Source organism: Liolophura sinensis, chromosome 3 (assembly GCF_032854445.1).
Source record: "Liolophura sinensis isolate JHLJ2023 chromosome 3, CUHK_Ljap_v2, whole genome shotgun sequence".
NCBI lineage: Eukaryota > Metazoa > Mollusca > Polyplacophora > Chitonida > Chitonidae > Liolophura > Liolophura sinensis.
In genome coordinates, this window is record NC_088297.1 from 14,029,961 (window position 1) to 14,172,163 (window position 142,203).

The window sequence follows — 142,203 nt, forward strand, 5'->3', positions numbered from 1 at the left end:
CAACTCACCCATGAGCCACCGCCTCAAACGTAGTCCCGCAAATGAAATTTGATAACACTTATTATCTTAAGAATGGTATTATGGAGGAATTTGGGCCCACGCAGAGGGAAGACGTGGCCAAACTGATTGGTCGGACAGGACCCATCCGACCTCCCGTATCTCTCCAAGTAAAAATATGCGGAAATTGACTTGTAAAATCAAGATGTTTTTTCCTTAAAGGGAAACAGATACTTAACAATAGGTTTTACACGTTGTATATTTGGAGGTACCTCTTGGTATATACATGTGTACCTATATATACATATATAGGGAAAAAAATACTAAAACCCCTTCTTAACTTTCTACATTCTGTTATATTCCAACTGCAGTTTCAAACTTCATGTTATTTTCAAGGGATATTTCATAGTATACATATATATATATATATATATATATATATATACTATTGAAAAGCGCCAGTATACTCAGATCGGTTTTCTCGAAACACCGGGTCAGTTTCGACCCCCTCCCTTCAAACCCACCCCCCCAAATTTTTAGGGTCATTCCGGTCCAAAATATTGAGGTCGACCTAAACAGCTAGGTTCACTCCGACCCAACCAAGTGGGGTCAAGTCGACCCAAACTATAAGGAAAAAAAACTATTAGGGTCGACATTGTCTTTGATATCTGCTGAAAGATCACAGTGTACATGTAAGCTACACTTGCATTCCAGGATACTTACCACTACACTCGCCACAACATATGAGCAATGGTCAAATTAACATCAAGTCGCGTATAGTGTCCTTTGATGTTTGAATTTGCAGCTGCTTTTCACAGCCAATGAAACGGCAACATTTCAAAGAAATACTTTCTACTTGGCATTTTCAGTTTCTTTATTGTTTTTACAAAAGAATTAATGGGGAGACGATATCCAACGCAGAAGTTTAATGTAACAGATATTTAATGTAGTAAACATGCTGCTGCTGGGTTAAAACATAGACTGTTGAGTGAAAATTAGCCCCCGGCTCCCGTGTACTGCGAGATCTCGCAGCATTTCTGTTTTCGTCTGAAATGCGAATTGATTCTAGTGACGAGGCTTAAGCTAAACATCTTTCGGTTAAGGATCTTGTCATTGAGTATTATAATGGCTGTTTCTGTACCCATTAAAGCACATTTATGCAAAAATCTGTGGATATATATTTATTTATTTGTTTGATTGGTGTTTTACGCCATACTCAAGAATATTTCACTTATACGACGGCAGCCAGCATTATGGTGGGTGGAAACCGCGCAGAGCCCGGGGGAACCCACGACCATCCGCAGGTTGCTGCAGGACCTTCCCACTTACGGCCGAAGAGGAAGCCAGCATGAGATGAACTTGAACTCACAGCGACCGCATTGGTGAGAGACTCCTGGGTTATTACGCTGCGCTAGCGCGCTAACCAACTGAGCCACGGAGGCCCCGTGGATATATAGCCATCTAGTTATTGTAGTTAAAACAGCAACAACACCAAAGCAGAACTATTTGACTGCTATTCTTAATAGTAATAGCACGGTCACATTTTCATTGCAGATTATATGCTGTGAGGGGCTGCGCCCCGGGAGGAATATAGGCCTATTCGAAATTCTTATTTTATTGTTGTATGACATACACGTTATACCCATTTTGGTGGCAATATTACAGCTGTAATGGTGGTAACTTGCCTTGAAACTCCTCTTCATTTAGACGAATGTTTACTTTATCCTGTTTCAGGATGCCTGGGCAGATTGGTAGGAAATTCTATCCTTGTATCGCTAGTCACCACATAAACTGGTCTATATGGCCTCGGACCCCCATTAATTTTCCATAAGCGACAATGTTAACGTCTAGCGCTGTAGCTCAGTCCCAAACATTCCGTGGCCATTAAGCTTTGGTGCATACCTGGCCCAGCCTGTGAGAAAGAAGCCATAAAAATCTTGACATAGGTTGACCGTCAAAATCTGGACCTTTCCATGCCGGCAGCTGGGAGGCGTGCCTAGCAACGCCAAGGGGACGTCACTCGCAGCCTCATCACTACCTCACACCTTGTGTCCTCTCGCCCAGAATTTCAAACTTTCATCAATAAAGCTCATACCTCCTCAAAGTTTAGACAGTTTCCAGCATTTTAATACCAAGCATGTACCTGTGCACCAAAAATGGACGCCTGGGAGTAAAAAAAGACTTTATACCCTAAAATTCAAAGAACTACAATCGTCCCTACCGAAAAACGGAAGTTGTAATGGAGGTCTGTGTCCATATGAGTAGCCTCGTTTTGAAATGTACACCAAGTACGAGTTTAACAATGTACTGGTCAATATGTAGGTTTTTAGATTAAGTTTTAAGCGGTTTTATGGAATATTGGATGAACAGTTGGGAAATGACCCAAATAATGTATGTGTGTTTAATTTCACAATCAAGTTTGAAGCGTGGTACTCATTTACCAGTTATATTCTGCAGTAAATCACAGCTCTTTTATGAGGCACTATGTGTATTGACAAACTCCGGTCAGAAAATCGGGAAAATCCAGGTACATTGTACAACACCCTTAAGAACAACAAATGTTATTTTTTACATAATTAAGTTGTCGGTTTCTTCCAAGTGTAGAATGAGTAATAAGAATGATTCTCATTAGACATTGCCCGCCCTGGATTACAATCACAGGCTTTACTTTAGGCATGTGGAATCGTGTAATTATAGGCTCTCCTGATGAGAAATGTCTGGTTGTTGGTATTCGATCATATCTTTCTTTATATATTAAACATGATACGTCAATGACCAAAGGACCAAAACCATCTTTATTAAAGAGTAAATATGCACAGCATGTATAAAATGATCAATATGCCAGTTTACCATGATTACCACGTATAAATTATCATGTACAAATAGAACAACCATCATTATCTACACCACCACACCTGAGCTTTTCAGAAACATACATGTATTTTACTTTATAAATCTATTACTGAACATGCAGCTTAAGGCATGCACATAATCGTATAAGTGAAACAACATTGATATAAATAAATAGATAAATCATCATAACATTTCAGTCAGACGAAATGCTACAATCCACATTTCTACATGAGACATCTTCTGCAGAACTGTCCATGATCGTGTTAGGTCTGGAAGATCGGTTACAAACCCTCAAGCAACAGCACCAGATCTGATTTGTTTCATGTCATGGCAAACATTATTTAAAAAACTGTATTGGTCACTTTGTAATGAAAGTGATGGATATCAGTTCATCCACCTCGTGTCTGGTGTCTTCGGTATGATACTTCGGTGACGGCAGCACTTTGGCGCCATGAACTCGCCCAGCCACAAGAAAACACAGTATATGTGCACATGCCAACTGACTCCAGTAGTTGGGAATGTACGTTTGGTGTCTCATTGAGGAATGATTTATTTGTGGTTTTGAGGAGGGTGTTTTCACACCCAGCCAGGAGGGCTGGGAGTGAGAGTGACGTCACACCTGTGACACCTGTGACGTGTCAGGTGTGGGTCAGGTAGTGGTGCTGGTGGGTTTTTTCCACGACGGGGTGTGTATACTAGAGTAGAGTATAGTATAATATAGTACAGTATAGGGTAAGTACTAGGGGCAGTGGGAGTGAAAAAAAGAGGCAAAACGTCGGCTTGTAAAGTTGAGTGGGACAGCTCTTTATCGCCAAAAACGGACCAATGGGCGAGCGGGATTCGCCCCAAAACGGACGAATGGATGACCCCCAAAACGGACCAATCCGCGCGCGAGAAGGGGGTTCTGTAAGAAAAAAAGAACCAATCACTTATACGCGTGTCTCAGGTACAAAAAAGACAGGTGCAGCAGTATCAGACCACATTACCTGAAGAGAGCGAGCGAGCGAACAACCGAGTATGGAGCTAGAGGCTGATACGAAGAAGAAGAAGTTGGAGAAGAAGACGAAGACTTTTACCTGCGGGGTGTGTGGCCGAGGGTTTGCCCGGCAAGATAGCTGGCGGCGACATCAAAAAACACGGCACGGCGACCGCGAGAAGAAGAAGAAGACGTTTACCTGCCGGGTGTGTGGCCGAGGGTTTGCCCGGCAAGTTAGCTGGCGGCGACACCAAAAAACACGGCACGGCGACCGCGAGAAGAAGAAGAAGAAGACGTTTACCTGCCGGGTGTGTGCCAAGCACTTTAACCGGCAGGATAACTGGCTCCGGTACCAGCTGACACACCAGCCCCAAACAAAAAAAAAAGATTCACTTGCCCGACCTGTGACCGGACGTTTTTTCGCCGAGAAAATAAGTGGATGGCTGATGTCAGTGACAAAGGTGGCTCTAAACCCCCCAGTAAAGATGACAAAATAGTAGAGATTAGCAGACCAGTGCGACCTGTAGCTTTGGTGGCTAATCTAAAACATGTTCCAGCCCCAAAAGCTGCCAGGCTACATAACGGTATGCCTCCAAGTTATCAGCTTATTTTGTTACCTATATGTTGCCTTACACGTTTCTGTGGTCATATTCTCTGGATTTGGTGCCTTTTCTACGTAAATTTTAATAAAACAATAATTATTGGACATCATAAATGGCGCTGTACGGCTCTTCTAAGCCCAGTTGCCATCATGCTCGCCAGGTCAACACCCACGGCTATTCGCTTCCGCACATACATGAAAAAGTATGACTACCGATACCAGTAGATAATTGTGTGACATGATAAACTGTTCTATAAGACAACCCAGAAGCTAAAACCACGCGAAAACAAAATTTGTTTTTTTTCCGTTTTGAATATTACACAGGACAATGCCTGTTGTCAAATCGATGTCAGCGATAGTAGATTGGATTTGAGTCATTTTCAGCCACCCAGATAGCCTTGGTGTTTTTTGCAGAACTCGTGTGATGTTTTTAAGTACAGCATAACGCTAGACATGCAGGCCGTCGACTGAAACTGACATATTTATCATACGAGCATGCAGTATAAAGACATGCCGTATTTCGTTCAGAGAATTTCAGGGGGAATAACTCTGTGTCGCTTGTTGACACGACTATAGAAGGGGAACACCCTTTGGCACTGTATTGAGTGGAGTGAGTGAGTGCTTGGGGTTTGATTTGATTTTGATTTGATTTATTCACCAGAAAGGAAGTAGAAAAGGAAGTAGAAAAGGAAGAACATCTCAATACCTCCCTGTACCTAAACCTCTTGTATCCGCATGGTTATATATAAATATATATACACACACATACACACATACATATACATACATATACATACACACCCGCAAACACACAGGCACACGCATATGTATGTACATGTACGTCTATGCATACAAATACATCTTAAATATTATCGTAATGTGCACAGTATAAGTAGGCCTATATAATAATGGTTTTTCTTAATCAAGGTTAATACAAACAGGTATATACACACACACACATAATTACATATGTACGGATACATCAGTTTGTCAACATAATACAACTTATAGCACTCTGGCGGGAGCAGAAACCCCAAAGGGCTTATTGTATCCCATAACATGTTTAAGTTTAATTGACAAGAGATGCACAAACACACAAACTGACACTCTGATCAAAGGGAGATTAACGTATGACATGGTATTAATAAGAGTAATTCAGATGAATACTATCAGAACAGGTTTTCTCATTGTTGGTCAAGTACCAAGATATTGAAATGCAAGATCTGTACGTCATGGTCAAGCAGGGTGTACGTACAAATACATAAAGGCAGTGGCATTTACTATATGATATTTATCTAATTAATTGTAATAGTTGTCGCTCACAGGTGGTCAAAGGGAGATAAATGTAGTGCAACAAGGAACTGTTCAGTAGTGGGTGAAAGGATGTGTTCAATTACCACATGTATAAGGAGCAAAATGATCTGATTTGTTTGTCAACTGAACTCACTTTGTCCCTGGCACCTGACAGATGACCTAACAATGCACAGCAGCAGATTGAGGGGTGCAGTTTTCAGATGGTTCAGTCTCATTATTTTCCATGGACCAATGCCGTTCATAGGCCTAGTTTCCAGGATAACATCAGTATCAACCACTCTAATTCGTGTCTGTTTATTTTCAGTGGACCTAATTTTGTAGGCAACGTTAGCCAATCTTCCTCGTTCTCTTTTCAGTTCTGGTGGAAGATCAGTTCTAACTGACATTTTCTTTCCTCTCAAAACGGACGTCGCTTGTAAAATCTTGTCCCTGTCACTTGTGTGCACCAATCGCATTATGATGGGCTGATGTGGGTTGGTATTACTTGGATGACTTGATTTTGGTAATCGATGAACATTGCTGATTTGCAGTTTTTGTGCCCATTCTGCATCTAGCCCCATTTCGGTTGATAAAAATGTCCTGATAAACTGATGGGTATTTTCGGTTTCACTCGTTTTAGGAACGCCATAGAAGAGAAGGTTGTTTTTTCTATTATGTATCTCCAGGCGAAGTAATTTTTTCTCCAATTCTGCGACGTAATTCATTAGTTTTTGTTCTGTGGTTGGGATGGACTTTTCGATTTCGTCTACTTTGTCACTTAACATACTAACACTGTCCTCCACATTCGAGAATTTTCCTTCCAATTTGGTTACCCTCTCGTTTATCTGTTTCACATCCTGTTTAATGTTTTTCACATCTGACTGAATTGAAACAAGTTTCTGATTTAAGGCTGTGTTCATAGTCAGTATAGTTGCATGTAAATCAGCAAGTGTTACTTGGACAGAGCTTGGATTCTCACTGGCAGTTGTTGTTGTTGTTGTTTCCTCAGGCTTGGGTGACGTTGTTGTTGAAGCAAATAATGTCCTCGATTCTCCTTCGTCTCCAGCTTCATTATTTGATTTACCCATGCTTCTGGTACTCGCCTGAGTTTTTCTGCTTGTTGGTTTGTCTTTTGGGGGCATCTCTCACCTACTTTTAGGACCTATTAAGTGCGTAAAATCCCTGCACACGGCCTCAGAGAAGCCTGACCTTTTTCACCAGTCAACAACTCTGTCCGCCATTTTTCTATAATTTCCAACGTCGTACTCAACAATTTTTCAGCCATATGACGACGAAGGAATCCTTAGGGTGCATGTACGTGTAATGTGCCTCCTTGTTGCAGGACGGATTTCCACCGCTCTTTTATTTAGTGCTGCATCACTGAGACGACTTACCGAAGGCAGGTAAGTCGCACAGCCCGAGCCATTATACTGATACGGGTCAACCAGTCGTTGCACTATCCCCTTCATGCCGAACGCCAAGCGAGGAAGTTACAACTTCCTCTTTTAAAGTCTTGGGTGTGACTCGGTCAAGGATTAATCCTGGATCCACCAGTCGGCACTGTATTGCTAATCGAAGCCCACTTGTTTAAACGGATTGATGTAAAATTGAAGAAATTAATAAGTATTGGGACATCACTGTTAGCGTTGTATGGCTAATCTAAGCCCACTTGCCATCATGCTCGCTCAGCGACAGTAGATTGGATTTGTGTCATTTTCAGCCACCCAGATAGCCTTGGTGTTTTTTGCAGAACTCATGTGATGTTTTTTGTACAGCATAACGCTAGACATGCAGGCCGTCGACTGAAACTGACATATTTATCATACAAGCATGCAGTATAAAGACATGCCGTATTTCGTGCAGCGAATTTTCAGAGGGAATAACTCTGGTCCGCTTGTTAACACGGCCATAGACGGGGAACAGCCTTTGATACTGTATTACTAATTGAAGCCCACCTGTTTAAACGGATATATGTCAAATTGAAGAAAATAATAATTATTGGGACATCACTGTTAGCGTTGTATGGCTAATCTAAACCCACTTGCCATCAGGCTCGCTAGGTCATCGCCGGCCGCTATTCTGCTTACATAACCCGTTACCTAACCACTTACATAACCCGTTACCTAACCACTTTCTTTGACCTGTGATGTCACACCCCCATATATTCGTATAGGGTGTAATGAACGGGTTATGTAAGTTTTGACGGACCAATCAGCGTGTCGTTGAGCTACGCTGAGATTGAAATGGATAGGCACGGACGTGGTTCTGAATTACAGGTAAGGACCCTGGCTGACAGAGGCACTCTCATTAGCCCTCTATGACATGAAGTCAGGACCAGACCAGAGCACTGGGAAGTTAGAGCAAGGAAACAGAACCAATGACCTAATGTCAGTATAATGTGACTGGATGGAGTGTCATGTCTGCTGTCTTCGGCATGATACTTCAAGGCGGCAGCACTTCGGCAGCATGGACTCGATCTGCTACAAGAAGACACAGAATATGTACGAACACCTGATGCGAACGTCAACGAAATCGGTCCGACGAGCCGCACGGCTGTTGAGCGACGACCAGCCTGCCAGCCTGCCTAAACATTGTTGTCAGCCAGGCAGGCATAGCATCCAACCGACCGTGCTGTTCACCGTAGATGGTCTTGTATACAGTGTTACCAACCAGTCGGGCTGTGGTTAACCACAGCTGAAAACAATATGTATTCTGAACAATTACGAACGAGGAATGGGTCAGTGTGTCATGCTAGGGCTACCTACCTATCTGGATGGTTCCTATGTATTATGTATTAAAAAAAATTTAGGTTATGGTCTCCCTATCTGGATGATTCCTGTGTATTATGTATAAAAAATTTTTAGGTTATATACGACTCGTTGAAGTGACAGGGTCTACTGCATGTGGGTGACATGTACATGTGTTTTCTACTTCGTGTAGGTGACATGTATAGTATGTATAGAGTATGTATAGGGTTTACTTAGGCTATAACGTCCAACACCCTATCGGAATGGTTCCTATGTATTATGTATTAAAAAAATTTTTTTTAGCGGATTGACGATTCATTGAAGTTACAGGGTCTACTGCATGTCGGTGACATGTACATGTGTTTTCTACTTCATGTAGGTGACGTGTACAGTATGTATAGGGTCTACTTTGGATATACCGTCTACACCCTTCTATGTTACAGAGACCAGCTTCATCTACCACCACCACCACCAACAACAACAACAAACCCAGCACGAGTAAAGCTAGAGTGAGTTTAGAGGTGGATGAATCGCTGAAAGAAAAGAAAAAAAAAAGTCCAACGAGCCAGTTCGAACCCGACCCGGTACAACCTCACGAGGCTGTCTTGCCTAGCGGTGACAGTGATGTACGGGAGTTGTATCAGCGGCATTGGCAATCGATCCGGACCCATTTCCATCGCCTCAAGCCGGTTCAAGACTGTTACAATTACCGGCTGAGTGATCTCGGCGCTACCCCAGCCTATGTAGACGAGATTAATGAAGACCAGCCGACTACCTTCATCATAAATTACAGCTTCGGGTATATCCTCCGCCACAAGGAGACGGGACAGGTGCGGTATTATTACCCCATCACCAACAACGCCCGAGTACTCGACGCACCGTACCGCGTGGCGAGTCGGGCTGATCTGCGAGGATTCCACACCCAGCATCTCCTTACCCAAGACCAGCTTACCTGGGCGCAAAAACAACGCCCCAATACGAAATGGACCGTGGACCTCCTCACCAACGTGATGTTTTTTGTCCACAAACTCCCGCAGCAGCCCATCGGTAAAGGTGGAATAAGGTTACCCCCTTACCTGAAGGGGAACAAGGGGTTACATACGTCGGTGGGTGGGAGTTGTGGTCCTTACAGGGACTATTTGTGTCTGTTTCCAGACATGATTTTTTCCGCTTTTTAGCGGAATTCCGCTTTTTCTTTGTTCAGTTTCGATTAATTTACCTGTTTTCCTTTTTTTTCTGTGTAGTAACATTTTGTAAAGTTCCGATTTATTTCCTCAAAATAAAGTCGAAGATTCTGTCAATTTGCCGATGCATGGCTACCGAAATCTGGCATTGCCGGAGGTTATAATGTTATCTGAATGGAGTCTGTTGTCCAGTCAGATCGTGTGTTTCATTAAGCCGAACTGTTTCAACCAATCGGGAACAAGATACCATTATTCGAAGGCAGAAGCAGAGCCAGCCCGGTCAAAAATGGCGGCAACGTCTCGGAGTGTCGTGGATCGATCAGATAAAGATTTTGATGCGCGTACAGTGGACAAGGGGTTGAAAAACATCTGGAGGTGGGATTGGCTTGAACGGAAGGTCGAAGGGGAATACGTGAGAAAATTCATGAGGAAGATAACATCCGCCGGTTTGGCTTTCTGCGAGTTGTGCCACAAAGATGTGCATTATGGGGGTCGCGGATGGAAGGCGCTAGCACAGCACATCGGCTAGAAAATTCACAGAGATAACCTGAAATTACGGTCGTCTAACTACAGTCTATCTGGTAAGTTCTGTTCCCTTATCAACATTCAGGGTGGAGCCTATATATAGCCTATATTAATTGTATACAAAATAAAGGTTGTGCTTTTAGCATTTTGTAAACCACAGTGCAGAAGCTCGAGTCCTGTTTTGAAACCTACTTGGTATATTAATTTAAAGGACTAACTTGATAATCACTCTCATTTTGGTTTGTTGTAGCTGCTTTTGGACAAAAGTCAACAGATTCCAAGGCTCCTTATGGTATACACCCCATGTTTAAAGCTGCTGCTGCAAAGGCCCCTGAAGGAGCTTCTGCTGAAATTGCCACACCATTAAAGGACAGAATCGTCAATCAAGAAGCAATGCTTTTGGCATTCACGGCTGAATATTCCTTATCATTTGCCATTGTTCCTAATCTCATTCAGTTGGCGAAAACCTTATCTCAAGATAAAAGGGCACTGGAACATCTAGAAATGTCACGCACAACTGCTTCCTACAAAACCAGGTTTGGTGTTGGAAAAATGTTTGAGGACAAACTGTTGGAAAACCTGAGGTCCGTTCACTTCTCACTAAACATCGATGAAAGCACGAGTTCAAACTACCAAAAAGTTCTCACAGTTCTTGCAAGTTACTTCAGTCCAGATTTAAATAAGGTAGTTGTGCAACATTTTGCCTCTCTGACCTGCATCAAAGTTACAAGTGAGTCTCTCTATCAGAAAATAGTGACTTTGTTTGAAACCAATGAAGTGCCCTGGAGTAATCTTATGTCCATACTCATGGATTCTTGTAATGTTATGAGGGGATCAAAGTCAGGACTGGAAACTCAAATTCGAAGAGAAAATAGCTGGGCACCTGTTGGATGTTGATGGTGACATTTGCCACCATATCCACAATGCCGCAAAGGCATTCTGTAAGCCCTTTGACTGGTTCTTAGAACAGCTGTTGAATGATTTGTTCAATGACATGAAGTGGTCTCCTGATTTGAGGGAGATGTACCAGGAAATGTGTGAAATTCTGGGAATAAAGTACAGTATACCACAGAGGTTTGTCAGCCACAGGTGGTTGTCTGTGTATGATGTGACTGTAGACACCAATCGGCTGTTTGATGCATCAACTCTTTTCTATTTCCCCATGTTGATGAAAGAGGAACACAGACAACATCTGCCGACAGTGGTAGAAATCCACAAAAGATTAAACGTATCTGAAGCATCCAAGGAACGGATACGGGAAATACACAAGGTAGACTTTAATACATATATTGACATTAATTTGACCTGTTGTTTGCCAATGTTATTAATTTTCCTTTATGAATTAAGCATGACGTTCTTTCAGCATTTGTATTCTTCTGTTGTTGTTCTTTGCCTGGCATGAGTTTGAAGTTCTAACCCTGTTCCAGTGTTTTGTTTAATTTTGCACTTTGGTTCATTGTATGTACAGTGTATCCATGGAGTTTTGCTGTTTGATGTTGACTAAAGATGGGCTCTCAATGGACATTGACTGGTAAGATACATTTATTACTGTGCTGTATATTGACATAATAAGTCAGATATATTTATATGTCAGTAAATTAATAATTTTATACTGAATACCTGTAAGGTTTATAACTACAGCATTTTTTGTATAACCATTACCATAGAGCTTTACCATAATTGTTATCAAGTGTTGCAGGCCATGTATCTTGATTTCCAGCCTGTTGTAATCAGTCTGACAATGTATGTTATTTTTTCTGAAATGATATTTTACCTGGTATTAATAGTTACTTACATTTCTGGTGGAATTTGCCAGGAACTTGGTCAAAATAAATTGACAAAGGAAGGCAGGGAGAGGAAAGACCGCATCGTCACACAGATTTTTACACGGAGAAAACAGACAAAAATGGTGATGGGCTTGTACTGTTCAGTCTTCCCTCTCCTCAAACACTTTGTACTACTGTTTGAGATGAAAGAGCCACTCATCCACCAACTTCATGAATCACAGGTACTGTACACTCTACATTGTCCACAAAAATGATTATAGAAGGTGGATATAAGAAAATGTCTAAGAATATATGTATGGTGAACTGAAAGTAAATTGTTGCGTATATTTCACATGGCAAAAAGTCAATTTAAATGGGATGTTGAACATATGTCATTTAAGCCAGTGCTAATTTTCTTATTAACGGAACAATTCAGTGTTGATTTTATTGGCTTGAAACCATTAAACTAGTAACTGTGATAATGTCATAATTCCAGGATGGAGTGATATGAGTAAAATGTGTTGTTTTTCACAGCTGCCCCCATTCAGGAGTTACTTCAAAAGCTTGAAAAATATGCATGAGACTAATTTGATATTTTAATATTTGTTTTATTAATTTAACAGTTAAAGCTGTTTAAGGACTTCCTAGGATGTTATGTCAAAGCAGAAGTCATCAACACAACATCAACCGGAGCTCAATTGAAGAAGCTGGATCTGAAGCAAGCTATTATGAAACCGAAGCAGATGTTTATGGGAAGTAAAGCATTGAAACTGATCCAGAGTCCTTCAACACCGACCTACATGGTTACTTCATTTCTAAAACAAGTGAAGGAAAGCTACCACAAAAGTGGTGTAAAGATTCATCTCATTCTTTCTTTGTCAAAATGTCCAAATCTGTTAAGCATAAATCATTAGATTTATTGCAAACTATTATTAATCTATGCGTGTTTACAAAATGCTAATTTTACATCAAATATTCAAAGCATTTTGGACATATTTTCTGTATGCCTTTGCCTCTGAATTTTACAGCTGAAGTCTGATATAATCTGAAAAAGAAACCATTTGAATTTTTTAGAAAGACTTATGTTTGATTGTCATTTCAGGTCAAGGAAGCCTACATCGCCTGTGGGGATACCCTGCAGAAGAAATTAGCACTAAGTAACAAGTTTTTGAAGGCTGTTTCTGCCCTTCACCCTCATTCAAGTGGTCACACACTTACTCTTTCTTTGCTCCAGAAGTTACCAGCACTGGCGCCTAATGTCCTGACAGAGACAGAAGAGGAACTTTATGAGTTAAATATCAGAAAATACCAGACAGATCAACATCCTGATTTCCCAGAAGGGTCTCGTATTGATGAGTAGTGGGGGAAAGAAGAGATATGTCTGAAATATCCGTGCCTGTCCAAGATGGCTAAGGCTGTTCTGTCCTGTTTCCATGGACCCCAGGTTGAATCTTCCTTCAGTGTAATGAAAGACCTCATTGATGCCAAATCTGGGAGACTCAACATTGAAACCTACCAAGCCATACAAAACATAAAATATGGTTTGAAAGCTTCTGGTAAATCTGCTGTGGAGTATTTCAAGAAGAGGGACCATCTCCATGATAAGGTTGATCAAACTCTTGTGAGGAATGTCAAGCGATCATTCAGCCAGTATAAGGCCATTCTTGAAGAGAAGAAATCAGTTGCCACAGAAAAACAGAAACAGCTGGACATTAGGGCACAGAGCACTTTGACGAAAAGGAAAGCCAAGGAGTTGTGTCAAAAGGCAGCCAAGAAAGCCAGAGTGGAACACCATGGTGCCATTGAATGAAAAACTGGACAGTTGTATTCTGTGCCATAACATGCCAAACATTTGACTGAAAATGCTGAAAATGACCTGTACACTACTAACAATGTCTGAACCAGAAAAAATCTGTTACATGTATTAAATTTTGGCTTTGGTACAAAAATGCATTCTTCTCTCTGTCCAGAAGATTAGAGTTCTGTGGGGACAAAACAGATGGGAAAATCTGTAAGTCAGAAAACAGTGTTGGTTTTCTTCATAATTTACAGGATTCTAGTTTGATTTTAATAGCCAAAAACGTCCCAGAATCCATTTTCAGCCACGCAGATTTTTCTAGCTTCCGGGGCCCCTGGACCCCGGCCTTTTTGGGCTATGATAGTAAATTTCAGCTATTTTCTTGGTTCACCACAATCATGTCTGTGTTTCGGTGTCTAGCCGTCATTCCCTTCATGGAGGCCGCGGAGAAGATGGCGGTGTTCTACCAAACCATGCATGTCGATGTCTTCAAAGACTGTATTAGCATACCAGGGCTTACCCTCCGCTACTTGTTTCACGATTTACGGTCCGTGTTCACCCTCGTCGGTGAGAAAGACAAAGACATGCACGACTGCCTGAAGAAAAACATCGTGGGTGGGCCGAGCATCATTTTTCACCGCTACCACGAACGAGGCGTGACCCGTATACGGGGAGGAAAGCTTTGTCAGCGGATCGTGGGGTTCGATGCCAACGCGTTGTACCTGTACTGCCTCGCCTCACCTATGCCGGCGGGTCACTGTATCCGTTGGCGACGTCGGGCCGGGAGAGAGAAGTTCGTTCCCTCCGGCACCTCCACCCGTCTGGCTGGAAAATGGCTGGACTGGCAGTCACACCAGCTGGGGGTATCGATCCGTCACCGACTGAACCACACCGAGAAGCGGATCGGTGACCGACAACTCCCCGTAGACGGGTTCGCCTATATCGACGGACAGCCTACTGTTTTTCAATTCCACGGGTGTTATTTCCACTACCACGGCTGTCACCTGAATCACCCCCACCCAGGGGTGGTGCGTTACAATGAGCGGCGGGGGTTAAGCCCCCAGGACTTACGGCGGGAGGTGGATACAAACGATGCTTACATCCGATCCCAGGGCTATCCGTTGGTAGCGATATAGGAGTGTGAGTTCCACCACCAACGGGCAACAAACCCAGCCTTACGGGCCTTCCTGCAACGGTACGGCTTACCCCCGTCACAGCGACGGCCCAAGACACAAGCTCAGCTAATGGAGGCTGTCGTTCAAGGCCAGTTGTTTGGATTCGTGGAATGTGATATCCACGTGCCGGACCACCTCAAAGCGGACTTTGCTGAATGCCCACCCATCTTTAAAAACACCGATATGAGTCGGGCTGATATAGGCCCCACCATGGCAGAGTTCGCGGCTGTGAATGACATCATACCCGTACCCAGGCGTATGCTGATCGGGAGCATGTTTGGTAAGCAAATTCTGCTAGCCACACCTTTGCTCCAGTGGTATCTCGGTCGGGGATTGGTCGTGACACACGTCTACCAAGCGATGAAATACACACCTGAGCGAGCGTTCGAATCCTTCGCAGACGCCGTCACCCAAGCCCGGCGCGAGGGAGATGTCGACCCGACCAAAGCACCGTTGAACCGTTCTACCACGGAGGCTTTGGTTTCGTTAAACATGTGAAAGAAAAACACCCCGTTGTCCTTTAAAAAGGCTTGAAACGGTCTGTTCAGAAAACTCTTTCCCCTCGTCCGTTTGCAGGTACAATGGTCGGCGACCCGTCTTGAAAATCTGTTGAAACGCCTTGATCAAACGAGCCCCGGTTTTGGCCCGGAGTGGCATCACCAAGGCGTACTTGGAGAGGACATCGATGCAGGTCAGTAGGTAACGGTTGTTGTCATTCTCTTTGGCGAACGCTGTATGTCGACCACGTCCGCCTGCCACTGACTGTCAAAACCCCGAACCACCACTCGGTTACGCGGGTAATGGCGGCGTGCAGGTCGGTGGAGTGTGTACGTGTCCTGCTGAGCCAGCCAAGTCGACACACGGGTTCGACTCACTTTGAGTCCCCGTGTCGAGCTGCCTTGAGCAAGGGTTGAACCCCGCTATAAGCCGCTGGACTGTCCGGGTTATAATACAAAGCATGGAGAGTGGTATCGATCGGGTTTGAACCACGGCCCGGCGTGACTGATTTTTTTTTTCGCCGTCGGTTGATTCGAGTGATGCGAGTGAGGCGAGGCATAGTCCGACACGTCGTCCTTGCTGCTTTGTGTCTGTGAGTAATGAGTGAACCTGCCCCAGACCGCCTATATATATAGCATAGTATAGTATAGTAAAGTATAGTATGCATGTCTGGGTGTGGTGTACAGCTTAGTCGATCAATCCATCCATACCACAACCAGCAGGTAGACAGACAGACAGGCAGGTCACCCAAAAAATTCCACCGACAGGCTCTACGGTTCATAACACCGACCCTCTTCCTGCAGCAGTGAGCCTTCCTGGGCGAACATTGTTGCAAAGACATGCTGAGCGATCCTACCCGCCAGCAGTCAGGCAAACAATGTTGTCATTGGCGAACCTAAATTTTTTTTAATACATAATACATAGGAGCTATCGGGATAGATATCAGACCTAGCATCACACACTGACACACACACTGACACACTGACACACTGACCCAGTCCATAAAAAAAAAAAGAAACACGAAAATACGAAACACAAAGAAGAAAAAAACAGTATTATTATTTACAGCAATGTACAGGTATGTAACACGGAGCGTTGAAGTACCTCTATGTGGATGGGAGGGAGTCGCACTTCGTACATTAACGTGGGACGAACAATCTCTACGTAATACGCTCGAATGGGTCGGGAATCCTCGACATGCTGACAGACGTCTTCAGTGTACGCTCGCAGCACCTGCAGTCGCCCCTCATTAACCCTACCATCCGCAAACATACTACGAAGTACACCCGTGTAGCTTTGTAGGTCGGTGACGACAGCTACCCAATCTTTCCATTGAGGCGTTGTACGGAGCTTCGCCAGGCTAGAAAAGACATAAAGACATAAACACCGTCGTCATTCTAGTGCCGTCACCGACCGAACCCTATCCACATCAATCAAACGATAGATAGATAGATAGATAGACAGATATCACTTAACAACAGGTAAGACATAACCAACACAAAAGACCAGGGTGAAATTTCAACCTGAAAACTTTTTATTTTTTTCGAACTCGAACAGTGAACGAATCAACGAATGAATAAATGCATGCTGTATGTGTCCATTATTTTTTTTCACGGTGAGATATGTCTCGTCATGACAGTTGAGTCACGACAGTCCCGACACTGGTTAATGTTTATAACGCGCACCACCCTAGTCACCTTCCTGTAAAAACACATAGGTAAAAAAAACGAGAATGAATGAAGGGAGAGGGGAAAAAAGAAACAAAACAAAAGTGGGTAAGGGTGGTGCGGTTAAAAAAAAACACTCGGTCATCGTCTGGGTGGCCTGGGCGGCCTGGGTGGCTTGGTTGTTAGGTAGGATTGTAGGCTGATCGTCAGGTACAGGGAGGTTGTTGGCTGTCATCAAATACTCCACGTACATCTGGACGAATGCTGGGTTCGATTTGTTGATCGGCGTCTCATTTAAAAACTGCCGCAGTTGGTCTTTCACACTCTTCTTCACAGCCCACGGGAGGGAGGCTGCCTTACGGACCTGGCGCATGAACTTGACCAACACAGCTCCCTCTTTCAGGTAACGCATACAAGCCTCATCCACGATACTCAGGGCCAGCTCTCGGTTCTCCAGCAAGGGAGGTCGGGGATGAGATGGATCACTCGTGGTGGCGGTGGGTTGTTGACCGTACACATCGCGCTGTAACTTGAGGAGGTGGGGTTGGAGAGCTACATCGTAAGCTTGTCACAGCAAGGCTGTTAGCGCCGTCTCAAGGTCTGGCTTTAACGGCTCCGCCTTTTCCACCTTTTCCACTGGGACGTCGGGGTTGATGGGGGCGGTAGTAGCAGCGGCAGTCTCATCATCAGCAGTCTCGTCATCAGCAGTCACAGCAGCAGTCAAAGCAGCACTCACAGCAGCACTCATCTCCATTCTTCCCCTCCTCCTCCGTCTCCATCTCCATCCCCGGCTCTTGGTGCTCTTGGATGTCGTCGTTATCTCCAGCCTCTACCACCACCAGCAACAAGGCGTCGATGTCGGGGATGGCCTGGACCAGTTTTTGCCAGTAGGTCCGGTACTTGAGCGTGATACCCTCACTCGTCGGATAGAGTGGACCGTTCGGACGGTAGGCTCGCCATTTCTTCACATGAACATACAGGACACCCTCCGAGGTCGTCAGCGTGGACAGAAAGTACCCGTTGGATAACGGCTCCCGCACTGGTAAACCCCCCTCAGGTAGATCACCAGCCAGGGTCTTGAGCCGAGTCCACCCCTCCCCGTCAAGCCTGACGCGTTTGGGTGGAGCGTTCGGGTCTGTAGGTGATTGGCAAATCTCAATCGTCTCGTCTCTACACACCCCCACCCACAGCCAGTAGGCGAGCTGTAATTTGGCAAGAACCTCGCTGGGTAATGCCAGGCACACCTTCTTCTTCTCGGGAGGCTGTTGCTGCTCGGCAATGGTGGATAGCTGGGCAGGTACAGAAGCTGAGCGTTTCATCCTGATGGCAGCATGCAGGGGGTTCATGGTCGTAGAGCGTTTCATCTCGGCAGGCAGGTAGGCAGTGTAGCAGTCTCTCTCTTCTCTCTCTCTTCTCTCTCTCGGTAGGTCGGTAGGTCGGGTCGTCAGCAGGCTGGCAGGCAGGTAGGGCGTCAGGTAAGTCTGAGGCTGCTGGTCGTCGTCTTCACCGGCTTTTATCCTATCCACGCGGAACTCAACCACACGCTGATTGGTCCTTTTTTTCTTACATAACCCCCTTCTCGCGCGAGGATTGGTCCGTTTTGGGGCTACCTTTACGGCCCCTAGCCCCAGGTTAAGCGGTATTAGATACAGTTTGAAAATGACGAGTGTTACACACCCTAACCAATCAGATTATGATTCAAAAGTAACGGACGATTACGTCTTACCCGTTAATATGTAAAGATCTCATGCTACAAGAGGCGCCATCTATGATGTTACACATGACATACAAGATAGACGGTTACACTGGGCAACCAGCGCCATCTATGTTGTTAAATACCATGTACGTGATAGATATGTACATAGGGATAACAGCGCCGTCTATGTGGCTGATCACAATGCAGATCGCCAGATTCTGAACGCTCTGTCCACACCTGCCAACGAGAGTGTTATATTCATTGTAAAATTTGAGAAACTTAGAATGAAGGCGTTTGATGGAGTATCCTTGACAAACTAATTTTTGAACTAGCAACTTGTGACGCAGATTAAAGTCATCACAATTAATGCAAGATCTGACAAATGCTGCAAGGCGAGATATGTATACGCCATATGCAGGACCCTTTGGTATATTGCTATCTAATTAAGGATAATTTACAATATCAAAATTGAAATTGTAATAATGAAAGTTCGCTTGCAGTCTAGTGTCTGCTTACTTCACGATTACGGACATGTTGTCTTTTCGATTACTGACATTCTAACTTTTCCATTGTGTATCTTGTTTGAAAATGACAGCGCTCTAAATTGATTACCCAACTTTGAACAAAACGACATTTGTAAATCGGAAAGCTCAACCTATACCTTACTTTTCGCACCCTGTATTATAGTATACCAAAGCCTTTCAAGTGATACTTAAACGTTTCCTACTCATTGTCATTATTGTGAAATATTAGAAGGAATCTATCACTTTTTCTAATTACTGTTAATAATGTGAAAACAATTTACGAGAAAATTAAGTGTTTGTTTGTGTGAATTAGCCCTCTACTTCTAAATACTAAAGCGGAGGAGGGCATTTTCAGGGTGTAAGAGTGTGATATAAAAATGCTATCTACTCCGGACTGGAGAGACTTTTCCTTTGGTCTAATGGCGGAAGTGTGGACTCCAAACCATAGATGGCTAGTTCATACACCCAGCTGAGAGGCCCTTCGCTAACCTTTGTGAGCAGGATGGCCACTCAGTATGGAGGTGCCAGCTTGTAGGCCCTTCGCTCAGCTTTGTGAACAGGGTGGCCACTCAGTATGGAGGTGCCAGCTTGTAGGCCCTTCGCTCAGCTTTGTGAACAGGGTGGCCACTCAGTATGGAGGTGCCAGCTTGTAGGCCCTTCGCTAACCTTTGTGAGCAGGATGGCCACTCAGTATGGAGGTGCCAGCTTGTAGGCCCTTCGCTCAGCTTTGTGAACAGGGTGGCCACTCAGTATGGAGGTGCCAGCTTGTAGGCCCTTCGCTAACCTTTGTGAGCAGGACGGCCACTCAGTATGGAGGTGCCAGCTTGTAGGCCCTTCGCTCAGCTTTGTGAACAGGGTGGCCACTCAGTATGGAGGTGCCAGCTTGTAGGCCCTTTTGCTCAGCTTTGTGAACAGGACGGCCACTCAGTATGGAGGTGCCAGTTTGTAGGCCCTTCGCTCAGCTTTGTGAACAGGACGGCCACTCAGTATGGAGGTTACAGCTGGTAGGCCCTTTGCCAACCTTTGTCAGCAGGGTGGCCACTCAATATGCAGGTTACAGCTGGTAGGCCCTTCGCTAACCTTTGTGAGCAAGGTGGCCACTCAGTATGGAGGTTTCAGTTGGTAGGCCCTTCGCTAAGCTTTGTGAGCAAGGTGGCCACTCAGTATGGAGGTTTTAGCTAGTAGGCCCTTCGCTAACCTTTGTGAGCAGGGTGGCCACTCAGTATGGAGGTTTCAGCTAGTAGGCCCTTCGCTAACCTTTGTGAGCAGGTTGGCCACTCAATATGGAGGTTTCAGCTGGTAGGCCCTTCGATCAGATTTGTGAGCAGGATGGCCACTCAGTATGGAGGTCTCAGCTGGTAGGTCTTTCTCTCAGCTTTGTGAGCAGGATGGCCACTCAATATGGAGGTTTCAGCTGGTAGGCCCTTCGCTAACCTTTGTGAGCAGGATGGCCACTCTGTATGGAGGTTTCAGCTGGTAGACCCTTCGCTCAGCTTTGTGACCAGGGTGGCCACTCAGTATGGAGGTTTCAGCTGATAGGCCCTTCGCTCAGCTTTGTGAGCAGGACGGCCACTCAGTATGGAGGTTTCAGCTGGTAGGCCCTTGGCTCAGCTCTGTGAGCAGGATGGCCACTCAATATGGAGGTTTCAGCTGGTAGGCTCTTGGCTCAGCTTTGTGAGCAGGGTGGCCACTCAATATGGAGGTTTCAGCTGGTAGGCTCTTGGCTCAGCTTTGTGTGCAGGGTGGCCACTCCATATTGAGGTTTCAGCTGGGAGGCCCTTCGTTAACTTTTGTAAGCAGGGTGGCCACTCAGTATGGAGGTTTCTGCTGGGAGGCCCTTCGCTCAACTTTGTGTGCAGGGTGTCCAGTCAATATGGAGGTTTCAGCTGGGAGGCCCTTCGCTCAGCCTTGTGAGCAGGGTGGCCACTCAATATGGAGGTTTCAGCTGGTAGGCCCTTCGTTCAGCTTTGTGAGCAGGGTGGCCACTCAGTATGGAGGTTTTAGCTGGTAGGCCCTTCGTTCAGCTTTGTGAGCAGAATGGCCACTCAATATGGAGGTTTCAATTAGTAGGCCCTTCGCTCAGCATTGTGAGCAGGATGGCCACTCAATGTGAAGGTTTCAGCTGCTAGGCCCTTCGCTCAGTCTTGTGAACAGGGTGTCCACTCAATATGGAGGTTTCAGCTGATAGGCCCATCGCTCAGCCTTGTGAGCAGGGGGTCCACTCAATATGGAGGTTTCAGCGCAGATATTTTATTTCTGTTTCGCGCTCCTCAGGGTGCTTTATCAACGGCATCGGTCATAACGATGGAGAAGTGGACCCAAATGCTTCCTGCAGAGTATGCGACAGTCAACGGGATCCGCCTGAGTTTACCTTCATGCGTGAGTATTGTGTGAATTTTCTCAGGCTGGTTAAAGTTTATTATCCTGTAATTTTTTTAAACATGTGCCCCAAAGGTAATTGCTGTATTTTTTTTAAATCGACACTTTTACAACTACATAAAGGCTTTAAAACAATACTTTTGTTTTTTTTTCTGATAAGAAACTATCCATCCTTCACAAAAGTGTCACTAAAAATGCCAGATGTGGAATACAGTAGCTGTTGAAATGTTGACATGGTTAACACGTCTTATACAGTGCATGTGAAGTTGTCAGCAGAGTGACAGATCCATTCTGGCTTGGCTTATGAAAAATAGTATAATTAGTTCCGATAGCTATAAAACAAATTTCTGATTAAACAAAAATGACAGGTGGTTATAATTCCTGGAATGTGCGACCAGTTCCTAATTGGGTATTTACTCCCGCGCTTTTGCGACTTGGACTCAAACTCAGTTGACTACTGTAATGTGTTACCGATATGCTCACTAAAACATCATAGCAAAACAGGAATGAATAAATATAATTAAAGACGCACAGCACAGAGAGTACGAACAGAGCAGTGCTGACAGTGTGATTGATGGCAAATGGTCACACGTAACAGGTGAAATATGGCCACTTTTCAATTTACCTCAGTCAGGATTTTATTCTAACTGTTCATGTAAATCCATAATTAGGAATAATTTACCTGGCACTATGGCTTAAGCAGAATTTTGTAAAAGAAATGCAGTGATGTTAACTGCCATTTATTAAACGTCACTGGTCTAGAATTACTCAAAATGTTGTGTTGTGTTCACATTTAACACACAATCACATTAAGACGCTGCAAAGGGATAAGGCCTCCAGGATGCTTAGTCCACTAGCAGAATCCTGGTTTATGCAGGAATACAATATAATTAAAACAGTATGATAGCTGGTACATGGTCACAGGTAACAGACGAAAGACGGCAACTTGTCCGTTTACCTTAGTCAGGAATTATGCTTTTTACTCAGAAAATTAATCTGTTAAATTTAACAGAAGTCTGTTATCTGAGTGATACTACAACGTATTCTGTTGTTGCAGCAGATTATTCTGTTGAATATAACACACATATTTTATTATTGCGTTTTTTAAGAGATCAATTCAAAAGATTAATTTTTTGAGTGTGGGTTCATTTTGCCATTGTGTTTTGTTTACTGTGTGTCAACACTGTACGGGAAATCAGCCACTGTCTGTCCTTATAATCAAGTATTGATAATCCTACTTTTGTCATTATTTTGTCTGATATTACTATTTTTCAGCACAAAAACGCCTTGTCAATGACGTTTGCTATGACGAAGGGGATGAGGACCCTAATGATCCTTGCAAAAAGTGCATCAGTGCGATCAGCACAACGAGCTTCAGTAAGTACACTAAGCTATATTATCTAGAGCTTCGGGACGCATTCATTAACTTCGAGCTGTTCCACTGTTTTTGAATAGCGTTTGACACATTCAGAATTCATAGAATAAATCCGTCACCAATTTGAAGTTCCTACAATCTGGATGATATTTGATCGCGTCGAAAGTGTGATTCACATTATAACGTGCTTTATTATGTCATTTTTGTGTGTTTTTTATTTCAAGTTTGTGTGTTTATTATTTCATGTTTGTGTGTTTCCTATGTCATGCCATTGTGCCGAACTAGATTGTTGTTTGCCATGTATGCGCGTCAAATCATAACTGAGTAGATCAAGATCACACTTAAATTTTATTTTACTGCATTGTATCAAGTCTGCGTGCCACGATGGTTTGTAATTGTTTATCTTCAGACTTTGTGCTAATGTATATCGTTGTTGAGTGTTCCAAAATAACAGGATATTGTTTTTATCACGGTCGAAACCACTAAAAGCAGTATCAAGAAACTTCATGCTTCGACGTATGAACGTGTTGGTTTAGAATCGATTTGTTGGAAAAGCCATGCAAGTTAGCGCAGGCATCCGAGATTGTTACTTTCTGTTACTTTAACATTCTTCAAGGGAGATGATATTTTTAAATTTTACCCAAGGTTACTGTTCGATTAATGGCGTGTGCTTTGTGGACAAGGCGGTGAATCCTGACAATGCCTGTGAACATTGTGACGTCAGCGTGAGCGTGTCGAAGTGGTCACCCGTTCTCTACAAGCCGGCCAATGGTACGTCGACCGTCATTTAACAACGACTTTGTGTCCTTCCCGCTCAGTTGTCTCTAGAGCATCTGCCACAAACATTCAGTTATTCTTTCACGTATTGTTTACATACTGAATTCTTGAACTATGATTAGTAATCTTTTAGAAAGAATGATTATTGAGGGAAGATGTCAGCAGGCAACAAAGGTAGCGGATTGGTTGTGCGCCCGATGTGTATCCAGGAGTATCGCAGTTCAGTCCCGGGTTCCGTCTTACCCAATAACGCCACCAATTTTAGCACTTTCTTCACCATCTGTATAACAGAGCCAGTATGCACTGTCACTGTGGGGCAGTACAAAAATGTGGCGTGTTCACAAAGACACAAGCTCGAAGTCGCCAATAATATGTTGACTTGGCACCATCTGAGTATAGAATTTGTTCGCAGGTTCAGATGGTTAAAATGCCGATTTTACCACAGAGGTCACGGGTTCAAATCCAAGCCTTGTTGGGTCTTCTGCGGTTTTAGGCCTTGATGTGTGGCAGGTACCTGAGGAAAGGCTCTGGTTTACTGGGAACACCAAGTTTTTCCCCAAACCATAATCCTAACGGCCGTTATACACATGACAAAATGGGAAGTATGGAATAAGATATGTCTAACCAATAAAAAAGTGACTTATTATTTGCTGTAGTACACGTGTAGTTATGACACGTGTTCTTGATCTCTGACCTTTCTGACCTTTCTTCCGTACTTATTAGGTAAGACCATGCCTTGTTCGGCCGCTTGTGACTTCATTCGTGTCCATGGAGCGAGTTTCATCTCAGTTGTTTGTTGCTACTCGGTTTTCATAAATGCGAAGAACTTCCAGGCCATGTGTTTTATAATGGATACTTCGTCTCTGGACTGCTCAGATGGGGGAATAACTCTGACCAGGTACAAGACCATGTGTAGTCACACTACCGCTCTTCATGCTTCATCCGACCCAGTGGTTTGTCCATAGAAGGCAGTGTTCAGTCATCGAAACGACTCCGGGCGAATACTCTTTCAATATTTCTTAACCCGTCTTTATCGACATATCCATGTCTGAGCAAAAAGTATATCTTACATGTTTTAAGAGTGAAAACATCTGAAAAAATGTTCATGTAAAGTGAAACAATAAACATATTTCTCAAAGTATGGAACTCTTTGTTTTCTACTCTTAAGGGTTGTTTAACGATTTAAAAAAAACTGTCTGACTTGATTGCTGATCAATGGACTCGTTGACTATCAGTTAACTAGTGGGCTTCCTGACAGAGTGATTGTTGGTACATTGATTAAATGGTGGAACGTTTGAAAGATTATATGCCTGTTCGACTGGATGGGAGATCAAACAATCGGTGCAATGATTGGCTGATCAATCTGCTAGTTATGAAATTGACCAAATAATAGACTGGTTAAGAGATAGATATATCGTTGGACCTGTTTATAGATCATTGACCTCCTGGGTTGGTTGACAGATTAAAAACAACGGGTAGTATAGTTCACAGATTGGTAAACTGGTGGGATGGTTGACACATTAGTAAACTGATGGAATGGATAACAGATTGGTTAACTAGTGGGATGGTTGACAGATTAGTAAACTGGTGAGATGGTTGACAGATTGGTTAACTGGGTGGGATGGTTGACAGATTAGTAAACTGGTGGGATGGTTGACAGATTAGTAAACTGGTGGGATGGTTGACAGATTAGTAAACTGGTGGGATGGTTGACAGATTGGTAAACTGGTGGGATGGTTGACAGATTGGTAAACTGGTGGGATGGTTGACAGATTGGTAAACTGGTGGGATGGTTGACAGATTGGTAAACTGGTGGGATGGTTGACAGATTGGTAAACTGGTGGGACTGTTGACAGATTGGTAAACTGGTGGGATGGTTGACAGATCCATAAACTTGCAAACTGTTTCACAGATTCATCAAATGTGAGAAATGTGAAATGTAATGGTTGACAGATCCATTAAATTCTGAACTAGTTGACAAATTGATGAACTGGTGGACTGGTTGACAAATGAATGAATTGGTGGACTGGGTGACAGATCCATGAACCACTAAACTAGTTGACAAATCGATGAACTGGTGGAGTGGTTGACAGATTGATGAATTGGTGGACTGGTTCACAGTTTATTCAAATGGATGACTGATTGACAGATTCGTGAACACGTGAACTGGTTGACAGATTGATGACCTGCAGAACTGGTTGGCAGATCAATGACCTTCTGGACGGGTTGACAGATTGATGACCTTGTGGACCGGGTGACAGGTCAATGAACTAGCGGACTTGTTGGCAGATTAATGACCTTGTGGGCTGGTTGACAGATCGATGACCTGGTGGAACCGGTAGACAGATCAATGGCCTGGTGGATTAGTTGACAGATCCATGACCTGGTGGACTGGTTGACAGATCGATAACCTTGTGGACTGACTGACAGATCCATGACCTGGAGGGCTGGTTGGCAGATTCATGACCTTGTGGACTGGTTGACAGATCGATGACCTTGTGGACTGGATGACTGATCCATGACCTGGTGGACTGGTTGACAGATTAATGACTTGGTGGACTGGTTGACAGATTAATGACCAGGTGGACTGGCTGACACATACATGACCTGGTGAACTGGCTGACACACCCATGACCTGGTGGACTGGTTGACACATCCATGACCTGATGGATTGGTTGACAGATTAATGACCTGGTGGACTGGTTGACAGATTAATGACCTGATTTACTAGCTGACACATCCATGTCCTGTTGGACTGGTTGACAAATAAATGAATTGGTGGACTGGATGACAAATCCATGAACGACTAAAATGGTTGACAAATCGATGGACTGGTGGACTGGTTGACAGATTAATGGCCTGGTGGATTGGTTGACAGATTAATGACCTGGTGAACTGACTGACACACCCATGACCTGGTGAACTGGTTGACAGATAAATGACCTGGTTGACATTTTGGACTGGTTGACAGATTAATGACCTGGTGAACTGACTGACCCATCCATGACCTGGTGAACTGGATGACACATCCATGACCTGGTGGACTGGTTGACAGATTAATGACCTTGTGAACTGGTTGACAGATCAATGATCTACTTGGCTGGTTGACACATCCAGTGTACTTGCTAACATTTTGATGAATTGGTGGAATGGTTGTCAGATCGATGAACTGGTGGACATATGAAATAACTAGTTGACTGGGATGAGAGATTGATAAACTGGTCGGTTGGAGGACAGATTATTGAACTGGGTGAGAGATCGATAAATTATTGGGTTGATTGACAGATTTATAAACTGATGGAATGGGTGGCAAACCGATGAACTGGTGGACTGGGTGACAGGTCGATGAACTGGTGAACTGGGGGACAAATTGATGGACTGGTGAACTGGGGGACAAATCGATGGATTGGTGGACTGGGGGACAACTGGATGGACCGTTGGGTTGGGGGACAAATCGACGGACTAATGGACTTGGACAGGTTGATGGCCTGCTGGACTGGGGGATCAATCGATGGACTGTTGGGCTGCGGGACAAATCAATGGACAGGTGGACTAGGGGACAAATCGATGGACTCGTGGACTGGGTGACAAATCGATGGACTGGAGAACTGGAGGACAAATCGATGGAATTGGGAACAAATCGATGGACAGGTGAACTGGCGGACAAATAGATGGACTGCTGGACTGGGGGACAAATCGATGGATTGGGGGACAAAATCGACGGACTGATGGACTGGGAGACAATCCGATAAACTGGTGGACTGGGGACAATCGCTATAGACTGATGAATTGCGAGACAAATCTATGGACTAGTGGACTGGGGGACAAATCGATGGACTGGTGGACTAGGGGGCCAAATCTAAAGACCGGTGGACTGGCGGGCAAATCCGTGTACTGGGGGGCAAATCAATGGACAGGTGAACTGAGGGGCAAATCAATGGACCGGTGGATTGGGGGGCAAATTGATGCACTGGGGGACAAATCGATGAACTGTTAAATTGGGTGACAAATCGATGAATTGGTGGACTGGGATGACAAATCGATGGACTAGTGACTTGGGGGACAAAATCGATGGACTGATGAACTGGGGGACAAGCCGATGGACCGGTGGACAGGGAACAAACCGATGGACTGGTTGACTGGGTACAAATCATTTCAATGAACTGGGCTCTGGTTGACAGATCTATGACCTGGTGCGCTGGCTGACAGATTGAGGATTTGGTGGAATGGTTTGCAGATTGATAAATTAGTGGGCTGATTGACAGATTGGTAAGGTGGTGGACTGATTGACAGATTGATCAACTGGTGGGCTGGTTGACAGGTTGATAAACCGTTGGGCTGGTCATCAGATCGATAAACCGGTGGGGCGATTGACATGGATAAACTGGTGGGCTGATTAACAGATTGATTAACTGGTGGGCTGATTGACAGATTGATAAACTGGTGGGTTGGTGGACAGTTTGAAAAACTGTTGGGCTGGTTGACAGATTGATAAACTGGTGGGCCAATTAACATTGACAACTGGTGGGCTGATTCACAGATTGGTAATCTGGTAGGCTGGATGACAGATTGATAAACTGGTGGGCTGATTGACAGATTGGTCAACTGGTGGGCTGGTTGAAAGGTCGATGAACCGTTGGGCTGGTCAACAGATCGACGAACAGGAAGGGCGATTAACATGGATAAACTGGTGGGCTGATTGACAGATTGATCAACTGGTGGGCTGATTGACAGATTGATAAACTGGTGGGCTGGTTGACAGATTGATAAACTGGTGGGCTGATTGACACATTGATAAACTGGTGGGCTGATTGACATTGATAAACTGGTGGGCTGATTGACATTGATAAACTAGTGGGCTGATTGACATTGATAAACTGGTGGGCTGATTGACAGATTGATAAACTAGTGGGCCGACTGACACTGATAAACTGGTGGGCTGGTTGACAGATTGATAAACTGGTGGGCTGATTGACATTGATAGACTGGTAGGCTGATTGACATTTATAAACTGGTAGGCTGATTGACAGATTGATAAACTAGTGGGCCGACTGACACTGATAAACTGGTGGGCTGGTTGACAGATTGATAAACTGGTGGGCTGATTGACATTGATCAACTGATGGGCTGATTGACAGATTGATAAACTGGTGGGCTGGTTGACAGAATGATAAAGTGGTGGGCTGATTGACAGATTGATAAACTAGCGAAGCTGATTGATAGAATAATGCTCGAGTGGGCTGGTTGACTGGTCGATAAACCGGTGGACTGATTGACATTGGTAAACTGGTGGGCTAATTAACAGATTGATAAACTGGTGGGCTGATTGACATTGATAAACTGGTGGGCTGGTTGACATTGATAAAGTGGTGGGTTGACTGACAGATTGATAATCTGGTGGGCTGGTTGACACATGAATAAACTGCTAAAATACTTAATATACATGCATTTAACCATTTACTTTTAGGTTTAAATCGTGGCTTTGCCCGGTTTCCTCCCACTATAAGGCTGACCGTCCTCGTAAAGGTGAAATATTCTTGATTGCTGGATTAAATTACAGATTAACCGGTGCACTACTTAAGAAGTTAGTTATTTGGTCATCTGGTTCAGAGGTTGGTAAATTGTTGACCAAGTTGACCTTAAGTCAGTTGGTAGGTCGAATAAGTGATTTTGTAAATGATGGTTAATATTACCATCACTTGCTTGAAGCAGAATCTGTCTGAATCTGTTATTTAGATGTAAAGTTGACAAACTATGTACCCTAATTCTTTAAGATATTTACATATTGAGGAAACTTTGAATTCAACTCCATATACTTTGATTGGTATGTACTCTATTTCCTTCACAAAAAAACAATGTGAATTAACAATAAGAGTTACGATGGGGTTTCTGTGGACATCACTTCTGCTGACACAACCTCATTCTGATTCTGATCAAGGCAGTATTACAATGGCGTTTCTGTGGATATCACTTCTGCTGACACAACCTCATTCTGATTCTGATTCTGATCAAGGCAGTATTACAATGGCGTTTCTGTGGATATCAATCCAATCAACACAACCCCACATAAAACATTCTGATCAAGGCAGAGATACGCTGGCGTTTCTCTGGATATCAATTTTGCTGACACAATCTCACACAGAACATTTTGATAAAGGCTTAGTTAAGATGGCGTTTCGGTGAATATGAATCCCGCTGACACAAATCCGCATGAAACAATCTGGTCAAGGTATAGTTACGATGGAGTTTATGTGGATATGAATCCCGCTGACACCTTACATCAAACAATTCCAATATGAATCCCGCTGACATCTTACATCAAACACTTCCAATATGAATCCCGCTGACACCTTACATCAAACAATTCCAATATGAATCCCGCTGACATCTTACATCAAACACTTCCAATATGAATCCCGCTGACACCTTACATCAAACACTTCCAATATGAATCCCGCTGACATCTTACATCAAACACTTCCAATATGAATCCCGCTGACATCTTACATCAAACACTTCCAATATGAATCCCGCTGACACCTTACATCAAACACTTCCAATATGAATCCCGCTGACACCTTACATCAAACACTTCCAATATGAATCCCGCTGACATCTTACATCAAACACTTCCAATATGAATCCCGCTGACATCTTACATCAAACACTTCCAATATGAATCCCGCTGACACCTTACATCAAACACTTCCAATATGAATCCCGCTGACATCTTACATCAAACACTTCCAATATGAATCCCGCTGACACCTTACATCAAACAATTCCAATATGAATCCCGCTGACATCTTACATCAAACACTTCCAATATGAATCCCGCTGACACCTTACATCAAACACTTCCAATATGAATCCCGCTGACACCTTACATCAAACAATTCCAATATGAATCCCGCTGACACCTTACATCAATCACTTCCAATATGAATCCCGCTGACACAACCCTACATCAAACATTCTGATCAAGGCAGAGTTATGATTGGGTGTCTGTGGATACGAATCCCGTTGTCACAACGCCAAATGAAATAATCTGATCAAGGAAGAGTTTCTGTGGAGTTTCGCTGGATATGAATCCCGCTGACACAACTCCGTCTGACACAATCTGAGAACAACTGTTACGATCCATAGAACGACACACGACGTTAACTAATTAAACAATACCCATATTGCCTAGGCGGTGACAGAAATTTGTCCGCCTTTGTTGGGATGAAAAGTAGTAGATATATAGCTGTGACGCGCAGTGTCACCAAAACCCTATGGAAATCATTGGAACCACCTTCCGGCACTTGTCACAGCTTTATACGACAGTGTCTTTAAAGACCTTACTATCATGCATAACCAATCAAAGTTATCAAATACATCAGAAATCTGTTTCAGAAAACCTCCTTACTAGTACATTTACGATTAAATCAGTCACTTTTATACCACCCCTAAACCATGAATGGGCGATCAAAGTTGATAATTACAAGACATATAACCAGTTCGGTAACAACTTGATACGAACTTGTAAGAGATACATATTGTATATAAATTGTCATTATAGCTTGTAACGTGTGAGTTACCAATAATGGCAGCTGGGTTATGTTTGATTTGCTCACGACAGCACCATGTATATGAATATCATTGCTTATTGCTCCCAGCCCCGTGCTAAGCGAAATTAGATCCAACTATTTTACAGACTCACTAGAGATGATGAACGCTCTGTCCGTATTGCTCACCGTGTGCTATACCCACTGTATAGAAGCTTAGAAAAAAGGTGTTTGCTGCAGTCTCCTTGAAACACCAGGGGCCGAATTCATAAAAGTCGTTTAAGGTGTGTGCAGTTAAAACGCGCTTATCTTTTACACGGAGGATAAAACACTATTGTCCGCGGACGGCTAAACGACTGTCTAAACGATAAGTCAGGAGCTTCGATGATCGTCCGTTTAGCTGTCCGCGGATTACTTGTGAATGAATGCCTGTCGTCTCATTGTTCGGTACGGTATGCGTGGTGTAAGACGTCATAAAAGTAAGTATAATACAAATAGACAGCGGGAGTGAAACATACTCAAACAGCGCCAACAGTGTGATGTTTGAAATATGGTCACACTAAACCGACGATACCACGCTGAATATACTGTGCATTTCCAATTCATCCAAAATGTCAGGAAAGAAGAGAGGAGAAATTTTTTCCTATGAGCAGCGAATGGGTCTCATTGAGATAATTAAGATCGACCACACTGTCGTAGAAGATAAGAGTTGTGACACATCGGCCAACAGAAAGAAGCAGGGAGCATGGGAGAAAATCTCGAGCGACCAAAATCGTCTGCGAAGGATCTACGAGAGTTGTGGAGGAGGATGAAAACAAAGGCAAAAGCGATGGTTCGAGCGAAAAAAATCGATCTGCACAAAACTGGTGGTGGAGCGGCTGATGTTGGTGAAATTGGCCCTGAAATCATGGCTATCTTGGCAATCATTGCTGCGGATCTGGAGCAAATACATAACGATGTAGATGATGATGCAATGCCAATGTTTGAAGGATTGGCACAAACACAAACAGACATTGATAATGTTACAGCATCGACTAGCACGGCGGACTTACAAGAAAGGTATTTCAAAACTTTTCATCGCAATGTGGTATCTTGATAGTACAGTGATTATTACAGCTTTTATTTTCTGACTTATCCAGCAACGGTTGTGTGCCTCATAGAACTGTCTGCAGTATAATTTTCACTGTAAACCGGACCTTATGTGCAGATTGTATGGTGAATCAGGAAGGAAAGAATATTCCAAAGTGTTTAATTCCGAACAATAAATGGGCACCATAGCAGGTTTTTCTTCTTAAAACATTGTTATTTATTCTTTAAATAATCAAAGTACATATATCATTGTTCTATTACAGGGCAAATCGAGAATATTCCGAGAACATTTCTTCTGCCGAAGAACACGAGGAACTAGAAGGTCGTGGCGCCCTTGATATAACGCAGAATACCCAACCATCCAAGCCTACCCTCATATCAACTGGGTAAGATGTGTTTCTTAAAGGGTTGCACTTCGCACTTGAGCTGCTGTCATCTACATTGTTCATATGTATTCCTTACTGCACTTTTCAGGAAAAAAAGACATCCTCAACAGCTACACGTCATGAGTCGGGACCGGTACTGCAGAAGACGACTGAAGTATTTTCTTACCTAAAAGAGGAACATGAAGCAAAGATGGCGTTGATTGAACTTCAAAAAGAGGCAGCAATATGCAAACGAAAAGCCTACGAAGCGAAATCTGATTACTACAAAGAAAAACTTAGACGCAAGCGTATTGAATTGTAAAATGATTTCTATCTTTGAATTAAATAAGACATTGTCCAGAAACTGTTTGCTTTGTTTTGCTCACTGATGGAAATGTTGCACAACGAATCTCTGTCGAAATAGGTTGCCTCGTAAGTCCGCTTCAACCGCGTTCAGTGGTCGAATTGGTTCCTCAAGGTTTTGTCTCGGCAGGTCTGGCTCAGGCTCAGGCAGAGGATCATGTCGTCGTCTTGCCAGGTTATGTAAGCAGGCAGTTGCAACTATAATAGCCATGTTGTGATCCAGCTGAAATTGAAGCGGCCATTAATGTACACGTATTGAAATTTAAGTACTGTATATGAAATAAAGCTGAAATAAAAGTGACTTATGTGAGGGAACGTTATTATTTTAATGTCGTCAGAAAATATTCCACGTCACACCGGACTAAACCACCGTATTATAATGGATTCTACTTTGAAACAATTTTAGAACTCCTTTCATTCAGGAAAATATTAAGCAAAAACGGATAATATTTTTTCAATGATTTCCAAGCAGTTTCTGCGGACAAATCGTTTATTGTGGTTTTGTGAAATAAACTGACATTGCATTTACTTACTGAACGCCTCAGATGCATTCCCTTGGAAATGCATGGAAATCTTTTCTTCCAAATCCCAAATGCTCTTTCAATCACTCCCCTGGTTCTTCTCTGAGCAGTATTGTAACGAATCTCTGCTGGTGTCATCGGATTGCGAATAGGAGTGAGCAAAATACCTTGGCATTCTCCTGTCTGGAATTTACGGAATAGTTCCGACTCCTCAAATACCCGAGAGTCATGTGCTGAACCATACCATCTGGCAACAACGTTCGTGAAGATAAGTTGATGGTCACACATAAGCTGACAGTTGAGGCTGTAATATCCGTTCCTGTTTATAAACCGTAAAGCATCCCTGCCACCAGGATTTACATTTGCTACATGGGAGTCATCGATAGGGCCAATAACACCAGGGAAATGCGTAATCTCATAAAACCCCTTGCAACTACTCGTCTTTCTTGCAGTGTGTCGGGGAAATGAATAAACTGCCTTTTCCTGGCACAAATCGCGGCAGTGACACGATGAATAGCCCTGCAACACGACGCTTGTGACACTCCACACATGTCCCCAACATCGATCTGAAACGATGCTCTCGCATAGAATCGTAATGCAACTGTTAACTGTTGAAGAGGAGTTAGTGCATGATTCCTCCTGCTTGCGGGCAGCAGGTCATCTTGTAATAAATTCAGCAGCCAACGAAACGATTCTTTGGAGATCCTGTAACGTCTGATGAATTTTGTATCATCGTATTTCTCTAAGGGATTTATTCTATTCTCAAAAACCCTGACGGCATGCCCATGATCACGGCGCATCTGTACCTCTTCCCCTGCCTCGTCCTGAGCAAACTCTAACACTGCTAGGGCATCCATGTCAGCACCGTTCTGCACTAAACTTAGAGCGATTCCCTATGTAAAGTACTTAGTCGGAGCAGTTAAACATACCCCTCACTGACGATTAAACATTCCTTTGTTGTTTAGACGCGTGTGGTTAAATTTTGATCGGGTGTCATTTAATCACATCTTGTGAATCGGCGACTAAGATTAAATAGGCGATGATCGCATGATTAGTGCTTTTACACGCGTGTGAACTTTAAAACACCTTTATGAATTCGGCCCTAGGTTTTTGAATCAATAACATGTGACGCAGATTGAAATCATCAATAGAATTGATCATTTCATAGAATCCGTGGCCCAGTTCGTTAGCGCGCTAGCACAGCGAATGGCCTAGGAGTCTCTCACCAATGCGGTCGCTGTTAGTTCAAGTCCAGTTCATGCTGGCCTCGTCTCCGGCCATGCGTCGGAAGGTTTGGGAGCAACCTGCAGGTGGTCTTGAATTTCCACCATAATACTGGACGTCATCGTATCAGTGAAATATTCTTGAGTACGGCGTAAAACACCAAATAACAACATAATAACATCAAATAAATGAATATATCATAGAATCTAACAAATACAGAATGACATAAACGATACTCTGCAGAAGCTCTCATGTTTCTGCCAAGAACGAGCATATATTGTTACCATTTGTTAAAACTTGGATGGTTTACTTTTGTTTTGGCTTCCTTGCTGGGGTAATATGTTACATTCAAAAGTCGTTTCCTCACTCTCTCTATGACTTTGAGATATGGAGTCCTTGGCCAGTTGCATAGAGAGATAGAAACTACATTCGATTGTAAACCCTACAATTGAATTTTAAATGGCCTGTAAAAGAACATAACGCTACTTGCACAAGGAAATTGTAATGTGATTCATAGTACGCTAAATAAGAGTCGTACTTGAATGCGGCCTATATAAATGGGAAATGTACCAGTCAGTAACGGTTTCTTGTCATCAACTTAAAAAGAGTTCTAAATTATAATGATTTCACATCTAACAAAATGTCAGAAAAAAGTCCACATCTTTGCAAACCGAGTCGAAAATCGGTACCCATCAGAGTACTTGTACTTAACGTTAATTTTGAGGCGAATGTAAATACTTAAAAAAGGAGTCGACCCGATTGTAATTTTTGATTGTGACCTACTGTGTCGATTGTAAGTTAAGTCTACCATCATGAACTGGGCTATCTTCAATCAACTTAAGCTAACGATACCTTTGTGCAAGCATCCCTTATTTCGATCCTGCAATGTAGCTTTTTATCCCGGCACAAATCGTGACTTCGCATGAGGGACAGTTTTAAATTTGACAATATATATACTTGGACAGCAATATAACGAAGGGTCCTGCATATGGCGTGTACATATTTCGCCTTGTTGTTAGATCTTGCGTGTTGTGGGACGATTTCAGTCAACGTCATAAGTTACTACTGCTAAAAGTAATGTCAAGGTTATTCGATCCAACGACTTTTCTCCAAGTTTACAATGAGTATAATTCTCTTGTAAGTAAAATTGGACAGAGCGTACAGAATGTCTGGTGCTCTGCTTCATGATTGTGTCTAATTCCGCTTAACCCAGGAATAGGGCCTGTATATTCTTCGCGTTGAATTAGATCGCCACGTCGGATATATGAACAACTGCAATTAAAGTGCAACTGTGTTATATATTTTGTTATCGACAACTGATTTTCTAGCATGGTAAACAATTTCAATACTGTTTTCACTCAGTCGCCTAGAACATACCTTGCGTCTTTCCAACATCACTGAAAACTGCTGACTATTTCTCTTTCCATGATTCCGTCGTATGTTCGTATTTTATATACGTTCTGAGTTCTTTGGTGGTTTGTGTTATACGTCGTTTTGGAAACTGGCCTTGCGATTATTGATCTGGAACGTTCCTATTGGTTGACGGCTGGTATACGAATATTTGTTTCAACGCATTGATTTACAACTTTATCAACAACTAATAAACTAGCTTGGTACACGATTTGGGTGCTAATTTCATTCGCCTAGAACATCTTTTGCGTTCAAATTCGCCTCCCTCCTCTTCACCCACCTTGTGCCCCAAAAAGTAAGCGTTATTTCGAAAATCATAATAAGTATTAATTTATACAAATACCAAAATAATCATTAAATATAGCTGTTATTTCTGATTGATGACTGCTATACGAACGCCTAGATTATAAACATTTAAATATTTTAATACAATTCATGGCGTTTGATCAAATAATCCCGATATACTATCTTTCGGTGACAATAACATGTGTTATCGATTATAATGAAGGACATTTTGGTGTATTGCTATCCTGTCTATATCCTAGCTCTATGTATAGTTATAATGCGTAACATCAGAATTGCAGCAATCTCGCTCGTTGTAAAGGCGTTGTAGCCAAAGGCAGTCGTGGAGGTGATGAGACGGGTGGCGTGACATCACATTGGTACGAGACAAGTAGTCACTAGTGCCGCCACAAAGGTCCAACGAACAGTCCAAGTAAGGGAAGACCCCCACTCGTCAATCAGCTAGAAATGTATGCGTCTAACAAACATTTGTATGTCAACAGTTAACCAGTATGGACGATCCAGGTCAATAATCGCAAGGCCATTTCCAAAAACGACCTATAATACAAACCACCAAAGATCTAAGAAAGTATATAAAGTACGAAAATAGGACGCACTCATACGAAGAGAAGCAGTCAACAGTTTTCAATGGTGTTGGAAAGACGCAAGGTATGTTCCAGGCGACTGAGTGAAATCAAATACCCAACAATTTAATAAATCTGTGAGCTCGCTGAACACGTATTGCTTGTTGCAATAAGAAGTGTGTCAACAAGCCCCCATCAGTTATCCAGTATACCATCCAGTCAGAGTATCAATCAATTAGTCAGTGAATACATGAACATGTCCTTAAGCCAGCTCAGAGGTTGAAAATCTCTCTACCTCGATGGTCAGTTAACTATATCTATCAACTGTCACCCTGGATACCAAAGCTGGTAACCAGCTTGACCCCACTGGTCAAGAGTTCTACAGTGTCAGCCATCCAGGGACTGGTTCCATAAAGCTTGCTTAGTGTTATCTCTATATTTCATAGCGGTCCATTTCGTTTAGAGAGTCATTTAATTTAATCAGACTGTCAAACAGCCCACCATTTGACCAGACTTTCAACCAACTCCCTGTCAACCAGTCCGCCCTTTGATCAGCTCGCCAACCAGCCAACTATTTGTTCAGTCTATCAACCAGTCTATCAATTGATAGTTCTGTCCACCAGTTCACTATTTGATCAGTCCCTCAATTAACTGGCCATTTAATCAGATTGTCAAACATCCCGCCATTTGACCAACCAGTCTACCTATGGATCAGCCAGCAAGCCAATAAACTAGGTAACCAGTCTAGTAGCTAACAAATCAAACAAACCAGCCTTCTAGCTAACAAATCAAACAAACCAGCCTTCTAGCTAACAAGTCAAACAAACCAGCCCACTGGCTAACAAGTCAAACAAACCAGCCCACTGGCAAACAAATCGGACAAACTTGCCCACCAGTTAACAGCTCAAACAAACCACCCCAGTAGCAAACCAATCCCTTAACAAGTCAACCAGTTCAGTATCTAGTAAAATTAGCAATGCAGCGATAATATTTATTAAAACACTCCCTTTAAGAACAGGAACAGATCAAAATTTTTATACACCTCTTGACTGTATGTACTGATAAGTTTTGTCAGTCACTTTCTTTTATTACAATTCATTTTCCTCTCATATGAGTCGCAATCATTCGGATGACTTCACGCTGTCTTCTGTGGAGAAGTCATTGGGTTGGCTCAAGCCTCGAGAGCTGTCCTATAACTACACATGGTCTTGTATCTGGTCAGCGTCGTCCCCTCCACAGGACAATTCACCGTTGAAAACCTCCTCAGATAACGCATATCTCCGAAGTTCTGAGTCATTACGACACGCGGATGAGGGCAAGTAACTGAGATCTATCCTCAGTATAGCGACGAATGTCATATATGGCATTGTCAGAAACAGAGGTTCAGCCGTCAGCAGTTTAGGTAACTAGTGCCGTCCTTCGACAAAACATGTTTAACTCCATCCAATATGCTACTGTTTTTTTTTTTTAATAATGATGAGATCACTCGATGTAATGAGTTCTTGCCGTGAAAACTGAGCTTAAGCAGTTTAACATTATGAATTAGAAAAAGTGCTCTAATTGCATTTTCTGCACACGAAAATCGATTTCCAAAACATCTTTGTGTACCACTTGTGTTGTTACTTGTCACTGGGGCAGTTCTGGTAGCGAGTATGAGTGATTTTACAGAGAACTGAATATAGGCTACTGGCTACAAGAAATAGAATATGATTCCTGGTATGACAAATGCTAGTTGGCTTCCCTTGCATGGAAGACAAACGTCAGGTCTAATGATCGACGTATAAACGCAAGAAGACATATAATGATGAACTGAACGAAATCGGCTAAAACCGGAGTTTGTCAACTTAGGCTAACGATTCAAATCGCATATTGAATAAGAAACTTGTTTATTTTCCGTAGGTCAATGTTTGTGCCGCCTTGGTAATAACAAACGATAGACGACGTTGCATGGCCGTTACGTTCATCAACAATCAAATAAATAATCACCATACCAATATCTGGACCTACAAATCACTTAATCTTTGAACTGAGTAAAGCAACCACGACGATCACATTATTATCCTGTAAAGTCCATACGAGGTATTGCCACAAGCAAATAACAGCAAAGCAAATTAGCCTTCAAGTTAATTCTTTGTCACGCCCTCTACCTAACCGACTTATCATTCTCAACCAATACACAAACTTATCGGCCATCACACCATTTAAACAATATGTCAAGAAGATAATTAATATGTGGACTATCCCACTAATCAATTAATCTGTCAACCAGTTAATTAGTCTGTCAAACCCTCTACCATTTCATTAATCTGTCAACCATTCCACGGAATAATTAATCTGTCAAACATCCCATCCATTAAGAAATCTGTCAGCCAGCCAACATTCGATAAGTCTCTCAACCAGTTCAATCTGTCTACCAGCTCACTACTTAATCAGCCTGTCAACCAACCCACCATTTGATCAGCGTCTTAACCAGCCCATCAGTTGATGAACCTGTCAAACACCATTTGGTCAGCCTGTCATCAAGCTTAACATTTGAACAGTGTTAACGAGCCCACCCTTTGTCTGTCCACTAGTCAACCAGTTGATCAGCCTGTCAACCAATCCCCCCCCCCCATTTAATCATTCTGTCAACTAGTCGACCATGTAATCAGGCTGTCAAACAACCCACCAAGTGGACAGCCTGTTAACTAGTCCACCAAGAGAGCAGTCTGTCAACCAACTTACCATTTGATCAGTGTTAACCAGTCCACCATTTCACCAGTTTGTCAACCAGTCCACCCTTTGATCATTCTGTCAACCAGCCAACTATCTGTTCATTTTATCCACCAATCCACCAATTGAAAGTCCTGTCTATCACTCTACTATTTGATCAGTCCCTCAAACAACCCGTCATTTCATCATTCTGTCAACGAGGACATCATTTTACCAGTTTGTCAGACAGCCCACCTATTGACCAGCCAGCCCGCAAATTAATCCTTCTGCCAACCGGTCCACCAACTGATTCCCCTCTCAACCAGCCAACTATTTGATCAGTCTGTCTACCAGTCCACCATTTGTTCCACCTGTTCTCCAGTCCACAACTTGATCTGTCTGTCTACCAGTCCACCATTTGTTCCACCTGTTCTCCAGTCCACCACTTGATCTGTCTGTCTACCAGTCCACCATTTGTTTAGCATGTCAACCAGTCCACCAAATGATCCACCTGCCAACCAGCCAACTATTTGATCAGTCTATCAGTCCACCATTCCATCTGTCTGTCTACCAGTCCACCATTTGATCTGTTTGTCTACCAGTCCACCATTTGATCAGACTGTCAACCAGCCAACTATTCGATCAGTCTATTAACTAGTCCACCATTTGATCGGCTTGTCAATCCGTCAGCAATGTGATAAAACGGACAGCCAGTCCACCATTTGATCAGTCTGTCAACTAGTCCACAATTTCATCAGTCTGACAGCGAGCCCACCGTCAGCCAAACAGTTAATTAATAAATCAGTTTGTAAACCAGTTAAATAATCTGTCAACCAGCTAACTGGTTAACAATTCTGTCAGCCAGACCACCAGTTACCTAAGCTGTCAACAAACAAACAAATTCACTAACCAGTAATAAAGCCAGGGAGTTAATTAATTAAACAGCCGTTCACAAAACAAAAAATAGTTCAGTTTTTTGTATATCTGTTTATTGTTTTACTGTACAAATATATTTTGACAACTATTTCAACTACATGTATTACTTTGTACCTTCTTTCTTTTACTGTACATGTTGGTACCGGTCGGTATTAAGCTCTTAAGTGTTGCCGCCCAGAAAAGTGTCGATGGCTGCACACTGTCTGCTATGGACAAACCACTGGGTCCGCTGATGCCTGGACAGGGGTCTTATGACCACACATGACCTTGTACCTGGTCAGCGTCCCACCCCTCGCGGGGCAGTCCAGCGATGAAACATCCCTCATGTAACACATATCCCCGAAGTTCCGTGCAGTTATGAAACCCGAGTACGAGCAAACGACTGAGATCATACCCTTTCCATAGAGTCGAATGAAGTCACAAAAAGCCGAACATCGTATGGTCGCTCCTGGTAAATACAGAGAAAACAGAAAAGAGCATAAGAACTTGTCAGATCAAGTTGACTTATTACAGCAAAAAATATCATTCATTATTTATTTCTTTATTTGCTTCTGTGAATGGTATTTAACTGTTTTCTTTCAGATCACGACGGTCAGGTTTATCGGTGAGGGAACCGGAGCGAACCACGAAAATTTGACACGTCACTGACAAACCTTTTGATTTGAAAGCTGCATCCAAAAAGGGCGCGGAGTGTTGAAACACGGCGTAAAATTTGTCAAGGGTCATACATTTGCACCGCACCAATGCTTTAATCGTACGAGTCAGCAAACAAGTTGCCGAGCTGGTCCGTGTTGTATTAAAATATCCATGCACTACCTTATTGCAGCGCAGCGCCATGTCCAAGGTTTCAGTCATACCTCTTATATCTGTCACAGTTACAGAGGCACCGGAACGATCATTACGTGTTCGTTTTCGCTTTTTACTCCTTTTTTTTCATGTCATCGCCATGCTAGGGAAGTGTTACCGAATCGAACTCCAACAATGACGCTTACACGCACTACCAATCGGCTACCGCAGTGCCGTTTCCTACTTTAGCGCTCCTCCTCTCTTTAATAACCATTGGAAGTGCTAAAGAAAACGATTAATTTATTTATTTATTTGATTGGTGTTTTACGCCGTGTTCAAAAGATATTTAACTTACACTAGGGAGGCCAACACTATGGTGGAAAAAACTGGGCGGAGCCCAGGGAAACTCAGACCATCCGCAGGCTTATGAGAGACCTTCCCACTTACTTAGTGGAAGCTAACATGAGCTGGACGTGAACTCACAGCGATCACATTGGTGAGTCAATGCGCTCGCCCACGTAGGCCCACAAAATTGTTAACCCGCATGAACACCGCGTGCCAGTACAACATCACCGGTACGGTGAGTCCTGACAAACATACTCAACCACATGTATCGAACGGATTTATTCATTTACTAATTGATATAACGCTGTTTTATGCTGTACTTAACAATATTTCACCTATACGACGGCGGCCAGCATTATGATTAGAGGAAACCGGGCAGAGCCCGGCGGTATCCCACGGTGACCTGCATGTTACTGGCAGACGTATGGTCGGACGGGAGGCTAGCATGAACTGGACTTGAACGCATGGATTTATGGGAAATGAAACTTTGTTGCTGGAAAGCATGTAACGCTAATACTGCCATTGGTCGGTTTTCATATACATTTCACGGATGGATTATTAATTATTCTATTCCAAAAAACCCGACAGGTGTACAACTGGGTCACTAACAACACCACCACCGTTGTGAAAGACCTGATAAGAGACATGGCACCGTTTTGTGTGAATCAAAGTACATGTAGATTAATTCTTTTGCAGATTCCAAGTTTAAGTTCCTGTAAAATGTTGTGTTCCTGTGAATAAGAGCTGAACAAAAATGGGTGCCGAAATAACAATCCAGAGTCACGAATGCAAAGTTTATCACGTTATTACAATTAACTCGATGTCTCTGGATTCAAAGAATTAACCTGTTAAATTTCACAGGATTCTGTTATTTCAGTGATGCTAGGCTGTATGTTGTTATTACAGCAGATTATTCTGTTAAATATAACACATATATTCTTTTAATTCAGCGTAACCATTATATTAGGCCAACGGGGTATTATGTTGAATGTTTGATTGTGGACATTATTTGACAAGAATTCTCCTAAATTATCGTCAGTTGTATACATGATGGTCATCTTACCATTGGTCAATTCGTAAATAGTGGGTATCCACTGAGAAGAGTTCTCGCTGACGTCACAGTGTTCACAGACGTTGTCAGGGTTCACCGTTCCATCCTCGTAGCACACGCCATTAATAGAGCATCTCCCTTGGGCTGAATACAAAGATATCTTGAAATGACTGTCAAAGCGAACACGTTTGTTAAATGAATGAGTAAATGCTTGTGCTCTTAAGTGGCACTTAACAATTTTTCAGTCATGTGATCACACGACACCCCACCCAGTCACATTATACTGACACTGGACCAACCAGTTCTGTTTATCAGTGCTGAGTGCCAAAAGAGGCAGCAACTAATACCATTTTCTAAAGTATCTGGTATGACCAGAAACGGGTTTGGATGCTTTAATCCCCGAAGTGCCCCACGATCGTCTGTAAAGACTTGCATTGATCATCAAACAAACGAGTTCTTATTCAGCATGCACCTTCACAGCATTAAGCATATTCTTATCATTGATGTCGACCGTAGATAAAAGGTTTTTTTTTTGATTGGTGTTTTACGCCGTACTCAAGAATATTTCACTTATACGACGGCGGCCAGATATTATGGTGGGTGGAAACTGGGCAGAACGCGGGGGAAACCCACGACCATCCGCAGGTAGCTGACAGACCTTCCCACATACGGCCGGAGAGAAAGCCAGCATGAGCTGGACTTGAACTCACAGCGACCGCATTTGTGAGAGGCTCCTGGGTCAATACGCTGCGCTAGCGCGCTGACCAACTGAGCCACGGAGGCCCCGTAGAGAAAAGACGATATTATTACGTGATAACCTCAACTACCTTCTACAATAGCATATAAATAAATTTCAAAGTAACGAAGACTTACTATGCCTGTTCTCACATGAATACGACTATATGCAGAAACTATTAGGGAGTAATCTTCCAATCTTTCTCATTCACTAAACGGTATATTGATGATCTGCTGACTATAAACAATCCATATATAGCAAAGGTCGTGGAAGATATTTAACCACCTTCGCTTCAGACTCTTCAGATGGCACATCTTATCTGGGCCTATATTTGCATAAAGACCAAAACAGTTTCCTCTCTCGCAAACTGTGTGAGAAGAGGGATGGTTTCAGTTTTGACATTGTAAATTGTCCTTACTTGGACAGCAATATACCGAAGGCGTGTACATATGGCGTGTACACATCTCACCTTCTTGCATTTGTTAGATTTACAATGTCAATCAACGTTACAAGTTATTACTGCAAAAACTAGTCTGTCAAAGTTATTCCATCAAACACCGTCACTCCAAGTTTCTTAAGTTTACACTGAGTATAATTCTCTTGTAAGTAAATATGGACAGCGCGTTCGGAGTCTCTGGCGTTCTGCTTCATGATTGTGTCTAATTCCGCTTAACCCGGAGCTAGGAACCATATATTCATCGTGTCGAATTAGATCGCCACATTGGATATATGCACTGCTGTAAATTATCAAAACGCAGCTGAGATACATATTTTGTTATCGACCATTGATATTCTAGCATGGTCCGCGGTTTGAGTGCTGATTTCGCTCAGTGACCTAGAGCATAGTTTCCTACATCACAGAAAGCCGTTGACCGCTTCTCTTTGTGTGATTCCGTCCTGTTTTCGTACTTTGTATACTTTTTTAGTTCTTTGGTTCTTTTGTGTTAAATGCCGCTGGGAATTGCCCTTGATGTCATGATGTTCCCAACAAAAGTCACTTTAAATGTGCATATATTATATTATATTATATTATATTATATTATATTATATTATATTATATTATATTATATTATATTATATTATATTATATTATATTATATTTATTATATTATATTATATTATATTATATTATATTATATTATATTATATTATATCAATCCATTTGATTGTTATTTTTACCCTTTCATTTCCTCACCAACCTACTCAACATTATTATTTATACACCACCCATGTCATTTGCGTATACATGATCACAGGAATCTGGGCACGCTTTCTCTAAACCAAAACTAATGTTCAGCAAAGTACTGAAGTCCGTAACTTTTTGCTTAATTCCAAAATGGATTGTTTGCTGAGATGACTTAGGACAAACACTTCACACAAGTATGGTTTTATGTCATTTAGGCAAAACACTTTCACTTGAGCAAGAGAACTTAAGAAGTTTCCAGAAACCTAACCCAGAACACTATGTAATGTAACACTGACAAAAACCAGCATTTGTAACAATGTTTAAGTCTTATGACGAGGAGGAATCATTAGGTATGCGTGCTAATATTGTGTCTTGTGGCAAGGTGAGTCCATGCTGCCAAAATGCTGCCGCAATGCACTGACGTACAAAGACACCATACATGATACCGAGCCACCCAGTCACACTATATTGACACCGAGCCAACCGGTCCTGTTTCTTTGCTCTAGCATCTCTGTCCTATGCACCAAAGCAGCACGTGTCATTTAGTAAAGCCTATGTTTGATCCCAGGATTCCCGACTTCGAGACGGTGGCTCTAAGCATTGAGCAAATTCGTACCGAAACGCTAAAGCATAGCTCAGAAACAGGTTATGAGAATTATTGGAGTGCTTACTGTTGAGAGTGAAGCTTGTCGTACTGCTTCCACTGATGCATTGTTTACAGTTGTCATTTGGATCCTCGGCTCCTTCGCCATAACAGTTGTTATTCACAACGCAATTATTCTCTGAAAAGTGAAAGTATTAGCCGAAAAAGTTACAAATATGGATACAGTGAGTGTTTTGAATAGGTTTAGCTAAAAAAAAATTAAAACACAGAATGAGCCAACCCAAGGAGTTAGCGACTAGTCGCACATACCAGAAATTATAACGACTTGACAGTTTAGTGTAGCCATTATTTAATCAGATTTTATTTTGATTTAATTGGTGTTTTACGCAGTACTCAAGAATATTTCACTTATACGACGGCGGCCAGCATTATGGTGGGAGGAAACCGGGCAGAGCCCGGGGGGAAACCCACGACCATCCACAGGTTGCTGTCGGACCTTCCCACTTACGGCCGGAGAGGAAGCCAGCATGAGCTGGACTTTGAACTCACAGCGACCGCATTGGTGAGAGGCTTCTGGGTCATTACGCTGCGCTAGCGCGCTAACCGACTGAGCCACGGAGGCCCCTATTTAATCAGACATCGCGCGCTCGTGTGACTCGAGTCCTCAAGATAACTATTAGCCGAAGATTGAACAGATGCTTTTTCGCTAGTCCCTAGTATTTTCACTCCGCTGTAATCGTAACATATCCCTCACACAAGTGCGCATCTCATCTCAAATTGTCCCAAAGCACAGCAACCTGCGGATGGTCGTGGGTTTCTCCCGGGCTCTGCCAGATATCCTCCCACCATAATGCTGGCTGCAGTTATATAAGTAAAATATTCTTGAGCATGGCGTAAAACACCAATCAAATAAATATAAAATGAATAATTTGTAGGAAGCATTTGGAGTCACATCTCCATCATCATAAGGCAAGTTCTTTCCTAATCTTTATACGTATTGTGTCTCTATTGAGCCCACAGAACACGGTCACAAATACAATTGGTACACAGAGTCAAACCAAAATACTAAGTAAATGCCAGCAGTACATTTTCACTCTCCAACCGCCACGATGACAGCTGCTAAATCACCTCCGTTTTTTCATTTGTATCGGAAAACACCAATTAATCATTTTCTAACGAGGGCAAGGGAATTTACAGCTGGCGTTTTTGTTTTTCTTCTTATTGCTTTTCTTCTTTCTAGCGTTTTTTTTTTCGTACCCAGGGGAGTCAAGGCCGTATGTTTCCGATTGACTAGAGCTCGGCTAAGCATCAAGGTGACTTGTCCTACAAGCATAGGTTCAACCACAGAGACGCACAGGGTCCAAATCAACTATAATACTTAAAGTAAAGAGTTGAGCTACAGAGACACGCATGGCCTGTTTTCACTACAAAACTGCAGTCAAATTACTAACAAATTCACATTTCAACAATTCACAATTTATTGTTCTACGAAGTACTCACGCAACAGAGTAAACTCAGTTGTGCTGGTCTCAGACACACATTGCATACAAGGCACACCTGGCTGCGAATCCCCATCATCATAGCACACGTTGTCGATAAGGCATTTGTTCTCTGGGCAAAAAACACATCATCATCAAAGTTAACATGCAAACCGATTTTCTAATTTAACAACACCATGTGTCTTGTCGTCAACGACACTGCAACAATGAATAACAAAAGGAGAAAACACCTCAAATGGCTAATAAGTTTTACGCAATTAAAGTGTTTTCTACCAAGAACAATCTTGTAGAAGCCCAAAATATTATAATCGTTTAGAGGAAAACAGAAAATTTTATCCTCATTAGGAAATCCACAGAGTCTCAAAGGATTGATGTTCACGAGTAAACCTAAAGTGCAGTAGTGACATGTTCATATTTTAACAATGTTAAAGTGCCGAGTCCAGCCACAGAAACCGACATAATACATGTACATGTCAAACTGCCGTGACATCATACAGCTACAAGAGATAAAATAAAATTCATTTATTACCGTTCTCTTACACTAACATTTGAAAACCGTTTCGAACTCCGTCAAACATACTGGACTCAAACATACTGATTATGATGACACTCTGAGGCAATCAAGTCCCCGGGAAGAAAACAACATTGTTGATTTTAGCTTCATGATTTAGAAAAAAAGACCGCAATAATATCGAGCGAGAAGTGTTAGGCAGTTTTGATAGTGAGCATGAATGAGTTTTGCATAGAGAGCAAGTCACAGAAAAGTTAATACAAATAGACTGATACTTTAAGTAAAGAGTTGAGCTACAGAGGCGCGCCTGGCCTGTATTTACTCGAAAAGGGCAGTCAAATTACTAACAAATTCACATTTCAACAATTCACAATTTATTGTTTTACGAAGTACTCACGCAACAGAGTAAACTCAGTTGTGCTGGTCTCAGACACACATTGCATACAAGGCACACCTGGCTGCGAATCCCCATCATCATAGCACACGTTGTCGATAAAACATTTGTTCCCTGGGCAAAAAACACCATCATCAAAGTTAACATGCAAACCAGTTTTCCAATTAAACAACACCATGTGTCTTGCCGTCAACGACACTGCACCAATGAATAACAAACGGTGAAAACACTTCAAATGGCTAATAAGTTTTAGACAATTAAAGTGTTTTCTGCCAAGAAGAATCTGTAGGATCCTAGATATATAGTAAAATCATTACATCGTCTTTTTGAATGAGCAAGGCCTCTTTAACCTATACTTAAGTGTGAGAAAGAAAAAGTACCACGAGTACTGAAACAGGCTTGTGTCATAGCAAGACTCTGTGACGTACAATCTTTTAAATGCCCAAATCATTATAAACGTTTAGAGGAAAACAGAAAGACGATGTAAAATTATATTCTACCTGGAAATACACTCTATATTTGCGTCAGTAACTGCAGTTTTTTTGGTGAACTTTACTTATGTTGTGTGTTATGTGATAAAATGCCTGTTTTAGTGCCAGATAAATGTAGGTCCGAGGTCACTGGCGTCAAACTTTATTAACATTACGCCATAATCAACATTACGCTTTTGGATCCACATCTCCACCATCAAAAATGATGTTAATGAATCTTAATTCATTCTATGACAATAAATTCTTAATAATGCCAACATATACCTGCTTCGGATTCAGTGGAGAAAGGACACACATCAACATTTTTGTGAGAAGGATTTTCTACGAGTTGAAGTAAAACGACAATACTATGGTTTTCGATGCAAAAAATCCAAACTAAGCAAGCAGCTTATCGGCCACAATTACTTAAAGTTTACAGTCGAGCCACAAAGACCTGCAGAGTACATATTCACCAGTAAGCTGCAAACTCATTACTGACAAATTTGCATTTTAACATGTTAATGTTTTTTTAAATTTCTCACCTACGAGAGTAAACTCAGTCGTGCTGGTTAATGGGAAACAGCGCAGACAAATCACATCACCAGACAGTGGCGACCCGTGAGAATAGCACACGTTGTCGATAACACACCAGCTCGCTAAACAGAAATATAATATAGCATTTAACTTAGCATGCAAAAGACTCTCTCAGTTCAGCAAAGGTAACAAGATATTTACCTTGTCGTCAACGACAGTGCAGCTTTCACCAGTTAACGCAGAAAACACCTAAAATGGCTAATAAGTTTTGGACTATTGAAATGTTTGCTACCAAGAATAATCTATAGCCGACTGGACACATGCTGATATTACTGGAGTTCGTTCTTAAATAAATTGATTTATTTGAGTGATGTTTTATGCCATACTTAAGAATGTTTCCCTTATACGACGGCGGTCAGCGATGTGATGTGAGGAAACCGGCGGGAGCCCGGGAAAAACCCACGCCAATCCGCAGTTTCCTGACACACCTTCCCACGTACGTCCGGTGAGGAAACCAGCATGAGTTGAACTTAGAGGCTCCATTGGTGAGAGGTTACTAGGTCATTACGAACTTTTCCCAAAGAAAAAGTACCATCTGTACTAAAATAGCTGGGTATCATTGGTAAACCCCGTGAACATATTTTACAAGCCAATATCTTGATAAACGTTTAGAAGAAACACCAAAATCAAGAATGCATCAAGAGAACGAGGATGCAAATGAATATTGTAAATACCGTATAATATTCTTCACATCATTTCTCGCTACTGCAGCGTAATGAACCAGGAGCCTCACCAACGCGGTCTCTGTGAGTTTAAGTCCAGCTCATGCTGGCTTCCTCTCCGGCCGTACGTGGGAATGTCCCTCAGCAACCTGCGGATGGTCGTGGGTCTCTCCCGGGCTCTGCCCGCTGTCCTCCTACCATAATGCCGGCCGCCCTCATATAAGTGAAATATTCTTGAGCATGGCGTAAAACACCAATCAAATAAATATAAAATTAATAATTTGTAGAAAGCATTTGGAGTCACATCCCCAATCATCATAACGGAAGTTATTTTCTAATCTTCATACGTATTGTGTCTCTATTGAGCCCACAGAACACGGTCACAACTGCAATTGGTAAACAGTCAAACCAAGATATAAAGAAAATTCCAGCAATACACTTTCACTCTCCAACCGCCATCATCACAGCTGCTAAATCACCTCTGTTATTTCATTTGTATTGAAAAACACCAATTAATCATTTTATGGGCAAAAAACACATCATCATCAAAGTTAACATGCAAACCGATTTCCTAATTTAACAACACCATGTAACTTGTCGTCAACGACACTGCAACAATGAATAACAAAAGGAGAAAACACCTCAAATGGCTAATAAGTTTAGACAATTAAAGTGTTTTCTACCAAGAACAATCTTGTAGAAGCCCAAAATATTATAATCGTTTAGAGGAAAACAGAAAATTTTATCCTAATTAAGAAAGACACCGAGACTCACAGGATTCATGTTCACGAGTAAACCTAAAGTGCAGTAGTGACAAGTTCATATTTTAACAATGTTAAAGTACCGCGTCCAGCCACGGAGACCAACATAATACATGTACATGTCAAGCTGCCGTTACATTATACAGCTACAAGAGATAAAATCAAATTCATTTATTACCGTTCTCTTACACTAACATTTGAAAATCGTTTCCAACTCCGTCAAACATACTGGATTCAAACATACTGATTATGATGCACTCTGAGACAATCAAGTCCCCGGGAAGAAAACAACATTGTTGAGTTTAGCTTCATGATTTAGAAAAAAAGACCGCAATCATATCGAGCTAGAAGTGTTAGGCAGTTTTGATAGTGAGCACGAATGAGTTTTGCATAGAGAGCAAGTCACAGACAGGTTAATACAAAAAGACTTTGATACTTTACGTAAAGAGTGGAGCCACAAGGATGCGCCTGGCTTGTATTCAAAACAAAACTGCAGTAAAATTACTAACAAGTTCACATTTCAACATTTTACAATTTATTATTTTACGAAGTACTTACGCAACAGAGTAAACTCAGTTGTGCTGAATAATTTGTAGCAAGCATTTGGAGTCACATCCCCGTTCATCATAACGGAAGTTCTTTGCTAATCTTCATACGTATTGTGTCTCTATTGAGCCCACAGAACACGGTCACAAATGCAATTGGTACACAGAGTCAAACCAAGATAGTAAGTAAATTCCAGCAGTACATTTTCACTCTCCAACCGCCACGATGACAGCTGCTAAATCACCTCTGTTTTTTCATTTGTATCGGAAAACACCCATTAATAATTTTCTAACGAGGGCAAGGGAATTTACAGCTGGCGTTATTATTTTTCTTCTGATCGCTTTTCTTCTTTCTAGCGTTTTGTTTTTTCGTATCCAGGGGAGTCAAGGCCGTATGTTAGGGATTGACTGGAGCCCGACTAAGCATCAAGGTGACTTGTCCTACAAGCATAGGTTCAACCACAGAGACACACAGGGTCCAAATCAACTATAATACTTAAAGTAAAGAGTTGAGCTACAGAGACACGCACGGCCTGTATTCACTACAAAATTGCAGTCAAATTACTAATAAATTCACATTTCAACAATTCACAATTTATTGTTTTACGAAGTACTCACGCAACAGAGTAAACTCGGTTGTGCTGGTCTCAGACACACATTGCATACAAGGCACACCTGGCTGCGAATCCCCATCATCATAGCACACGTCCTCGATAAGGCATTTGTTCTCTGGGCAAAAAACACATCATCATCAAAGCTAACATGCAATCCGATTTCCTAATTTAACAACACCATGATGTGTCCTGTCGTCAACGACACTGCAACAATGAATAACAAAAGGAGAAAACACCTCAAATGGCTAATAAGTTTAGACAACTAAAGTGTTTTCTACCAAGAACAATCTTGTAGAAGCCCAAAATATTATAATCGTTCAGAGGAAAACAGAAAATTTTATCCTAATTAAGAAAGACACCGAGACTCACAGGATTCATGTTCACGAGTATACCTAAAGTGCAGTAGTGACAAGTTCATATTTTAACAATGTTAAAGTACCGCGTCCAGCCACAGAAACCGACATAATACATGTACATGTCAAGATGCCGTTACATTATACAGCTACAAGAGATAAAATAAAAATCATTTATTACCGTTCTCTTACACTAACATTTGAAAACCGTTTTGAACCCCGTCAAACATACTGGACTCAATCATACTGATTATGATGACACTCTGAGGCAATCAAGTCCCCGGGAAGAAAACAACATTGTTGAGTTTAGCTTCATGATTTAGAAAAAAAGACCGCAATCATATCGAGCGAGAAGTGTTAGGCAGTTTTGATAGTGAGCACGAATGAGTTTTGCATAGAGAGCAAGTCACAGACAGGTTAATACAAATAGACTGATACTTTAAGTAAAGAGTTGGGCTACGGAGGCTCGCCTGGCCTGTATTTACTCCAAAAGGGCAGTCAAATTACTAACAAATTCACATTTCAACTGTTCACAATTTATTATTTTACGAAGTACTCACGCAACAGAGTAAACTCAGTTGTGCTGGTCTCAGACACACATTGCATACAAGGCACAGCTGGCTGCGAATCCCCATCATCATAGCACACGTTGTCGATAAAACATTTGTTTTCTGGGCAAAAAAACACATCATCATCAAAGTTAACATGCAATCCGATTTCCTAATTTAACAACACCATGTGCCTTGTCGTCAACGACACTGCAACAATGAATAACAAAAGGAGAAAACACCTCAAATGGCTAATAAGTTTTAGACAATTAAAGTGTTTTCTACCAAGACGAATAGGATCCTAGATGTATAGTAAAATCATTGGATCGTCTTTTTAAATGAGCAAGGCGGCTTTAAAGACGAGTTATAGGGAATTAAAGGGGACGGGGGTGCTACAAATATTTTTAACCTAATTAAGCAAGCAGCGAATATGTGAACAGTCTTAAACAAAGGGTCCAGCCACTCAGACGATCAAGATCCACAATCAACTGTAAATTAAAAGTTAGATACTGACAAGTTCGCATTTTAACAAGCTTAGCTTTATTCTTTTGAAAAGTACTCACCTAAGAAAGTAAACTCAGACGTGCTGGTCCCAGACACACATTGCATACAAGGCACACCTGGCTGCGATTCCCCATCATCATAGCACACGTTGTCAATAAGACATTTGTTTTCTGGACAAAAACATATTAGCATCAAAGTTAACATAAAGAAGACTGTATTCTTTTTAAAGTCAACAACATAATGGTTCTTATACTGGACAGGGCATTGCTTATGGATTTACAACTTCTTGGTTTATTGTCACGACGTTTCGATGCAGGTGCTAGCATCGTTATCAAGTGAATGACTTCATTAATGACATCGAAGAAGGCCAACAATAATTAGCACCCCCTGGCCATATTGACTACCTCCGTCGCCAAATTGCAGCCCTTCTACACAAAGCCCGACCACAACACAGCAACCTGACTAAAGAAGAAAGTAGAGCACTGACTGAATTGAAGAAAGACAAATCCATAGTCGTAGCACCAGCCGATTAAGGAAAAGCCACTGCCATTCTCGACAGATCAACATTTAATAAACTAGTTGATAATCTACTAGGAGACTCGACCACATACCAAAAAAGTAAGACCCACCCCATCAATAAATTTGGCCGATGGCACCGTTTAGAACCTCAACCAACTCAAAACCAGTGGAGAGATCACTTTCGATACACAAAAGAAGTTAACTGTATAACACCTCTGTGTGACCATCAAAATACCCTGTGAAAGCAAGACTTTTAGTATGCCCCAAGAGAACAGTCTTCTACAGCACTGCCCAGTACCTTAGGAGACTCCTAGCACCTTGGTCCAAAGCAGCGCATTCCTTTATCAATGATTCAGCCGACTTCCGCAACAAAATACGACAGATAGAAGTACCCTGCCAACTTGTTAGCTATGACGTTGTCGACTTATTCACTAACGTCCCAACCAGCTATTGAAGTGATCAAAGAAAAAATAACGGTCTCACCACCAGAAACATCCCTATCCCCAGAAAGCATCATACGACTGCTAGACAGCTGTTTGTCCGTAACCTACTTTACATCGGGTGACGCAATTTACGAGCAGATCCACGGGCTCCTCATGGGATTCCCGTTATCACCAATAAGGTTGATGACATCTTCGTCGCTCTCCACCAAAACGATGATCCTACAGCACTACCTGAGTACCTCAACTCACAACATCATCGCATCAAATACACTATGGAAACAGAGAAAGATGAACAAATACCTTTCTTAGACGTAAATGTGAAGAGGACAAACGATGGCAACAAAACTACAGTATATCAAAAGCCTACCCACTCCGACCTGTATATTCACTACAAGTGCCACCACCCACCCAAGATTAAAACTGGCATCATCTTCACCCTCACCAAGAGAGCTAAACAGATCTGTAACAACAAGCCGGATGAGGAGATTCAACATCTACGTAATGTCTTCACCCACCTAAATGAATACCCAACCCAAAAAGTCAACAAGACAATCCGGAATGCCTTACAACCTACTACCAGGCTGAGGGTTCTTGGCGAGTGCCCTGGGATAATAGTTAACCTCCCATACATTGGCCCTTCTGCAATTGTCTACAGGTATAGAAGCAGTGTAAGCCTACCAGGCCTAACAACAATGAAAAAAATAAATAAATCACTTGATAACGATGCTAGTATCTGCATCAAAACGTCGTGACAATAAACCAAAAAGCTGTAAATCTATAAGCAATGCCTTGTCCAGTGTACTTCCATGCCCAACCTTTAAATGCCACTAAAACATATAATGGCTCTTGCCATGGAGAACGCAGAATTGAATAACGAACGTACAAAACACAATTTGCAGGATCCATCTGGATCCGCATCGCAATTATCATAAATGATGTCGTGAATGAATATTAATGCATAACCTGCCTGTATTCAGGCCGAAGCATAGATTCATGAACGCCACTATTTCATAGAACCAAGTCAATGCATTAACCCGACAGGAAATGTTCTCCTTTCGCCATCATGCTGGTTGCGCCTTTACCGCTATAGTCCTTTCTGTTGGAGGATGTTCAGTCTAGGATGGCAATTTTCCAATGATGGCCCACAGAGCCTGGACATTTACTGGTGGTTTTTTGTTCTGATTCTTATCTCCGTACCGAGAATCTGCATGAACGTGTGTTTCGTACCGAGTAGAGACGCGATACTGATAAGGATTTCTGTGTGTGTCTGTTGGAGCAGGTGGGTGTGTGGGTAGGGATGGGATTAGGATAATCGGTACGACTTAAAGCTAAAAAAAATTTTCGAGACCAAGACGAAAATGCTTGATATGTGTTATCCCAATGAAAAAAGCAGCTAAATTGTCACTAATACCAAGAGTACTTAAGCCACAGAGACGTGCAGGATTTATGTTCAATGGTAAAGTACAAGTTAGGCACTCACAAGTTCGCATTTTAACAATCTTAGCCCTACTCTTATTAAAAACACTCACCTAAGAAAGTATCAAAGAAAAGTATTACAAATCTTCATTTTACTATTATATAAAGTACTCACCTAAGAAAGTAAACTCAGACGTGCTGGTCCCAGACACACATTGCATACAAGGCACACCTGGCTGCGACTCCCCATCATCATAGCACACGTTGTCAATAAGACATGTGTTCTCTGGACGCAAACGTATTAGCATCAAAGTTAACATGTAAATGACTCTCTCAATTCAATGAAGAAAGCAAAATCATGTGTTTTTTGGAATCACGGTGCAGACTTCAACAAGAAGTGCAGAAAACAAATAAAACGGCCAATAGGTGTAAGACCCTTACAGTATGTGTGTCAACAGGAACAATCCACAGGTGCCCGGATATAAACTCGAATCAGTGTTTCGTGATCTTGAATGAGAAGCGCAGGAAAATCGATCCTTAAGTGTCACAGAGAAACGTCGGATTGACGCCACTAGCGACAAACATTATGACCATGGTCCGCAAACTTACAATGCATTTAAATACATTTAATTTAGAAAAAAAATAAAACTTCTGGAAAAGATGTTTTCATACAATTGTTTCTTTATAATGTGTCTCCTGTTTTTTATTTCATCGTGTTCTTTCTTCCCTTTAACAATAAGGGAAGATTCACACAATATTCTTGCTTGAAGGTAAAATCAGAAAAGCAGTTTACATTGCCACAAAATTTGCACGAGGCATTTCCACCCACATCTCCATCATCAAAAATAATGTTGTTACTGAATTTTCATGGATATTCAGTCTCTACCCAGACCAAAGTACACGGTAATAAATGCAAACAGCAAACAGGATTAAAACCAAGGCATTGACCACAGCGGTCTTGTTCTAACATTCACGTCATGCTGTTTGTGACATGGTCGTAGTTGTCTCCCCTGTATCCACAAACTTGCATTCTAGGATCGTAATGTCCTAATGACGGCTAATTAATCATGGAAATTTACCGCTGGCCTTCATTTTTTGTTCCGTCCTTCGTATCCAGACCAGTCATGAATGTCTTTTGTGAAATAAGTGGAGACAAGGCACGCATCAAGATTCGATTGGGTGGCACTCGCTACCATTTCAAGTGAAGCAATAATAACATAGACTTTGAGAAGAAAAGTATATTTTATCTTAACTAAGCGAGCACCGTATTTGTGCTTCACGCTAAAAGTATAGACTCGAGTCCCACACATGCACAATTTTTAAGTAAAGTTAAAGAGCACTAATGACAACTTTACATTTTACAAATCTTAATTTTAATATTATAAAAAGTACTCACCTAAGAAAGTAAACTCAGACGTGCTGGTCCCAGACACACATTGCATACAAGGCACACCTGACTGCGACTCCCCATCATCATAGCACACGTTGTCAATAAGACATGTGTTCTCTGCACGCAAACGTATTAGCATCAAAGTTAACATGTAAATGACTCTATCAATTCAACGAAGAAAGCAAAATCATGTGTTTTTTTGGAATCACGGTGCAGACTTCAACAACAAGTGCAGAAAACAAATAAAATGGCCAAAAGGTGTAAGACCCTTACAGTATGTGTGTCAACAGGAACAATCCACAGGTGCCCGGATATAAACTCGAATCAGTGTTTCGTGATCTTAAATGAGAAGCGCAGGAAAATCGTTCCTTAAGTGTCACAGAGAAACGTCGGTTTGACGCCACTAGCGACAAACATTATGACCATGGTCCGCAAACTTACAATGTAATCATTTAAATACATTTAATTTAGAAAAAAATAAAACATCTGGAAAAGATATTTTTATACAGTTGTTTCTTTTTAATCTGTCTTCTGTTGTTTATTTCATCCTGTTCTTTCTTTCCCTTTAACAATAAGGGAAGATTCACACAATATTCTTCGTTGAAGGAAAAATCAGACAAGCAGTTTACATTGCCACAAAATCTCCACGAGGCATTTCCACCCACTTCTCCATCATGAAAAATAATGTTGTTACTGAATCTTCATGGATCTCCAGTCTCTACCCAGACCAAAGTACACGGTAATAAATGCAAACAGCAAACAGGATTAAAACAAGGGCATTGACCACAGCGGTCTTGTTCTAAGATTCACGTCATGCTGTTTGTGACATGGTCGTAGTTCTCTCCCCTGTATCCACCAACTTGCATTCTAGGATCGTAATGTCCTAATGACGGCTAATTAATCATGGAAATTTACCGCTGGCCTTCATTTTTTGTTCCGTCCTTCGTATCCAGACCAGTCATGAATGTCTTTTGTGAAATAAGTGGAGACAAGGCACGCATCAAGATTCGATTGGGTGGCACTCGCTACCATTTCAAGTGAAGCAATAATAACATAGACTTTGAGAAGAAAAGTATATTTTATCTTAACTAAGCGAGCATTGTTTTTGTGCTTCACGCTAAAAGTATAGACTCGAGCCCCACACATGCACAATTTTTAAGTAAAGTTAAAGCGCACTAATGACAACTTTACATTTTACAACTCTTCATTTTACTATTACAAAAAGTACTCACCTAAGAAAGTAAACTCAGACGTGCTGGTCCCAGACACACATTGCATACAAGGCACACCTGACTGCGACTCCCCATCATCATAGCACACGTTGTCAATAAGACATGTGTTCTCTGCACGCAAACGTATTAGCATCAAAGTTAACATGTAAATGACTCTCTCAATTCAACGAAGTAAGCAAAATCATGTGTTTTTTGGAATGACGCTGCAGACTTTAACAAGAAATGCAGAAAACAAATAAAATGGCCGAAAGGTGTAAGACCCTTACAGTATGTGTGTCAACAGGAACAATCCACAGGTGCCCGGATATAAACTCGAATCAGTGTTTCGTGATCTTGAATGAGAAGCGCAGGAAAATCGATCCTTAAGTGTCACAGAGAAACGTCGGATTGACGCCACTAGCGACAAACATTATGACCATGGTCCGCAAACTTACAATGCATTTAAATACATTTAATTTTGAAAAAAATAAAACTTCTGGAAAAGATGTTTTCATACAATTGTTTCTTTTTAATGTGTCTCCTGTTATTAATTTCATCCTGTTCTTTCTTTCCCTTTAACAATAAGGGAAGATTCACGCAATATTCTTGCTTGAAGGCAAAATCAGACAAGCAGTTTACATTGCATAAAGAAGAAGTTCCACCCACATCTCCATCATCAAAAATAATGTTGTTACTGAATCTTGATGGGTCTTCAGTCTCTACCCAGCCCAAAGCACACGGTATTACATGCAAACAGCAAACAGGATTAAAACCAAGGCATTGACCACAGCGGTCTTGTTCTAAGATTCAGGTCATGCTGTTTGTGACATGGTCGTAGTTGTCTCCCCTGTATCCACAAACTTGCATTCTAGGATCGTAATGTCCTAATGACGGCTAATTGATCATGGAAATTTACCGCTGGCCTTCAATTTTTGTTCCGTCATTCGTATCCAGACCAGTCATAAATGTCTTTTGTGAAATAAGTGGAGACAAGGCACGCATCAAGATTCGTGTGGGCGGCACTCACCAACATTTTCAGTAAAGCAATAATAGCATAGGCTTTGAGAAGAAAAGTATATTTTATCTTAACTAATCGAGCACCGAATTTGTGCTTCATGCTGAATATATAGACTCGAGCCCCATACATGCACAATTTTTAAGTAAAGTTAAAGCGCACTAATGACAACTTTACATTTTACAAATCTTCATTTTACTATTATAAAAAGTACTCACCTAAGAAAGTAAACTCAGACGTGCTGGTCCCAGACACACATTGCATACAAGGCACACCTGGCTGCGACTCCCCATCATCATAGCACACGTTGTCAATAAGACATGTGTTCTCTGCACGCAAACGTATTAGCATCAAAGTTAACATGTAAATGACTCTCTCAATTCAAAGAAGAAAACAAAATCATGTGTTTTTTGGAATGACGCTGCAGACTTGAACAAGAAGTGCAGAAAACAAATAAAATGGCCAAAAGGTGTAAGACCCTTACAGTATGTGTGTCAACAGAAAGAATCCACAGGTGCCCGGATATAAACTCGAATCAGTGTTTCGTGATCTTGAATGAGAAGCACAGGAAAATCGATACTTAAGTGTCACAGAGAAGCGTCAGTTTGACGCCACTAGCGACAAAAATTATGACCATGGTCTGCAAACTTACAATGCAATCATTTAAATACATTTAATTTAGACAAAAAAATCATCTGGAAAAGCTATTTTCATACAGTTATTTTTTTAATCTGTCTTTCTTGTTTATTTTATCCTGTTCTTTCCTTTCCTTTAACAATGAGGGAAGATTCACACAATATTCTTGCTTGAAGGTAAAATCAGACAAGTAGTTTACATTGCATGAAGAAGCATTTCCACCCACTTCTCCATCATCAAAAATAATGTTGTTACTAAATCTTGATGGGTCTCCAGTCTCTACCCAGCCCAAAGTACACGATTATATATGCAAACAAGATTAAAACCAAGGCATTGACCACAGCGGTCTTGTTTTAAGATTCACGTCATGCTGTTTGTGACATGGTCGTAGTTGTCTCTCCTGTATCCACAAACTTGCATTCTAGGATCGTAATGTCCTAATGACGGCTAATTGATCATGGAAATTTACAGCTGGCCGTCTTTTGTGAAATAAGTGGAGACAAGGCACGCATCAAGATTCGATTGGGTGGCACTCGCTACCATTTCAAGTGAAGCAATAATAACATAGACTTTGAGAAGAAAAGTATATTTTATCTTAACTAAGCGAGCATTGTTTTTGTGCTTCACGCTAAAAGTATAGACTCGAGTCCCACACATGCACAATTTTTAAGTAAAGTTAAAGCGCACTAACGACAACTTTACATTTTACAACTCTTCATTTTACTATTACAAAAAGTACTCACCTAAGAAAGTAAACTCAGACGTGCTGGTCCCAGACACACATTGCATACAAGACACACCTGACTGCGACTCCCCATCATCATAGCACACGTTGTCAATAAGACATGTGTTCTCTGCACGCAAACGTATTAGCATCAAAGTTAACATGTAAATGACTCTCTCAATTCAACGAAGTAAGCAAAATCATGTGTTTTTTGGAATGACGCTGCAGACTTTAACAAGAAATGCAGAAAACAAATAAAATGGCCGAAAGGTGTAAGACCCTTACAGTATGTGTGTCAACAGGAACAATCCACAGGTGCCCTGATATAAACTCGAATCAGTGTTTCGTGATCTTGAATGAGAAGCGCAGGAAAATCGATCCTTAAGTGTCACAGAGAAACGTCGGATTGACGCCACTAGCGACAAACATTATGACCATGGTCCGCAAACTTACAATGCATTTAAATACATTTAATTTTGAAAAAAATAAAACTTCTGGAAAAGATGTTTTCATACAATTGTTTCTTTTTAATGTGTCTCCTGTTATTAATTTCATCCTGTTCTTTCTTTCCCTTTAACAATAAGGGAAGATTCACGCAATATTCTTGCTTGAAGGCAAAATCAGAAAAGCAGTTTACATTGCATAAAGAAGAAGTTCCACCCACATCTCCATCATCAAAAATAATGTTGTTACTGAATCTTGATGGGTCTTCAGTCTCTACCCAGCCCAAAGCACACGGTATTACATGCAAACAGCAAACAGGATTAAAGCCAAGGCATTGACCACAGCGGTCTTGTTCTAAGATTCAGGTCATGCTGTTTGTGACATGGTCGTAGTTGTCTCCCCTGTATCCACAAACTTGCATTCTAGGATCGTAATGTCCTAATGACGGCTAATTGATCATGGAAATTTACCGCTGGCCTTCAATTTTTGTTCCGTCATTCGTATCCAGACCAGTCATAAATGTCTTTTGTGAAATAAGTGGAGACAAGGCACGCATCAAGATTCGTGTGGGCGGCACTCACCAACATTTTCAGTAAAGCAATAATAGCATAGGCTTTGAGAAGAAAAGTATATTTTATCTTAACTAATCGAGCACAGAATTTGTGCTTCATGCTGAATATATAGACTCGAGCCCCATACATGCACAATTTTTAAGTAAAGTTAAAGCGCACTAATGACAACTTTACATTTTACAAATCTTCATTTTACTATTATAAAAAGTACTCACCTAAGAAAGTAAACTCAGACGTGCTGGTCCCAGACACACATTGCATACAAGGCACACCTGGCTGCGACTCCCCATCATCATAGCACACGTTGTCAATAAGACATGTGTTCTCTGCACGCAAACGTATTAGCATCAAAGTTAACATGTAAATGACTCTCTCAATTCAAAGAAGAAAACAAAATCATGTGTTTTTTGGAATGACGCTGCAGACTTGAACAACAAGTGCAGAAAACAAATAAAATGGCCAAAAGGTGTAAGACCCTTACAGTATGTGTGTCAACAGAAAGAATCCACAGGTGCCCGGATATAAACTCGAATCAGTGTTTCGTGATCTTGAATGAGAAGCACAGGAAAATCGATCCTTAAGTGTCACAGAGAAGCGTCAGTTTGACGCCACTAGCGACAAAAATTATGACCATGGTCTGCAAACTTACAATGCAATCATTTAAATACATTTAATTTAGACAAAAAAATCATCTGGAAAAGCTATTTTCATACAGTTATTTTTTTAATCTGTCTTTCTTGTTTATTTTATCCTGTTCTTTCCTTTCCTTTAACAATGAGGGAAGATTCACACAATATTCTTGCTTGAAGGTAAAATCAGACAAGTAGTTTACATTGCATGAAGAAGCATTTCCACCCACTTCTCCATCATCAAAAATAATGTTGTTACTAAATCTTGATGGGTCTCCAGTCTCTACCCAGCCCAAAGTACACGATTATATATGCAAACAAGATTAAAACCAAGGCATTGACCACAGCGGTCTTGTTTTAAGATTCACGTCATGCTGTTTGTGACATGGTCGTAGTTGTCTCTCCTGTATCCACAAACTTGCATTCTAGGATCGTAATGTCCTAATGACGGCTAATTGATCATGGAAATTTACAGCTGGCCGTCTTTTGTGAAATAAGTGGAGACAAGGCACGCATTAAGATTCGTTTGGGTGGCACTCGCTACCATTACAAGTGAAGCAATAATAACATAGACTTTGAGAAGAAAAGTATATTTTATTTTAACTAAGCGAGCATTGTTTTTGTGCTTTATGCTGAATATATAGACTCGAGCCCCACACATGCACAATTTTTAAGTAAAGTTAAAGCGCACTAATGACAACTTTACATTTTACAACTCTTCATTTTACTATTATAAAAAGTACTCACCTAAGAAAGTAAACTCAGACGTGCTGGTCCCAGACACACATTGCATACAAGGCACACCTGGCTGCGACTCCCCATCATCATAACACACGTCGTCAATAAGACATGTGTTCTCTGGACGCAAACGTATTAGCATCAAAGTTAACATGTAAATCACGCTCTCAATTCAACGAAGAAAGCAAAATCATGTGTTTTTTGGAATGACGCTGCAGACTTGAACAAGAAGTGCAGAAAACAAATAAAATGGCCAATAGGTGTAAGACCCTTACAGTATGTGTGTCAACAGAAAGAATCCACAGGTGCCCGGATATAAACTCGAATCAGTGCTTCGTGATCTTTAATGAGAAGCGCAGGAAAATCGTTCCTTAACTGTCACAGAGAAACGTCGGTTTGACGCCACTAGCGACAAACATTATGACCATGGTCCACAAATTTACAATGCAATCATTTAAATACATTTAATTTAGAAAAAAAAAAAATATCTGGAAAAGCTATTTTCATACAGTTGTTTCTTTATAATTTATCTTTTGTTGTTTATTTCATCCTGTTCTTTCTCTCCCTTTAACAATAATGAAAGAATCAAACAATATTCTTGCTTGAAGGAAAAATCAGACAAGGAGTTTACATTGCCACAAAATTTGCAGGAGGCATTTTCACCGACATCTCCATCATCAAAAAAATAATGTTGTTACCGAATCTTAATGGGTCTCCAGACTCTACCCAGCCCAAAGTACACGGTAATAAATGCAAACAGCAAACAGGATTAAAACCAAGGCATTGACCACAGCGGTCATGTTCTAAGATTCACGTCATGCTGTTTGTCACATGGTCGTAGTTGTCTCCCCTGTATCCACAAACTTGCATTCTAGGATCGTAATGTCCTAATGACGGCTAATTGATCATCCAAAATTACCGATAGCCTTCATTTTTTGTTCCGTCCTTCGTATCCAGACCAGTCATGAATGTCTTTTGTGAAATAAGTGGAGACAAGGCACGCATCAAGATTCGTTTGGGTGGCACTCGCTACCATTTCAAGTGAAGCAAAAATAACATAGACTTTGAGAAGAAAATTATATTTTTTTTTAACTAATCGAGCACCGTATTTGTGCTTCACGCTGAATATATAGACTCGAGCCCCACACATGCACAATTATTAAGTAAAGTTAAAGCGCACTGATGGCAACTTTACAATTTACAAATCTTCATTTTACTATTATAAAAAGTACTCACCTAAGAAAGTAAACTCAGACGTGCTGGTCCCAGACACACATTGCATACAAGGCACACCTGACTGCGACTCCCCATCATCATAGCACACGTTGTCAATAAGACATGTGTTCTCTGCACGCAAACGTATTATCATCAAAGTTAACATGTAAATGACTCTCTCAATTCAACGAAGAAAGCAAAATCATGTGTTTTTTGGAATTATGGTGCACACTTCAACAAGAAGTGTAAAAAACAAACAAAATGGCCAAAAGGTGTATGTGTGTCAACAGAAAGAATCCACAGGTGCCCGGATATAAACTCGAATCAGTGCTTCGTGATCTTGAATGAGAAGCGCAGGAAAATCGATCCTTAAGTGTCACAGAGAAACGTCGGTTTGACGCCACTAGCGACAAACATTATGACCATGGTCCGCAAACTTACCATGCAATCATTTAAATAAATTTAATTTAGAAGAAAAATAAAACATTTGGAAAAGATTTGAATGAGAAGCGCAGGAAAATCGATCCTTAAGTGTCACAGAGAAACGTCGGTTTGACGCCACTAGCGACAAACATTATGGCCATGCTCCGCAAACTTTCAATGCAATCATTTAAATACATTTAATTTAGACAAAAAAATCATCTGGAAAAGCTATTTTCATACAGTTATTTTTTTAATCTGTCTTTCTTGTTTATTTCATCCTGTTCTTTCTTTCCCTTTAACAAAAAAGGAAGATTCAAACAATATTCTTGCTTGAAGGAAAAATCAAACAAGCAATTTACATTCCATGAAGAAGCATTTCCACCCACATCTCCATCATTAAAAAAAATGTTGTTACTGAATCTTGATGGGTCTCCAGTCTCTACCCAGCCCAAAGTACATGGTAATACATGCAAAAAGCAAACAGGATTAAAACCAAGGCATTGACCACAACGGTCTTGTTCTAAGATTCACATCATGCTGTTTGTGACATGGTCGTAGTTGTCTCCCCTGTATCCACAAACTTGCATTCTAGGATCGTAATGTTCTAATGACGGCTAATTGATCATGGAAATTTACCGCTGGCAGTCTTTTGTGAAATAAGTGGAGAGAAGGCACGCATCAAGATTCGTTTGGGTGGCACTCGCTACCATTTCAAGTGAAGCACTAATAACATAGACTTTGACAAGAAAAGTATATTTTATTTTAACTAAGCGAGCATTGTTTTTGTGCTTTATGCTAAAAGTATAGACACGAGCCCCACACATGCACAATTTTTAAGTAAAGTTAAAGCGCACTAATGACAACTTTACATTTTACAACTCTTCATTTTACTATTATAAAAAGTACTCACCTAAGAAAGTAAACTCAGACGTGCTGGTCCCAGACACACATTGCATACAAGGCACATCTGACTGCGACTCCCCATCATCATAGCACACGTCGTCAATAAGACATTCGTTCTCTGGACGCAAACGTATTAGCATCAAAGTTAACATGTAAATGACTCTCTCAATTCAACAAAGAAAGCAAAATCATGTGTTTTTTGGAATGATGGTGCAGACTTGAACAAGAAGTGCAGAAAACAAATAAAATGGCCAATAGGTGTAAGACCCTTACAGTATGTGTGTCAACAGGAACAATCCACAGGTGCCCGGATATAAACTCGAATCAGTGTTTCGTGATCTTGAATGAGAAGCGCAGGAAAATCGATCCTTAACTGTCACAGAGAAACGTCGGATTGACGTCAATAGCGACAAACATTTTGACCATGCTCCGCAAACTTACAAAGCATTTAAATACATTTAATTTAGAAAAAAAAATAAAACATCTGGAAAAGATGTTTTCATACAATTGTTTCTTTTTAATGTGTCTTCTGTTGTTTATTTCATCCTGTTCTTTCTCTCCCTTTAAAAATAAGGGAAGATTCACACAATATTCTTCCTTGAAGGAAAAATCAGACAAGCAGTTTACATTGCCACAAAATCTGCACGAAGCATTTCCACCCACTTCTCCATCATCAAAAATAATGTTGTTACTGAATCTTGATGGATCTCTAGTCTCTACCCAGCCCAAAGTACACGGTAATACATGCAAAAAGCAAACAGGATTAAAACCAAGGCATTGACCACAGCGGTCTTGTTCTAAGATTCACGTCATGCTGTTTGTCACATGGTCGTAGTTGTCTCCCCTGTATCCACAAACTTGCATTCTAGGATCGTAATGTCCTAATGACGGTTAATTAATCATGGAAATTTACCGCTGGCCTTCATTTTTTGTTCCGTCATTCGTATCCAGACCAGTCATGACTGTCTTTTGTGAAATAGGTGGAGACAAGGCACGCATCAAGATTCGTGTGGGTGGCACTCTGTACCATTTCAAGTGAAGCAATAGTAACATAGACTTTGACAAGAAAAGTATATTTTATCTTAACTCAGCGTGCACCGTTTTTGTGCTTCACGCTGAAAGTATAGACTCGAGTACCACACATGCACAATTTTTAAGTAAAGTTAAAGCGCACTAATGACAACTTTACATTTTACAAATCTTAATTTTACTATTATAAAAAGTACTCACCTAAGAAAGTAAACTCAGACGTGCTGGTCCCAGACACACATTGCATACAAGGCACACCTGACTGCGACTCCCCATCATCATAGCACACGTTGTCAATAAGACATGTGTTCTCTGCACGCAAACGTATTAGCATCAAAGTTAACATGTAAATGACTCTCTCAATTCAACAAAGAAAGCAAAATCATGTGTTTTTTGGAATCACGGTGCAGACTTGAACAACAGGTGCAGAAAACAAATAAAAATGGCCAATAGGTGTAAGACCCTTACAGTATGTGTGTCAACAGAAAGAATCCATAGGTGCCCGGATATAAACTCGAATTAGTGCTTCGTGATCTTGAATGAGTAGCACAAGAAAATCAATCCTTAACTGTCACAGAGAAATGTCGGTTTGACGCCACTAGCGACAAACATTATGACCATGGTCCACAAACTTACAATGCAATCATTTAAATACATTTAATTTAGACAAAAAAAATCATCTGGAAAAGCTATTTTCATACTGTAATTTTTTAAATCTGTCTATCTTGTTTATTTCATCCTGTTCCTTATTTCCCTTTAACAATAAGGGAAGATTCACATAATATTCTTGCTTGAAGGTAAAATCAGACAAGCAGTTTACATTGCCACAAAATTTGCACCAAGCATTTCCACCCACATCTCCATCATCAAAAATAATGTTGTTACTGAATCTTGATGGGTATCCAGTCTCTACCCAGCCCAAAGTACACGGTAATACATGAAAACAGCAAACAGGATTAAAACCAAGGCATTGACCACAACGGTCTTGTTCTAAGATTCACGTCATGCTGTTTGTGACATGGTCGTAGTTGTCTCTCCTGTATCCACAAACTTGCATTCTAGGATCGTAATGTCCTAATGACGGCTAATTGATCATGGAAATTTACCGCTGGCCGTCTTTTGTGAAATAAGTGGAGACAAGGCACGCATCAAGATTCGTTTGGGTGGCACTCGCTACCATTTCAAGTGAAGCAATAATAACATAAACTTTGAGAAGAAAAGTATATTTTATCTTAACTAAGCGAGCACCGCTTTTGTGCTTTATGCTGAAAGTATACACTCGAGCCCCATACAAGCACAATTTTTAAGTAAACTTTAGGCCCACTAACAACAACTTTACAATTTATAATTCTTCATTTTACTATTATAAAATGTACTCACCTAAGAAAGTAAACTCAGACGTGCTGGTCCCAGACACACATTGCATACAAGGCACACCTGACTGCGACTCCCCATCATCATAGCACACGTTGTCAATAAGACATTTGTTCTCTGCACGCAAACGTATTAGCATCAAAGTTAACATGTAAATGACTCTCTCAATTCAACAAAGAAAGCAAAAATCATGTGTTTTTTGGAATCACGGTGCAAACTTGAACAAGAAGTGCAGAAAACAAATAAAATGGCCAATAGGTGTAAGACCCTTACAGTATGTGTGTCAACAGAAAGAATCTACAGATGCCCGGATATAAACTCGAATCAGTGCTTCGTGATCTTGAATGAGAAGCACAGGAAAATCGATCCTTAAGTGTCACAGAGAAACGTCGGTTTGACGCCACTAACCACAAACATTATGACCATGGTCCGCAAACTTACAATGTAATCATTTAAATACATTTAATTTAGACAAAAAAATCATCTGGAAAAGCTATTTTCATACAGTTATTTTTTTAATCTGTCTTTCTTGTTTATTTCATCCTGTTCTTTCTTTCCCTTTAAAAATAAGGGAAGATTCACAATATATTCTTGCTTGAAAAAAAAATCAGACAAGCAGTTTACATTGCATGAAGAAGCATTTCCACCCACATCTCCATCATCAAAAATAATGTTGTTACGGAATCTTGATGGGTCTCCAGTCTCTACCAAGCCCAAAGTACATGGTAATACATGCAAACAGCAAACAGGATTAAAACCAAGGCATTGACCACAACGGTCTTGTTCTAAGATTCACGTCATGCTGTTTGTGACATGGTCGTAGTTGTCTCCCCTGTATCCACAAACTTGCATTCTAGGATCGTAATGTCCTAATGACGGCTAATTGATAATGGAAATTTACCGCTGGCCGTCTTTTGTGAAATAAGTGGAGATAAGGCACGCATTAAGATTCGTTTGGGTGGCACTCGCTACCATTTCAAGTGAAGAAATAATAACATACACTTTGAGAAGAAAAGTATATTTTATCTTAACTAAGCGAGCATTGTTTTTGTGCTTTATGCTGAAAGTATAGACTCGAGCCCCACACATGCACAATTTTTAAGTAAAGTTAAAGCGCACTAATGACAACTTTACATTTTACAACTCTTCATTTTACTATTATAAAAAGTACTCACCTAAGAAAGTAAACTCAGACGTGCTGGTCCCAGACACACATTGCATACAAGGCACACCTGACTGCGACTCCCCATCATCATAGCACACGTTGTCAATAAGACATTTGTTCTCTGGACGCAAACGTATTAGCATCAAAGTTAACATGTAAATGACTCTCTCAATTCAAAAAAGAAAGCAAAATCATGTGTTTTTGGAATGATGGTGCAGACTTAAACAAGAAGTGCAGAAAACAAAAAAAAGGCCTAAAGGTGTAAGACCCTTACAGTATGTGTGTCAACAGGAACAATCCACAGGTGCCCTGATATAAACTCAAATCAGTGTTTCGTGATCTTGAATGAGAAGCACAGGAAAATCGATCCTTAAGTGTCACAGAGAAACGTCGGATTGACGCCACTAGCGACAAACATTATGACCATGGTCCACAAATTTACAATGCAGTGATTTAAATACATTTAGTTTACAAAAAAAAAACATCTGGAAAAGATATTTTCATACAGTTGTTTCTTTTTAATCTGTCTTTCTTGTTTATTTCATCCTGTTCTTTCTTTCCCTTTAACAATAAGGGAAGATTTACACAATATTCTTGCTTGAAGGTAAAATCAGACAAGCAGTTTACATTGCCACAAAATTTGCACGAAGCATTTCCAAACACATCTCCATCATCAAAAATAATGCTGTTACTGAATCTTCATGGATCTCCAGTCTCTACCCAGCCCAAAGTACACGGTAATACATACAAACAGCAAACAGGGCTAAAACCGAGGCATTCACCACAGCTGTATTGTTCTAAGATTTACGTTATGCTGTTTGTGACATGGTCGTAGTTGTCTCTCCTGTATCCACAAACTTGCATTCTAGGATCGTAATGTCCTAATGACGGCTAACTGATCATCCAAAATTACCGATAGCCTTCAGTTTTTGTTCCGTCATTCGTATCCAGACCAGTCATGAATGTCTTTTGTGAAATAAGTGGAGACAAGGCATGCATTAAGATTCGTTTGGGTGGCACTCGCTACCATTTCAAGTGAAGCAATAATAACATTGAATTTGAGAAGAAATTATATTTTATTTTAACTAATCGAGCACCGTATTTGTGCTTCACGCTTAATATATAGACTCGAGCCCCACACATGCACAATTTTCAAGTAAAGTTAAAGCGCACTAATGACAACTTTACATTTTACAAATCTTTATTTTACTATTATAAAAAGTACTCACCTAAGAAAGTAAACTCAGACGTGCTGGTCCCAGACACACATTGCATACAAGGCACACCTGACTGCGACTCCCCATCATCATAGCACACGTTGTCAATAAGACATGTGTTCTCTGCACGCAAACGTATTAGCATCAAAGTTAACATGTAAATGACTCTCTCAATTCAACAAAGAAAGCAAAATCATGTGTTTTTTGGAATGACGGTGTAGACTTCAACAAGAAGTGTAGAAAACAAATAAAATGGACGAAACGTGAAAGACCCTTACAGTATGTGTGTCAACAGGAAGAATTCACAGGTGCCCGGATATAAACTCGAATCAGTGCTTAGTGATCTTGAATGAGAAGCACAGGAAAATCGATCCTGAACTGTCACAGACAAACGTCGGTTTGACGCCACTAGCGACAAACATTATCACCATGGTCCACGAATTTACAATGCAGTCATTTAAATACATTTAATTTAGAAAAAAAATAAAACTTCTGGAAAAGATATTTTCATACGATTGTTTCTTTATAATGTGTCATTTGTTGTTTATTTCATCCTGTTCTTTCTTTCCCTTTAACAATAATGGAAGATTCAAACAATATTCTTGCTTGAAGGTAAAATCAGACAAGCAGTTTACATTGCCACAAAATCTGCACGAAGCATTTCCACCGACATCTCCATCATCAAAAATAATGTTGTTACTGAATCTTGATGGGTCTCCAGTCTCTACCCAGCATAAAGTACACGGTAATACATGCAAACAGAAAACAGGATTAAAATAAAGGCATTGACCACAGCGGTCTTGTTCTAACATTCACGTCATGCTGTTTGTGACATGGTCGTACATGTCTCCACTGTATCCACAAACTTGCATTCTAGGATCGTAATGTCCTAATGACGGCTAATTAATCATGGAAATTTACCGCTGGCCTTCATTTTTTGTTCCGTCATTCGTATCCAGACCAGTCATGAATGTCTTTTGTGAAATAAGTGGAGACAAGGCACGCATCAAGATTCGTTTGGGTGGCACTCGCTACCATTTCAAGTGAAGCAATAATAACATACACTTTGAGAAGAAAAGTATATTTTATCTTAACTAAGCGAGCACCGTTTTTGTGCTTCACGCTGAATACATAGACTCGAGCCCCACACATGCACAATTTTCAAGTAAAGTTAAAGCGCACTAATGACAACTTTTCAGTTTACAAATCTTAATCTTACTATTATAAAAAGTACTCACCTAAGAAAGTAAACTCAGACGTGCTGGTCCCAGACACACATTGCATACAAGGCACACCTGGCTGCGACTCCCCATCATCATAGCACACGTTGTCAATAAGACATGTGTTCTCTGCACGCAAACGTATTAGCATCAAAGTTAACATGTAAATGACTCTCTCATTTCAACGAAGAAAGCAAAATCATGTGTTTTTTGGAATGACGGTGCAGACTTGAACAAGAACTGCAGAAAACAAATAAAATGGCCAAAAGGTGTAAGAACCTGAGAGTATGTGTGTCAACAGAAAGAATCCACAGGTGCCCGGATATAAACTCGAATCAGTGCTTCGTGATCTTGAATGAGAAGCGCAGGAAAATCGATCCTTAACTGTCACAGAGAAACGTCGGTTTAACGCCACTAGCGACAAACATTATCACCATGCTCCACAAATTTACAATGCAGTCATTTAAATACATTTAATTTAGAAAAAAAATAAAACTTCTGGAAAAGATATTTTGATACAATTGTTTCTTTTTAATTTGTCTTCTGTCGTTTATTTCATCCTGTTTTTACTTTCCCTTTAACAATAAGGGAAGATTCACACAATATTCTTGCTTGAAGGTAAAATCAGACAAGCAGTTTACATTGCCACAAAATTTGCACGAAGCATTCCCACCGACATCTCCATCATCAAAAATAATGTTGTTACTGAATCTTGATGGCTCTCCAGTCTCTACCCAGCCCAAAGTACACGGTAATACATACAAACAGCAAACAGGACTAAAACAAAGGCATTGACCACAACGGTCTTGTTCTTACATTCACGTCATGCTGTTTGTGACATGGTCGTAGTTGTCTAAACTGTATCCACAAGCATGAATTCTAGGATCGTAATGTCCTAATGACGGCTAATTGATTATTCAAATTTACCGCTGGCCTTCATTTTTTGTTCCGTCCTTCGTATCCAGACCAGTCATAAATGAATTTTGTGAAATAAGTGGAGACAAGGCACGCATTAAGATTCGTTTGGGTGGCACTCGCTACCATTTCAAGTGAAGCAATAATAACATACACTTTGAGAAGAAAAGTATATTTTATCTTAACTAAACGAGCACCGTTTTTGTGTTTCACGCTGAAAGTATAAACTCGAGCCCCACACATGCACAATTTTTAAGTAAAGTTAAAGCGCACTAATGACAACTTTACATTTTACAACTCCTCATTTTACTATTATAAAAAGTACTCACCTAAGAAAGTAAACTCAGACGTGCTGGTCCCAGACACACATTGCATACAAGGCACACCTGACTGCGACTCCCCATCATCATAGCACACGTTGTCAATAAGACATTTGTTCTCTGGACGCAAACGTATTAGCATCAAAGTTAACATGTAAATGACTCTCTCAATTCAACAAAGAAAGCAAAATCATGTGTTTTTTGGAATCACGGTGCAGACTTGAACAAGAACTGCAGAAAACAAATAAAATGGCCAAAAGGTGTAAGAACCTGAGAGTATGTGTGTCAACAGAAAGAATCCACAGGTGCCCGGATATAAACTCGAATCAGTGCTTCGTGATCTTGAATGAGAAGCGCAGGAAAATCGATCCTTAACTGTCACAGAGAAACGTCGGTTTAACGCCACTAGCGACAAACATTATCACCATGCTCCACAAATTTACAATGCAGTCATTTAAATACATTTAATTTAGAAAAAAAATAAAACTTCTGGAAAAGATATTTTGATACAATTGTTTCTTTTTAATTTGTCTTCTGTCGTTTATTTCATCCTGTTTTTACTTTCCCTTTAACAATAAGGGAAGATTCACACAATATTCTTGCTTGAAGGTAAAATCAGACAAGCAGTTTACATTGCCACAAAATTTGCACGAAGCATTCCCACCGACATCTCCATCATCAAAAATAATGTTGTTACTGAATCTTGATGGGTCTCCAGTCTCTACCCAGCCCAAAGTACACGGTAATACATGCAAACAGCAAACAGGACTAAAACCAAGGCATTGACCACAACGGTCTTGTTCTTACATTCACGTCATGCTGTTTGTGACATGGTCGTAGTTGTCTAAACTGTATCCACAAGCATGAATTCTAGGATCGTAATGTCCTAATGACGGCTAATTGATTATTCAAATTTACCGCTGGCCTTCATTTTTTGTTCCGTCCTTCGTATCCAGACCAGTCATAAATGACTTTTGCGAAATAAGTGGAGACAAGGCACGCATTAAGATTCGTTTGGGTGGCACTCGCTACCATTTCAAGTGAAGCAATAATAACATACACTTTGAGAAGAAAAGTATATTTTATCTTAACTAAACGAGCACCGTTTTTGTGTTTCACGCTGAAAGTATAAACTCGAGCCCCACACATGCACAATTTTTAAGTAAAGTTAAAGCGCACTAATGACAACTTTACATTTTACAACTCTTCATTTTACTATTATAAAAAGTACTCACCTAAGAAAGTAAACTCAGACGTTCTGGTCCCAGACACACATTGCATACAAGGGACACCTGACTGCGACTCCCCATCATCATAGCACACGTTGTCAATAAAACATTTGTTCTCTGGACGCAAACGTATTAGCATCAAAGTTAACATGTAAATGACTCTCTCAATTCAACGAAGAAAGCAAAATCATGTGTTTTTTGGAATCACGGTGCAGACTTGAACAAGAACTGCAGAAAACAAATAAAATGGCCAAAAGGTGTAAGAACCTGAGAGTATGTGTGTCAACAGAAAGAATCCACAGGTGCCCGGATATAAACTCGAATCAGTGCTTCGTGATCTTGAATGAGAAGCGCAGGAAAATCGATCCTTAACTGTCACAGAGAAACGTCGGTTTAACGCCACTAGCGACAAACATTATCACCATGCTCCACAAATTTACAATGCAGTCATTTAAATACATTTAATTTAGAAAAAAAATAAAACTTCTGGAAAAGATATTTTGATACAATTGTTTCTTTTTAATTTGTCTTCTGTCGTTTATTTCATCCTGTTTTTACTTTCCCTTTAACAATAAGGGAAGATTCACACAATATTCTTGCTTGAAGGTAAAATCAGACAAGCAGTTTACATTGCCACAAAATTTGCACGAAGCATTCCCACCGACATCTCCATCATCAAAAATAATGTTGTTACTGAATCTTGATGGGTCTCCAGTCTCTACCCAGCCCAAAGTACACGGTAATACATGCAAACAGCAAACAGGACTAAAACCAAGGCATTGACCACAACGGTCTTGTTCTTACATTCACGTCATGCTGTTTGTGACATGGTCGTAGTTGTCTAAACTGTATCCACAAGCATGAATTCTAGGATCGTAATGTCCTAATGACGGCTAATTGATTATTCAAATTTACCGCTGGCCTTCATTTTTTGTTCCGTCCTTCGTATCCAGACCAGTCATAAATGACTTTTGCGAAATAAGTGGAGACAAGGCACGCATTAAGATTCGTTTGGGTGGCACTCGCTACCATTTCAAGTGAAGCAATAATAACATACACTTTGAGAAGAAAAGTATATTTTATCTTAACTAAACGAGCACCGTTTTTGTGTTTCACGCTGAAAGTATAAACTCGAGCCCCACACATGCACAATTTTTAAGTAAAGTTAAAGCGCACTAATGACAACTTTACATTTTACAACTCTTCATTTTACTATTATAAAAAGTACTCACCTAAGAAAGTAAACTCAGACGTGCTGGTCCCAGACACACATTGCATACAAGGGACACCTGACTGCGACTCCCCATCATCATAGCACACGTTGTCAATAAAACATTTGTTCTCTGGACGCAAACGTATTAGCATCAAAGTTAACATGTAAATGACTCTCTCAATTCAACGAAGAAAGCAAAATCATGTGTTTTTTGGAATGACGGTGCAGACTTGAACAAGAACTGCAGAAAACAAATAAAATGGCCAAAAGGTGTAAGAACCTGAGAGTATGTGTGTCAACAGAAAGAATCCACAGGTGCCCGGATATAAACTCGAATCAGTGCTTCGTGATCTTGAATGAGAAGCGCAGGAAAATCGATCCTTAATTGTCACAGAGAAACGTCGGTTTAACGCCACTAGCGACAAACATTATCACCATGCTCCACAAATTTACAATGCAGTCATTTAAATACATTTAATTTAGAAAAAAAATAAAACTTCTGGAAAAGATATTTTGATACAATTGTTTCTTTTTAATTTGTCTTCTGTCGTTTATTTCATCCTGTTCTTTCTTTCCCTTTAACAATAAGGGAAGATTCACACAATATTCTTGCTTGAAGGTAAAATCAGACAAGCAGTTTACATTGCCACAAAATTTGCACGAAGCATTCCCACCGACATCTCCATCATCAAAAATAATGTTGTTACTGAATCTTGATGGGTCTCCAGTCTCTACCCAGCCCAAAGTACACGGTAATACATGCAAACAGCAAACAGGACTAAAATCAAGGCATTGACCACAACGGTCTTGTTCTTACATTCACGTCATGCTGTTTGTGACATGGTCGTAGTTGTCTAAACTGTATCCACAATCATGAATTCTAGGATCGTAATGTCCTAATGACGGCTAATTGATTATTCAAATTTACCGCTGGCCTTCATTTTTTGTTCCGTCCTTCGTATCCAGACCAGTCATAAATGACTTTTGCGAAATAAGTGGAGACAAGGCACGAATTAAGATTCGTTTGGGTGGCACTCGCTACCATTTCAAGTGAGGCAATAATAACATAGACTTTGAGAAGAAAAGTATATTTTATCTTAACTAAGCGAGCAGCGTTTTTGTGTTTTACGCTGAAAGTATAGACTCGAGCCCCACACATGCACAATTTTTAAGTAAAGTTAAAGCGCACTAATGACAACTTTACATTTTACAAATCTTCATTTTACTAATATAAAAAGTACTCACCTAAGAAAGTAAACTCAGACGTGCTGGCCCCAGACACACATTGCATACAAGGCACATCTGGCTGCGACTCCCCATCATCATAGCACACGTTGTCAATAAGACATGTGTTCTCTGCACGCAAACGCATTAGCATCAAAGTTAACATGTAAATGACTCTCTCAATTCAACAAAGAAAACAAAATTATGTGTTTTTTGGAATGACAGTGCAGGCTTGAACAAGAACTGCAGAAAACAAATAAAATGGTCAAAAGGTGTAAGACCCTTCCAGTATGTGTGTCAACAGAAAGAATCCACAGGTGCCCGGATATAAACTCGAATCAGTGCTTCCTGATCTTGAATGAGAAGCACAGGAAAATCGATCCTTAACTGTCACAGAGAAACGTCGGTTTGACGTCAATAACGACAAACATTTTGACCATGGTCTGCAAACTTACAATGCAATCATTTAAATACATTTAATTTAGAAAAAAATAAAATATCTAGAAAATTTGTTTTCATACATTTGTTTCTTTTTAATGTGTTTTCTGTTTTTCATTTCATCCTGTTCTTTCTTTCCCTTTAACAATAAGGGAAGATTCACAAAATATTCTTGCTTGAAGGTAAAATCAGACAAGCAGTTTACATTGCCACAAAATTTGCACGAAGCATTTCCACCCACATCTCCATCATCAAAAATAATGTTGTTACTGAATCTTGATGGGTATCCCGTCTCTACCCAGCCCAAAGTACACGGTATTACATGCAAACAGCAAACAGGATTAAAACCAAGGCATTGACCACAACGGTCTTGTTCTAATATTCACGTCAAGTTGTTTATGACATGGTCGTAGTTGTCTCGCCTGTATCCACAAACTTGCATTCTAGGATCGTAATGTCCTAATGACGGCTAATTGATCATGGAAATTTACCGCTGGCCGTCTTTTGTAAAATAAGTGGAGACAAGGCACGCATCAAGATTCGTGTGGGTGGCACTCGCTACCATTTCAAGTGAAGCAATAATAACATACACTTTGAAAAGAAAAGTATATTTTATCTTAACTAAGCGAGCACCGTTTTTGTTCTTTATGCTGAAAGTATACACTTTAGCCCCACACATGCACAATTTTGAAGTAAATTTTAAGCCCACTAACAACAACTTTACAATTTATAATTCTTCATTTTACTATTATAAAAAGTACTCACCTAAGAAAGTAAACTCAGACGTGCTGGTCCCAGACACACATTGCATACAAGGCACACCTGACTGCGACTCCCCATCATCATAGCACACGTTGTCAATAAGACATTTGTTCTCTGGACGCAAACGTATTAGCATCAAAGTTAACATGTAAATGACTCTCTCAATTCAACGAAGAAAGCAAAATCATGTATTTTTTGGAATGACGGTGCAAACTTGAACAAGAAGTGCAGGAAACAAATAAAATGGCCAATAGGTGTAAGACCCTTACAGTATGTGTGTCAACAGAAAGAATCCACAGGTGCCCGGATATAAACTCGAATCAGTGCTTCGTGATCTTGAATGAGAAGCGCAGGAAAATCGATCCTTAACTGTCACAGAGAAACGTCGGTTTGACGCCACTAACCACAAACATTATGACCATGGTCCGCAAACTCACAATGCAATCATTTAAATACATTTAATTTAGAAAAAAATAAAACATCTGAAAAAGATATTTTTATACAGTTGTTTCTTTTTAATCTCTCTTCTGTTGTTTATTTCATCCTGTTCTTTCTTTCCCTTTAACAATAAGGGAAGATTCACACAATATTCTTGCTTGAAGGAAAAATCAGACAAGCAGTTTACATTGCCACAAAATCTGCACGAAGCATTTCCACCCACATCTCCATCATCAAAAATAATGTTGTTACTGAGCCTTGATGGGTCTGCAGTCTCTACCCAGCCCAAAGTACACGGTAATACATGCAAACAGCAAACAGGATTAAAACCAAGGCATTGACCACAGCGGTCTTGTTCTAAGATTCACGTCATGCTGTTTGTGACATGATCGTAGTTGTCTAAACTGTATCCAGAAACTTGCATTCTAGGATCGTAATGTCCTAATGACGGCTAATTGATCATGGAAATATACCGCTGGCCTTCACTTTTTGTTCCGTCCTTCGTATCCAGACCAGTCATGAATGTCTTTTGTGAAATAAGTGGAGACAAGGCACGCATCAAGATTTTTTTGGGTGGCACTCGCTACCATTTGAAGTTAAGCAATAATAACATAGACTTTGACAAGAAAAGTATATTTTATTTTAACTAACCGAGCACCGATTTTGTGTTTTACACTAAAAGTATAGACTCGAGCCCCACACATGCACAATTTTTAAGTAAAGTTAAAGCGCACTAATGACAACTTTACATTTTACAAATCTTCATTTTACTATTATAAAAAGTACTCACCTAAGAAAGTAAACTCAGACGTGCTGGTCCCAGACACACATTGCATACAAGGCACACCTGACTGCGACTCCCCATCATCATAGCACACGTTGTCAATAAGACATTTGTTCTCTGGACGCAAACGTATTAGCATCAAAGTTAACATGTAAATGACTCTCTCAATTCAACGAAGAAAGCAAAATCATGTGTTTTTTGGAATGACGGTGCAAACTTAAACAAGAAGTGCAGAAAACAAATAAAATGGCCAAAAGGTGTAAGACCCTTACAGTATGTGTGTCAACAGAAAGAATCCACAGGTGCCCGAATATAAACTCGAATTAGTGTTTCGTGATCTTGAATGAGAAGCCAAGGAAATTCGATCCTTAAGTGTCACAGAGAAACGTCGGTTTGACGCCACTAGCGACAAACATTATGACCATGGTCCACAAACTTACAATGCATTTAAATACTTTTAATTTAAAAAAAAAAAATTCTGGAAAAGATGTTTTCATACAGTTGTTTCTTTTTAATGTGTCTCCTGTTTTTTATTTCATTCTGTTCTTTCTTTCCCTTTAACAATAAGGGAAGATTCACACAATATTCTTGCTTGAAGGTAAAATCAGACAAGCAGTTTAAATTGCCACAAAATTTGCCCGAAGCATTTCCACCCACTTCTCCATCATCAAAAATAATGTTGTTACTGAATCTTCATGGATCTCCAGTCTCTACCCAGCCCAAAGTACACGGTAATACATGCAAACAGCAAACAGGATTAAAACCAAGGCATTGACCACAGCGGTCTTGTTCTAAGATTCACGTCATGCTGTTTGTGACATGGTCGTAGTTGTCTAAACTGTATCCACAAACTTGCATTCTAGGATCGTAATGTCCTAATAACGGCTAATTGATTATTCAAATTTACCGCTGGCCTTCATTTTTTGTTCCGTCCTTCGTATCCAGACCAGTCATAAATGACTTTTGAAATATGTGGAGACAAGGCACGCATTAAGATTCGTGTGGGTGGCACTCGCTACCATTTCAAGTGAAGCAATAATAACATACACTTTGAGAAGAAAAGTATATTTTATCTTAACTAAGCGAGCACCGTTTTTGTGTTTCACGCTGAAAGTATAGACTCGAGTCCCACACATGCACAATTTTTAAGTAAAGTTAAAGCGCACTAATGACAACTTTACATTTTACAAATCTTAATTTTACTATTATAAAAAGTACTCACCTAAGAAAGTAAACTCAGACGTGCTGGTCCCAGACACGCATTGCATACAAGGCACATCTGGCTGCGACTCCCCATCATCATAGCACACGTTGTCAATAAGACATGTGTTCTCTGCACGCAAACGTATTAGTATCAAAGTTAACATGTAATTGACTCTCTCAATTCAACAAAGAAAACAAAATTATGTGTTTTTTGGAATGACGAAGCACGCTTGAACAAGAAGTGCAGAAAACAAATAAAATGGCCAAAAGGTGTAAGACCCTTACAGTATGTGTGTCAACAGGAAGAATCCACAGGTGCCCGAATATAAACTCGAATCAGTGCTTCGTGATCTTGAATGAGAAGCGCAGGAAAATCGGTCCTTAAGTGTCACAGAGAAACGTCGGTTTGACGTCAATAGCGACAAACATTTTTACCATAGTCCGCAAACTTACAATGCAATCATTCAAATACATTTAATTTAGAAAAAAATAAAACATCTGGAAAAGATGTTTTCATACATTTGTTTCTTTTTAATGTGTTTTCTGTTTTTCATTTCCTCCTGTTCTTTCCTTCCCTTTAACAACAAGGGAAGATTCACAATATATTCTTGCTTGAAGGTAAAATCAGACAAGCAGTTTACATTGCCACAAAATTTGCACCAAGCATTTCCACCCACATCTCCATCATTAAAAATAATGTTGTTACTGAATCTTGATGGGTATCCAGTCTCTACCCAGCCCAAAGTACACGGTAATACATGCAAACAGCAAACAGGATTAAAACCAAGGCATTGACCACAACGGTCTTGTTCTAATATTCACGTCATGTTGTTTGTGACATGGTCGTAGTTGTCTCCCCTGTATCCACAAACTTGCATTCTAGGATCGTAATGTCCTAATGACGGCTAATTGATTATGGAAATTTACCGCTGGCCGTCTTTTGTGAAATAAGTGGAGACAAGGCACACATCAAGATTCGTTTGGGTGTTACTCGCTACCATTTCAAGTGAAGCAATAATAACATACACTTTGAGAAGAAAAGTATATTTTATCTTAACTAAGCAAGCACCGTTTTTGTTCTTTATGCTGAAAGTATACACTCGGGGACCACACATGCACAATTTTGAAGTAAACTTTAAGCCCACTAACAACAACTTTATAGTTTATAATTCTTCATTTTACTATTATAAAATGTACTCACCTAAGAAAGTAAACTCAGACGTGCTGGTCCCAGACACACATTGCATACAAGGCACACCTGACTGCGACTCCCCATCATCATAGCACACGTTGTCAATAAGACATTTGTTCTCTGCACGCAAACGTATTAGCATCAAAGTTAACATGTAAATGACTCTCTCAATTCAACGAAGAAAGCAAAATCATGTGTTTTTTGGAATGACAGTGCAAACTTGAACAAAAAGTGCAGGAAACAAATAAAATGGCCAATAGGTGTAAGACCCTTACAGTATGTGTGTCAACAGAAAGAATCCACAGGTGCCCGGATATAAACTCGAATCAGTGCTTCGTGATCTTGAATGAGAAGCACAGGAAAATCGGTCCTTAAGTGTCACAGAGAAACGTCGATTTGACGCCACTAACCACAAACATTATGACCATGGTCCGCAAACTTACATTTAATTTAGAAAAAAATAAAACATCTGGAAAAGATATTTTTATACAGTTGTTTCTTTTTAATCTCTCTTCTGTTGTTTATTTCATCCTGTTCTTTCTTTCCCTTTAACAATAAGGGGAAGATTCACACAATATTCTTGCTTGAAGGAAAAATCAGACAAGCAGTTTACATTGCCACAAAATTTGTACGAAGCATTTCCACCCACATCTCCATCATCAAAAATAATGTTGTTACTGAACCTTGATGGGTCTTCAGTCTCTACCCAGCCCAAAGTACACGGTTATACATGCAAACAGGAAACAGGATTAAAACCAAGGCATTGACCACAGCGGTCTTGTTCTAATATTCACGACTTGCTGTTTGTGACATGATCGTAGTTGTCTAAACTGTATCCACAAACTTGCATTCTAGGATCGTAATGTCCTAATGATGGCTAATTGATCATGGAAATTTACCGCTGGCCTTCATTTTTTGTTCCGTCCTTCCCATCCAGACCAGTCATAAATGACTTTTGTGAAATAAGTGGAGACAAGGCACGCATCAAGATTCGTGTGGGTGGCACTCACCAACATTTTCAGTAAAGCAATAAGAGCATTGGCTTTGAGAAGAAAAGTATATTTTATCTTACCTAAGCGAGCACCGTTTTTGTGCTTCACGCTGAATATATAGACTCGAGCTCCACACATGCACAATTTTTAAGTAAAGTTAAAGCGCACTAATGACAACTTTACATTTTACAACTCTTCATTTTACTATTATAAAAAGTACTCACCTAAGAAAGTAAACTCAGACGTGCTGGTCCCAGACACACATTGCATACAAGGCACACCTGGCTGCGACTCCCCATCATCATAGCACACGTTGTCAATAAGACATTTGTTCTCTGGACGCAAACGTATTAGCATCAAATTTAACATGTAAATGACTCTCTCAATTCAACGAAGAAAGCTAAATCATGTGTTTTTTGGAATGACGGTGCAGACTTCAACAAGAAGTGCAGAAAACAAATAAAATGGCCAAAAGGTGTAAGACCCTTACAGTATGTGTGTCAACAGGAACAATCCACAGGTGCCCGGATGTAAACTCGAATCAATGCATCGTGATCTTGAATGAGAAGCGCAGGAAAATCGATCCTTACGTGTCACAGAGAAACGTCGGATTGACGCCACTAGCGACAAACATTATCACCATGGTCCGCAAACTTACAATGCAATCATTTAAGTAGATTTAATTTAGAAAAACAAATAAAACATCTGGAAAAGATATTTTTATACAGTTTTTTTTTTTTAATGTGTCTTCTGTTGTTTATTTCATTCTGTTCTTTCTTTCCCTTTAACAATAAGGGAAGATTCACACAATATTCTTCCTTGAAGGAAAAATCAGACAAGCAGTTTACATTGCCATAAAATTTGCACGAAGCATTTCCACCCACTTCTCCATTAAGAAAAAAAATGTTGTTACTGAATCTTGATGGGTCTCCAGTCTCTACCCAGCCCAAAGTACACGGTAAAATATGCAAACAGCAAACAGGATTAAAACCAAGGCATTGACCACAACGGTCTTGTTCTAAGATTCACGTCATGCTGTTTGTGACATGGTCGTAGTTGTCTCTCCTGTATCCAGAAACTTGAATTCTAGGATCGTAATGTCCTAATGACGGCTAATTGATCATGGAAATTTACCGCTGGCCATCAATTTTTGTTCCGTCCTTCGTATCCAGACCAGTCATAAATGACTTTTGTGAAATAAGTGGAGACAAGGCACGCATCAAGATTCGTCTAGGTGGCACTCACCAACATTTTCAGTAAAGCAATAATAGCATAGGCTTTGAGAAGAAAAGTATATTTTATCTTAACTAAGCGAGCACCGTTTTTGTGCTTTACGCTGAATATATAGACTCGAGCCCCACACATGCACAATTTTTAAGTAAACTTTAAGCCCACTAACGAGAACTTTACAATTTACAAATTATCATTTTAATATTATAAAAAGTACTCACCTAAGAAAGTAAACTCAGACGTGCTGGTCCCAGACACACATTGCATACAAGGCACACCTGACTGCGACTCCCCATCATCATAGCACACGTTGTCAATAAGACATGTGTTCTCTGCACGCAAACGTATTAGCATCAAAGTTAACATGAAAATGACTCTCTCAATTCAACGAAGAAAGCAAAATCATGTGTTTTTTGGAATGACGGTGCAGACTATAACAAGAAGTGCAGAAAACAAATAAAATGGCCAATAGGTGTAAGACCCTTACAGTATGTGTGTCAACAGAAAGAATCCACAGGTGCCCGGATATAAACTCGAATCAGTGCTTCCTGATCTTGAATGAGAAGCACAGGAAAATCGATACTTAAGTGTCACAGAGAAACGTCGTGTTGACGCCAATAGCGACAAACATTATGACCATGCTCCGCAAACTTACAATGTAATCATTTAAATACATTTAATTTAGACAAAAAAATCATCTGGAAAAGAGATTTTCATACAGTTATTTTTTTGATCTGTCTTTCTTGTTTATTTCATCCTGTTCTTTCCTTTCCTTTAACAATAAGGGAAGATTCACACAATATTCTTGCTTGAAGGTAAAATCAGACAAGCAGTTTACATTGCATGAAGAAGCATTTCCACCCACATCTCCATCATCAAAAATAATGTTGTTACTGAATCTTGATGGGTCTCCAGTCTCTACCCAGCCCAAAGTACACGGTAATACATGCAAACAGGATTAAAACCAAGGCTTTGACCACAACGGTCTTGTTCTAAGATTCACGACATGCTGTTTGTAACAAGGTCGTAGTTGTCTCCCGGGTCCAGAAACTTGCATTCTAGGATCGTAATGTCCTAATGAGGGCTAATTGATCATGGAAATTTACCGCTGGCCGTCTTTTGTGAAATAAGTGGAGACAAGGCACGCAGTAAGATTCGTTTGGGTGGCACTCGCTACCATTTCAAGTGAAGAAAATTATATTTTATCTTAAGTAAGCGAGCATTGTTTTTGTTCTTTATGCTGAAAGTATAGACTCGAGCCCCACACATGCACAATTTTTAAGTAAAGTTAAAGCGCACTAATGACAACTTTACATTTTACAACTCTTCATTTTACTATTATAAAAAGTACTCACCTAAGAAAGTAAACTCAGACGTGCTGGTCCCAGACACACATTGCATACAAGGCACACCTGACTGCGACTCCCCATCATCATAGCACACGTTGTCAATAAGACATTTGTTCTCTGGACGCAAACGTATTAGCATCAAAGTTAACATGTAAATGACTCTCTCAATTCAACGAAGGAAGCAAAATCATGTGTTTTTTGGAATCACGGTGCAGACTTGAACAAGAACTGCAGGAAACAAATAAAATGGCCAATAGGTGTAAGACCCTTACAGTATGTGTGTCAACAGAAAAAATCCACAGGTGCCCGGATATAAACTCGAATCAGTGCTTCGTGATCTTGAATGAGAAGCACAGGAAAATCGATCCTTAAGTGTCACAGAGAAACGTCGATTTGACGCCACTAACCACAAACATTATGACCATGGTCCGCAAACTTACATTTAATTTAGAAAAAAATAAAACATCTGGAAAAGATATTTTTATACAGTTGTTTCTTTTTAATCTCTCTTCTGTTGTTTATTTCATCCTGTTTTTTCTTTCCCTTTAACAATAAGGGAAGATTCACACAATATTCTTGCTTGAAGGAAAAATCAGACAAGCAGTTTACATTGCCACAAAATTTGTACGAAGCATTTCCACCCACATCTCCATCATCAAAAATAATGTTGTTACTGAACCTTGATGGGTCTTCAGTCTCTACCTAGCCCAAAGTACACGGTTATACATGCAAACAGCAAACAGGACTAAAACCAAGGCATTGACCACAGCGGTCTTGTTCTAATATTCACGTCTTGCTGTTTGTGACATGATCGTAGTTGTCTAAACTGTATCCAGAAACTTGCATTCTAGGATCGTAATGTCCTAATGATGGCTAATTGATCATGGAAATTTACCGCTGGCCTTCATTTTTTGTTCCGTCCTTCCCATCCAGACCAGTCATAAATGACTTTTGTGAAATAAGTGGAGACAAGGCACGCATCAAGATTCGTGTGGGTGGCACTCACCAACATTTTCAGTAAAGCAATAAGAGCATTGGCTTTGAGAAGAAAAGTATATTTTATCTTACCTAAGCGAGCACCGTTTTTGTGCTTCACGCTGAATATATAGACTCGAGCTCCACACATGCACAATTTTCAAGTAAAGTTAAAGCGCACTAATGACAACTTTACATTTTACAAATCTTCATTTTACTATTATAAAAAGTACTCACCTAAGAAAGTAAACTCAGACGTGCTGGTCCCAGACACACATTGCATACAAGGCACACCTGGCTGCGACTCCCCATCATCATAGCACACGTTGTCAATAAGACATTTGTTCTCTGGACGCAAACGTATTAGCATCAAATTTAACATGTAAATGACTCTCTCAATTCAACGAAGAAAGCTAAATCATGTGTTTTTTGGAATGACGGTGCAGACTTCAACAAGAAGTGCAGAAAACAAATAAAATGGCCAAAAGGTGTAAGACCCTTACAGTATGTGTGTCAACAGGAACAATCCACAGGTGCCCGGATGTAAACTCGAATCAATGCTTCGTGATCTTGAATGAGAAGCGCAGGAAAATCGATCCTTAAGTGTCACAGAGAAACGTCGGATTGACGCCACTAGCGACAAACATTATCACCATGGTCCGCAAACTTACAATGCAATCATTTAAGTAGATTTAATTTAGAAAAACAAATAAAACATCTGGAAAAGATATTTTTATACAGTTTTTTTTTTTTTAATGTGTCTTCTGTTGTTTATTTCATTCTGTTCTTTCTTTCCCTTTAACAATAAGGGAAGATTCACACAATATTCTTCCTTGAAGGAAAAATCAGACAAGCAGTTTACATTGCCATAAAATTTGCACGAAGCATTTCCACCCACTTCTCCATTAAGAAAAAAAATGTTGTTACTGAATCTTGATGGGTCTCCAGTCTCTACCCAGCCCAAAGTACACGGTAAAATATGCAAACAGCAAACAGGATTAAAACAAAGGCATTGACCACAGCGGTCTTGTTCTAAGATTCACGTCATGCTGTTTGTGACATGGTCGTAGTTGTCTCTCCTGTATCCAGAAACTTGAATTCTAGGATCGTAATGTCCTAATGACGGCTAATTGATCATGGAAATTTACCGCTGGCCTTCAATTTTTGTTCCGTCCTTCGTATCCAGACCAGTCATAAATGACTTTTGTGAAATAAGTGGAGACAAGGCACGCATCAAGATTCGTCTAGGTGGCACTCACCAACATTTTCAGTAAAGCAATAATAGCATAGGCTTTGAGAAGAAAAGTATATTTTATCTTAACTAAGCGAGCACCGTTTTTGTGCTTTACGCTGAATATATAGACTCGAGCCCCACACATGCACAATTTTTAAGTAAACTTTAAGCCCACTAACGAGAACTTTACAATTTACAAATTATCATTTTAATATTATAAAAAGTACTCACCTAAGAAAGTAAACTCAGACGTGCTGGTCCCAGACACACATTGCATACAAGGCACACCTGACTGCGACTCCCCATCATCATAGCACACGTTGTCAATAAGACATGTGTTCTCTGCACGCAAACGTATTAGCATCAAAGTTAACATGAAAATGACTCTCTCAATTCAACGAAGAAAGCAAAATCATGTGTTTTTTGGAATGACGGTGCAGACTATAACAAGAAGTGCAGAAAACAAATAAAATGGCCAATAGGTGTAAGACCCTTACAGTATGTGTGTCAACAGAAAGAATCCACAGGTGCCCGGATATAAACTCGAATCAGTGCTTCCTGATCTTGAATGAGAAGCACAGGAAAATCGATACTTAAGTGTCACAGAGAAACGTCGTGTTGACGCCAATAGCGACAAACATTATGACCATGCTCCGCAAACTTACAATGTAATCATTTAAATACATTTAATTTAGACAAAAAAATCATCTGGAAAAGAGATTTTCATACAGTTATTTTTTTGATCTGTCTTTCTTGTTTATTTCATCCTGTTCTTTCCTTTCCTTTAACAATAAGGGAAGATTCACACAATATTCTTGCTTGAAGGTAAAATCAGACAAGCAGTTTACATTGCATGAAGAAGCATTTCCACCCACATCTCCATCATCAAAAATAATGTTGTTACTGAATCTTGATGGGTCTCCAGTCTCTACCCAGCATAAAGTACATGGTTATACATGCAAAAAGGATTAAAATAAAGGCATTGACCACAGCGGTGTTGTTCTAAGATTCACGTCATGCTGTTTGTGACATGGTCGTAGTTGTCTCCCCTGTATCCACAAACTTGCATTCTAGGATCGTAATGTCCTAATGACGGCTAATTGATCATGGAAATTTACGGCTGGCCTTTATTTTTTCTTCCGTCATTCGAATCCAGACCAGTCATGAATGTCTTTTGTGAAATAAGTGGAGACAAGGCACGCATCAAGATGCGTGTGGGTGGCACTCACCAACATTTCCAGTAAAGCAATAATAGCATAGACTTTGAGAGGAAAAGTATATTTTATCTTAACTAAGTGAGCACCGTATTTGTGTTTCACGCTGAAAGTATAGACTCGAGCCCCACACATGCACAATTTTTAAGTAAACTTTAAGCCCACTAACGACAACTTTACAATTTGCAAATCTTCATTTTACTATTTTACAAAGTACTCACCTAAGAAAGTAAACTCAGACGTGCTGGTCCCAGACACACATTGCATACAAGGCACACCTGACTGCGACTCCCCATCATCATAGCACACGTTGTCAATAAGACATGTGTTGTCTGGACGCAAACGTATTAGCATCAAAGTTAACATGTAAATGACTCTCTCAATTCAACGAAGAAAGCAAAATCATGTGTTTTTTGGAATGACGGTGCAGACTATAACAAGAAGAGCAGAAAACAAATAAAATGGCCAATAGGTGTAAGACCCTTACAGTATGTGTGTCAACAGAAAGAATCCACAGGTGCCCGGATATAAACTCGAATCAGTGCTTCCTGATCTTGAATGAGAAGCACAGGAAAATCGATACTTAAGTGTCACAGAGAAACGTCGTGTTGACGCCAATAGCGACAAACATTATGACCATGCTCCGCAAACTTACAATGTAATCATTTAAATACATTTAATTTAGACAAAAATATCATCTGGAAAAGAGATTTTCATACAGTTATTTTTTTGATCTGTCTTTCTTGTTTATTTCATCCTGTTCTTTCCTTTCCTTTAACAATAAGGGAAGATTCACACAATATTCTTGCTTGAAGGTAAAATCAGACAAGCAGTTTACATTGCATGAAGAAGCATTTCCACCCACATCTCCATCATCAAAAATAATGTTGTTACTGAATCTTGATGGGTCTCCAGTCTCTACCCAGCATAAAGTACATGGTTATACATGCAAAAAGGATTAAAATAAAGGCATTGACCACAGCGGTGTTGTTCTAAGATTCACGTCATGCTGTTTGTGACATGGTCGTAGTTGTCTCCCCTGTATCCACAAACTTGCATTCTAGGATCGTAATGTCCTAATGATGGCTAATTGATCATGGAAATTTACGGCTGGCCTTTATTTTTTCTTCCGTCATTCGAATCCAGACCAGTCATGAATGTCTTTTGTGAAATAAGTGGAGACAAGGCACGCATCAAGATGCGTGTGGGTGGCACTCACCAACATTTCCAGTAAAGCAATAATAGCATAGACTTTGAGAGGAAAAGTATATTTTATCTTAACTAAGTGAGCACCGTATTTGTGTTTCACGCTGAAAGTATAGACTCGAGCCCCACACATGCACAATTTTTAAGTAAACTTTAAGCCCACTAACGACAACTTTACAATTTGCAAATCTTCATTTTACTATTTTACAAAGTACTCACCTAAGAAAGTAAACTCAGACGTGCTGGTCCCAGACACACATTGCATACAAGGCACACCTGACTGCGACTCCCCATCATCATAGCACACGTTGTCAATAAGACATGTGTTGTCTGGACGCAAACGTATTAGCATCAAAGTTAACATGTAAATGACTCTCTCAATTCAATGAAGAAAGAAAAATCATGTGTTTTTTGGAATGACGGTGCAGACTTGAACAAGAAGTGCAGAAAACAAATAAAATGGCCAATAGGTGTAAGACCCTTACAGTATGTGTGTCAAAAGAAAGAATCCACAGGTGCCCGGATATAAACTCGAATCAGTGTTTCAGATCTTGAATGAGAAGCGCAGGAAAATCGATTTTTAAGTGTCACAGAGAAACGTCGGTTTGACGCCAATAGCGACAAACATTATGACCATGGTCCGCAAACTTACAATGCAATCATTTAAATACATTTAATTTAGAAAAAAATAAAACATCTGGAAAAGGTGTTTTCATAAAGTTGTTTCTTTTCAATGTGTCTTCTGTTTTTTATTTCATTCTGTTCTTTCTATCCCTTTAACAATAAGGAAAATTCACACATTATCTTGCTTGAAGGAAAAGTCAGACAAACAGTTTACATTGCCACCAAATTTGCACCAAGCATTTCCACCCACATCTCCATCATCAAAAATAATGTTGTTACTGAATCTTGATGGGTCTCCAGTCTCTACCCAGCCCAAAGTACACGGTAATAAATGCAAACAGCAAACAAGATTAAAACCAAGGCATTCACCACAGCGGTCTTGTTCTAAGATTCACGTCATGCTGTTTGTGACATGGTCGTAGTTGTCTCTCCTGTATCCACAAACTTGCATTCTAGGATCGTAATGTCCTAATGACGGCTAATTGATCATGGAAATTTACCGCTGGCCTTTATTTTTTGTTCCGTCCTTCGAATCCAGACCAGTCATGAATGTCTTTTGTGAAATAAGTGGAGACAAGGCACGCATTAAGATTCGTGTGGGTGGCACTCTCCAACATTTCCAGTAAAGCAATAATAGCATAGACTTTGAGAAGAAAAGTATATTTTATCTTAACTAAGCGAGCATTGTTTTTGTGTTTCACACTGAAAGTATAGACTCGAGCCCCACACATGCACAATTTTTAAGTAAACTTTAAGCCCACTAATGACAACCTTACAATTTGCAAATCTTCATTTTACTATTTTACAAAGTACTCACCTAAGAAAGTAAACTCAGACGTGCTGGTCCCAGACACACATTGCATACAAGGCACACCTGACTGCGACTCCCCATCATCATAGCACACGTTGTCAATAAGACATTTGTTCTCTGCACGCCAACGTATTAGCATCAAAGTTAACATGTAAATGACTCTCTCAATTCAACGAAGAAAGCAAAATCATGTGTTTTTTGGAATGACGGTGCAGACTATAACAAGAAGAGCAGAAAACAAATAAAATGGCCAATAGGTGTAAGACCCTTACAGTATGTGTGTCAACAGAAAGAATCCACAGGTGCCCGGATATAAACTCAAATCAGTGCTTCGTGATCTTGAATGAGAAGCACAGGAAAATCGATCCTTAAGTGTCACAGAGAAACGTCGGTTTGACGCCAATAGCATTATGACCATGGTCCGCAAACTTACAATGCAATCATTTAAATACATTTAATTTAGACAAAAAAAATCAACTGGAAAAGCTATTTTCATACAGTTATTTTTTTAATCTGTCTTTCTTGTTTATTTCATCCTGTTCTTTCTTTCCCTTTAACAATAAGGGAAGATTCACACAATATTCTTGCTTGAAGGTAAAATCAGACAAGCAGTTTACATTGCATGAAGAAGCATTTCCACCCACATCTCCATCATCAAAAATAATGTTGTTACTGAATCTTGATGGGTCTCCAGTCTCTACCCACCCCAAAGCACACGGTAATACGTGCAAACAGCAAACAGGATTAAAACCAAGGCATTGACCACAGCGGCCTTGTTCTAAGACTGTCGTCATGCTACTTGCGACATGATCGTAGTTGTCTCCCCTGTATCCACAAACTTGCATTCTAGGATCGTAATGTCCTAATGACGGCTAATTGATCATGGAAATTTACGGCTGGCCTTCACTTTTTGTGCCGTCCTTTGTATCCAGACCAGTCATGAATGTCTTTGTGAAATAAGTGGAGACAAGGCACGCATCAAGATTCGGTTGGGTGGCACTCGCCACCATATTCAGTAAAGCAATAATAACAGACTTTGAGAAGAAAAGTATATTTTATCTTAACTAAGCGAGCATTGTTTTTGTGTTTCACACTGAAAGTATAGACTCGAGCCCCACAGATGCACAATTTTCAAGTAAACTTAAATCGCACTAACGATAACACAAGCATATTAGCATCAAAGTTAACATGAAAAATTCTCTCTCAATTCAAACAAGGCGCAAAAAACCATGTTTCCAGAATAACAGTGCAAACAATAAACTGAAAAAGCACCTAAAATGGTTAATCAGGCCTTTAAAGTGTGTGTGTTAAGAGGTGTCTGGATGGAAAACTAGTTTAAACAGTTCGTGATCTTGAATGAGAAGCACAGGAAAATCGATCCGTAAGTGTCACAAAGAAAAAAGTCGCTCGGACAAGAAAAACCTAAGACATCTGCAAACGTTTCTTTTTTCAGATATGGCTTTTTTTGTCTTTCTCCTGTTGTATATTTCATCCTGTCCTGTCTTACCCGTAAACAATGAGGGAAAATTCACACAATACTCGCATTGGATGGTACAAGCAAGGCAAGATGTTTACACTGTTCCATAATTTTCAGGAATAATTTGGATCCACATATCCGGCATAAAAATGATGTTGTTAATAACCCTTGATGAGCATTCTGCCTGTATCCATCCCAAAGAACGCGGTCATGAATACAACCAACGAGCAAAATTAAAGCCAAGGCATTGACCACAGCGGTAAAATTATATTCTCCTACTCCTAACATTCTCCTACGTCATGCTGCTTGCGACATGATCGCAGCTGTCGCCCCTATATCCAAAAACTTGTTGTTGCGAAATGTGTGGAGACAAGACACGCATCAAGATTCCTGTGGGTGGCACTTACTACCATTTCAAGTGAAGCACAAATACCATAGACTTCCAGAAGAAAAGTATATTTTATATTTGTGATTTACACTAGAAGTACAGACTTCAGCCACACAGATGCAATAACAAGTTCACATTTTAACAATCGTAACTATTATAAACGGTACTCACCTAAGAAAGTAAACGCAGAGGTGCTGGTCCCAGACACACATTGCATACAAGGCACACCTGACTGCGACTCCCCATCGTCATAACACACGTTGTCGATAAGACATTTGTTCTCTGGACACAAACATATTAGCATCAAAGTTTACATCGCTACATAATTAGCGGGAAGCACTTGGACCCACAGATCCAACATCGTGAAAGACGTTGTCAATGAATCTTGATAAGTAGCCTGTCAGTATTTAGCCCAAAGCACATAATTCAACTGTGAGTGCAATAGGCACAGAGAATCAAAACTAGAGCAATAACAACTGGGGTAAACTTTAATTCTCCATCTGCCAGCATTCAATTTTCGACAGTCTCTGTTGTTGTCTCCCTGGTATCCAGAAACGTGCATTCCAGGATCGTAATTTCCAAAAATGGTGGCCAACAGAGCATGGACATTTACAGCTGAAGTTATTACTTTAGTTCTATTCTACGAGCCGATGTCACTCCACACTGTGCGCTTCGGACTGAGTCGAGACGGAACAGACATTAGGATTGCCGTGGCAGGGACAAGGTACAATTTAAATCGGTACGAAAACTGAATGGATTTCCAGCAAAAAAATTTCTTTTTGTACCAATTAAGCAACCAGTGAAGTTTAGACCAATGACATCAGTAAGTTAGAAGTGGGAGTACTGACAAATTCACATTTCAACGATCTTCACTATTTTAATATTAGACTGTGGTTGTCCCTATAGTATAGCATACGTTGTTGACAAAACGTGTTAGCTGAAAAGAAATATATTATAGCATTATATGCAAAAGACTCTCTCAGTTCAATAAAGGCAACAAACTGACGTACACTGTCGAGAACGACAGTGCAACATTGAATAATAAAAACCTACAAAAACGCCTCAAATGGCTGATAAGTTTTGGACGTTTAAAGTGTGTACTAACGAGAAGAATCTAAAGGTGCCTGGATATATACTAGTATTACTGAATAGTGTTCTTGAATGAGTAGCGCTGCTAAGTCTATACGAACGTGCTTGAAAGAGCACGTACCATGAGTACTAAACAGTGCGTGTGTAATTGTTAAATTCCGTACTGGACATTTTTATGAGCCAATATCTTGAAAAAGTAAAGACAAAAATAACAAAAAAATCCCTATATTGATAAAATGTTTAGAAGAAAACACCAAAATGAAGAATGCATCAAGAAAACGAGGATGCAAATGAATGTGAAATATCTTTTAATGTTCTTCATAGCTTTTCTCACCCAAATTTCAATACAACTTTACGTTAGTGTCTGCAGTTTTTGTGATTTTTTCTTATGTAAACTGTTACTGTGCATGAAACAGCGAATCTTACACAAAATACTTGTTTCGGTGTTAGAAGAAAGTTGATCAATGCCAAAATAATGTCATAACGCCAAAATTTACAATTCAAACATTTACCTGCATTTAGTTTAAGGAATATTCCTAAAACGTCCGGCTATTTTGAGATGAAGTTGTCATTATCGTTTCTTTAAACATCATTAGAAAATTCACCGATACTGACGTATGAGGGTAAAACTTAGACGAGCTGTTCACACTGCTGCATAATTTGCAGGAAGCATTTGCTTTCACATCTCCATCCATAACTTATCGACGATATTCAGCTCTGTAGTTTCAGTCATTCTGAGTACCAAACTTGTTTTCCATCAGTGACACCTAACATAGCAAGCTCTATATATTCGTAAGATGGGTGTCCAATTGACTACAACGAAGATGCACTTATAATGCCTATTTCTAATTCATACTATTAAAATCCAAAAGCTTGTTTTCGACACATTTCCTCGTAGATGTCATAATTATTCAAAAGCAACTGGCATGCTAAACATAAAGTGTAGACTAACTGTAGAAAGCAGTGCCCCATGCAATTAGAACAAACTCCACGCAGTAACAAATCACGCACAGCTGTCTCTACGAACGGTCTGCGTTGTTTCTTTTATAGCAAAATTTCTTCACATCGTACTCTGAAGTCAAACTGTCGCGAGGTCATATAGCTACAAAAGTTAAAATGAATTCATTCATTAGAGTGCTCTTACACTAAAACGTCAAAATAGTTTCAAACATGGCAGTGTCAGAAACAGGGTACATAGTAAAGTCGATCACAGTTTAGGTGATCAAACATACTGGGCTCCATTACCTAGCATGCCATTAAATAATTAGGATGTCATCTGAGGCAATCGAATCTTTGAATCGAAAACAACATCACCGAGTTTAGCTTTATAATTTAGAGAAAAAGTATGCAATAATACAGACAGCATCTGTATATCAGTGCGTAGAGCTAGTGATGTTATTTTCAATTATGGTAATGTGTACGAATGATTACGACAAAGAGCAAGATATAGACATGTTAATACAAACAGGCCACCAATACTAAAAGTAAAGAGTTGAGTGACAGAGACGGGTGTGGCCTATATTCACTACAAAACTGCCGTGAAATTACTATAAACAAATTTACATTTCAAAAATTTATCATTTTAAGAAGTACTCACGCAACAGAGTAAACTCGGTTGTGCTGGTCTCAGACACACATGCCATACAAGGCACACCTGGCTGCGATTCCCCATCATCATAGCACACGTCTCAGGTTAGTAATAACAACAAGACCGCGAACGACTGTGCAAAACTCACCAACGAAGAAAACGGCTGGAATGTGTAATAATTTTGGACTCATACAGCGTGTGTTTACGCCATTAATCGCTTGTAACGGCCTCACTATTTTCCGAAGCTCTAATTTCTCCCTCAGGAAAGTATGGCAGCCGGGCTTTCCTAAACTGATTCGTCTGGCAGATTAGGTAATCAGGCTATGTCTGCACAATTCGTGCTCCCTCCCATCGCCAAACACAGGAGTCGTTTATTATGTAACACTAATGCAACCGTTTTAATGTGAGAAAGACCTCATACATGCACATTCCTTGATAACAAAGCCTTATCTTACCAAGGATTTTATTCGGCCTGCCTTCACACCAAAATGTGTAGTTGCCTCAACATAACATCGAGTCATATACTTGAATGATTAGCGTTGTACTAAATACTGAATAGTGATACAGAATCTATCCTAATAGGCTCGTGTGAGAGGTATACAAATTAAGGCTATGCCTTGCCTAAACTGAATTTTAGGTATAGTTCATTTATTCAAGCGTGACCAAGGCGGCAACATTTAACCCAGGAAACTCTATCTCCAATCTCAGCCAATCAGTGTCCATTCCGCATCCCTTTAGGGGTGAAAAGGAGAAAGTACCACGAGTACTAAAACAGCTGTGTGTCATTGCTAAACTCCACGAGGCGCAATCTGTTAGAGGCCTTTATGATGATAAACTTTCTAACATTAACATGAAGTAGGCATCAATAGAATGATCATAAACTTATATTAAACTTGTAAATACTTCTAGTATTCCTGACGTCTTCACCCGATACACCTTTAATTTCAACTTCTGCATTTGACATGAACGTTACTCACTTATTAAGTGGCGCTTTACAAGAAAAAGCAAATCTGACTTTGAATACCTGTTTTAATATCAGAGAAAAGTCGGTCTGATGTCACTGGCTATAAACATTATCAGGATTATCAGCATTTAACTCCAAAAAAAAAAACAAAACCAAATCTGAACCATATTGTCACAGTATTTTAAGATACAATCTTACGGTTTTTTCTGCTGATATTTACTGCATTTTACTTCATGATGGGAAAATTCGTGCCATATACTCACTCATGAGACTAAACTCAGTCCAACTGTTTACACTGTTACATTCTTTGCAGTCATCATTTGGATCCATATCTCCATCGTCATAAGTGATGTTGTTCACGACACATTTGCCTGATGAACAAGGGGAAACAAATCATTACGATCCACTAATAATTTGTTTAGATATCTTAAAGGTGGAGAAAACATGAAATTTACATGAAGTTCAGATGATAATGTGCGAAAAGTTAGTTGTAAATCTGGTCGTCAATATATTTTCGATTTCTTTTTCGGAGAGAAAGACACTTAAAAAGTAATTTTCTCATGGTGCATATTCGGGACCACCTCTTGGTATATGTTATATTTGTGTAATGATGTTATAAATGAGGATGTAATACTTGTTTAATAAACATATTTGCACTAAAAGTTGGTCCTCTCAGTTAACAAATGTATTCATCGTGGAAATTGATCATATTTATTTCCAAATATATTTATAAACATTATCATAATTCACATTAAATGCATGTCCTTATATATAAACAATGAATTTGCATTCAAATAAATTCGTAGAAATGCAGTCTCATTTAGAAAACTATTATACTATATAGACGTTACACATACCAAGAGGTTGTTTCAAATATCCACCATTCAAAAATATTTTGAAGTACCGTTTCCTCCTGAATAACATATATTTGCACTAGAATTTGAATCTTTTCAGGTAAGAAATGTGTTCAGCCTGGAATTTGATAATATTTATATTTTAATATATTCATAAAAACATCATAATTCTGCTAGATGAAATGCATGTCTTTGGATATAAACAACAAATTTACATTCAAATAAATTTCCATCACATTCTTATTTATAACATTTTTATACAAAGACGATATATACCAAGAGATAGTCCCAAATATCAACCATACAAAAATATTTTCGAATACCCTTTTCTTCTGAAAACTGTGTAGCCATCTTCAGAAATGTACTATACAGAAACAAATGTATGTATGGATGTATGCGAGTATGTATGGATGTATGCGAGTATGTATGGATGTATGTGAGTATGTATTGATGTATGTGAGTATGTATGGATGTATGTGAGTATGTATGGATGTATGCGAGTATGTATTGATGTATGTGAGTATGTATTGATGTATGTGAGTATGTATGGATGTATGCGAGTATGTATTGATGTATGCGAGTATGTATGGATGTATGTGAGTATGTATGGATGTATGTGAGTATGTATGGATGTATGTGAGTATGTATGGATGTATGCGAGTATGTATGGATGTATGTGAGTATGTATGGATGTATGTGAGTATGTATGGATGTATGTCAGTATGTATGGATGTATGCGAGTATGTATGGATGTATGTGAGTATGTATGGATGTATGCGAGTATGCATGGATGTATGCGAGTATGTATGGATGTACGTGAGTATGTAAGGATGTACGTGAGTATGTATGGATGTATGTGAGTATGTATGGATGTATGTGAGTATGTATGGATGTACGTGAGTATGTATGGATGTATGCGAGTATGTATGTATACTTGTGGTTAACGCGAGGCAGCAACAAGTACCATTTTTAAAGTCTTTGCTATGACCCGGTCCAGGTTTGATCGCGGGTCTCTCGGCATGAGGGAAACTATGGGCATGCATTGGAAGTTAACTCTATTGTGATTTTTCATTTAAAAAAATTGACTGGTCGCAATTTGTTTTTTGTTTGTTTGTTTGAGGTTTTTTTTGCTTGTTTTTTTTTTGGCGTACAATTCATTGTTTGTGGGATTCTAACAAGGCATTGATTGTTGAGTTTATTTCAGAATTTCAATATCTTAACCGCATCCTTCATCCTCGTCATGAAAAATCGGGTACAACATTACGGTGTGGTAGGTAATTAAAGGGCTTTGTTTGCGACGTACAAGGACTTTACCACTGAAATTCGGCCTGCCACATCGATTTCGATGTATTTCTCCACATCGTACCTATTTATTACGCTACATCTCCCGTATATTTTGTATAGTCATTTATTGACAAGAGACTGTGAATTATATAGCTTTTTTTCCTTTGCACGCTCTTGTGGAAATGATCCCTGCCATTTTAATGAGCAAGACAATTATATCGTAAAATGATCAAAGATGAGAGGGAATGGATACTGGAGGTTTTGCCAACAAAACACTGAGAATTATATTAGATCAGTGACGTTTAGAAACTTGCTATTACCAAAATTGCAAGTATCCGGGGTTTTTTTCTTTTTGTTTTTTCAACAATCATGATTAGGACCCACAGCAAGTTCTACACATCAGCACAGAAAGTGTCAATTCCTCTTACATCCACCAAAATAAACAAAGGGTTTTTTAATTTAAGATTCACGTACACTAGAAGGCAACAAAAGGTCTTTGAATGTTAGACTCATATCCACCAGAAGGCAAACAAAGGGGTTTCTGAATTTTAAACTCCCATACTCCAGGAGACAACAAAGGGGTTTTGAATTTTAGACTCACTTCCACCAGGAGAGAACAAAGGGATTTAGAATGTTAGACTTACATTCACCAGAAGGCAACAAAGGGATTTTGAATTTTAAACTCAAATCCACCAGATGACAACAAAGGCGTTTTGCATTTTAGATTCACAACCACCAGAAGGCAACAAAGGGTCTTTGAATTTTCGATTTGCATACAGCAGAAGCCAACAAAACTTTTTTGAATTTCAGACACGCAGCTGCTAATGTTCAGAATATGACACCGTAGAGAGAGGAACCTCATCGAGGAACCTGGCATCCTCTCCGGCCGTACGTGGGAATGTCTGCTAGCAACCTGTGGATGGTCGTGGGTTTCCCCCGAGCTCTGCACAGTGTCCTCCCACCATCATGCTGGCCCCATCGTATAAGTGAAATATTCTTCAGTACGGTGTCAAATAAATAAATAAATAACATCATAGAGGAACCTTATTTGACAATGTTTGCCAAAAGCTTAAGAATTCCCGAGAATATATATATATATATATATATATATATATATATATATATATATATATATATATATATATAAGGGTTAAAGGAATTCGACCCAACGCCATTCTGCGCCTTATCTATTTTTCCTACAAGAATTAGCATTTGCTCGAGGACTTTCCACTACAAAACTCACCAAAAAAACCGTTAAACCTATAATCCGAATTCACTCTTACCTATAGGGCCTGAGCACACCAAACCCAGATCGTCGCTGTGGCTGCAGTCTCTATGTCCCAAGAGCTCGTAAGAACACTGGCTTATGTCAGTCTCATTTCCTGCACATATCACTTCGTCCAACCAGATCTGTCCGGTCCCTTCTCCAAATCTGCCATCCATCACGTATTCTCCATGACTGTTCGTGAACAACGAGATTAACATTTCACGGAATATGTAAATGACTGGGAAACTATACTGCTCAAGTGCTACGTGGGAAGGTCTACCAGAAACCCGAGGATGAGGGTCGTGTGTTTCCTCCAGGCTCTACCCGGTTTCCTCCGGGTTCTGATTGGTCTCCTCCCATCACAATGGTGTCCACCGTCGTACAATTGAAATATTTCTGGGTACATTGTAAAGCTTCAATCAAATTTTATAAAATGTGAATGTCGTTTTACAAGTGAGCGAAGAATCATCACCTGCGGTCTTAAAATTCATTCAGAAAGATGTGTGAAATAAGAATCACTCAGTTTAAGAAGACGGCTATTTTTTTTTGTAAAGTTTCTTTATGCAAAATGATAAAGTGAATAAATCAAGGCTCTTCACAGTGACACTAATCGTTAAACTCATATATGAAATAACATGTCATTTTTAAATAAACGCATCTTTTGAAATAAAAATTTACCATTTTTGAAATCATATTCCAACGTTAAAATAAAACTGACAGAAGCTCATTTTTCAAAATTGGTAATTCTTTTATATCAAATGTAGTCAGCATGGCCATGTTAAAACTGTCCAATGTTAATTTTCAAAGTGGAACATATTTCAAATGCGGTCAATTCTCATTTTTGAAAGTGGCATTTATTCCAAAAGAGACTTCCACACACCTCTGGCCAGAGAATGTACAAGAAGCATCTTCGGAAAATTAACTACCGATTTAAGAACATGGTTTATGGAATTTAATGTTTGCCACATATTTCAAAATAGAGCACGAATATTACACTAAAAGGTCCATCAGAAAAGGATTGCTGATTGCCTTTATAACACAATATTTTCACCCAAAACTAACAGACGGTAATGTTCAAATCTAGTTTCAAATCATCTAGAATGATAAGACGAAGCACCTGATAAAACATTTCATTATGTTAAACGTTTTTTTTTCAGGAGTCGGGAGGAAATCATATAAAAACTGCCAGTTAGCCATGTAAGGAATTTTTCGTGATCCATTTGCTTGTTGTTTAACGCTATATACTCAAGAATGTTTCACGTATAATACGGTTGTCGGTTTTATTGGCGAAGAAAGTATGATAATTCAGTGCATGTGATATTGGTGAAAGACATGCAATTGCTCTTTAAAGTACAACTTCAGTCCCAAGAGGAACCAGGCGGAAACGTTAAAATGATATGAAGGTTACTCTATGGAATATAGCTAACACCACGGTTCAAAAACATTTACGATCAAAATCACTATTTAAGCCTGTGAGTGAAGAGCACTCAAAAACAAAATCCTCGGCAATTTCCGTAAAATTTTCCACATGTGACGTGATAATATTCCATATGTGACGATGAAAATCAAGCACACATGACATCGACCAAGGCTAGAATGACGTCAAGCGCGTTTGAAAATACGACCTCATTTGTGGCTATACTTTTGTGATGGGTGACGTCAAGTTTTCTTGCATGACTTTAATAGAAATATGATATCTAATGTTTTACTGTTAATCCAAAGTGTTAAATGTTTGTCTATTGTTTGGAAGAAGGGAGCGCTGTAGCCGCAGACTCCAGAATACACATTTTGAATGAGATTCTTTGGGCCAATGAAATTTGTGATCAAGATTCTACCGTTCCTCAGCAAAGCCACGTGCACCGAGAGACAAATGACGAGGCAAAGTTTACATCTGCGGTCATTTAAAAAAATTGTGAAGACAGTTTTCTAAGAACATTTTGAAGGTGAAATCCGAACTAGAAAACTTCGGGTGCAGAAGATGCGGGAAAAGTTGAATTTTTTTCATGAGACGCATTTTCTAGGCGGCAAGGCGTTTGCGCTGTTCACAATGGACTGCTGCTGTTGTTGTTGCATGCCAAAGATATGCGGGAGGTGACTTCGTCATGCCCGTTGCAAAACACGTGTATTTGTCAGATATGGATAATATCTCAGAATTTCAAACATACTGGTTATCGAAGAACAACAGTAGGTAGTTGGAAAATGATTTCGATCAAACTGGCTTGTTTTAGGCGAGCAAGGCAATGCATATGTGTGCGTTTTGGTGATCAAGCTCATATACTGAGGTAGGCATTACTGTTTAAACAATTTTAATTCATTCTAGGCTATCCATAGAATTTGTACTGATGCTCCTGCTTATGAATGTGAAAATAACACACATGGAAGCAGATATAATTATAGTGTTCTGTTTTTATTTTACACGACGTTCTGTTTCCTTCAGTTCTATTCTTAGAAAAAGTGGTCCCTCTTGGGCGTGGCTTCATTTTTTTGTTTTTTGTTTTGTTTTGTTTTGTTTTTTAGAGTATGAACGCAAACAGTTCAAACACATTGCGCCTTATAAGCGTAAATTCGGGAAAATTAAATTATTACAATGTATTTTTTTACAATTTAAGAAAGCAATGCTGACTATCTCGATCCTTATCATGTTACCTTGCTTTTAGGACGTAGTAGCTGCTTGAAGATCGTTAGACTGCGCAATGTAAAGTAACGGACATTATAGAACGTGTATTGGCAGTAACGCCTATCAAGCAATGAAATAGACAGCGGAACAAAGACAACACTTAACGTAACTCTTCTCAGTAAGCTAAACTCGTCTTTAAAAAGTACCTGTAGTTAAACATTCCACAGAGAGTGACTGTTGTGACTTGGCTGGCGCTGTTGCCACATACTGTTCCCCAGCTACCGAGGAGTAAGACTTCCAAGCGCCCACTCAGACTACCTGCTGTTTCCTCGCCATTCTCAAGTCGCATGGGAATAGTTTCTGAAAGTAATATTTTAATTCGATCTGATGGTCTGTATCAAACTAATTTGAATACATGTATTATGGTTACAGACCTACATTACCCACTGCACCACCCAGATATCCAGTCCCCACTGGGTATTCAGAGAGCATATCAGGTGTGTGTCAAAACATACACAAATATTACAAAAAGCAAACAGAGATAGTCGAATGGATCTGTTAAATTGAAATCAATATGTCTGTCAGCTGATGCATTGTCAGCCTAACCACCATCTCTATAATGTTTGTTTCTACGCCTTGATTCAGTTTGGACTAACTGATTCGTTTACCCTTATTAATCCGATGACTCAGAAAAATTAATGTGTTAAATTTTAACAGTCTGTTGTCTGAACGATGCTAGAATGTATTCTGTTATCATAACACAATATTGTGTCATATTCAACATAATATCCTGTTAGTCTAATAGAATGCAAATATGTAAGTTATATTTAACAGAATAATCTGCCGCAGTAACAGAATACACTCTAGCATCACTGAGATAGCATCACTTTCTGTTAAATTTAACAGGTTAGTTCCTGAGTGTGCAACGCCTGTTAGTCAAGACTGTACTCCCAGCCCAAGAGGTTTTTTTTCAGTGAAGCCACCCTGTGGTCATCTCCCATGAAATTGGGTTTCGTATTGGACATTCGTCAACCATAATGCACCTTTTGGGTCACTACTCGTAAAATCAATTTCCAAAAAGATTCGTTCATGGCATACCACAAAAATAACTTTAAAAAGATTAGAAAATAAGAAAATTGAAAAGAGTCTTCAAAGAAAAAGTGAACAGTTTTCAATGACTCCGAAAAAAATCGCAACCTATGTCATGAGTGTGCGCATTTAATTGATATCCCAAATCGAGTACCTTGAAGCTTATTATTCAGTTGTTCAGTTGTTCGGCAAATTGTTCAGCAAATTCTAATTATAATCCAAAGTATGTGTTTTGATCAAAAATGTCAGGCCAATATAGTGCGGAATCACACTGACTATAACATGGGCGTCTGGAAAAAAAGTTTCATAAAGAGTAGTTTAGACTAACGAAAATTGAGAAGTTGAATTTTTATGAACTTGAGACGTGCCAAAAGGTGTCATTAGACAATGTCCTACCACTGTCTTTAGTATATCTTAATGTGCGATTTTGACAGATTTCTGAGACAAATCAAACCAGAATTAATTCTTTTGCACTTTGTGATTGATCTTTTCATATTTTGACGCGACTATATCGTTGCCTTTGACATCAAATAATTCATGCTGAAATTCCATCAAGTAAGTCTCCGTGATATGCGTATTTGACATTCGTCACCTATCTCTTCAGTGAGATGTAGTGATTACTTTATAGTTCAGATAAAGGTAAGGATTTTTTATATTCACAACAGTACATTTTTCCAAGATTTCTCTACTTCTTGCGTGGCACTCGATAATATAGTACATGTTATTTATTTATTTATTTAATAACATATTTGATTGGTGTTTGCGCCGTACTCAAGAAAATTTCACTTATGCGGCGGCGCCCGGCATTACGGTGGGAGGCAGAGCCCAAGGGAAACCCACAACCAACCGCAGGTTACTGCCAGACCTCACCACGTACGGGCGGAGAGGAAGCCAGCATGAGCTGGACTGGAACTCCCAGTGACCGCATTGGTGAGAGGCTCCTGGATCATTACGCTGGGCTAGCGCGATAACCAAGTGAGCCACGGAGTCCCCCGAGAGTACATGTTGATACAAGTTTGATGACGGCTTCTTCATCCTTCAATACAGCAAGACAACTGATTCAATATCCTTCACACATCCGCACTCCGTGTTGACAGGAGATTTGCCGAATTCCCTTCCCACCGTCGCCAATCAGGCACTAAGTTTCAGGGTTCACTTTCATTTGAGCCACAGAACAAGCTTCACACCTGGATCTAAGAGACATGTTGCAGACTTGTAAGAAAGAAAGGAACGAAAGTGGGCAAATGCAATGAGCTGGAATGCCTCGTTATTGTACATTCAACGTATAAGAAGAACCCCGAGAAATTTAATTTAGTAATAACCTTACCTACTGGAGTGTGCATACATATTAAACCGACGTCCTCGTCGTGTTGACAATCAGTCATTCCCCAGGGTAGGTGGGAGCATTGTGATATATTAGCCTCTGTTCCTGCACACACTAATTCGTCCAACCATAATGTGCCGGTCCCCTCACCGAAGGCGGCGTTAGTCGCAAAATAGCCAAGGCTGTCAAAAAAAAAAAAAGAAAAAGAAACAATCAAAATTTTGACCATAACAGAAAGGAGAGATGGTTAATAATACAGGAAAAAGTAAAGTTCTCGTTCCTTCTACTCTTAAAATGTCGTTGTTTTGCGTTATTTAGCATTATTCTTTAAAATTACCATAGAATGCACAAAAATAGAGTACCTTAAAGAAATGCGATTGGTTTATTGATGTTTCTTCGTGAGCTATTTTCTGTTTGTTTGGCCGCATACATGGTACCAGCTGGCGTGAAATGATAATAGTCGTGTAGTTTTCTGCCTCTAAGTGAAGGACTGACCACTTTTGTTTCGGCCAGTATGCAGAAGTAGCCTAGTCGTAATTTGTTTGTAATGAAGTCAGAGTACCAGCTAACAAATGAATGAAGAGCAAGGATTAAATACTACCAAGTGAGTGCCGACAATTTTCCTCAAAAGGTTGAGCATATGTCTTAACCTTCACTTATGCAATAACTCACTCGCAAATATAGTAAAACGCCTTATGTCGGACACAAAGTCGGGCCTGTGAATATTTCTTTTCCTTGAGAAAGATTCAAATACGTGATCAAAGGAATGCATTAAACCAACTAGTATGACGAAACTTCAGCAAAATGCGTTCAATACAAAGGGAATATCATCGTCTTTTAAGTAGTTATACACATGGTACTGGCATACCTGTAACCAAGAAAGCCACAGAGAGTAACGGCTGTGAGATCCGTGAAACCATCATCACACACTGTTCCCCAAGAACCACTGTTGAAGACTTCCAAGCGTCCAAACAGATAGTCTGCTGTCTGATCACCGTTGACAAGCCTAAGTGCATAATTTTCTGAAAGTAATAAGCTTAATGATCAGTTTTCGTATATTTCACATCTACATCACCTTTATGATCACCTCTCTGCGTAGAGAAGGAGCATTCGCCAGTTAGACGTCATTAACTGCGACCCTCCTTCATAGGGGAGTTTCGAGATGGAAATCTTTTATCGATGAAGGTAAAAACAGTCCAACTGTGTTGATTTGTAAAAAATGTAAGGCAACCTTTGTTGACATTACTTTACCGATCACCTGCCTCGCCCTTTTTCATAAAAAACAAATGCCACCTCTTTCCTTTAGGACCTTCTCAAATTCACAAACTTTCAGATTCTCAATTTTCTCCATCATTCTTCCACTATAAATTACTTTTATGGAGCTTTTTTCGGACGGCCATGTTATAGTAAATGTGATCAGAAAACAGTGCCTAACATTATGGCAGGCCACATGAGGGAGTTGAACTTTTTCTGTCTTCATCAATAAAAGGGTTCGAACTGGAAACTCACCAATTACATCGATATGAAAATAAATTTATTGACATAAACATTATTTTATTTTAGTCGCAAATCCTGCTGCACCGTCTTCGTACATCATGGGTGAAAACAGTAACAGGAATCTATACGTCGAAACCGACATTCGTATACCGAGTCAATAATAGCCAGGCACATAAACGATGTATAACACAAACCACCAAAGAACTAAGAAAGTATATAAAGCACGTAAAATAAGAAAGGATCGTGCGAAGAGAAGCAGTTTCAGTTTCAGTAATGTTGGAAAGACGCAAGGTACGACTGAGCAAAATCAGTACTCAAATCGTGTACCATCCTAGAATGTCAGTTGTCGATAACAAAATATGTACCTCAGTTGCGCTTTGATTTCAACTGTTCATATATCCAAGCCCCTCGCCCCGGTTAAGCGGAATTAGACACAGTCATGAAGCAGAGTGTCAGGGATTCCGCACGCTCTGTCCACATTTACATACAAATGAATTATGCTAATTGTAAAAGTTAAGAGTGAAGAGTGGAGTGAAGACGTTTGACGGAATAACCGAGACACACAAGTTTCAGCAGTAATAGCTTGTGACCTTGATTGAAACTGTCTCAAAATACACAGGATCTAACAAATGCTACATGGCGAGATAGGCACACGCCATATACAGGACCCTTCCATATATTGCTGTCCAAGTATGGATAATTTACAAAATGTCAAAATTGAAACTATCCCTTTTGTTGTAAAGTCTGCGAGAAAGGAAACCGTTTTGGTCTTTCTACAAATATAGCTCCAGTTAAGATGTATCATCTGGAGAGTCTGTGGTTTCCTTTAAATCCAGCAAAGGTAGGTAAATATCTTTCACAGCCTTTGCTACATATGGATTGTTTAAAGCCAGCAGATCACCAATGTACGGTTTAGTGAATGAGAAAGATCGGATATGGCGAGGATTACCCCTTAATAGTTTCTTCATATAGTCGTATTCATATGAGAACAGGTATAGGTCGACCAAAAGAGCACAATTTGTACCCATCAGAATAGGTATAATCTGGCGATATATGGTTTCCCCGAATTTCACATAGATGATATTAATGAGAAATTCAAGTACCTCAATAAACATGGAAACATCCCATGAATGGTAACCCTTGTACGTAGTGGAACTGATGAAGGCTTTGTTGCCTTTGACGTTAATATAGTGGTGACCGGTTTTATTAAACACCGAAACAATCAGTGACAAAATTCTATCTATTAAATACATGTGAGGAATCGCAGTATGGAGAGTGGAGAAAGGATAAAAATGATGCCAAAATGAGATCAAAAGTGCGAAAAGTTATTTGCAGATATCATCTTTAATATTTTTTTCCGATTGTTTGTTTCATTTACGTACAAGCAGCTATTGGGCCAATACTGAAATCCTGTTTCATGTATGTTTTCAAGTATGTTTGTCATCGCCTATATCTGTAACAACGCTGCTACTGAAATCCTAATTGGACAAGTATGTTTGTCATCACCCATATGTGTAGCAACGCTGCTACTACTGAAATCCTATTTGACCGAGTATGCTTGTCATCACCCATATCTGTAACAACGCTGCTACTGAAATCCTAATTGGCCAAGTATGTTTGTCAACATCCATATCTGTAACAACGCTGCTACTGAAGTCCTATTTGACCAAGTATTTTTGTCAACACCCATATCTGTAACAACGCTGCTACTGAAGTCCTTTTTGACCAAGTATTTTTGTCAACACCCATATCTGTAACAACGCTGCTACTGAAATCCTAATTGGCCAAGTATGTTTGTCATCACCCATATCTGTAACAACGCTGCTACTGAAGTCCTATTTGACCAAGTATTTTTGTCAACACCCATATCTGTAACAACGCTGCTACTGAAGTCATATTTGACCAAGTATTTTTGTCAACACCCATATCTGTAACAACGCTGCTACTGAAGTCCTATTTGACCAAGTATGTTTGTCATCACCCATATCTGTAACAACGCTGCTACTGAAGTCCTATTTGACCAAGTATTTTTGTCAACACCCATATCTGTAACAACGCTGCTACTGAAGTCATATTTGACCAAGTATTTTTGTCAACACCCATATCTGTAACAACGCTGCTACTGAAGTCCTATTTGACCAAGTATGTTTGTCATCCCCCATATCTGTAACAACGCTGCTACCGAAGTCCTTTTTGACCAAGTATGTTTGTCATCACCCATATCTGTAACAACGCTGCTACTGAAGTCCTATTTGACCAATTATGTTTGTCATCGCCTATATCTGTAACAACGCTGCTACTGAAATCCTATTTGACCAAGTATTTTTGTCATCACCCATATCTGTAACAACGCTGCTACTGAAGTCCTATTTGACCAAGTATTTTTGTCAACACCCATATCTGTAACAACGCTGCTACTGAAATCCTAATTGGACAAGTATGTTTGTCATCACCCATATCTGTAACAACGCTGCTACTGAAGTCCTATTTGACCAAGTATTTTTGTCAACACCCATATCTGTAACAACGCTGCTACTGAAGTCCTATTTGACCAAGTATGTTTGTCATCCCCCATATCTGTAACAACGCTGCTACCGAAGTCCTTTTTGACCAAGTATGTTTGTCATCACCCATATCTGTAACAACGCTGGTACTGAAGTCCTATTTGACCAAGTATGTTTGTCATCACCCATATCTGTAACAACGCTGCTACTGAAGTCCTATTTGACCAAGTATTTTTGTCAACATCCATACCTGTAACAACGCTGCTACTGAAGTCCTATTTGACAAAGTATTTTTGTCATCATCCATATCTGTAACAAACGCTGCTACTGACGTCCTATTTGACCAAGTATTTTTGTCAACATCCATATCTGTAACAACGCTGCTACCAAAGTCCTATTTGACCAAGTATTTTTGTCAACATCCATATCTGTAACAACGCTGCTAGCAATCTGCTACGTAATGTTTTTTCTTCACACGTCATTTGTTTTGCACAAACCTTGTTGTCCTGACCAAAATATACATTGGTCCTATGCAACCGCTTTTCATTATTTTATCTTCTGCGTTCCAGTTTGTTTTTTTGTTTTTTTTTTGTTTTGTTTTTTTTGTTTAATTGGTGTTTTACGCCGCACTCAAGAATATTTCACTTATACGACGGTAGCTTCTGCGTTCCATTGTGAGGTTACAGTATAAGAATATTTACAGGCAAATAATGTCACCGGCAATGAAACAAATTACATCTGCAAAAATGCGAGATTGGGAGGCATATAATGCGAGTTGGAAGGAGTATAAATGCGAATTGGACGGCATAAGTGTGTGCTTTTATCAAACAGGCTGTAGCAAAAAAATAATGCTAGTATAATAAACGTGAACCAGTCTGAGAAATTCACCCAGTACTCACCTACTGTAGTAAACTCTGTCGTCCTGGTATTACTGTTGCATATTTGGCTGGGAACACTCGGATTCTCTTCCCCATTTTCGTAACAGGCGTCGTCGATTAAGCATTTTGATGCTGAAGAAACAAACAAGATAACAACAACCAAAAGTATTAAAAATTATTCCTGCAACTCGATGTTTTCATTTCCAGAGTTGCTTGGGGATAGAAATCTACAAGGACTGGATAATTTATTTATTATTTTGATTTATGCCATATACACCAGAATATTTCACTTGTACGACGACGGCCAACATCATGGTGGGAGGAAGCCGGACAGAGCCCATAACAATCCCAGCATGTTGCGAACTGAGTGTTCATGTTGTCTGGATACATGTTTTATTTATTTATTTAATTGGTGTTTTACGCAGTACTCAAGAATATTTCACTTGTACGACGGTAGCCAATATCATGGTGGGGCGAAGCCGGACAGAGCTCACAACAATCCCAGCATGTAGCATGTTCTATTTATTTATTTGATTATATTTATTTGATTATACGACGGCGGACAGCATTATTGCCGGAGGAAACCGGGCATAACCCGGAGGGAAACCCACGACTATCCGCAGGTTGCTGGCAGACCTTTCCACGTACGGCCGGAGAGAAAGCCAGCAAGGATACAAGCTTTAAGTAACCACGAATGTTACATGTGATTTATGGATGATATACCAAAGAGGTCAAGCTACCTATATCGCAGACCTATATGGACATTTTCTATCTTCTTGTTATCACGAATACATGCATGTATGGTTAAATAAAAGATAATAATAGAACAATGTTTCGCTTGACCTCGGTAGTAGTTGGTAGCGGTTATTGGTGACAGTGAATCATAGTGGCAGTCGATATAGCGAGGTCTCAGTGCATGATTTAATAAAGCTGTAGTGCTACTATCGTTGTATCGTGAACCTCATGTCTGTATATAGTGAAGTCAGATCACTCGAGTAACACTTGAACAGCATTATTGCAAAGACCACATCCCCGCATTGGCGTGTTTGCTGTTGATATCTACACAAGTTTAACATCAACCAGCATACACCTAAATAAGAAAGCATATCAAGTACGAAATTAGGAGGGACTCCTAAAGCGCAGAGAATCAGTTTTCAATGATCCCGGAAAGAGTCAAAGAATGTTATGGACGGATCAGTGAATCCAGTATTCAAATCTTTCGCCATATGATGTCAATAATCAAAATATGCTCTTTCATTGCAACTCAAATATCGGCTCAGTTCGTTTACAGCTTTGATGTTCCAATATTTCGATAAAATATTATCTGTCATCTCCGCGTATCCAGAAGACGACAAATACAATGTCAATGCGATCTGCAGATAGAGCACGATGCGTGTAAATTTCAGCTTGGGCGCGTTGATGTTCAACGTTGTATATAAAGGGATAATAGACCTTCAATCCGGACGTCTTAAATACCACTCTACCCCTGCTTCTATCCACCAACATTTCAAAAAATAAAGAAAGAAAAATTAAGGAAATCTTAAAAGAAATGACAGGGCGTGGTGCTGCTTAGTTTGGCTTATATAGATTGTTTCAAGAGCCGATCGTGGCGTGCATTGATTGCACTACGACCACATCCAGTTAGAATGGGGAAATGTAGCAATCAGAGAACACCGTGTACATGAAAATCACTGCGCGAAGTACCTGAACGGAAGTAATTCTGAAAATAATTACAAGACTGTAAATAAACTTAAGCAGTCACACATTTAGACTGTAGGGAAGATGGATGCTAAGTTCCATAGATATATGTTCAGTACTTTAGGAAGAGTTGCATAAAAAGTAATACATGAAAACCACTAAGTCCAAAATGGGCTTAGGTATGCAAATAATTAGCCGATTGCTATTAAAGTAAACTTTAGCATGCACAAGTTCCGATGATAGGCAAGATGACTGGTAAGATTCACTGAAATCGGGATAGTAATTTGGGAGAAGATGGATGGACAAAATCGCGTTTACGGACAGACAGACAGACAAACAGAGAGACAGGGTGAGTCCAATACACTCTATTATAGATAACGGCAATATAGATGATGGTTTAGGGCAAATTTTCATAAAACAAAAACTTACGTAAAAGTGTCCATTCGTGGAGTGACTGTGTCACGTCACAAGTGTAGCACTTGTTATCGTGTATCTCCCCAGGCTCGTGACATTCGCCGTTGATGAAACATTGGTTTTCTGACTATAGAAAAAAAGGTTAAAGTAAAATGAGCGAATTGACGATCTTTCACTTCCTCAAAAAAATAACTTATAACCAGTAGTCAATCAAAAATGCAAAGCTGTAACTTATTCACATAATGTCTGAAAACAGAGTTGCATGTTATGTCTAGAATATCGACAGTCAGTATACACATGTGTAAACCGTGTTTTCTGTGACCACACAGTACACTTCACACACTAGACTGACTTATGTCATAATACACACCAAAATCGGGTTTTCTGTGACCGCACAGTACAGAACAGACACTAGACTGACTTATACCGATGTCATAATACACACCAAAATCCGGTTTTCTGTGACCACACAGTACAGTACAGGCACTAGACTGACTTATATCGATGTCATAATACACACCAAAACCGGGTTCTCTGTGACCACACAGTACAGTACAGACACTAGACTGATTTATATGGATGTCATAACACACCAAAACCGGGTTTTCTGTGACCACACAGTACAGTACAGACACTAGACTGACTTATATCGATGTCATAACACACCAAAACCGGGTTTTCTATGACCACACAGTACAGTACAGACACTAGACTGACTGATATGGATGTCATAACACACCAAAACCGGGTTTTCTGTGACCACACAGTACACTACACACACTAGACTGATTTATATCGATGTCATAACACACCAAAATCGGGTTTTCTGTGACCACACAGTACTGTACAGACACTAGACTGACTTATATCGATGTCATAATACACACCAAAATCCGGTTTTCTGTGACCACACAGTACAGTACAGACACTAGACTGACTTATATCGATGTCATAATACACACCAAAATCCGGTTTTCTGTGACCACACAGTACAGTACAGACACTAGACTGACTTATATGGATGTCACAATACACACCAAAATCCGGTTTTCTGTGACCACACAGTACAGTGCAGACACTAGACTGATTTATATCGATGTCATAACACACAAAAATCGGGTTTTCTGTGACCACACAGTACAGTACAGACACTAGACTGACTTATATCGATGTCATAATACACACCAAAATCCGGTTTTCTGTGACCACACAGTACAGTACAGACACTAGACTGACTTATATCGATGTCATAATACACACCAAAACTGGGTTTTCTGTGACCACACAGTACAGTACAGGCACTAGACTGACTTATATCGATGTCATAACACACCAAAACCGGGTTTTCTGTGACCACACAGTACAGTACAGACACTAGACTGAATTATATGGATGTCATAACACACACCAAAACCGGGTTTTCTGTGACCACACAGTACAGTACAGACACTAGACTGACTGATATGGATGTCATAATACACACTAAAACCGGGTTTTCTTTGGCTACACAGTACAGTACTGTTACCAGACTGTTTATTCTAGATATCGTTATACTCATTAGAGCCTGGTTCTCAGTGTATGTGGACACATGATACACAGTAGGTGTTGTAACGTATATTCTTTGTGTGTGCCATTGCATAAGCAGTGTTTTCACAGCGCTTTCAAGGATAAAGTGTGATGTTAACGTGATCATGTGATACACAAAGATACTGTGTTGATGTGTAAAATACTGGCTGTGCCGGTCTAGTGGTATGATTATCTACTCTACATAACAGTCTCGCTTAGATATTTCTTAAATATACTTGGGTACTCACCTGCCAGGCACAAGACGGGGTGCTCGCGGTCTCACAGGACACACAGCTAAAGTCATAAACCAGGTAAACTGCTTCTGATCCGAAGGTGATATTGTCGTTGCTCACAGATACAAGCCAGCCAGGTACCATCCTCTCAGCAAGTACTTGCATGCTTCTCTCGGGAAGTGGGCATGCCACTCGGATGCAGTCGACATAACCGCCAGGCACAAAGGAGATTGAATCAACGATCAAAAAGGTTGCGCTGCCTCTCTGGTGATAAAGAACAGAAGTAGAAGTGTAGCAATGCGTAATGCGTGCGGTATTTATTTATTTATTTGATTGGTATTTTACGCCGTACTCCAGAATATTTCACTTATACGACGGCGGCCAACATAATGGTGGGTGTAAACCGGGCACAGCCCGGGAGAAACCCACTACCATCCGCAGGCTGCGGCAGACCTTCCCATTTACGGCCGGAGAGAAAGCCAGCATGAGCTGGACTTGAACTCACAGCGACCACATTGGTGAAAGGCTTCTTTTTTTTTTCTTTTTTTTTTTTTTTGATTGGTGTTTTACGCCGTACTCAAGAATATTTCACTTATACGACGGCGGCCAGCATTATGGTGGGTCGAAACCGGGCAGAGCCCGGGGGAAACCCACGACCATCCGCAGGTTGCTGGCAGACCTTCCCACATACGGCCGGAGAGAAAGCCAGCATGAGCTGGACTTGAACTCACAGCGACCGCATTGGTGAGAGACTCCTGGGTCATTACGCTGCGCTAGCGAGCTTAACCAACTGAGCCACGGAGGCCCCGAGAGGCTTCTGGGTCATTACGCTGCGCTAGTGCGCTAACCGACTGAGCCACAGATGGTCCCAAATGTGTGCAGTGCAGGTCGTTAATTGTTTAACAATGTAATCAATTGTTTAAGCATCAATTTATCATTCCGAGCGTTTGTACAGCTATCAAGTCTTTGCTGTTTTACGGTTCAAAATTCTAGACCGGATATGGTAACAATTTTGAACGGTCAAATACAATCCTAGTTTTGGAAAATGAGTACGAAAATAATACTCTTAAAAAAAAGAGTTAGAAAGACACCGGGAATCCATTCCAAATCTGTCAGTGGGGTGGGGGGTAACTATATGGCTAAGTGGTTACCGTGCTAACGCAGAACACTAACTCAAGAGCCTGTCCCTTAAGAGCGAACTCATGCATGCTGGCTTCCTTTTCGGTCGTACTGTACGTCAGAAGGTCTGCCATTAACCCGTGGACGGTGGTGGGTTTCCCCCGCCTCACGTCCGGTTTCCTCCCTTAATAATGCTGACCGCCGTCGTATATTTCAAGTATTCTTCAGTATGACGTAAAACATCAGTAACTCAATACTCTCAGCTATCACTGCTTTTGACGTAGGCCTACGTAGGGTAATCCTTATGTCAGTGATTGTCATAGAATTATGAACTAATAAGAAAAATGAATCGATATGTTCTAATGCCTGCAAATAATCAACAGAATCCATTAATTATCTCTGGGAGCCTTTGCCTTTTAGAGGCAGTTTACTCCCGAAAGCAAAACCTCTATTTCATAAAAAATGATAACAGCACAGAGAGTAAAACCAGAGCAGTGACGATAGTGTGATAGTTGGCATGTGTTCACAACTAACCGGCGAAATATGGCCTCTTGTTAATTTATCTCAGTCAGGGTTCATTCTAATTGCACATGTGAATGATTAAGTATTAGCAAGTTCTACAACCCCTGGCATGCTGGCTTCTCCATAATTAGGTGACACAAACAGTGACGTTAATTGCAATATGAAATATGCCTTTGGTCAAAATGCTGTTGTGCCCTGCGTGGCCGAGGGAGTTAGCGTGCCAGCACAGCGCAATGACCCAGGAGTCTCTCACCAGTGTGGTCGTTGTTTATTTATACAGGAATACAATGTAAAAGACTATGGCGTAGGGAATAAAATCCAGAACAGCAAAGACAGTGTGGTGGTTGGCAAATGGTCACACGTGACCGATGAAATACGGCCTCCTAACCGTTGAGAATGCCGTACCCCCAATGCGCATTTAAATACCATTTTAAAACCATTTGCGACACTGTCGTCGCTGATCTGGTTATTCTAACTGTTCTTGTAAATGCTTCAATTACACGCCCCCTAGGACAGTCTTTTTTTTGGACAGGGTGGGGGGGGGGGGGGGGGGGGGTGCTATCACTCGATTTGTTTCACATTGTGGAATTCCCTTATCGTGTTAAGATCCAGTTCAGCCGTCAGTGATTGCACGCATGACCGACAGGGCATTCGAGCGGTACGGCACGCAGTAAAATATCCCAGGGCGTCGTAGAAGACATGGTTCGAAAAAAGTACGGATAAATCATATTTTATCCATTCTTGGATAAAGGCTAAAGCATAAGTACAGCATAAAAGAGTCCAATCTCTGTGGTATGGAAAACATTTCAGAAGTGAAGATCATATGTTTAAGCATAAAAAGATAATGTCAAGCAAGATGCAATAAGTTTCCATAAGCTTACTTTGAGGTAAAATATTTCCATTTTTAATATAGTGCATTTTGCAGTCACATTATTCTGTGTCTAATAATGGTAATATTTGTTTATTTATCAGATTGTTTAATGACATACTCAAGAACCGTAACAAGTGCCTATTTTACTCAAGGTAAAAAGAGCCAAGGTAATAAAACGTTAGTATCTTTTTATGCTTATATATTAACACGTTCATTTTGTTTCTTTCTTTCTTTATTTATTTATTTGAATGGCGTTTTATGTCGTACTCAAGAATATTTCACTTTCCACCAGTGACCAGCACTATGATGGGAGGTAATCGGGTAGGGCACTTACACGTTAATGTAAACCTAAATAAAAACACGTTTAATACATGAAAAGCATTGTACAGGGAGATACAAATATGTAGAAAAACATTTAGCTCATAACTTGTGCCAAACCTATAATAACCTATAATAAATTTCAATTTTACCCAGATTAGAATAGGATTTATTTTTTGTCGCCGTAGTTCCATGGCACCACTACTGTATTCCTGTATAGAAAAAAAAACATATCAAACTAGCGGACTTTCAGGAGTTGTTACCGACCCCGGAAGCACAGTTGGTAGAGCGTCCGCTTCGTGAGCGGCAGGTCCAGGGTGAGTCCTGGGTTTGTGCATTTTATTATAAAAGTTACTGGTCTGAAATCACTTAAAAAAGACAAATATGCTTGAAACTTTCGCTCCAGGCGCCTATAACCATAGAACAAAACGAAGAAGGAATTAAGTCATTTTCACTGCTTTTGGAGCTTTGTTGCCAATGAAAGGCCAACTGCGCACGCGTGGCACTTTCTGCTTCTAGCGTTTGTTGAGGACCACTTGTCTTCTCTAAACATGGTGTACATATCAATGCGTGATGTATGGAAAATTTCGTCAGCAACTTGCCAAACGTCGGTAAAAGAGTTTACTCCGGGAACTCATGCTTCCTCAGTCCATGAAACTAATTCTATAGGTCAAAAAACATTCAGTAAATGTATTTATTTATTTGATTGGTGTTTTACGCCGTAACAAATACATTTAGTGCTCATCTCAAGGCAATACTAACTCACCCTAGGACTGCTAACCTTGTTGGTCAGGCCATGTTTACGTGAGGAATTTAATGAATATTAATGAATTCATTATATATTGGTGTTTTTGGTGTTTTACTCCATACTCAAGAATAGTGTATTTGTACGACCACCACCACCACCATAATGATGTAAGGAAAAACGGATTATTGATATTACAGTATGCATACATGGGAATTGACGAGGAAATTAAATAAATTTGCGAAGAAAATTAAACAAACATATGGAAACATAACATGCATTAGATGTTGGACAAAGTTTTGCACTGACATGACTCCAATGGATAAGCTGAAATACATGCCTTCTTTGAGATTACTGAATGTCTGCTTGTAACGGAATATCGAAGCATTCCCGTCAACTCACGACCAAAGTATGTACATGTATGTATGCTAGGGCTTTTACGTCGAACTTAACAGCTTTCCAGTCATATGACGACGAGGAGCCGATGGGCGCGTGTACATATACTGCGTCGTCTTGTGGCAGGGCAAGTCCATGCCGCTAAAGTCCTGCCGCCACTATTGTATCATGCCAAAGACACCAGACATGACATCCCACCCAGTTACATTATACTGACACTGGGTTAACCAGTTCTGTTTTCTTGTTCTAACCTCTCAGTACCGAGCGTCAGGCGAGAGAGCAAGACTTTTTAAAGTATTTGGTCTGACAACCAATAACAGAAAACGGTTGTGTCTGACTGACCTTAAGCAGTGCGTGACCGTAATCAACTGCCCAGGGCATTACACAAATGACGTGTCCGATATATCACATAATGGCTGGATGGGCGTAGGTTAGGGGTCCCGAACCCCACTGACCTGTACTGATATGTTCTGAAGACAACAGCAATTAACGTTGTAGAATGCAGAATGACTCAGTTTAATGATGCGTAGCGGGCAGTGCGAAACAAAACCCGAAACAACCTCGTGAAATCTGCCGAATCCAGCCAGGTATGTCGGACTTCCACAACCTTTATGGAAATAGATTAGTACCTGTTTGAATATATAACTGTACAATTTGGTCAGTTAAAGACGAGTTTGCCTCTTCATACGTCTAATAGTTAGAGCGTAGGGCTTGGAGTCGGGAGCTAGGGGGTCAAACCCGGGTCGGGTCATATCATGTTTGGTGTCTTCGGCATGGTACTTCAGTGGCAGCAGCACTTTGGTGGCGTGGACTATCCCTGCCACAAGAAGACATCGTATATGTTCACACGCATACAGCATCCTCGTAGATGGATATGGTCTGGTTAGTCACCCGCAAAAGGGTTTATGGGCCGAAGCGAAGCTAACGACCATGTACCTTGCTATTTCATGGCAACTGAACTGTCCATTTACAATAAATTGGCCCAAAGTGTCCTTCATTTTTGTCACATTGTACTGAATTTCTCTTGTATATTTGATTGGGAGTTCGTGGCCATTTGTAGACGTAAGCCTTGCAGACGACATGGTGTTTCAAGACGAGGGCTTTCAGGGAAGATAGCTGTCAAACAATGATGACAATGACGTCATTCGTTGTCTACAGCAAAACTGGATACGAAAAACAGTCAAATGATGTTAAAGGACAAGACATCATCTGCGTAAATATATTTCATTGGAAAGCACGATACTCAAGCTTTCTAAAAAGTATCATACTTCATTATTTTAATGACATTTCACCGAATAACTTGTGAAACAAATTGACAATACTGCACAAACGGCGGATGTGAATCGAGGCATCCGTCTTAAGTTATCAGACATGTTACATTGCGCGGCCTAAATTGTGACGTACCCTTTGCTCATTCACTCAATGAAGCGAGATACAAGAACACAGGACTACTGCATTTGAGATAGTTTACAACGATTTAGTTACACGTAGCCAAAGGGCCCTTTTATGGACCACCACAGTTCTAAAATAAGTTAATTTACAAGCCGTGTAATATTCAACGACGGTATCACAAATTTTGTCGGACACAAGCATACCGTCTCGGCCCAAACCGCATTCATCTCCTCAGAAGATCCTGTAGGCCTACTTAGTCACTCTGTTCAAATTATGCAAATACGTTTTCGTTTTTGTCGTTCATTTTAGCATTTTGTCGGCAGTTTCTAAATAACAAATTTTCTAAATATATATGGACATATGACATATATGGACATATCACTGACAGTATATTCGAACTCGTATATGCACCTCACCCTGTGGATAGCCGCAACGCTTTGACTTTTTATGGATACATATATATACTGCCATATGCACCTCAGCCTGTGTGTATATATATATATATATATATATATATATATATATATATATATATATATATATATATATATATATATATATATATATATATATATATATATATATATATATATATATACACAAGCTGAGGTGCATATGGCAGTCTCTCCCTCTCTCCCTCTCTCTAGTCATGCGTGAAAATTCCATTTTTCAGACAAAACCAGGTTTTTGCGTCTGTTCAGATAACGCACGTCTTACCAATAGCTCGCGGAATTTGCACACAAGGTTGCTGCTGTTGATGACAGCTTGTCCTTCGCCCACTAGTACCACCGGAAGCGAACAATTACCGGCACCCGTGTCGCAGACACCTCCATTGCCAGCAGATATAGCATCAGGTGTTAGGGCAGGGTCCCCACACGTCCGTCCTTGTAAACAGAAAACCAAAAACAACGGAGTGATACCAGTTTGAACGTCAAAGTTAGGTAGAGTGACGTGCATCAAGGTATTGTGCGGCGTTAACGAAAACGGCGAAAGTTACGCAAAAAATTATGAAAAAATCGTGAGTGTTGAAGCTTATTCCTTATAACTTCTGTTTTGTGCATAATTTCAATTGTCAGGAATGTTTGGAAATGACGTCATCGATATAGTCTGAACGCAAGGCCCTAATTTAAAAGAAGAAAGCTGCGAAGCTTGTGCCTTGAGGAAAACCCACTTCACACTGAAACTGCCCGTCGAGCCATTGTTCATGTCTTGAAAAAAAGGTGTTCTCCCATGCCACGTGAAATAATTTTTTAATCCCATATAAAAGCCTCATCTAGACAAAAAATCGGTGTACTTATGAAGAAACATTGCACAAGAATGTGTATATATCAACAATCTGTTCACTTAGATATACAGCTGGGAACAAAATGAACGTAAAGGACTACGACAAACCTTGTAGAGCAATGACGGCGGTCTGAGAGTTGACACCCGTCACTCGTAAGAAGAGAAATATGAACGGAAGTTTTCTTCTCTATTTAATTCATTTATTTATTTGATTGGTGTTTTACGCCGTACTCAAGAATCTTTCACTTTTACTACGGCGGCCAGCATTATGGTGAGAGGAAACCAGACAGAGCCCGAGAAAAACCCACGAACATCAGCAGGTTGCTGCCAGAACTGTCTTCTCTGTTCAATGAACTCAATTACAATTTGTAACATCCAGCTGGAGAATAGTTACTCATGCAATGACTGACAAGACATGCACTTCAGCTTAAGTGCTTGCGCTGTTCAACTTAAAAAGTGCTTATGAGAAAAACTGCAACACTACGAACTTTAAAAATGTAATTTGACAATAATAATTTCATAGAAAGTTTGTTGTCTGAGAAGCTGGACGTATGTTAAGAAGTTAAGAAGTTTCTAAAGGAAAGAGGTGTCATTTGTGCCTCTGGAACAGAGTGAGACACGTGATAGGTAATTTAACGTAAAAGGGTTTCCTAACCCTTTCCATAAGCCACGTGAGACAGTAGAACTGTTTTTACCTTTGACGACAAATGAGTTCGAACTTGTCACATGGTACAGTAGGATGCTTTTTTACCTTCCACGATAAAAGAGTACGAACTCGAAACCCATGGCACCTGTTTCATCCGTTATAATAATGCGAAATCTCTCTTCTCAAAACGAACGCTGTTCTCAACATAAATGTTCTATCTTCAAATTGTACACACATACATACTTAGATATACATAAATACACACACCTACATAAATTAATTTACATGGCGTTCCATTCCATGAAATTATTTGCGCCAAGGTAAAACAAAGGGTTTCAGGGATTCAAACAATGATGTGTTCGAAGAGAAATATTTCCAAGATGCTGCGACTTAAAATCTGTGGATCCCACATAAATAATTCCCAACAGTTTTGAAAACTAAACCTTCGTTTTTCGGTGCATAAACTATACTTCTTAGAGATGGGTTAACGATTCCAACTTCTACACCCGTGGACACGAATCAGTCTGATAACATGCAAATCTCGCTCCAAATCGTCATGTGGTATTACATGAATTACAAGCCATATAGCTGTCAGAATTGGAAAATTGTTTTCAGTGTGATAAAATAATAAAATTTAGTACTACTCAGCTTTACTCTTGACATTTTTACCCTATACACCTAGGCAGACAAAGGTCTTAAGCGCGCATGCAGATAACAAGACATAAGTAATGCATTAGAGAATATTTTAGAAGTAAGCCATGATGGATGTTAAGAAAGAGAGGGGACTGTCTTCCTTAATATGCGTATTAGCTCATTTGTAAAATACTCTCCCTAGTTTCTGGGTATCCTTACCGGTGATATCATAACCGTTCACAAACTTGGTCGATATTGTGAGAATACCCACGAACCAGCATATCGTCGACATGGTAGCTCTGGCTGTGATATTCCTGACAGATCGACCGTTAAGTGAGACCCGTAAGAGACTGTATAATGATTTTGTGTTGGACTAGATGCGATAAAATCACCCAGGATAAGGGTCACTGCTTTCATCTGGAGAACTCTAATATGACCTGTTTGTTTCGGATTGAATAGGGACTGAATATTCGTCTGTGTTGTAATTAAGATGTCCATGCTTCAACCCAACAATGGCAGTGAAATTTGATTTATTTATTTCATTATAAATTTACAACTCACTTAAGAATATTTCACGTATATGACTGCGACCAGCATTATGGAGGCAGGAAATCGAGCAGACCCCGGGGGAAGCGACCTTCCATGACCTTCTCAGTACGACCGGAGGGGGAAACCAGTATGACCTGGACTTGAGCTCACAGCGATCGCATTTGTGGATGACTGGGCAAGGCAAAACTACAATGTAACAGCGATATAGGCACTTGTGCCAAATTATCCACTGGAGAAACGAGAAGAGATGCTGAATACAGCACTGCTTTTAAGGACCATTGTATGCGAAATATAATCCGAACAAAAATTCTGACAGCATTTTGAGGGTATTGTGGCGAGGGAGTCCATTGTTTGATTTTATTTTATATTTTGGTACAAAAATACCCTCTACATACTGTGATAAATGCTGGGAAAATAATGTAATTAGGCCTCCAAAGCCCCTGAGGGCTATATGCCTGTTCTCGAGAAAAGAGCCTTTAACCTGAAATGTCGATTTGGCGCTTTTCAAGAAAAAGGGCGCTTTTATACACGTGTGGCATCTTCGGCATGGTACTTCAGGGGCGGTAGCACATTGGCGGCACAGCAAGACACAGTATACTAGTATGTACATGCATCTTATTACTTCTCGTCGTACGACCTCAAACTCTAAGCATTTGCATATACAATTTATCCTAACTTATGTAAATTGACAAGAAGCCGGATTTCACAGGTTACATGTAACGGAGGCCGTCGATGTTCTGGCTATGTACTCAGTAGTATATACCGTATTCTTTTATGTGTTGTACAAAATCCGCCAACTGACTATTTTGTACACACAACAAATATATCTCTTGTCTACAAAGTATTACCTTGTACTGTATGTGTCATGACACATGAGGGGAGACATTGATACATGAGGGGATAAATCTGAGCTAAACAAAATCTCCTCTTGCATACAGCTCCAGGTCATTTAGTTATTTCATTGAGCAAGTGACAAAGTTGTCTTACGGTTGATTCCCTCAAAAAATCCTTCAATCTTAAATGTCTTTTGTTTAGGTGTTGCTAGAATGTATTCTGTTATTATAAAATAATATTGTGTCCTAATCAACATAACATGCTGTTCGTCTTTCTGCTTTCTGCTGTATTTAACAGAACAATCTGCCCAGATAACAGAATATATTCTCGCATCACCCAGACAACGAACTTTCTGTTAAATTTAACAAGAGCTTTCGTGGAAAAGGGTGTTAGCACGTCAGCGCGGCACAAAGAACCAGAACCCCCTCACCAGTGCGGTCGCTGTGAGTTGAAGTCCAGCTAATGCTGTCTTCCTCTCCGGCCTGTCATCAGCCTGCGGATGGTCGTGGGTTTCCCCCGGGCGTTGCCCGGTTTCCTCCTACCACAACGCTGCCCGCCGTCGTATAACTGAAGTATTCTTGAATATAGCGTAAAACACCAGTCAAATAAATAGATAAACAAATACATAAATAGATATATAAATTTAACAGATTAAAGTATATTTGGAGAGTTGTTGGGCGTCGAACAGTAAATAGCGATAAGGTTTATATGGTTCCTTATTTGATTATTGTGTAACACCATTCTGAGAATATAAAAGATTTCTGTACAGGGAGTAAAATCAGGGCAGCGACGACAGAGTGATTATCAAACGTCATAGATCCAAAGAACTTGCAGCACCGTTAGTTGTCATGCAGCTGATTCACTCAAAGACGTTCTTCGATCATCAAGTGTTACTCTTCGATATTTCGCAAGACTATACCTCGATTCACGCGCACTAGTGGCCTTTAGTAACCGATTTAACAAGGGTGCAGAAATCACAACCGTGTAGACGCTTTTGTAGACTAGAATTCCTTAGCGTAATAATTATTACACCATGAGCCGCGCTGGCTACCCGTTATGTAACATTGTGGCTTTAAGGGTAGCAAGTGCTACCCATAGTGCCATCATTATGCTGTATTACACTATGAGCAGCGCTGGCTACCCGTCATGTAACATTGTTACTTCAGTGGTAGCAAGTGCTACCCATAGTGCCATCATTAAGAAGGACTACACTATCATGGATAAGGTTTTTCCATTTTGCCCTCTACACTAATATATTTGAGTACATATAACTCTGCTTACAGATGAGTAAGAATGTCCAAGGTAGAATTTGGTGCTAGTGTCACAGGAGATTTTAACAGACGTTCGCCGGGCACTTCTGACGCGGTCATGCATGAACAGTTAGAATATAACCCAAACTGAGGTAAACTAATAGCAGAGATACTTCTGTAACAGCGACGTGTAATAATTTTTTACCAGTACCTAATTCTGCTGAGGGGGCCTCCGTGGCTCAATTGGTCAGCGCTTGCGTGGCGTAATAACCCAAGAGCCTCTCACCAATGCGGTCGCTGTGAGTTCAAGTTCAGCTCTTGCTGCCTTCCCCTCCGGCCCTACTTGGAAAGGTCTTTCAACAACCTGCGGAGGGTCGTAGATTTCATCGTATAAGTAAACCATTCTTGAGTACGAGGTAAAGTACCAATCAAATAAATAAATAAATAAATAAATATACAAAATTCTACTGAGTTGTAATCAAGGAACCTAACTGCGCCATGAGCACGTACACAAACTGAGTGAAGAGTAGTCTCCCTTAGAACTTAAGTTGGAATTCAGCAAGACGCACATTATTACTTTAGTTTTCTTACTAAGAAATAATTAACAAACAATGTTATGTACAGAAATACAATCTCTGTTAACAGTATATAGGGTTTGGCTATCAGCTGTACGTAGTTTACATACAAACGTTTGCTGTATCACTATCATTTGTGTCGTCATCAGAGGCAACGAGTTCTTGCAATTGAAAACGACCTTAGACAGGTTTTTAAATATTATGAAATAGACGCCGAGCCCGAAGAAAACTTCATTATTAACGCTTTGTGAATCGATTAGCATAGCCAGTTATATTATAGATGTTAGACGTTAATGTTTTGCTGTATATCTGAGTCATTTTGGGGATCTACACAGGCAGGAAGATCCCTGTTATTGGCCTGAGGCAGCTCACAGTACAAAGGGATTTTAAGATCTCAATCATATCTCGAGCTTAGAATCGACACCATCTTGCACAAAGGGATTGTAGGCTATGATAGTTGTAACTTACAAAATCACAAATTACAATCAGGTCGACCCTAATGTAAATATTTACATTCGCCCCTAAACTAATGTTAAATACAAATACTTGTCTTAAGTTTATAGTTTAGTTCATACTTCTCGACTCGGTTTGCAAAGATGAACAACTTAATTGTCTCAAAAAGATAAAAAAGTTACGAGAATATTTTTACAGGTTATTGCTGTTACCTGTTGAATCATATCATTACGATGTAAAACCCTTTTTAAAATCGACGAAAGAAGGGTTATTGACCGGTACATTGCCCTTTTACACAGGCCATCTCTATGTACGAGTCAAAGTTGTCCCGCGATTGCGATCGTAACTTCAAAAATTTACCGTTGCCCTACAATTCCCGTTATTTTGAGCGGCACAACATTTTTTTTTTACAATCAATTGTACAGTCCATTGTAGGGTGTACAATTGACTGTACAATCTCTTTATGCAAGTGGGATCTGATCACCATATACAAACTTGTCTTTTTGGTTTAAATACTGGTTTTAGGGTCACTTTCCTGGCGGATATCCTGGCACATCAAATCATTGTTTTATATTTTTTTAACACATGAATATTTCCGATAGATAATGGCAGTGCGTTGGTATACTATTTACATATGTACATGAGTCAGTTACTGGAATTAATCCTTTTTGTGGTAGTATGTAATAGCTTATTGTATAGGTTCAAATGCTGCCATGGTTATTCAACAGAAAGAGGATGAACAGTAAGCTATTTACAGATATTTACGTTATCTTTACATTAGAAATCCATAGCTCTACATTACAGAATTACATGAGTTGCCCATACAGAAATTTACACAGATAGAAAACAACAGCAGTGCTTTTATTCATTGGATAACAGTTTTGTTCTCTTGCTTCCTCCTCTGTGACGTGGAGTACTGGTGCTACCGCCACTTATACCGCCACTTATACAGCTGATCATTGTTAGGGCTGTATTTATATTGACGTATTTAGTCGTTCTGCTATTTTGGCTGGAATGGATGTCTTCTGGGCAAATTTTGGGTTCATTCCTCATTCAATTAGTTCTTTTGGGGTGAATTTCCAATTTAGAAAGTCTGTGCGATATTGGTCAGTTTTGGTTCTATTGGCTGACCGTTGATTGTGAACGAAGACGATCACTGTATTTATAAAACCCAGAAATTCCAGTTTACTCATGATAATTTTATCGGTTGGTTCATTTCCGGTTTCCTCTGCTGATTTTCTTGTTCGGATAGTTCACTTTGCGCTGCTATTGTGTCCTTAAAATTAAAGCTTAGTAGCACGCTTTCTTTGGTGAGTTTTTGTGTCTGCCTGGCTTGTTTGACAGCTTGGGCGTAGCTTACTCCTTTATCTGCCTTTATAAACTCGATCGTTTTGGCTCTTTTGTATGCGCTGCACCATTTGTATCCTGCTGAGTGGTTTTGTTTACAGTTTACGCAGGTGGCTTTTGTTTCTGTACAATTTTGATATTCGTGCTTTCCTAAACGTTTAGGCCAAACTATGTCGGATTTACAAACTTTCTTTGAGTGACCAAATTTTTTAGAAAAATATGCATTTTTAAGAAGATTTTTCTACTCAGAGCAGCTTTAAAAACAAAAGTTACAAGCCAAAAGTGTGAAAGCATACATCAAAATATAGGCAATTTATCTGACAATTAAATGTCAAAATATAAGACATTTACTTCAGCGACTTTGTGAAAAAAATTTGACTGACAGTGTGGTAGGGGGTGGATTGTCACAATTTCCGAAAAATCATTTGTGACCAACATCAAAGCAAGAATACTGTCTCAAGCTGATGAAGACCACCCCAACAGATCATATATACGCTAGATATTTGCAACCGCCAGTTTTGTATATAATTTGTCAGTGCCGTTGTCGCTTATGAAGGAAATTAATAAATGAAAACAGAAATTGAACAAAACCTGACGCATCTTTTGGTTTATTATTTTTAATGAGGGGAAACCAACCTGCTCAATCATAAATGCAACATGCACCTTGCATACTGCCCATGGCCGAGACAGCGCCCTACGTTGCAACAGGGCTGCCTGTTATTGTTAATACCATGCGGTTCCAAGCTTATGTGGTCCACATTTACACAGCGTGTGTTGTGACACACGTGTGAGCAGTCAAACTTGGGATCTAAAAGTAACACCCCCTGCCTGGCCATATAAACAAGTCTACTAATGTGTTTTTTCTTCCATCGATGTGTGACGGAGTCTTTGTAGGAGGCGAGGCCATATCGGCCATCCTTCGTCAATGGTCCAGTCCACAGCCGACAGACGCCGTTTTCACTATAAACACTGACATTTTCAATTTTTACAGCAATTTCTGCTCTGAATGTCTCCATTTTCAAGCGTAGGAATAGTAGGACGTTGCATGTTGTTCATTTCAGAATGCATATACACATGTTACCCTACACTGAACAGCATTTTACCAATTTTTCATGAAAATGGAAATTTTGCAGAAATTAAATAGCCTCAAGAAGCTATAAAATGGCTCAATCAATGCAAAACACATCCCAGACATACCCACCAAAAATTATCAGGCTACTGCAAAATCTGAGCGCACAGTGACACTTTACATATTTTGGTGACTTGGTCAGTATAAGCCACAGATCCCCATCAATTTTCCATAAGCGACAATGTCAACGTTTAGCGCTGTAGCTCAGCCCCAAACATTCCGTGGCCTATAAGCTTTGGTGCATACTTGGCCCAGCCTGTGAGAAAAGAAGCCATAAAAAGCTTGACATTGGTTGACCGTCAAGATCTGGACCTTTCCATGCCGGCCGCTGGGAGGCGTGCCTATCAACGCCAAGGGGACGTAACTTGCATCCTCATCACTACCTCACACCTTGTGTCCTCTCCCCCAGAATTTCAAACTTTCATCAATAAAGCTCATACCTCCTTAAAGTTTGGACAATTTCCAGCATTTTAATACCAAGCATGCACCTATACACCAAAAATATCCTGAAATACACAGAATTACATTGCTCCCTACCGAAAAACGGAAGTTGTAATGGGGGTCTGTGTCCAGCCTCTGTGTCGAGGTAACAGTTATCCCCCTTTGCAGCCATCGTTGGCCTCTCACTTCCCAGAGCTTGTAAATTTGTGGACATGTGTATTGTTACCTATATTTGTAGTTGTAAGTATGCCTATATATTCAACAACATATATGTAGTGAGCAGATGACAGCGAACTGGCCGCTTCGGCGGCCTAATGGTTAGAGCGTCGGAGGACCGCGAATCAAACCAAAGACTAAACGTCAGTATAATGTGACTGGATGGGGTGTCTTCTGCATGACATTTCATTGGCGACAGCACCAGACCATCACATGAATGAAATAGTTCTTAGTACGACATGACACCTCAAGTATAGATACATACATAGAAACGTACTGTATGTCTCTTCTTCAATTCTCTCCACGGTGACCGCTTTGGGCGAGGGGGTTAGCACGCCATCGCGGTACAATGACCCTGAAGCCTCTCACCAATGCGCTCGCTGTGAGTTCAGGTGCAGCTCATACCTGCTTCCTCTCCAGCCCTACGAGGAATGGTCTCCCATGGGCTTTCCCCCAGGTTCTACCCGGTTTCCTCTCACCATAATGCTGGCCGCCGTCGTATAAGTGAGATATATGAGTTTTCTGAAGACCCAGAGATATGCAGTGTCGAGTAGTGAAAAATACCGTATGCAAATTAGACAATATTGACGCCACAAATCCTTTTAAGGGGCACTGCCCGTTGGGCTTTCACACAAACCCTAGATGCACCAGATCTCCGAAAGGGTTTAGTATCAGTTTTAGCAGGCATTGTATTTCGACGTGTTTGACAAAATCCACATTTCTTAAACCTCTTAAGTTTTTTGTGACATTAAAACAGTATCTGACACAAATTTTGTCAACTGGCGCAGTACGAGATTAGCCAGTTCATACGGCAACAATCAGCATTGTAAACTACGCCCACAATCTGTATCCATTTCAGGGGAGGTAATCGAGTCAGACTTAATGACATAACTTTTCCTGTGAAATGTCAGCAAACGGGAGTTCCATCGATGAATGGCTTTAGAAGAAGTGCGTTTTATACCGAACTCCCAAATCCACAATTATTTCTAAGCCTAGTGAACTTTATCAGAGCTAATGTTTTTATAACTGATCACATCGTGCACCTCGACGCCGTGTCGGGGTCTGTTTGTAACAAAAGACTTTAAAAACGTTACTTGTTGTTGAGTCGCTTGTCGCTCAGTAGTGAGAGGTTAGAGCAAGGAAACAGGACTGATTGGCGCGGTGCCCTTGTAATGTGAATGAGTTGAGTGCCATGTCTGGTGTCTTCGGCAAGATATTTCAGTGACGGCAGCACTTTGGCGGATTGGACTCACCATTTTACATGAAGACTGCAAATGTAGATACATCTGATGACCTATCGTCGTCCTATGACTGAAAAATTGCGACGTTTTTTTTTTTGTTTTGTTTTGTTTTTTTGGGGGGGTTTTTTGCTTTGTTGTCTTTTTTATTTTTATTCTTTTGGGGCCTCCGTGGCTCAGTTGGTTAGCACGCTAGCGCAGCGTAATGACCCTGGACCCTTTCACCAATGCGGTCGCTGTGAGTTCAAGTCCAGCTCACGCTGGCTTCCTCTCCGGCCGTATGTGGGAAGGTCTGGGAGCAACCTGCGGATGGTCGTGGGTTTTCCCCGGGCTGTGCAAGGTTTCCGCCCACCATAATGCTGGCCGCCGTCGTATAAGTGAAATATTCTTGGGTACAGCGTGAAACACCAATCAAATAAATAAATAAATAAATAAATATTATTCTTTTTTCGCTGCCTATCTCTTTCGTCAAGCAAGAAAATTCCACTTGCCTTTGCAACTCCAGTCGGTCCAAATGTTTGTTATATGTGCACTGAGTCTTCAAGTAGTCCGGCTCGTAGAAATATCAAACCAGTCCTTTAACATTAATCTGGTGACAAAAACTTTTGAATTGAACGCAGTAAGATAGCACGCGCCATGTTCTGAATTCGAACATCCGACAAAGTACGAGTGTGAAAGACTGTTGACAACGAAATACAACGACCAGAGTACTTTTACGTTTAATGGCAGAAAAATAAAACGAACAAAAATTACAAAATAAATTCTGAAAAAAAAATCCGTTGAAAGAAATTTTAGACCGATAGCACTTACATGCACCTTACCACAAGTTCAAGACCGATGGAACACGTCGGGCGTTGGTTCGACTTTTTGATTCAACATGTATTCTGCTGGTGCTGGATTCTGCTGGTGGGCAACAAGTCCCCGAGGCCTGCGTGTGTCTCTGCACGGTTTTCTTGATTTATTTTATTTATTTAGTTGGTGTTTTACGCAGTACTCAAGAATATTTCACTTATATAACGGAGGCGACCAGCATTAGGGTGGGAGGAAGCCAGCATGAGCCGGACTTAAACTCACGGTGACCGCATTGGTGAGAGGCTCCTAGTTGAATCCTTGCGCCGCGCTGGCGTGCTGTACACCTCGGCCATGGAGGGCCCCTTCGCACTGTTTTCGTGTCATTGTTTGTTACATGTAATGATAACACAGCATTTTGGGTAATTCTAGACAAATTTGAGGAATATTAACAAGAGGTCGTACTTCACGGGTTACATGTGACGATTTGCCAACTGTCACATTGTCGTCAGTGGTCTGGTTTTACTTTCAGTGCTGTAGTCTTTATACGGACATTTTTGAACAGGATGACTTGGGGATTCAGGGGATGAACAATAGTAGGAGTTTGAGTTGCAAATGTATGTGGAAGCTTTCCGGAAGTTCTCGCAGTATATCTGATAGCCCTTAAAACTGTTAATAAAAAATGTATGGCGTATATCGGACCGTCTCAAATATGCCAAATCAAGGGAAACTACTCTCTCTGACCCTGTAATAAGGGGACATTACTTTCCATTCATTACAAATGAAAGTAAAATAAATCCGTTTTAGCGTCGGCATGCAGGCCTAAATGTTTCTCAGTTTTACTCACCCCGGCGGACCTTGTCCGCGAGAAATCCGTTGGCAAATGTAAAAGAGCTGTAATTTGAATTTTACAAGAAAACCAACTAATAGGACTGTACGAAAAGAATCAGACCAATATTCCGGGCAAGAATAATACGCTTCTTGCTTTCAGTTTGCAGGCGTAGAAAAAAATGTAGTTTTAAATATAGGCCTAGTAGTATTTTATTCCAGTGAGTTTACAGTTAACTGCAGACATGGTTAACATGGAACCTCTGTGTTAAAGAGCCAAGAATGAGATTTCAGGTGATTTGTCGTCTCCAAGAAGTGTGGAGCTCTGGGTGGAGTGCTGAATTTCGGATGTGCCGATCCGAGTTCAAATCCCGGTAAGAACTACATGCAGAGTGTAGTTCCTTAAACAATTACATTTGTAGATAATTTAATCTTCACCAATTGGGATGAGGCTTTCCAGTTTATTGTGTTCCAATTTACGTTCCAGGACCCTTTTGATGACAACCATCGATGAAGGATTGCTTTTGATTAAAACCATAGATGGAGGATAGCCGAAGCATCGAAGGAAGATAGCATTTGATTAAAAACATCGATGAAGGATAGCATTTGATGAAAATCGTCGATGGAGGATAATATTTGATGAAAACCATCGATGGAGGATAGCTTGTGATGAAAACCATCCATGGAGGATAGCATTTGATGAAAACCATCCATGGAGGATAGCATTTGATGAAAACCATCCATGGAGGATAGCATTTGATGAAAACCATCCATGGAGGACGGCATTTGATGAAAACCATCCATGGAGGATAGCATTTGATGAAAACCATCCATGGAGGATAGCATTTGATGAAAACCATCGATAAAGGATGGCATTTGATGAAAACCATTGATGTAGGACAACAATTTATGAAAACCATTGATGTAGAACGGCATTTGATAAAACTCATCGATTGAGGACGGCCTTTTTGATGAAAACCATCCATGGAGGACGGCATTTGATAAAAACCATCGATGGAGGACAACAATTTATGAAAACCATTGATGTAGAACGGCATTTGATAAAACCCATCGATTGAGGATAGCATTTGATGAAAACCATCCATGGAGGATAGCATTTGATGAAAACCATCCATGGAGGATAGCATTTGATGAAAACCATCCATGGAGGACGGCATTTGATGAAAACCATCCATGGAGGATAGCATTTGATGAAAACCATCCATGGAGGACGGCATTTGATGAAAACCATCCATGGAGGACGGCATTTGATAAAAACCATCGATGGAGGACAACAATTGATGAAAACCATTGATGTAGAACGGCATTTGATAAAACCCATCGATTGAGGACGGCCTTTTTGATGAAAGCCATCGATGGAGGATGGCATTTAATGAAAACCATCGATGGAGGACGGCATTTGCCGCCAGTTGAGTCCATCCCTCACGTTTGCCCATTGTAGCCGCAAATATTGCGAAGAAATTAGGTATTACTTAATTTTTTTTTAAAAGCTCGTAAAACAAAACCTATGATATGGTATCATCATAGGCAAAGAAAAAATCAAGCTGAAGTATACGTCAGATGAAAGAGCATTAAAGACTGTCCATTAAAATTGTTACATGTTTTTAGAATTTTTTCAAATTTTTAAGCCGTCACTGGTTTAGAATTACTCAAGAAATCTGTTCCCTGAAAGAAGAAGGAATTCATTTTCGTTTATCTATAAAGGATTAATCCATTCCTGATTACGGATTAACTGGTAGTCAGTTATGAATTTATTCTTTATCAGGAACTAAATTATCCGTCATATGAATGAAAATGTAATGCTGGTATTAAGCCATATTTTATATTTAAATTTTTAGCCAAACTTTGCAGCCAATGCAGATCTCTAAAAATAAAGTATAACAAAAGCAGTTTTTGTTCATATTTAATATAACGTTACACAATTTTTTTTTTTAGGATACGTGCAAAATTGTAGACTTGGCTTAAAAGTTAAATCCGGTATTATGTCCTAAACCAGATTTTAACAACTGTTCCCAGACTATAAAGTTAATACCGGATTTAAATGCAAATACTCTTTTGAACAACTGGGCCCAATGCCATACCTTGCCAAACTCCACTGTGTACAATCCAACAGAAACAATACAAAAAACCCTTTAGTAATTACCAGCTCTTTATCATCAATATTTACTCATTCAACCGGCTATTTACCTGATCTATACCTTACCCTGCATGATTTATTTACCTGGCGCTTGTTTATTGTAACGTACTGCCGAACGTAAAGATGTCTTCAGCCCGGTAATAGAAAACATTGTCTTCTGACAGAACTGCATTCTACGAGGTCAAAGGGAGTGTCGTATTTCCATCCCAACTCCACACCGTTTATTCTCATTCCCATCCCACGGGGTTTGCATCCCAAATAAATCCTTTATTTTTGCAAAGGCTAACCGTTCAAGCGATATTACCTTTCAGGAGTCAGTTACGCCAAGATTAATATTAACAAAGAAGTAATTAAAACTATGTACATTAATTATAGTAGTTGATGTACATGATGGTCCTATTCTGTAAGAGACGTCAAACATTACAGAAAGTATGCGTAGGAATATCGTGATGTTACGCTTGCGATTAGAACTTCGCACATGTGCGTGCAAGTAAATACTGACCATAGGTGGTTACCGTGCCTGCGCGGCGCAATGACCCAAGGGCCTATTACCATTGCGGTCGCTGTGAGTTCAAATCCAGTTTATGCTGCCTTCCTCTCCGGCCGAAATTTGGAAGGTCCGCAGCAACCTGCGGATAGTCGTGGGTTTCCCCCGACTCTGGCCGGTTTCCTCTCTCCATAATGCGTGAAACACCAATCAGATAAATACATAAATTAATACACTGAATATCCTTACAATAAAGCATGGTGTCAAAAGTATTTACTGGTTACCGACAAATTTATCACGTTTCCATATGACGTCAAACACAGTAACTTAATATCTATTTATTTACTTATTTGATTGGTGTTTTACGCCATACTCAAGAATATTTCACTTATACGACGGGGGCCAGCATTCTGGTGGGAAAAAAACCGGGCACAGCCCGGAGGAAACCCACGACCATCCGCAGGTTGTTGACAGACCTTCCCACTTAAGGCCCGACAGGAAGCCAGCATGAGCTGGACTTGAACTCACAGCGACTGCATTGGTGAGAGGCTCCTGGGGGTTACTTAATAAGCTTACCCCAAGATACGCCTATCGGTTTATTAAAGGGTAATTTCGAGCTCGAACTTTTTCAACGCTTAAGGTAAAAACGTCCTATTCTGTAATGTGACCTGCCAACAATGTTAGCCAACTATTTTTGATCACATTTACTATATCATTGGAGTCTGAAGAAAAGTTTCACAAAAGGTAATGATCAATGGAGATTTTACCGACGCCAAACGTTCTTTCCTCGGCTCATTATTATGACGCCATACCAAAAGACAAAACGACATTACAGCAGAAACTAAATACATTGTGACAGACAATCAGTTTTTGGTGTAACAATGGATCGAGACCCTGCTTCTCACTAGCGCCACCTCGTGGAATTAAGAAAAAATTGCCGCCTCCACATTTGGCCGTCGACCAGCCACTCCGTATAGAGGCTCTGTATATATACTCGGTGGATGCTTAGACAAAGGATTTATCTGCCACGTTGTTTTTATCAAGTTACCGTAACCAGCAGCCGGTGTTGGGAGTTATAACAGAGCAGTTCGCGTGCCAGGCATATTTTTATGCGCCTCCGGACAAATATTAAGATCTTTTACGCAGAGAATGACATTTACAACGAGACTGGTCTTTTTCAGAACTCTATTATACCGCAATAAAAATGTCCCGCGAGATGGAACAGCGCGAGATTTGCGCACGAGACCTCCTTGACGACGACCCGTGACCTTTCGATGGTTTATCTGTATGAATGAGCGCCACACGGGGAATCCCCATTATAAACACGCCCGCATAGATAGAGAAGACGACAAAGGCGCTGGAATGGAAATAAACCAGAAAAACATGAGCGATACAAACAAGATAAATGTTATTGACCATAATGAAATTTCTGTGCCTTATGTATTTAATCTTCTAAGTGAACATTCATGCAACTGCGTGTTAGACTATATAAACGTACGGCTTCACATCTTTAGCATTGTTTAGCAGAAATATGCAAGACAAAGTTGTTTATATATTAATATCAGTGAGCTTCGGATTCCGTCAACAGAAATAGGAGAGTTTTGAGATCGAACTCTTTTGTAGACAAAGGTAAAAAAAAGTCCTACTGTATCATGTGATGTTACCAAAAATGCTAGGCGACCTTTGCTGACACAAATTACCGATCAGCGGTCTCACAGTGTTTCGCAGCCACACTTTTCCCTTCAGAAAACTGAGCTCCTCAATTTTCTCCATGGCTCATTTACATATATATATATATATATATATATATATATATATATATATATATATATATATATATATATATATGTATACAATTAAAAATAGTTACCTAAAATTTCTAACAGGCTACATCGTACAGTAGGATTGTTGTTACCCTTGACAATAAAAGACTTCATTTTAACCTATTGCAAGGTGAAAAAAAAAAAAGGAAGTATATGAATTTCTTTTATCTGTGTGGGATGTCAGGTCGGTTGTTGTGTAGGTTTAATATGCTGTACTTCCTGGTTTACACGAACAAACCGCTGAATTCATTTATTTGTTTGATTGCCTAATGTCATACTGAACATTTTCGTACTCATACGATGGCGGTCAGAGGAAACCGGAGTGTCAGGTATAAACCACTGACCTTTGACAAAGCACTGACGAACTTTCCAAGATGTCACACTGAAATGTACACACTATAATGGTGGTGTTATAATATAACCATATGCGAAAGCGGTACATCGAGGGTTGTCTATAACCGTTTATGTCCACCATAGAGCGCACAAACAGCGAGAGCGGGAAAAGTAAATTACCCGAACTGGTTTAGTTTAGTCTTGTTCACTGAGAATACAGTGTCGTTTTACACATTTTTTGACATTTCTCGACGGCGTGCTTTTCGACCAAGTATATGAAAGACGGTCTATCAATAACAATCTTAGTATACTGACAACTGGCCGAGCAACTACTTGCATATATCCTATTTTGTCGATGGAAACGGGACCGCCAGGAAAAAAACACCCACCTTTGGCAAGGTGCTGACACACTCTCGTACGTGCGAAATAGGTAATATTGGTGGAAGGAAAGAGAGTTTCTTGTAAGACCACACAAGAGAACAATGAACAATTAAAAACACGGTAATGTGGAAAATTCTGAGAATATTCCTCATCTGAATTACTTCCCTTATCGCATGACACCGGTTGTCACGTGACGCCCAATTGGTTTTTTAGGCTTGAAACTATGATAAGTTGTACCTCGCATATTCTGGTAGGCCTATGCAATGTTCAGGAAATATGATGACAGCGACAAATATTTTCTTAATTCTAGGTAATACAATATATACAAATATGAAACGGTGATCTCAAAATGAAGTAGGTGTTTTCAGATTAGGTAGAACAGTTCTCTAAAGCTGTAAGCCTGCTGTACATGTACAATACAGTATACGTACATTTATAAATCTTCGACTGCAGCTTTAAGTTAGGGGGTTTGTCAGGCACCGGCCGAAGGTCAGTGGTTTACTCCCGGCATTCCAGTTTAGTCCATCCATAAACCTGCGCCCCTGCGTCATATAAGTTATCTTCAGTGAGTGAGTGCTTGGGGTTTAAAGTCTGTAAAGGTACCACTATTGGACAGTATAGATGAGAAGTAACTCGTTAGTTTTACTCTCAGATAAGCGATAGGCCTTACACAACATCAAACAAAGAAACACCAAGACACTCGAATAAGTATAGACTATCTTACAACTTCCAAATCCGGATGGAATATTCCGGCTTCCAAAAGCGAAACAGTCCATGTAAATACGGAATCCACAGTGAAGATGAATTCCTCGATCTACGGATGACAGTCCGATAAGCGGTTTATTCCAAAACTGCCTTCGAATGTGTAGCTTCTCACGGGTGGACGGGTTGACAGTAGCGTCCGTGATGCCGAGCTGTCGATGTATGTTTGCTCGGAAATATACACAAAGTCACTTTCAGGGTAAACTGGGACAAAATGTACCTAATGGCACAAAGGGACTCCAAAATGACACCTCCTAAAAGTAGCAGGTGGCGAAACACAAGCTCATAAAGTGCTCTGTATAGAAAATGGAGTACAAATGACAAATATCGAGTGGCGTGGAAGCCGATATCTCCAAACCCAGCAAAATTCTTCACAGTGAATGACAGTAAATATGACTGCTCTCAAATGAATTTGAGTAAATAACTCCGCACAAGTGGACTTGAATGAATGACTGTTTACAAGTGGACTTGAGTGAATGACTGCGAGATTCACAACTCCTTCGTTCATATTTATAGACCAGAAAATTCTGGATGGTTTGACCGTAAACATGCTTACAACACCGATACATATTTCCAGAATGTTCACTTTATGTACAATGGCACTAAACTCATTAACACGGAAGCCTTGAGAACGTTGGACTGAATTACTGTGCAGGCTATAACATACAGAGAGAGAAAATGTAGGTCAGACACTGACAAATAAAAAAAAAATAAAAAATATTATGCAATGATTAAAGACGGGGCTCCTAACTCGTCTTACTTCACAATTTATCAGTCATATGATGACGAAAGATTCCTTCGAATCCGTGCAATATGCCTTCTTGTTGCAGGACGGATTTGTATTCTCTAGTGCTGCTTCCTTGAGACGACTTATCTAAGACAAGTAAACCGACCCGCTCTAGTCATTATACTGAAACGGGTCAACCAGCCGGTGCACTCTCCCCTTAATGCTGAACGCCAAGCGAGGAAGTTACAACTTCCCCTTTAAGGTCTTAGGTGTGATCCGAGCCAGGACTATCTCTGGATCTACCGCCCCCGAAACGGACGCTTTATCAGCTGAGATATCGGATAAAATTAACTTGAAACTGGCCTTAAACTCCATGATACAGTCAGTGAGTCAGTCAGTTTTCGACAGGTAGAAGCTCACGTGATACAAAGATTTATATAAAATGCACGACATTTGTTAAGTTGTGTATAACTGCCGAGGGTTACACTTTTTCCTAGGTAACAGTGTAACCTAAGATGAGCGAATATGTGGGCATATGCATGGATGAATGCATGGAGGAAAGCCCAGTCGGACGGGCAGGCGGACGGGCGGACGGACGAACGGACGGGCGGACGGAGGGTGGACGGACGAACGGACGGACGAGCGGAAATGCATGAGTACTACCTCACCAGTTTTGCCCACAAAACGTCATCACAAAGGCAACGATAAAGAGTTGTCTACAGTTAAGGCCCTTAACAGGAATGGAACTTACGCTGATTTATTGATAACATCACACTATGCAGACTTTTTGGATGGCTGTACATTTTCAAACTATGCTCGTATAGAAAAACACGCCATTCATGAATCAGCCATACGGTTCCGTTCACAAAAATTTTGGCCTACACCGTTAATTGTGCAAGGTGATCCAGAGTTTTAACCGTGCTTGTTATTTAATCGTTATGTCCTCTCCGACCTATGTGGAAAGGTCTGCCAACAAAAAGCCGTGAAAATCGGTTTGTAAGTAACTCAGTGTATTAGGATTAAGGGATAAAGTTATATGAAAATAAGGATTAAACTGCGCACAAATATTACTCGTGTTTCATAACCACATTCTCTCCCTTTTACATTCACATTTTATACCAATTCATATTAATAGACAGACACAGATTTTTTGGCATTATATATTTATTTATTATGTGCTGAACAGCGAAAGACGGTTACAAACTGACTATGGTCAGCAGTTGACCACCACTGCAAACAGACTACGGTTATAAGCTGAAGACGGTTACAAACTGGGTATGGTTACAAACTGACTATGGTTACAAGTTGACCACCACTACAAGCTGACAATGGTTGCAAGCTGAAGACGGTTACAAACTCGGTATGGTTACAAGTTGATCACGATTACAACCTGACTATGGTTAGAACCTGACTACGGTTACAACTTGACCACTATTACAAGCTGACCAAGGTTAATGGCTGACCATGATTACAACCTGACAACAATTACATGCTGACCACGATTAAAAGCTGACCAAGGTTAGGGCCTTACCACGATTACAAGGCTGGCCATCATTGCCAGCTGATCCGCATTGCGACTTGGTCAGCTGGTAATCCGGGCAGTCACCTTACTAATAAGGTATTACTTTTATTTTTGCGTATATAAATTACACAAACACAAAAATATCACTTTGATAATACCCCAACCCCTTCCCGCCACGTAAGTAATATCTCTTTGTATAACATCATCCCTGTGTCACCAATGAGTCATGTCAATTGTCACCGTCTTCAAAACGTTTTTTTTCACCTGAATGTTTTTTACGTCCGTGTCCACACATAGACGGTCCACCTGCGCAAGCCTGTCTTATTCCCACAGCGAGATTCTAAGGCTGAAGGAGGTATATGTATAAATAGGCCAATGAACGATGAGGACGATGAGAGCAACAGATGATAAACCGTGGAAACAAGTGACGATAAATTTGAACAACTGAATATAAGCAATTGGGACAGTTGACGATAAACACTGGGAACAGCTAACGATAAACAGTGGGAACATCTGAGGATAAATATTGGCAACAAATGAGGATAAACAAAGGGAACAAATGGGGATAAAAAATGGGAACAACAAATGATAAACAATGGGAACAACAAATGATAAACAATGGGAACAACAAATGATAAACAATGGGAACAAATCAGGGTAAACAAATCGAACAACTGAAAATAAGCAATGGGAACGGGTGAAAAAAAAATGGGAATAACTGAGGATAAATAGTTGGAACAATCTTCTGCGGTCGCACGTGGGAATGAGGGGAAGCAATCTGTGGTTGGTCGTGGGTTTCCGACGAGCTCTGTCCGGTTTCCTCCCTACAAAATGCTGACTGCCGTCATATAAGTGAATATTCTTGAGTACGGGTTAAAACACAAATCAAATAATAAATAATTACCAATAAAAAAAACAATTCAATATTTGAATGGCTACCATTCTAACGTGGGATGCACAGTTGGTGTAAAATTGTATTACTGTTATAAACCTGCCCTGTGCCCCTCATTTTACCTGGCAACAAAAATCGTATAATCTGCTTGCTTTCACATATCTTGTGACACATCAACATTTATTTTCTGTGAATGAACGACCACGTCAAGTACCCAGGACAAAGCCCGACTCGATCGCAACTGAGAAGCTGTAGAACGCACCTCAGACCTGAGTGAAAACCTGGGCAACACATGTCGAAACAATACAAATCCCAAATGGCTTCAGGAAGTCGGGTCATTTTCTTTTAGATCGGGAACATTTTTGTAATGTCCGGAGAAATTTCCTTTATCACGAAAACGCCGAAGAGCATCTGGCTCGTCAGAAGGGTCAAATTTCCGTAGTCCCCTCTGAGACAGATCGAAGTTGCACTGTCAAGAGCAGAACGAAGCAGCCCTGGGGAGCTGAAGCCAGTGGCAAACGCCTAGTATACATGTTGGCTGATGGGATAAGGATATTCCTTTACCCGATGGGGAATTCTCCTGGCGCGTGGCATTTGGCGTTATCTCCACCTTGTATTCCTCTGTAACCGACCTATAGAGATTTTACCAAAAGTTACTTTTCATGCTTAGTTTAATTCCCAGTAGTTTGGTAAGCACCGGATGGTTGTGGGTTTTCACCGGTTTTCTCCCACCATAATGCTTACCGCCGTTGTATGAGTGAAACATTCTTGAGTACGTCTTAAAAACCAGTCAAATAAAATAAATATGCATAAATAAATGGGTATAAATAAATTTATGTGAATTTCACAAACGCGTGATTCGATTGAGGACTCTCAGTAACAAGAAAACAACACTGTCTTCCCAGAGAGCTGCTGATCGCATCTATACAGAAACAGTTTGTTTTTACCGCTTGTCAAAAACTAGGCCTTCATTCGACCAGTGTAATGAAGACTTTGAAAAAAACAAACCAACTCTGTGTACAGACAACAAACGTGTGCAGACCTCGACGGCCGTGTCTCCAATTCTCCAATATTCCAGAGGATAGCTTGGATCGGTTGTTTCCTGTTTGATGAATTTACAACGCGTGCACCGCTCTCTCTTTACATCACTGTCGTCAGTAGAAAATTTGGTACAGAAACCTGGAACAAACGCCGAGGTTACAGGGGTAACGGCAATGAGGCAGGCATTGACGTCAGAAAGCACAAACACTCTCAACGGTCCCAACCTTTGTTTCTGATAATTTATTAATATAAATGCATTTTCTTTCTCTGAAGTATTTATAACATGATTCTTATGAACACCTGAAATAATTGTATTGCTAATTGCTGATCAAATAATTCCCCACTAGGGTATCAGTGTTTCTACGTAATTCGCACATGCCGGCGACAGAGGTCGAGCTTTTCTAGTGGTGGCAGTGATGTAAAGCAAGCATGTAGAGAACGGAGCAAGGAGTGTGATGTCCAATTGTCCTTTTCATTTAAATACCTGGAGTATAAGAGAGTTATAAAGAGAGAATCACGACAATGTTTGCTCCCATAACTTTTAGTGGATAGGGTGACATTAAACCGCGTTTGTTCTATGTGTTTGTTTTAGATTGTAAACTTTCTCCTTTTATTTAGCAAGAAATCTTTCAAATGAGACCTAGCCGTAATAAGTGGTATTTATTTCGTTAAGGAGATAGATGTATATATACAATCGATTGTTAATTAAAACTGCAATACACGAAATTTGTGCTGGATTGTTGTAAAATTATCCTTCAAAAGAACACCGTAAATGTCCAAAGTATGGTACGTTATGGTAGTAATCTAGTAGAATCCATTTCGTTCTAACTGTTTGATCACACGTTACTGAAGTTTATCTCAAAACTGGCCTTTTGGTTTGTCCAGAAAATAATGGCGGCGGAATTTCCCTATGAATTTAAGTACGAATTTAAGTACTAAAACTAATTTTAATTAACTAATTAATACCGTTATGAAATACTTACTCTAACGCTTGGAATGACTTTTAACCCTCCTATAAGTTATATTTTGCACATGAAACAATTGTTTTATTTTTAGGAAACTGCATTATAGTTTCAATCGTGCAGTCAATAAACGTCCAGTCTGCCTTCATTTAAGAGACAGTGGTAGG

At 40.2% G+C, this 142,203-nt stretch overlaps 1 protein-coding gene across 1 annotated transcript; it reads right to left on the reverse strand.

Moving 5' to 3' along the window:
- Positions 1-40,959: 40,959 nt before the first annotated feature.
- On the reverse strand, positions 40,960-121,591 carry LOC135463391 (deleted in malignant brain tumors 1 protein-like). Its single transcript, XM_064740650.1, has 14 exons — positions 121,519-121,591; positions 119,543-119,620; positions 118,033-118,161; positions 109,484-109,594; positions 105,452-105,605; positions 104,587-104,765; positions 102,377-102,530; positions 99,570-99,745; positions 96,451-96,519; positions 95,194-95,283; positions 51,606-51,716; positions 45,619-45,729; positions 43,038-43,169; positions 40,960-41,291 (listed from the first exon to the last, which is right to left on the reverse strand). Exons 1-14 carry the CDS (start codon positions 121,589-121,591, stop codon positions 41,050-41,052), a joined length of 1,809 nt encoding a protein of 602 aa, XP_064596720.1. The 3' UTR covers positions 40,960-41,049.
- Positions 121,592-142,203: the final 20,612 nt, after the last annotated feature.

Coding starts and splice junctions, on each gene's coding strand:
- LOC135463391 (XM_064740650.1), bottom strand. CDS start 121,591: ATGTCGACGATATGCTGGTTCGTGGGTATTCTCACAATATCGACCAAG. Junction 105,606..109,483: donor GACAGAGTTTACTACAGTAG/GTGAGTACTGGG, acceptor TATTACTTTCAG/AAAATTATGCACTTAGGCTT. Junction 96,520..99,569: donor GGTGTGCTCAGGCCCTATAG/GTAAGAGTGAAT, acceptor CTTGTTCATCAG/GCAAATGTGTCGTGAACAAC.